At 48.6% G+C, this 141,951-nt stretch overlaps 1 protein-coding gene and 2 non-coding genes across 6 annotated transcripts; 2 read left to right on the forward strand and 1 right to left on the reverse strand.

The window, feature by feature from the left end:
* The first annotated feature begins 1,603 nt into the window (after positions 1–1,603).
* Positions 1,604–114,659, forward strand: CLMN (calmin). Of its 4 annotated transcripts, none has more exons than XM_045505676.2 (14): positions 1,604–1,806; positions 75,831–75,892; positions 80,983–81,078; positions 83,077–83,160; positions 84,669–84,761; positions 86,539–86,729; positions 88,844–89,037; positions 89,961–90,043; positions 93,847–95,478; positions 98,587–98,783; positions 101,878–101,938; positions 102,545–102,615; positions 103,523–103,619; positions 105,138–105,339. In XM_045505676.2, exons 1-14 carry the CDS (start codon positions 1,725–1,727, stop codon positions 105,300–105,302), a joined length of 3,108 nt encoding a protein of 1,035 aa, XP_045361632.2. In that variant the 5' UTR covers positions 1,604–1,724; the 3' UTR covers positions 105,303–105,339. The 4 variants fall into 4 exon arrangements, with proteins under 4 accessions (XP_045361632.2, XP_010967052.2, XP_074221174.1 ...); XM_074365073.1 differs by lacking the exon at positions 1,604–1,806 and adding an exon at positions 28,901–28,923 and having other exon boundaries at positions 105,138–114,659; XM_010968750.3 differs by lacking the exon at positions 103,523–103,619 and having other exon boundaries at positions 1,606–1,806; positions 105,134–114,659.
* A 1,421-nt stretch (positions 114,660–116,080) lies between these two features.
* Positions 116,081–116,153, forward strand: TRNAT-AGU (transfer RNA threonine (anticodon AGU)). Its single transcript has one exon. It is a non-coding gene; the product is annotated as a tRNA-Thr (tRNA).
* Positions 116,154–138,969: 22,816 nt separating this feature from the next.
* Positions 138,970–139,085, reverse strand: LOC123612451 (U5 spliceosomal RNA). Its single transcript, XR_006719721.1, has one exon. It is a non-coding gene; the product is annotated as a U5 spliceosomal RNA (small nuclear RNA).
* Between the last annotated feature and the right edge of the window lie 2,866 nt (positions 139,086–141,951).

Below are 141,951 nucleotides of genomic sequence, written 5' to 3' on the forward strand. Positions count from 1 at the left end.
GGCGAATGGAAGAGAAAGAAAAAACAGGATTTTCCACCCTCTGACAGCAGATTCCTTTTCATCTCCTTGATAAACGTCCCTGTTGGAGTGGGAGGGCAGGTGGGCAGCCTGTTCCTGGCTGTGCCACGGGGCCTGTCTCCACTGAGCCCCTGCCCCAGCTGCTGTCCCAGCAGTGGTTCCTCATCCTTCAGGCTCAGCTCCAAGGTCAGTCCTCAGAGACCTTCCCTGATCCCTGTCTGCCCCCCCCCCCCCCCCCGCATCACTTATTCTAAGTCGATGTCCTCCTTGAACTCACTTTCATTTGTAATTGTCTTGTTTCCTTGTTTGTTGGCTGTCCATTGTCTCAAGGATCTACACGAGGGTAGAGTCACTCACCTTACGGCCCTGCCTCAAGGGCACAGGGTCTTTCCGGTGTTTCAGTACCACGAACGCAGCAATGATGAGCACTGCCCGTATGTGAAAATGCTTACTGAGCCCTGGCTGTTTTTCTCTCTAGGAATATCTCATATATAAGGCATTCTCCTCTCTCTCTCTCCCTCCCACTGTGTGTGTGTGTGTGTGTGTGTGTTCTGGAAAGGGTCAGAGTACTGAGCTGGGGGCTGGGACCTCATGTCCTTAATTCATTCCTTAGCCTTTGGCAAATTCCAGGACTCCAAAGCTTCCTTTTCTCCGTGTTTGAAAAACCAGTAAAGAACTCTGCCCAAGGTATGAGTTGTGAGCCCCAAACAAGATAAGATCCTGGAACTCTCAAGAGTCAAAACTGATGGTGAACACACACACACACACACACACACCCATCGCAAAGGCCCATACCCATTTTTTATTTTCAGTAAAGGGTCACTTGGAAATTCAGGGGCCCAGGACTCCACAGGGTATACCAGCTGCCGGGTGATTGGCTGCTTCTCCCTCCTCCCCAGAACCTGGGGTCATCTCTGGACTGGATCTCGCGCAAAGGCTCCCAAGATCCAAATCCAGGAAAAAAGTCCTTCTTGCCACGGGTCCCCAATCTGGAAACAGACTAGAGAATTCCCCTAACTCCAACTCCACGCTCTCTGGCCCCCTGCCCAGGCCCTCGCTGCTCCCCATAGGTGTTCTCTGGGTGGCTGGGCCCGACTTGGGCGCCTTCACACGGCAGGGGGCGGCCGAATTGTGTGTGTGTAGGTGGGGAGGACCCTAGGTGGAAGGGTGTGGGTGTCTCTGGGACCTTGGTGGGAGGGGTGGGGGAGGTGCTGAGGTGGAGTCAGGGTGGGAGGGAGCGGGTCCTCCGGGACCAGGTACGGGGACCCGCGAGCTCACCCCGGGTTGCGTCACCCGGCCCACCGCCCCCTGAGACATCATAATCTGTGGGCTGGGACCCCGCCCCTCATCACCAACCCGTTTGCAACCAAACAATCCAACCAACAAACACCCCGGAAAAAAAAAAAAACCGGCCGGAGCCCAGCCTCCCTTCCCGCCCCGCCCCTCCTCTCGCCCCCCGGGGCCCCCGCCCCCGGATGGGGGAGTGAGCGCGAACCCGCCGCCCCGCACCCGCAGCCCGCCCGCGGCGGGGGCGGCCCGACCGCGCGCCCGCCCCGCCCGCGCCCCGCCCGCGCCCGCGCTCCTCGGGCTCCGCGGCGCCCTCGCCGGGTGCGTGCCTCTCGCACGCCCGCCAGCCCGCCTGGCTCTCCGCGCCCGCCCGCCGCCCGCGCCGGGCCCCGGCGCCCGGGCCCTCCCGCCCGCGCTTCATGGCTGCGCACGAATGGGACTGGTTCCAGCGCGAGGAGCTCATCGGACAGATCAGCGACATCCGAGTCCAGAACCTGCAAGGTAACGCGCCCCGGCCTCCCCGGAGAGGAGCGCAGGTCGGGGGAGCCCCGGAGCCCCGGGAGCCGCTCCCCACCGCCGGGCAACTCCGACCCGCGCCGCCCCCTGCCGGGTCCTGACCCGCTTCCTGTCACTTACTCGGGATGGGGGTAGGGTCGAGATACCCGCCCCCAAACCCCAGCATTGCCGCCGCGGCCAGATTAACAGTGGCCTAGGGGGTGGGGCGGCACACGTGTGTGTGGGCTCGGGGTTGGGGGGGTACATCCCGCTTGCTCTGGGGGGTTGTCATGACTCCCCCTCCAGCCGCAGCTGCGAGTTTGGAGAAGTTTGTACTTGCGCTCTTGGGGACGGTGGCCCAGGTCAGGGAGGGGAGGAGAAAGTGCGATTGCGTGTGTGCGTGTGCGTGTGCGTGTGTGTGTGTGTGTGTATGTGTGTGTGTGTTTGTGTATGTGAGTTCGCACACTTCCTAAGTACCTCCGAGGCTCAGGGAATTGAATGGGGGACGGCGCCTCGGGGTGGATGGGGGAGGAGAAGGCCGGAGGCGCAGATCCGTGGGATCAGGCGGCCACTTTGCTCCGGGAGCTGCCCCTGCCCTCGTCCGGGGCTCAGTACCGGGGAGGGCGAGAGGCTCCGCCTGCCCGGCGCCGGACGCCGGGACCTGTATCTACCTTGAGACAAGGTGAAAGGGGAGCTTAAAAGCCAGCAAGTGTGACAAGGGCCAAGGAGGTGGGGGGTGGGGGGAGGGGTTCCCGCCACAGATGAAGTGTATTTATCTTTCAGAGGAGTTTATTCATTGTGGAAACTTAGAAAGCACAAACATATTTAAAGGAAAAATTTCCCCCACAGTTACCCCGCCATCCATGCACCTACCCACCCAAAGAAAGCTGTTTCTCGTAGAGGTGGACTTCCAGCCTCTCTCTTTTCACATGTGGGCTCTGCAGAACTGGACAGAGTTCCACTTCTGGCCTCTCTTCACCCATGTACACCTGGCCAGGGAAGTTTCTTTGGCAGCTTCCCCTGCAGGCGTGGGTTTTTAGAGATTCCAAGGTTGGTGGTGGCTCAGGGAGAGCGGGGAGGCCTGGACAGAGAGGTCATGGGGCTCTGGGTCCCCCCTCTCATCCCAAGCAGGTGGCATGCTTTTACTGCTCAAGAGCAGAGAGCCCCAGCGGGCAGGGTGCAGTCTTGGGGGGGTGACCAGATCAGGCAATCAAGTTTAAACATTACACCTGATAGAATGTTTCTCGGGAGCCCACATGGTCTGCTCCACCCCTAGGTTAGGCAAGGACAGTGCAGGCAGAGGTGACCTGAAGTGGGGAGGAGGGGAGCCCAGTGCACGGGACACTGGCAAGTGAGTTTGCTCTGGGCTCCCTTGATCTTTTCTGCTGTGATTTGTGTAAAAGGGGGAGGATTGAGCTGGCAATGTTGAAGATGATCTTTTTTGATAAGCCTCGCGTCTGGGTCCTGTTGCCCTAGAACTGACATCCTGTCTGAGGGTGGGCATTAGTATCTTTTGCTGAGATGGCATCTGGTTTGGGCTGTCAGGGTGTGTGTGTGTGTGTGTGTGATTGTGTGTCTCTTAGGCAATCAGTGGGTGTTTAATAAGCACATACTCACCAATTCTTGGTGCAATAATTTCCTGCACTCCTCAGCTCCCAGTGTAAAAGCAATCAACTTTTGTGATGGGATCTTCAACAATAGGAGCAGTTAGTTACACCTTGAACACTGAAAGAAGGCTTTACTAAAATGGGGACAATTTGAAATGGGTCCTGAGGGTTGAGTAGGAGTTCACTGAGTGGGCTTCTCTCTCTCTCAGCTCCCAATGAACTGTCCTCACTTTTAAGCAATTGTCAATTACAATTTGAGCATCGATGGGCTTTGCTGTTTAAAAAATAAACTTTTAACTTTATGTATATTATTTATGATTATGTATAATGTATACAAATATGCATTATTCTCAAATGTAAATCCAACAAATTTTTATGTGTGGATACACCTGTGTAACTACCCTCAAGATGTAGAAGTTTTCTAGTACCCTAGGTGGATACTTTGTTTTCCTTCCCATTCACTCCCTCCCAACAAAGCTACTATTTTTACCTTTTTTGCCTCTAGAATTTCATATAAAACTGAATAATACAGTATGTCCTTTTTTGCGCCACATCATGTTGCTGTGATTCATCTATGCTCTCGCTTTTATCAGTAGTTCCTTTATTTTAAAGACTTTGCATAAAACTATTGAGATATATTTACATATCGTAAAATTCACATTTTTTAAGTTTACAATCCATTAATTTTTAGTAAATCTACTGAGCCGTTCAAACATCACAACAGTGCAGTTTGGGAACACTTTCATCACCTGATAAAGATCCCTAGCACCCAGTGTCTGTGTCAGTCTCTGCTCTCAGCCCTAAAACCAGGCTGTCCGTAGTTCCTTGTTTTTGCCAAGGACTCTTCCATTGTATGGATATACTACCCTTATGATGCTCTTCTTTGGTGAGGAACATTCGGGCTGTTTGCAGTTTGGGGCTATTGGGAAGGGATGGAGCTGTTAGTCCTGGGGGGCACTGGGGAGGTGCTGGCTCGAGCCTCTGCTGCCCTGCCCAGCATTGATAAGAGGCTGTGAGAAGAGATGGGGGCAGGAGTCTGTTTTGTCTCTTTCCCTTCGCATCCTTGTCTCTTGAGGATGCTAAACAGACATTTTCTCTCCTTGTCTCTGTGGTACTCAGGAAGTCCAACCAAAGGACCAGGTCCAGAAGGCAGCCTCACTGTGCTTAAAGCATCTGCTCAAACCAGCTGGTGGGTGTCCGCTGGCCCTGGACATGTTTGGATGACATGCAGGCTGCAAGCGGGGGGCCTTTTCAACTGAGCAGGGGTGGTAGTCAAGGGAGGCAGGAGGAGTCCAGACAGAAGGCTTGTTTTTCAGGCCGTGTGCTTCCTTTGAGCACAGGTAGTCGCAGTTGTCGTGGTGATGGGACGCTGGGTACAACGGGATTTCAAATCCGCAATCATAGGGACAGAGGAGGAGTCCCAGCCTCCATTAAGCTTTTGTCTATGGCCCTGAACTGTGGAATTCTGGAATCCATGCAAATGTAATTGTGATGTCATCAGACCATACCCCACGGAATGTTGGAATGAAGCCTTCCTGACCTGTCTTTGGGAGGTGGGGTGAGCTGGGCAGAAAGCACGGCCTCTCCCAGGAGGGCTGGGACAGCTTACTGCACCTGGCACCCGGGAGGATGAAGTCCTCTTGATTTGCTTATGGAAGTGTCTGTCAGTGACAGACTCTCTGGCAGACAGCAGGGATGTCCATCTGGGCACAGCTGCCCATGCCACCCTCCCAGGGTCCCTCGTGAGGAAACGGGGGCGGCCCAAGTTGTTGACCTTTGCAGAGAAGAGAAAACGGAATTGCAGGAGGTTGGCAGCCTCCAGCTGGTGGCCCCCGCTTCCGTGGAGCCACGCAGGGTAGAACTGAGGTTAGAGGTGGCCAGTTAAGGTCTGTGCCTTGGTTTTCTGCCTGGCTGTGGGCAGAGCGCCCTTCCGATGACAGAGCTGCTTTGGCCGCCCCCTTCTCCCTCTTTGGTGCCGCCTCAGGGTCCAGCTGAAGTTCTGGAGTCCTTGACTGCTGGTCGATGTCGGGTGTCGGGCCAGGATTTGGAAGATGCTCCCATTTATGTAGGGAGCTTCCTCCCCCACCCCAAGATTCACAGCCTTTTTCTGTTCAGTTTAGCAAACATGTGCCAAGCATACAGCATCATGCAGACATCAAGGAATGCAAAGTCGATCCTTGTCCCTGCCTTTAAGGCACAGGAAGCCATCATGGCACCCAGCCAGACTGGGGCTCGAATTTTTGATTCTGACAGCACGGACGTTCCTGCCATTCAGGGCTGTCTCCCGTAGCTCTGGCGCCTAATACTGTGAACCCTGAGCTTGTTTTTCCGGGGCGACTTGGCTAAGACCTGCACCCAGAGTTGGAGGTGGCTGGAGTTAGGTGGAGCTGAGCAGACAGAAGGCTTTCTCACTGCATCTCTGGGGGAGCAGGCCGGGGGTGCCCAGCGCTGGGTCTCCCTGAGCGGCACCCGCCTCTGCCTCCTTGTCTCCCTCAGCCCTAATTTGTTGGGAAGTAGTACCACCAAGGGTTAGCAAACAAGCGGTGATGCAGGGCGTTTGGAACAGACTGCCAAACAAAGGTAGAAACAGTTAACCCAACTTAGAGCAGCCTGCGTGCCAGGCACAGCAAACTGCTTCCTTTAATGCTTTTCATGAGCCTGTGAGGCTGTTTCAGAAGTGGGGAGAGAGAATGTCATGCCCAAAGTCATGGACTTGTAAGCAGAGCTGGGATTTGAACCCAGATCAGACTAAACCACAGGTCCCATCTCTGGCTCTGTAAATCTTGTGCAGTGGCCGCACTTGTGAAGGAGCTGAGAGCTTCAGGGCTGGGACCTGGGAGGGCCTCTCAGAGCTGGGGCACTGGAACCAGACCTTGAGGGCAGAGGAGAAATTTGACAGCATGAATTTTGTGTTGCACAACTTGGAAGGCAGGAAAGATGTTGGGATCGCCTGAAGGCAGGCTCAGGGGCAGGACTGTGCCTGCCTGGTCGTCTTTGTCTGGTTATCTGCTTCCTCCTTTCCTTCCATTGGCTCACGCCCAGGCCTGGACCTTCCTCATGCTGGCCTGGACTCCACAGTGACCTCTTTATGGCTCTGGACCTTGCATCACATCCTCCAAGCCACCCCATCACCCGGTCATCCATCACACATCTCTGCTAATGCCTTCAGCGGGTCTCCACGGCCAAACTGTGGGCTCAAGGCAGCTCCCATCTACCCTAGGACTAATGGCATCATTGTCCACAGACCCTGGGATGTGGAAAAGGTTGGGCTGCCCTGGCTTTACAGGGTCAAGTCCAAGCCCTTCCACCTGGCAGGCGAGGCCCTCTGCGGTCTGCCTTGGGATGCAGCACCAGCCTCCTCTGCCACTCCCTGCAGCCAGAACCCTCCCTTCCCAATTCCTAGGCTCTTATCTCCATATCTTTAGACCTCCTTTGCAGACTGAGGTGGGATCAGGGATGCTATGCAGCACCCAGAGAAAAGATGGAGCCGGGGTGGGGGGCTATCTTTCTGGCTTCTGCCTCCCTTCGCTCTTGGAGGGCACAGCAAGTTTGCTGCAGGTTTCTGTATAAAAACCAAAGAAAATCAAACTCAGAGGTTCCACCTCCTCCAGGAACTTGCTGCCCATCGGGGCCCTGCCTGGGGCTGTGTGCTTGGCTCTGAAGGATGAGTCATCATGTAGAACATTTCTTTCAGCCCCCCAGCTGGAGTCAAGCCACTGGCTTTGAGTTAACTCTGGATTTTGCCCACGAAAGACTGTGTTCCAGCCCCAGCACCATCCCTGCCTCAGGGTGTGGATTCTTCTGGAATGGCCTCTCCAGGTGGAGCATATTGTGCAGCTGGGGAAGCCACAGCCAGGACGGGGTGGCTGAGGGCCTGGGTCTGGCTCCTGGCTTTTGCAGCTAACTTGCTGGGGGTCTTGGGAAATCTCTTCCCTTGCCTGTGCTTCAGTTTGCTCATTTGCAAAAGGAGAGGGTTGGACTCTCAGGGGCTCCAATTGGTACCCACTAAGAGGTCAGGTAAGGAGAGGCAGGGCCTGTGCAGAGCATCCCCAGGTGATGCCTTCCGCGTTCCAGTCCCTGGCACACGTGGGTGGGCGGCGGGTGTGTGGCTCTGGGTCACGCTGAGCACAGCTGGCTGCATTCCTGAATCCTCCTTACTGGCAGGTGCTGGAGACTCACTCCCACACAGGGTCCTGTTAGAAAAGGCCGTAGTTCATGAGCTCTGTTAGGAAAGTACTTAGGGGTAAATGATGTGCATTCTGGGGTTATTCTTGGCTGATTCTCTATGGTTTCTATGAAGAGCCCAGGGAAGGTCTGGGACACCCGATCTGAACTAGTGGGGCAGAGTTGAAGGTGCCCCCAGGGAGCTCGAGTGACTCAGATATGGTCGTGGCAGACTGAGGGAGAGGGCTCCTGCTTTCGTCCATGCACACTTGTCCCCGGGAACAAGTGTTCAAGGCCAGGTAAAACAGAAGCCCATCACCAGAAGTTTGTCAGCAGTGAGAGGGAAGCCCTCCATCTAATTGGCGGCTGACCCACGCACAGAATCCCTTGTTAGCGGCCGTGGTCGTGGTTGGCCTTGACTTCATCAGAGCAGGAGGAGGTGGGGCTTCTGACCAGATCCAGCGCTCTGGGAAGCAGCCCTTTGCCCAAAAGGCCCAGCTTACAGGAATTGCCCTCCTGGACCCGGGAACACTCTGGCATTTCATTTTTGACTGGAACAGCCGAGGCACTGGGCAGAGTCCTGCCCGACAAGCCGCAGGTCACGCCTGCCTGGCTTCAGAGGAGAAGAGAGAAAAATAAAGTAATTGTCTCTTTAGTGGTTGAACCATTAAAAGTAAACTCCCTGTTGCCATGGAAACCGTTTCTTATTTCCCCCGCCCCCTCCCTGCACCTCTTATTTTTTTAAACAGTGGAGGATTGTGTTAGTTACAGAAGGACTTAGAGGCAGCATCAAAAATCTCAAGTGTGGCTTTAAAGAATCTTTCACAGTTTCCCCCGCCCCTCACTGATCTGTCTGCTTTTCTTTTATTATTTTTTTCCCCTATCAGAGCAGGGATTGGGGAACTATGGTCTGCAGGCCAAATCCAGCCAGCTGCCTGTTTTTGAGAATAAAGTTTTATTGGAACACAGCTGTGCTCATTCCTTTGCATAGTGGCCAAGGCTGCTTTTGGACCACAATGGCAACTGAGTAGTTGTGACAGAGAAGTACATGCAAAACCAAAAATATTTACTCTTTGGCCCTATCGGAATGTGGGAATTCAGGGAGCTTCCTACAGGATGGCAGGGACCTTACTTGATTTTCTAAATCCTCACTCAGGGAACATGACAAGGAGGAGATGTTGGTGAATGGCTGTGGCATTCGGCCCAGCCTTATTTGCAGCCTGCTTTAGAATGGACTTCCCCACCGGAAGCCTGGCTCTTCAGGCGCATAGTCCTTATGGAGTCCTCCCGAAGTGCTGGGAGGATGAATGGGACATTCGGGGAGGATGAGTGGGACACTCGGGGAGTCCCCAGCACACAAAGGCCATTAGCATCTTGAGGCTGAGTGAGCATTTTAGGACCAGGGACGCTAAGGTGAGTGCTGCCTGCAGTATAGGGGGGGTGGGGAGGCCCAATCCAGCCTTTAGGGCGGGGCCCAGGGAAAGTCTATAATCTCAAAGGCAGGCAGTGGGAAACCAGGAGGTAGGGGAGTGTGGTCAGGGTTTGGGGTGGGCTCTTCGGTGGGACTGCGGCCAGGGTTGGGGGCGGCCAGTGCAGGGAGGTGGGTCCCTGAGGTAGCCTGCGTAGCTGCTGCGTTCCCTTTGCCCTTTCTGAGTCCGTGATCCACTGCTTCTTAGAGATTGTAGCCCAAAACCCCAAGGAAGAGGAAGAGCCAGGGAGGACTTGGGGAATTTGCAGAGGCCCTGGAATCTTTCTGGTGTCAACCAGCGGGGCCTTCAGCCCCTGCAGAACTGGGGGTCTGGTTGGAAGGCTTTAGGGCACTGATGCCATCATGACCCACCCCTGCTTCCCCCTCCTGGGGGGCTCTCCTTGGAGGCAGGAGCCTGTGCGATATTTATATCCCTTTTTATATCTGTTTTAAACTATTTTTAATCTTCTATGGTATGACATACTTAAAAAGCAGCGTTCTGAGGCCTTCTAGCTGGGAACTGGGGCGGGGTGCGGGACTGGGAGGGGGCACGGAGCTGACCTGACAATTTGGTGCTGAAATAACTTAACCTTCAGATGGGCTCCTCCCCCGGCCCCTCCGGCGCCTCCCGCCTCTGGCAGTCCCGGCCCTCAAGCGTCTTTCTCATCTTCACCTTGCCTTTCGTGCTTGTTTTTGCGAACACCTTCCTGTCAGGTACCAGGGCCACTGTTTCCTGCCTCCTGCTCCTCCAGTCCCACTTGTGCCCTGCAGTCCGGAGAGCTTTGTCTCGCCAAGTCCGCCCTTTACCCAGACTCCTCTTTGCCCTCAGGAAGAAACCCTGCTGTGTGCTCTGGGCCCCCTCACTTCTGTCCTTTCTGGAATGAACCAGCTGCACCAGGAGATCTTCCTGTTTCTCCCACAGGCCACTCCTTTCCCTGTACCTTTGTCTGCACGGCTTCTTCTGCAGAGAATGACCATGGCCGCGCCTAGAGCAGCCTCCCCGCACCCCGCCTGCGCCCGCCTGGGGGCAGTTCCCAGCCTCCGCCTCTGGACTCCCTGCCACCCAGCCCGGAGTCGGTCCCCAGAGGAGCACGTTTGTTTTCTCTGTCCCACCAGCCCCTGACACGGAGTAGGTCTGCAGAACTGTTTGCCCAACTGTTGTCAGCTGAATGATGGCCCCCAAACATGTCCACATCCTAATCCCCAGAACCTGGGAACCTGTTACCTTACTTGGTAAAAGAGACTTTGCAGATGCGATTAAGTGCAGGATCTTGAGATGATCCTGGATTATCCAGGTGGGTGCAGTTAATCACAAGCATCCTTATACGAGGGAGGCAGGAGGGCTGGGGAGGAGATGTGATGGTGGAAGCAGAGGTCATAGTGATGCTGTTGCTGGAAAGGCCATGAGCCACGGGGTGCAGGCAGCTTCTGGGAGCAGGAGAAGAGAAGGAAATGGGCTCTCCCCAGAAGGTGCACAGTCCCGCCGACAACTTTGATTTTAGGCTGTCAGCCCCATTGTGGACCCCTGTCCTCCAGAACTGTAAGGTAATAAGTTTGTGTTGTGTTAAACCTCTACATATGTGGGAATTTGTCACAGCAGCAACAGGAAACTGATACACAACTGCATTACAAGTGGCTGCCAAACCTTCTCCTCTCTCCTAGAGGAGACACATCTGGGGGACATATGCACACCAGGAATACCCTTTAGGTCCTGTCGGAGTTTGATGGACACCTGGGTGGCTCAAGCCAGGAGTGCAGGGACCTAGGCTCTGGTCACAGGGCTGCCACCGCTTGGCTGTGGAGCCTGAGGAGGCTGCCTGACAAAGGACAGCAGGGCAGGACTTGAGGGGACAGGAGAGGGGGCCTGCCCAGGCCCACAGAGACTCTGCCCAGGAGTCCAAATGCTGTGGTGGTGTGATCTGAGATACACGCAGGGCTGTGAATAACCAGGAAACGATGCCATGGGCTGGCCTGCTCTGCCCTGTGGCCCTGGTGGTGTGGACGGTGCAGCCCAAAGAGGGAGGGTGACGTCCCCACATGCCCTGCTGTGTGGATTCCGGGATTCCATGAGCCTGGCAGCGGTAATGTCTCTGTTCTAATCCTTGGGTCTGTTCTTGTAGAGCTGAGATACACAAGCCCTGGAAATGCTGATAACCCCGAGTGAGTCAAGTGTCGGATACTGGATAAACATCCTTCTATTTCATGTGAAAGATCAAAATTTATTTAGAAAACAAGAGAACATCATCAGAGTATTGGCTTCCATGCAGTTCCTGGTTTGGGGCTACATCACATCAAGAGTTAAACGTCCAAGCCTAGGTATACAATTATGAGGAACTTAAATTCCCAGAGAATGAAAGAAAAATCTTAATCTCGCCTCACTGTTTAAACGTGGCTGAGTGACGTCATACTGTACTTCTATCATTTCATCTATTTTCCCGAACTTCACCCCCTGCTTAGTTGAAGGTCAGCCCATAACCCCCACGGTATCATCATCATGGTATTAAGTTCATGAAACCAACAGTGATCATTAGTAAGGACACTTTCATTTTCTCTGTTTCTATTTCTTGTTATAAAACAAGGATGAGTTGCAATTAGATGTTCCAGTAGTTTCCCAAACACGCGGTACAATGAAGACGGCAGCGTAGTGAAAAGCCCTCCCTGGGCTGTGGCTTGTCCTCCTCATTGTCAGGCTGGCTGAGCCAAGGCCCAGCTTGAGTGACAGAAGGTAATTCAGGGTGTCGTTGTTGTAGGATGTGTAACATAGAGTACAGATTGGATACAAACCAGATGAGTCAGGGCTTGTCTTCATTGGTATGAGGGCAAGGATCTTGTGATTATGGGGAGTGTGAGGGTTGGGGGGTTGACTGCTTGTCCGGCTCTGAACCACATCTTCCAAATAACCCCTGTGGTGGGTGTCATTATCTGTCTCTGCAAAACTAAGGCTGAGCAAGGGTGTCACAAACGCCACGCTGCTGAGCTAGTAAGTGGTGGGACCAGGAATCAGAACCAAGTCTGGGAAGATTGAGTGAGTTGTGGGGAGGGGGTGTTGAGGGGAGACTGATGGCACTGGGACTTGGGGAGGGGGAGAGACTTGGTGAGCCCCGGCTCGGAGCACCCTGGCCGTGGAGAGGACAATTGATTTGGAACCCAGGAAGAAAGCGAGACTGGCTAAAGGCTGTTTGGCACAGTCACCCAGCCTTGGGGTATTGCTTCTTCTCAGAGTGGACTCAGTGACTCAGCTGTTTATAGCCACGCACCTACCAGGCTCCTCGTGCTGTGACAAAATAAAGTCTAAATTCCTAACTGATGATTCCTACGAAGAGTGGGGACAAGGATCCCCTTTTCAGAGACTGACAAGATGAAATGCCTGCAATCTTGAATTCAGCAGAAGGGACCAGAGGCAGCCGAGGGGACCCATCCTGTCATCCTCATCCTGGGGTGTCTCGTGACCCCTGCAGCTTATAAAGCACGGGCACCTCCATTACCTCATTTAAGTCTGCCAGAACCCTCTCAGGTTGGTGAGGTAGCCCCAGTCTACAGATGCAGACACTGAGGCTCAGGAGAGTTCAGCAGCTTTGCCCCATCCCACCCACAGTGAGCAGCAGTCTGAGATTTCCTTCCAGAACAGTCAAAAATTTCCTTCTACTCTCTGGTGTCTGAGACTTGTCCTGGCCCTCCGGCACTTGCTGAGGCCAGTCTGTGCAAGGTATTCACTTTCCCTTCATGTATGCAAGGGACTCTGTGTGTGTGTGTGTGTGTGTGTGTGTGTGTGTGTGTGTGTAGCTCTCCCTTGGGGAGCTGGTCTGGCCTTTGAGCTTGACTCTGATCTAAAACAAAACAAAATGTGATACCTTTCAAATCAAAACTGAGGGCCTTGGACTTGGGTGGCAGGGTGCTGGCAGGCCTGGGTGATGGCCTGTCGAGTTCCCAGAAGTGTTGTGGGCAAGTGCCAGGCAGTGGCATGTGATGACTCACCTGTTGGGGGTTGGGGGGAACAAGGCACCACTATTCCCTGGAACTGATGATGGGCTGGCAGAGGGGGAGGCCAGGAGTCAGACAAGTGTTACCCTTACTAGATTGTGATTGCACGGGGTGGGCACTGCTGCACTTGGTTTTGTTAGTGGTGGTGACTTGGTGACTGTCAGCTTGCCCTGGTAGACCAGAAAGCTCATTTGGGTTGGCCCTGTCATGTCCGTTAGTGTCCCAGGACCTACCCTCCTGTCCCAGGCTTGATATGTGTCCAGTTCACATTTGTTGAATACATGAATGGAGACTCAAAAGGAAAGTGTAGCTTCTGGGGTCGGGCAGAACTAGGTTTTAAGTCTTGGTCTCTTTTTAGCACTGACTAGCTGTGGATAGCTGAGCCTGACGGTGTCTTTTTGGTGAAAAGGGGATCATCCCAACTTCTCTGAGTTATTAGGACATTCAGTGATGTCACGTGTCTTCACCAATGTCTGTTTCCCTTTCTCTTGCCTTTTCCAAGTCAAAGGAAACCATAGTTCTCCAAGGTTTATATGAAAAACAGTGGTTCCCCCTCGTTGCCCCTTTTCCCAGAGACAATCACTTGCAAATTCTTCCAGCTGATGATTTTGGCATTTTTCCTGTATGCCTGTATATAACACGCACATATTCCTTTGTCTTGATTTTTTGATTCTAGGCTCCGATTTCCTATTCTGGGAAGTAAGGATGTAGGTCTCCTCTTTACCACTTTTAACCTCAAAGCTTTCCTATCCTCCCAACTTTGCAGTATATTTTCATCAGACTTTTGGTAAGATGAGTCACTGTGGGTCATTATGATAGTCCTCTTTCCTTGCCTGCTCTGCTTTCTGGTTTCCTCGGAGTTAAGGGTTGCCTGTTGTTGTTGGCGTGTGTGCTTGCTAATTCTTCCTCCAAGTCTCTGTCAGTGTTTAGATAGCCCCTCTTGTTTGGAGGCATCGGGTAAGTTCTCTCTTGGGTTCCTCTTCTTGAGCACTTCAGGGTCCTCTGACCTGTCTCCAGTCTGGACTCATCACCTTCCACACCTGGTACCTGGCTGTCCCTTGGGCTCTCTGTCACCATCACCTGTGGTTCCCCTCACCTCTTTCCTGAGTCAGATCTGCCATTTCTTGTGTTCTTATGGCTTCTTCCCCTGAATACAGGAGCACACCCTTCCTGACAAAGAGTGCCTGCGTGTGGGATTTTCTGAGAACTTGCACGTGGGAAAATGAGTTTATTCTCCTCTAACTCTTTTTTTTTTAATTTAAAAAATTGACCGATAGTTAGTTTACAATGTTGTGTCAATTTCTGGTGTACAGCATGTTTCAGTCATACATATACATACATATATTCATTTTCATGTTCTTTTTTCATTGTAGGTTACTGCAAGATATTGAATATAGTTCCCTGTGCTGTACAGTAGAAACTCGTTGTATAAGTAGTTAGTATCTGTAAATCCTGAACTCCTAATTTATTCCTTCCCACCCTCTATCCTCCTGGAAGCCATAAGTTTGTTTTCTATGTCTATGAGTCTGTTTCTGTTTTGTAAATAAGTTCATTTGTGTCTTTTTTCCCCCAAGATTTCACATATAAGTTATATCATATGGTATTTTTCTTTCTCTTTCTGGCTTACTTCACTTCAATTGACGATCTCCAGGTCCATCCATGTTGCTGCAAATGGCATTATTCTTTTTTATGGCTGAATAGTATTCCATTGTATAAATATACCACATCTTCTTTATCCAGTCACCTGTTGGTGGACATTTAGGCTGCTTCCATGTGTTGGCTATTGTGAATAGTGCTTCCATGAACATTGGGGCGCATGTATCTTCTCGAATTAGAGTTCCCTTTGGATATATGCCCAGGAATGGGATTGCTAGATCATATGGTAAGTCTAGTTTTAGTTTTTTGAGGAATCTGCATACTGTCCTCCATAATGGCTGCACCAAACTACATTCCCGCCAACAGTGTAGGAGGGTTCCCTTTTCTCCACACCCTCTCTAGCGTTTATCATTTGTGGACTTTTTAGTGATGGCCATTCTGACTGGTATAAAGTGATATTTCATTGTAGTTTTGATTTGCATTTCTCAGATAATTAGTAACTGAGCATTTTTTTTCACATGCTCTCCCCTACTTCTTGATTGCTAGATTATCTGGGCATCAGACTCAAGGGTGGAAATCATTTTTCTTCTGAGTATTGAAAGCCTTGCCCCGCTGCCTTCTAGCCTCCCTTCTAACCCCTCCAGGGTTGCCGTTGAGAAGCATAAAGTCACTCTCAGTTCTTTGCATGACCTGTTTTGTTCTCTCTGAAAGTTTGAAGAATCCTTTTTGTCCCCAGTGCCTCAGACATCAGGGTGACCCATCTTGGGGTTGGCCTCTTTTTCATCTGTCACTCTGAGCTCTTAGTGAGACCCTTCCATCTGGAACTATGTGTTTTACTTCTGGGAAGCTTTCTTGGGTCATTCATTGTGATTTCTGCCCCTTGGTTTTCTCTAATCCAGAACTCCTTTTATTTGGCTGTTGGTCCTCCTGGACTAATCCTCCAATTTTCTTATCTTTTTCTATTTTCCATCCCTTTTGCTTTTTGCTCAACTTTCTGGGGGATTTCATCAATTTTATGCTCCATATTTTAATCTACCACATTTTTAATTTTCAAGCGCTCTTAAGAGAAGCCCAATCTCCTTTCAGGGCTGCGGTATCTTCTCTTCCACACTGAGAATAGCAGTGATGGATGGTAGTGGCCGGGGTGGTGCTTTGAAAGGCACTGGTTGAGAGCATGGAGCCACACGGCCTGGTATGAATTTCACCTCTGCCACTTCCTGGCTTTGTGACTTATTTAATCTCATTACTCTTCAAATGCCTCATCTTTAGAATGAGAATAATAATGTTGAGGTCTGCCTCAAGAGCTCTGATGATTACATGATTGACTAGCGGTGGAGGGTACACATTGGATGTGCTGAATATGCGTGTTCCTTCTGCCCCTCCCTTTGCTTACTGTGTTTGTTTATTTGGAGCTTTCATATTAGAAAGTTCTTTCTTTAGCTGGACCATTCATTGTCCTTGATTGGTTTCTCATATTTAAGAATTGGAGACTGTAAAGTGTCCTGCAGGCTTTGAGAACGGGGGGTAGGGCTTCTTGATCAGAGCTTCTCTGATGGGTGCCCTGTGGGTTGTGTCATGGGGAACTGCAACGTCACTACCTTTAGGTCTTTCCTGCTGGCTGGGCAGCCTCCCTATGGAAGAATCTTAGTCTCCAGTCTGGCGGGTCAAGGCCAGGCTGCTGGGGGAGAAGGGTGGGGGTCTGGGAACTGGAAGAAGGAAGAAGGCTTGGGGCAGGGAGGTCCTCTGCATCCAATGTGCGGAAAATCACCAAATCTGCCTATTTTGAGTACAGTTCGCACTGAGATCTTCTGTTTTACCCTCCTGAGAATAAACTAGTCTTGCGCCCGCCCGAGGAGGGACAATCACCCAGCTAGGAGACGTGGGGGGAGGGGATGCCTGACCCATCTGGTTCCTTCCTATAATCCTCTTACTGCATCCCTGCCCCAAGCCAGCTTCCAGAGATCCCTGTCCCCACTCATTCCTGAACCTTTGGGACTTCCTGATGTTACATTGGATTGGTTTTCGTCCTTTCTCGCTGCCACTTGGACATAAATTTCTTGAGTTCGGTAAATCAGTTACCAAAGGTGGGATTCCTCTCCACCGTGCAGAATTCATTGCTGTGCTCCCTTCTCCTGTCCTTTCCATCCTGGAGGGTCTCTGTTCTGTATACACAACGCATACAGCAAACAAGACCCCTTTACTCCAGGTTTTAGTAGCATTTCCAGGTGGACTGGAATTAGAAGCCCATGTTCGGTCTGCCCTCTTCTCCAAAAAGTCACTCCCTTGCCTTTCCAAGTGTCTCGGGACAGCCCTGGAGGAAGCTGGCAGGCGGGTCCTGTGTTCACCTGAGCCTGGAAGATTCTAAGTGTGAAGATGCTTGCTTGGCCGTGTGCCCTTCCCTTTTGACTGCCTTCCCAAGACTGCTGCTGAATATCCTTTACGAGGAGACACTGGGGACATTGCAGAGGGGTTTCAGTCACCTGGCGCCTGTTTTCCCAGCCACACGCTGCGGCTGCCTGGGGCTGGGGGCCTGAGGCCTGGGGGTCAAGGGGTCTGGGTGTGGCACAACTCAACCGTAGAGGCGGAAGGACTTCCTTCGACAAACTTGCCACTGAGACCCTCCCGAGCCTCAAAACCCCGATCAGTGGACTACACGCACCTCTGAGCTTGGCTGCTGGGGTTTTAATTGGACCCCCAGTGCTAACCTTTCTACACTTGTTTTGCTGTCCTTGTTTCAAAGCTGCAGCCTCTGCTGCCCACGGATCTCACTGGCTTCTCGGGAGAGAAAAACCAAACCACTGAAGGAACGGGTTGTTTTGGTTTCTACGTTGATGTTGGACCCCTGCCTGCTTTTAGAAACCCTTCCGAAGCCCAGAGCCACAGACTACCTGGTTGGGGGGGGGGGGAACTGGCTGGTGCCTAGATTTGAAAGCTAAGCTATTCTTCGTGGCAGGATTAAAGGTGATCCTGGCCGAGCCTCCAGGGGACAGTGCCAGGCTGACTTGACTTGATCATCTCGATTTTTGAGTGGGTAGGACGACCCAGGAGGAAACGCCCTTTGGAGAGTCTGCTAAAGACCGAACCAAGACGTGGCCCTCCAGGACCCGTGGAAGGGTGCCTTTTTATCCTGTGGCCCTTCTCAAGTGCCCGCAGTTGATCGGTAAGAGCAAAACCAAAGAAAGAAGAGCCTGCCTGGTCTGCCGCGGAATGAGGGGTGTTTGAAGCCAGGTGCGAACTTGAATTTTAGCTCCCTCACTCTGTAGCTGTGGAACGGGAGCCAGATTATGGGTCCCTGTGGAATTCGGATCCCTTCTACCTGGAATGGGACTTTAATCATTGTAACGCCCTCCCGCGGTGGTTTGGAGGATGCAGTGAAGTTGTGAGTGCTGAGTGCCCAGTATCAATCAGGACCTCATGAATACATGTTTCTTTGTTTAAAGTAAAAGAGGAATGGTTTTGGTATGGCGGTTGATGTTTTGGTAGGGGTTCGGCTGAGTGGCGTGAGTGAATCGACCACTTAGTCAACATCTTGAGGTCAGATGTGGCGTCTGTGGTCAGGGATCATGTCATGGAGACCACAGGGCAGTAGCTGGCAAGCACTAACTGAGTGGTCTAGCTGGAGGCCTGGAATCCCCTGGAGACGGGCGACATGATGGGGGCTGAGCATCCAGCAAGGTGCCATGTAGCAGGACCTTGTGTTGGGTGGCGATTGAGGGTGCTTAGGTGGGGGTTGACAGAAACGGCCCCCCAGGTGAGAGAGGAGGTAGGTACGAGCCAAGGTGCAGAGGCAGGAATGGTCTGGAGTGTTCAGAGGTGACTGGTCCAGCCTGGGTGGGAAAAGGGTGCAAAGGGGGCTGTGTTAGTGGGTCTTCATTAATAATGAAGTGCTACTTGTTTTTGAGCAGGGTGGTCCTCTGGCTGTGAGATGTTCCAGGTGCTGGAGGAGGTTTAGCATCCTTGACTGAGCTGACAAAATGCTAATCACGTGAAGATCAAAATCTCCCCCCACATTTCTGCTTGGCAGGGAGTGGCACCACCCAGCTGAGAACTCAGGGCAACACGTGTGCAAATGAAAGGGGAAGCTGTGCTTTTCCAAAGAGCCATCTCCACTCTCGTACGCAGAGGAGCTGTGGTAACTACGTGTACCCCTCTCTCAAAAGACTCTTTGATATGAAGCTCCAGCTTTGAGGCTCTTGGAAAATCAGTAGGTGATGTCATAGTTGTTCTGTGAATTGTGTCCGTTCTAACAGAGAACTCTCCAGTTGTTGGAAGAATCCAGCAAAGTGACGCCATAATTTGTGACCCTTTGGACTGTTTCACAGAAAATTACTTAATGCATCGGGTGCAGATGCTGCAGCTTTTATCTGTTTTCCAAAATATCGCCTCTTTTCTCTCCACGTCAGACCAACCAGAGCCCTTCTGGTTCCTGAGTTAACTTCATGCAGCACCGCCTGGCAGTGGGTATTTAATGAGCATCTGCTTGGCACCAGGCGCTCTCGCAGGCACCAGGGAGATGCAGCTCTCGTCTCTGGTCCATGGCAGGGAGTCAGTCCCCACGGTCTGCCAGGATATAATGATGCCTGTGATGGAGGAGCATTGTTAGCATGTCTAGCAAGGGGACCCTGCATCAGGTGCCATGCAGGACCTTCAGACAAGGTGACATCTGAAGTTGAAATGAGAAGAATAAATGGGAATTAGCCACATGGAAGGGGGAGAGGAAACATCCATGCAGAGGGGACAGCTCACCCAGAGGCTGAGGTGGGCAGGAGCATGGCTCATGGACACGGCTTTACTGGCTGGAGCAGACAAAGGTTGCACGGGGAGCTGTATTAGATCCAGAGCATCTGGTGTGCAGAGCCCTTGAGCCCCGCCCTGGATGAAGATGAGCATGTCTTTGGAGTTGGAGGTAGAGCTTCTGGATTTTTTCCATTCATTGAAGCAATAGATTGGCCATTATCAGAGGGATCAAAGGTCTGAGCTTCTCTTCCTTTCAAATGGGCTCAGCTCTGAAGAGGCACGTCCCAGTGCTGATAGGACGTAGGCTGGCTCTGACGCTGGCCCCCGGAGCTGGGGGCTTTTATGTTACTCCTCTGCGTGCTTTGGCTGCAGCCGGCGCTGTGGTTCTGGTGCCCTGTGGGTGTGTCGTCTCCTCTCCCCACCTCCGTCTCACTTTTTCTGCCCTTTCCCAGTCCAGGCAGATCTGCCCCCAAGACAGGAGAGGCTGCCCCCTTGACACATTATTTTTCTGGCTTGGGGATGATTAAAATGTGGACAATGAAGCAGATGATGATGGCAGTATATTCTTTGCCCTATCATCGCTATGTCCCCATATTGAGTTCCTCCTCTGTGCCAAGAACTCTGTTGGGTATTTGATATTTAATTCTCACCACAACTGTGTGAGTAGGAGAATTATCTCATTTTTCATATAGAGGACTGAGGATCAGAGAGGTTGAGTACAAGGTTCATGGTCACACAGCTGGTTAGTGACCGGAGAATTTGGCTTTGGATATTTCTTGCTCAAAAACTTGTTCTCTTTCCACTTAAGTCACACTCAGCCCCCACCAGAAAGAACTGAGTTGGGTACTGTGATTAACAAGCACGTGGCTCTGGCCTCACTCAGTTGCCTCTTCGGACCTCAGTATCCAGTGCAGACTGAGGGGTGAGATTTGTACTGTCCATGATGGGAGCCACCAGTCACCTGTGCCTGATGAGGACCTGTGTCCAGTGCAGACTGAGATGTGCTGTTTGTGTAAAATGTACACAAAATTTGCAGACTTACTATGGAAAAAAAGAATATAAAACATCTCATCAGTAGTTTTAAAATATTTTGCTTATGTGTTGACATGAAAATACTTTGGAGAAAGCAGGTTAAATAAGGTGTATGATTAAAATGAATTCCCCCTGTCTCGTTTGACTTTCTACAGTATGGCTGCCAAAAAATGTAACATCACATGTGTGGCTCGAAATATATTTTGACTCAGCGGGAGTAGGGTAGACTATGATTCCTGGGGACCTTTTAATGCTAAAATTTGCAGACTCCATGCTTGCGTCTCTCTTCCTGTGCACTGTCTTCGAGCCCCAAGTCCCCTTTGACTTACTTGCCCCAGGTTTGTCCCTGAGAGTCTCCAGGGGGCCTCCTACCCTTGACTTCTGACTGACTTCTGGCTCCAGAGGAGGAAAGAAAACTCACCTGTTCCAGCGTTACCTGCCACCCTGGACAAGTTCCTCTACCTTTCTGAGTTTCAGATGCCTCATCTCTCAAAGGCAGGTGAATCTTGCCCCCTCAAGGGGTTGCTTGGATGAAAGGATGTCTGTAAAGCCCCACAGCTGGTAGCAGCTCTGCAGGCATCCACCCCCTACTCAGCATTCTCTAGTTTACGCTTGTCATCCTCGCAACAGACAGCAGTTGTGGTTGGCGTGGTCCCTGCCATTGGGGATGCTCATTTCTGTAGCAGATTTGCTGGTGGTGGGATGCTGCCGAGTCCAATGAGCCGCCCCTGCTGGTCTGCTGGCCCTGAGTCAGAGAGGGTGGTACCGCCCTGCTGCGCCCTGGAGGCGGAGATGTGGGCTGGTGTCTAGATTTGACTCTGCACCTGGTGCAGGGAACTCAGAGGCCGCTGAGCAAATGGGTCAAATATGCACCTGGAATCCTCTCTCCGGTGGCTGTAGGTCCCACACTGGTCCATCTGGACTTCAGGGGACCCAGATCTGGAAGCCCTGGGGTTACAGATTTGTAATGGTATCTAGGGTGTGGGTGGGGCTGTTCTGGCAGTTGATGGCGATAAGGGGGCTGGTGCAGGACAGTGGGCAAGAGAGAGGGGAGTGTCAGCCCCAGCCCTTCTTTTCAAGAGTGGGGTTCTGGGTCCCCCAGACTCCCTTCACTTGGCACTTACACGGAAAAAAAGTGAACCATTAAGCCGGCTCTCTTGGGAGAGGGTCAAGTGAAGAAGGTAAATGAGGCAGAGCCGTCCAACCAAAGCTTGGGTTTCTCTCCCCTCCCCTGCTGGCCCGGGCCCTGGGGAGCTGATTGACGGCTGCCCCCGGGGAGCCAGGCAGGAAAGCAGAGGCGGCCCCCAGGGCTAAGTGGACGCAGCCATGTGGGTCAGCTCCCTGTGGAAGGGGCCCAGATGGGCAAGGGTTGTGTGGTGAGGAGAGAGAAGGAAGGGACAGGGCAGGAGTGGCCAGGGGTGGGATGGGATGGAGATCACGCAGCTCAGAACTGTACCTTGAGGGCCTTGGAACCTGTTTCCTCATCAATTAAAGGTGCCAATGTAAGGAGTGAGGTCTGGCACCCAGCTGGTTACTCCACCAGTGGGGGAGGGTACTGTTCCTCAAGACACTTCCCCTGGGAGCATCTTGAGGGAGGGAGTCAGCCTCGTGCCCTGTGGAACAGAGGTTCTCAAACTTTCGGTCAGTGGTTCTCAACCCGGGGCAATTTGGCCCCCAGGGAACATTGGGCGATGTCTGGAGACATTTCTGGTCACAGCTGCAAGGATGCCCTTGGCTTCTGCTGGGTGGAGTTCGGGGATGCTGCTTGACATCCCACAACACACAGGACAGACCTCACCACAGAGAATGACGCAGCCCAGAGCATCCACGCTGCTGAGGCCGGGGAGCCCTGCCTTAGGGCATCAGCATCGTCTGCACGACTTGTTGAACCACATCTGCTGGGCTCCATCCCCAGGTGAAGAAACTGAGGCTCAAAGAATAGGATTGACACTAAGTGCCTAGATGACTAACACCCGAGAGGGGGCTGAGCTCTCCCTCGGAAAGGGCCTGCCCTCAGCCCTCCGCCCTCCGCCCAGCTGCGCCCTCCTGGCCCGGCAGCTGCCAGGAGATGAGATCACACGCTCCTCCTTTGTCTCTTCCCAGTTCTGCTTATCAGCCTCGCAGAGGGCTCGGGGGAGGGATCCCTGCGCTTTGATCCCAGGCCCTGGAGGAGAACGGACAAGGGGGCCAGGAGGGCACGGGAGGAGGCTGCCAGGGTGCCAGCTCTGGGGGCCTTTGGTCTCTTGTCCACATGGCTGGGCAGGACCTCTCGACTTGGTCCTGCCCGGGTGCCTCCAGGGGCCCCTTCATTCCCCTTTATGTCCTCAGGGTTTGGTGCTGGGAGCTGAGGTCAGAGGGGACACTGGGGTTTGCATGGCAGTGCTGGTTTTGGGCAACAACACCCATCAAGCTGGGGCTTGGTTCTTGGTGTCTCCTGTGTCTTTGCATAAGTAACTTTGTCACGGGAAATGGGGGGAAATTCTCCTACCTCCCTCAGAACTGGAGTGGAATTAACTGATGCCCACCATCTGTGTAACTCAGACCCAGTGCAGAGCAGCCCCTCCAGAATCAGCAGCCAGTGGTCCTAAGCTGCCGAGAAGCCCTGTGACCAGACCAGCCTCCCTGGCCCAGGCTCCCCACCTGGGAAGGAGGTCTGCAGTGGCTGGCCGGCTTCCTCACGGAGTGGTGGAGAGCAGCCAGTACAGTCTGGATGAGAAATGCCCCTCTCTCCATTTGCCACCTGTCTTCCTTTGCCACTCACCACTTACAGGCAGCCTTCCTTGATTCCCCCTACCCTTCTTCTGGTGCCCCAGCAGTTAGCCCTCTGTCCCCTCGTGGGCATTGACAGCTCTTCCCTCCGTGGTGTGAGTTCTCCTGGGCAGGGGCCCTGCTGTGGGCCTCCTGTGGCGCCAGTGCCTGGCACAGGATGGGTGCTCAGCAGCTAACACTGGAATGCATGCGTGGAATGGCAAGATGAGGGACCTGGTGCCCAGGGAGCACTCTTGCTCCTACTTTGAGAGCATCTCCCCTTCTGATGTGGGTCCCAGTGGAGGCTAGGCACTGAGGAGCCCAGAATGTTCTCTGTGGGCTCTGAATTTCCCCAGGTGCTCCCTCCTGACTTGCACAAGCCTCCTTCAGTTAGGAGAGGGACTGAGGGAGCCACAGGAGGACACTGGGCAGCCCAGTTCCCCGCCCCCACCTGTTGGTGCATTAGACGAAAGTGCCACGAGGGCAGGACTTTTGTCTGATTTGCTCACTGACGTGTCCCAAGTGTCTGGAACAGTGTCCGGTACGTGGGGACACTTGGTAAACATCTGCATGAATGAATGAATGAATGAATGCTAGACAGCGCTGAAAGTGGCTTTCTATTGGGCACCAAAATACGTGGAACCTGATGGTAGCGCAGGAGTTTTTAAAGTAAGTTTCCTTCCGAAGATACCTTGGAGTCAGGAAAACCCGGGTGGAATGGCATCCCAGCCACGCTGGCTGTGTGACTCCGGCAGGTCACGGCACGTCTCTGAGCTCACGTTCCTCTTCTGCAAAGTGAGGATGAAATGCCCACACCCCCAGGGGGTTAGGGCAGACGTGCATGTTGACGTGCAGCCGTCTCCGTCTTCCGCTTGCCGCCAGCTCTGCGCCCCTCCTTCGCAGGCGTACATGTGCCCTTTGAGCAGAAGTGCAGGCTCAGCTGTTGTGGGTCCTGCTGGTTTACAATTTGGCCGGCGTTTAAGCCCAAGGTTTCCCTAGTCGGGGCGGAAAGCTTCTTCCTTCCTCATGCAGATTGTGGGGGGGAGTTGGTGCTGAGAAGTGCAGAGTCCCATCCCTGTCCCCAAGGTTACCATCTCTTTGCAGGACTGATCCCCTCCTCTCCAGGGCCCCATGGGCTGGCGACCGTGTGGCCCCTTGAACGATCTCTGTTCTCCTTGCCCCACTTTGTCTCCAGGGGTGGCAGATGGGACTAGAGAGGGCTGCGGTGGCTGAAGGGGGCGCCCTTCTGAGGCAGCAGCGGGCGACCTGGAACAGGCTGACCAGCGTCAGTCAGCTCACCCCCAGGAGGCCTTTCCAGCCCGAATGACAAGAGAGAACACAGGCTCCTCTTTGTGCTTTGTGGTTAACTGGGGCACAAGACTCATTGTGGGGAAAGTGGGAGAGGAGCGCGCGCCGCGGGCAAGAACCAGCGGGGAATCAGGTGCGACGGTGGTGGCCAGGCGGGCTGGGTCGGGGCGGTCCTTGGCATGAGAGCGCGGATTGTCTGGAAGGCCGTGCCTTGCCAGCCGTCCTCTGCAAGGGCCAGGCAAGGCCTCGGAGCGGCTGGAACCCTGCTGGTGGGAACGCCCAGCCGCCTCGGCTCAGCTTGGGCGTTTCTTATAAAGTGAAGTGTACACCACCTTTCGACCCGGCAGCTCCACTCCTAGTATTTACTAAGAGAAATGGAAACACGTCCACACGCACAGCTGTATGGGAATATGTGTAGCAGCTTTATGCACAAGATCCAAAAACTGGAAGCGATGCAGATGCCCCTCAGCTGGTGAATGGATGTGGTGATGGTCCCTGCAGACAGCGGAACGTTGCTCAGCAAAGAGGAAGAGCTGGTACATGCAACACGCCTGAATCTCCAAAACCTGCTCAGTGAAGGAAAACAGATTCCAATGGCTCTGCGTATGATTCCATTTATATGACATTTTGGAAAAGGCAAAAATTATCAGAATTTTAAAATGGACCTGTGGTTATCAGGGGTCAAGAACTGGGGAAGAGGATTGACTACAGTGGGGCAGAGTGGAACTTTTGGGGGTGATAGCATGTTCTGTATCTTGAATGTGGTGGTTACATGATTTTATTCATCAAAACTCACAGAGGGGGTGAATTCTACTACATCTAAATTTTACGTCAATAAATCTGACTTTAAAAAGAGACAGAGTGAGTGAGAGACCACTGACAAGCTGAAAATCTCATCACAGTTTTTTTCATGATGCCGACATGTCCATTTAAACAGGACCACACAAAAGTGGCCTGTTTTGGTTCTGTGACCACTGATGTAAGTAAGCACTTTTGAGACTGATCTTTGAAAATCTCTTCCTCATAAAAACCACAGGAACCCCACTGAGTGCCGGGCATAGATTTACCTTGTAAATGAGACTTTACAGACTTCTTTCAAGCCTAGTAAAGTGAGACCTTCAGAGAGGGCCACAGGTAGGAATCTGACAGCCACCCTCCCTCTCTGGGCCCCACAGGCACCAAGCCTAGAGCCCTCCCTGGGAACTGCCTACCTTTGCTTTCTGTGCCTCGGAAAGAGACAGACCTGGGGGTGACTCTGGATCAGTCTTACTTACGTTTGACTGTGATTTCAGAAAAGCCCAAATAATAATGTTGTAAACAGATATGCATTTCTGTGTGAGCAGTCCAAAGGTGGTATAGCAACTGTGGGCCACAAAGCCTGAGGGCCCCAGGCTCCCTCTAGCTCATGGCCCTGCCATCCTCCAGTGTAGCTCTCGACCTCATAGTCCAAGATGGCTGCTAAAGCTCCAGCCATTACATTAGTGTTTCAGGCTGCAAGATGGAGGAAGGGACAGTAAAGAAGGATCAAGGGGTGAATTCTAGCTCTCTGTTAATGGGAGTTTCAACAAACTGCCTCTTGGCATTTCTGCTTACATTCCATTGCCCAACATTTGGTCACATAGTTGTAATTAACTGCCAGGTAGGCTGGGAAATAGAGTCTGTGGTGCCCACCTAAGAACAGGGGGTCTATATTTATGGAAGAAAGAGAGAAGGGATATTTGGGGTGGGGCGCAGTGAGTATTCTCTCCACAACTCCCAGTCTTGCCATGTCTTTGCTTTGGGTTCTTGGACCAATCTCTAACCTCTTTAGGTCTTAGTTTTCCCATCTGTAGAATGAGCACAATAACTCCTTCCTCACTTGCTTGTTTGGGAAATTTTAAAAGATAATGTATATATAATCCCTGGGGCACTGCTTCCCCATGGTGACCATTTTTATTACTTCCACTGTGTTTTCTGTAAATGGTTTCTGGTTGTTAACATCTGGGCTGAGCAGACACTGTGGAGAGCGTCATTAAGAGAGGACACTTTGCAGACACCCAAGATCCAGCCATCCAGCCATATTTACTCAACAGTTAACTCTGATAGGCTCACAGGACCAGGCTACTAGTATCCTGGTATCACCACCAACTGTACTCTGTGCAGGCACTGTCTGTGTGTGCAGTGATGAACCTGCCATCCCTGTTTGGCAGAGGGGGAGCCTGAAGCACTAAGAGGCTTAGGGACTTGTCTAAAGTACCTGGCCAGTGACAGGCGGAGGGAGTTGAGCGCAGGCGTGTGGGACGGAGTCTGGGTTCCCTCGGTGTGCTGCAGGTGCCCACGGCTTTGTGCAGGGATGGGCTGTGCACAGCAGGGAGGGACAGCGGGGCATTGTGGGCAGGTACGTTACGTGGGGCCAAGGGAGCCCCAAGGTCGATGTCACCTTGAAAGAAAGGCAGCCAGGTGGAGAGATGGGGTGGGTGGAGGAATGGGGTGGGTGGAGGACGGATGGCACACCAGGCGGATGGAGAAGACGGCGATGATGCTGCGCCCCATGGTGGTGGGGTGCGGTGCTAGGTGAGGTCCTGGCTATTCACCCCTTTTCCCGTTGGCCTACTGGTCTCCAGAATAACTGTTGCACGTAGGGAGTGTCATTGACCATGTGTTTACCAGGGGATGGGACTCCCAGCCCGGCACCTTGCCCGCTGTGTGACCTCTCTGAGCTTCTGTTTTGTTTCTTCCCCATGTGGTGGGTCTAACACCAGGCCTGGTTGAGAGGCCTGGGCACATCCACTCAGGAGGCACCTGGCACCTCCTGGCAGCATCCTGTCCTCCCCTGGACCCATCCTGGCTGTGGCCCTCACAGGCACCCAGGCTGGGGGTCTGCTCTGCAGACCAGCCCCCTTATATGTCAGGATCCTCAGTGCCCTTTCCCTTGAGTCCAGAGCAAGACCCTCGTCGTGCCTCTGGCCAGCCAGGTCCTCGGGCTGGGAGGCCTTAGGCCGAGCCCCCTCACTGCCCCATCGGTGACAGTCACATTGCCATTAGTGCCTTTTCTCTGCAGTTGCTCGCTCATGAAGGGGGGCAGGAGCAGTTTGCTGCATTTAAAAGCCCCCGGATGGACCCCAGGCTGTTGACAGCGGCCCCTGCATGTGGTAGACGGGTGGGCGTCCACTAGTTTCCTCTTTTCACTTAAGCATGTTTCCTAATTTTTCTACCAACAATGTGTTGAGTTCTTACTAATAAGTAAAACAATGTTTTGGAAAAAGGAGCCTCCAGCATTCAGCTTGGTGCGTGGGAGACGCTACGTTCTTCCGAGCCCTGCCCCCAGCCCTGCCTTCCCACAGACACAGCCACCCAACGAGTGTTTCTGTCTCCATTTTAACTCACTAGGTGGAAATGGAACGTATTATAACTCATGAATAATTCACATTCTAAAGGGAGTGTTGGCTTTACAGCAGTCTGCTTTCAGAGTGCATTGTTTGACAAAGGCTGCCTGGAAAACCTAGAAAGTTTGCCACCAGGAGGGTGGAGCTACCCACTCCGTGCATTTGTCTGCAGGTCATTCTCTCCTGGGCCTGTTTCTTCACCCAAAAAATGAAGAGTTGGATTCTGCTGCCTATTCTGGTCGATTGGCTGTGCCTGCCTAGGTGAGGCGTGGGACCAAGTCTGGGCTGGGTGGAATGGTGTGCTGGGTTTGATTAGCAATGTCTGCTGTGATGCTACAGTGGGAGTATTTAACTGTCCCAGGACTAGATTATCTCAGAAATCTCTTTGACAGTCTGTGTATCTGTGAACTGTACCCAGGGCCAGCCACCTCATTGGTGGAGTCCACTGCAAAATGAAAATTGGGCTCTAGCTGTAAGTGGGGATGTCAGGAGCTCGCTGCCCCAGGCCTGCAGACAGGGGTTCCCTCAAGCCCCGGAGGGGCCCAGGCCCTGCTCTGTGCTGGCCTGGGGCTACTCCTTCTGTGCCTACAGGCGCCCAGGCTCCCAGCATCCCAGCCCCAGACTTGGGGTGCCTCTCCCCCCATTCTCCTTCTGCTGCTGGGCTGGGTACCATCCTGTGTTTGGCTCCTGCCCTCTATACCCACCTGGGTCCAGTCCTGGCTCACTCATCCCTCCTCAGACCCTGGCTCTGAACCTGGGCTGCTGGCTTCTCCCTCTGCCCATGACCTCTGACTGTGAACCCTCCTCTGGTCACCCAGCCACTGTTATAGGACCGTGAACTTGGCAGCTCCATAAGGAGGCTGGACTCAGTGCCTGTGACCTGCCTGAGGCAAGAGTCAGGCAGGGTTCAGTCTTTTGGAAACTTACCTCCCAGGGGCGGGGAACAGGGTGGGAGGCCCGCCCTCCTCCCACCCCCGGTGCGTATTTATTGAGCATCTGCAGTGTGCCAGACCCTGTTCGAGGTCTTGGGAACCCAAGGTGGGCATGACAGACAAGAGCCCTCTCCCCTGGAGCTGCACATCCTGGTGGGGCAGATAAGCTGTGAACAAGTGCACAGGTAATCAAAATCTGGATGGTTGAAGTGTCAGAGGAAGATAAGGAAGGATGTGTAAAAGGAAGGAGGGTGATGGTTGAGGGAGAAGGGAGTGTGGAAGCCAAAATACTGGCCCCCAAAGAGGTCCACATTCTAGTCCCTGGAACCTGCAAATATGTACATGACAGAAGGGCCTTTGCAGATGTGATTAAGCGAAGGTTCTTGAGATGGGAGCTTTTCCGGGATTATCTGGGCAGGTCCAGTGAAATCACAGGGGCCCTTCTAAGTCAAAGAGGGAGGCAAGAGGTCACAGTCAGAATGATGTGGCTTGAGAAGGATTTGATCAGCTGTTGCTGGCTTTGTAGACTGAAGGAAACCATAAGCCAAGGGATGTGGGTGGCCTCTAAGAGCTGGAAAAAGAAAATGAATTTTTCCCTAGAACCTCTAGAAAAAATAGAGCCTTGATTTTGGCTTAGGGAGACTTATACATTTGTGTTAGTAGTGATTTGTTACAGCAGCCAGGGGAAGCTCATACAGGAAGCTATTTAGGGTCAGGGAAGCTTCTGGGGAGATGAGCAATGAGAAGGAGCCACTTTGCAAAGATTTGAGTGAAAAGTACTTTTGGCAGCAGAAGCAGCAAGTGCAAAGGTCCTGGGGTAGGCTTTGTTTGTGGGTCGTTCTTCTGTCATGGCCCACTATTACTTTAAGTGACTAGGTCGTTTGGTCAACATGAGAACTCTGACCTTGCCACACCAGGCCTCTCCTATCTCCTTGTCTTTGCTTATGTTTTTCCCTCTGCCCTGTGTGATCTTTCAGACAACAAACTCCGACACATCCAAAGAGGCCCAAGCCGATGTCTTCTGAGAAGCCGCTCCTGACACCACCTCTGTGCAGACTAACAGTTTCCCCCTTGCAGTCCTCAGCTCCTGTCATACTTACTCCATGTGCACAGTTACTTGTCTCTACATCTGCCCCTCTGCTGGGCTGTCCCCTGGGAGGAAAGGCTGTCTCTTATTCACCTATCTTTAGCACCTAGTACAAGCCTGGTATGCATGATAGCTCTGACCTCTGAACTGATTTTTCTGAAGCCTCTGGCTCACCCTTTCCAGCTCTGAGCCTCTGGGATTAGCCTGAACCAACCTGCTTGTGGGCATTGCAGCCTGAACACATTTTCCCCGGGGACCATGTCCTCCACCCTGTAATCAGGACCAGAATGCCTTCAGCTTATCACGGGGCCTTATCAGCCAGGAGCCCAGCAGAAAACTCGCAGGGGAGAGTCTGCAGGGTTTGGTGAAGGGCCGTTTACAGAGATGGCAGGAGAAAGGCCCCAGCAAGGGAGGGGCAGCACCCAAGGACTCACAGCAGCAGGGAGCTGTTAGAGGCAAGAAGGGTGGTGTCGTGGGAACCGCCAGAAGCCACAGCCTGGCGAGGGGTTCCCAGCAGGAGATATGGATGGAGGTGGATGAAGGCGCCTTGGCTGAAACCACAGCTGGGGAGACGAGGGTGAGAGCAGGGGGATGAGTCCTTGGACCCCTCTCCACCCCCCGCCTTGTCCTGCCAGCATCTCCCGGGGCTCAGATCCAACAGATGGCCAGAGGACAAGGGGTTCCCAGTGCTGCAGCCTGTGGAGGGGTCAGCCTCCCAGATGGGGCATGAATTGGCAGGAGGGGGCTGGGCAAATGGAGACTAAACAGCCCAGGGACTTACATCCTCATCCTCAACCCAGCACTTTAAAATAAGTGTCCTTTTCTGCGTGTTGTTATAGACTCAGAGTAACTTGCCCAAGATCACGCTGCTAGGAAGGGGCAGGCGAGGGAGGGAGCTGGACCATGGATGCAGGTCTGTCTCCTGGGTCTTTCTTCCCTGCCTGATCCTTCTACCCAGATGCCAGTGGGCCTGAGTACCTGGGCACCGACTGTGTGCAAGGTGTGTGCCAGACGAGCACCCAGCCCCTCTCCTCCCAGAGGCGTCCTGGGTCTCCTAGAGCCTAGCTTTCTGCGTCACTGCAACATAGTTTGTGATTCTACGGTTGGTTGTGTTTTCCTGATGAGCGCCTGCTTCCCCATGGCAAGCAGGGCCATCTTGCTCATCACCGTCGCCTTGTCCAGTGCCTGGCACATAGTAGGTGCTTAGCAAATACTTCTACAGATATGGACAAATCCAACCTATTCATTGTAGGTTCTTGGCAGGCCGACCCTGCTATCCTGCCTGCTTGGGGTTGGGGCGGGGTGCGTTGCCTGGGGAGGTGGGGCAGCTCTTCCAGGCCAGACTTCTTGCCTCCTCGCCCTCCTCCTCCTCAGCCTCTCATTGGTCTCCTCTCAGAGAGGGTGTGGCCAACACCTGCATCCTCGTTACACACCCCCAGCCAGACGTGGGACTGGCGCCCAAGCTTTGGCTGGAGTGCTAGGTGAGAGGCTAGGTGGGAGTGACGAGAGATTTCCTTTTCCCTCTTCCTTTTTTTCTGCTGCCTCCTTCCTTACCATTTGGAAATCCAGGCTTGGTTTCTAGAGACCACAGGTTGTCTGCTGGCCCTGAGGAGGGAGGGAAGAAGCCTGGACCCCCTTCTCAACCTCTCAGAGACCATTCAACCCAGGGATGTGTCACTGCCGTGGGTTTCTTTTTCCATTTCACAAACCAGGGAGGGCTGCGTGGGGGCAGCGCACCAGCCTGGCTCTGCCCTTCTGGGCTGGCAGGAGGGTTTGTGAGGCTCCCTGCTGCCCGCCTGCAGGGCCAGACACGCAGAGCCAGTTGGAAACCGCTCCTGGCCGTGGCCCAGAGGGAACGGTGGAAACTGGAGCCTGGCAGACTTCCCAGGAGGGCTTCAAAAATATGTGTGTTTAGTTTATTCAATTAAAAAAAATAAGAGAAAGCTTAGAAAGTAGAGGGGAAATAAAAGTAGCTTCAAGCCCATTCACTCTGATATAATTATTATCATTTTGATGTTTTTTCATTTCTAATCATCTCCCAAATCCACTTTTTATTTTTTCTCATGGCCATGGAAGGCTCTGTGCAAAACTGCATTCTGCTCTGTCACTACTTCTTTTTCCTGTTACCTGACTGCCTCCTTCCGATCGCGTCTGATGGCTGGTCAGGTGTGCTGGGATTGCACAGACTCTGCGCCTCCTGTCCCCACATCCCCTGGGCGTCCAGTGCTCTCATAGACCTGACCTCTCCGAGCCTTTACTTGCCCTCCCGAGCTTGGTTCTGTTAATCCCTGATGATTTTTCTCCAGCTCCCAGCAAATCCTGGCTCCTGGGAAAGCAGGTGTTTTTAGCGGGGTGGGGATGGGGTCATGAGTGCGGACACCCCCACCCGCCCTGCCCCCGGCCTGGGAACTTGCTGTGCCTGCTGAGTGTGCAGAAGGGGAGAGCTGTTCTCAGGCTTTTGACCTGAAGCTATTTCAAGTCAAGGGCATCACCTCCTGGGAAGGAAAATCAATGTGTAAGACAGGAAGGCTTTTGCCCACACCGAGCGGGGGGCAGGGGGCATCCTGGGAGGGCGGAGCTCTCATGACTGGTCTTCGTTTGTGTTGTTGTTATTTAAACCATTCCACAGGAGGTTATGAAATCTCTGGAGGTTTTTTAAAATAGCATCGTTCCTGGTTTTAAAGGTAGCACATGCCCACTGTATAAAATTTGGAAAATACCCGAAATAGAAAGAAGAAAATAAAAACCGTTTCAAATAGCACCACCCAGAAATGACTACCATGGACGTTTTTTGTTTCTCAGACTTTTTTCCTATAAAGGCATCAGTGGTTTTAACATAAATGGCATGACACACAGTCACTTGGACCTGCATCCTGGTCTCAGTGTCGCCGCTCACAGGCCGAGTAATAATTGCTCTAAAGACTGATTCTCTCCCTGCCTCGATCCCTTCATCTATGAAATGGGCCTAAATTTGGACATCGCTCCCTGGGTGGCAGCAAGTCTTAAGGACATCACAGGAATACGTGTGAAGACCCCGCACAGTGCCAGGCACACAGCAAGCGCTCACTACTTGTCATCGTTCTTAGCAATTTCAGTCAATTGTATATGCAATTTTGGACCCTGCTCTTTTTCATTTTGTATTACAATCTCAGAATTTCCCCATGTCTTAGGAGTTGGATAGACATCATTTCTGCGGCTGCATGAGAGTTCTCCCCATGACTTATTTAGCCACTGTTTACCATTCAGGGCTTCTCCAGCTTCCCCCTGTTTCTGGTGCATCCTGCTGTGAGGAAGTTCCTTGTGCGTTCATTCTCCGAGTTTGTGATGACCTCTAGGACAAATACCAGCAGACACACACTGGGTCACAGGCTGTGGGAGTTTATTTCTGGGGCTCTGGATGACACGAGACCAGGTTACTTCTCAGGAGGGTGATACCGCTCCCCTAGTCTCACCCTCCCCTCCCCAGCATCCTGGTGGGGTTGATGTTTGTTTGCAAAAGCGACGATCCCCAGCCAAGCCTGTAACCCGGAGCCTCTGGCGATGAGAGGCGGCTGCTCCGGCCAGTGACCTTTCCAGGGAGGATGCGGATTTCTGGGGGTTTTTGTTTTGGGCATCAGCAGTAGGCTGTCTCAGTTATTAGCTCCGAGAAGGGCAGAGCTGTGAGAGAGCTTAGACTGGCGTGGGCGGGAGGAGGAATCTGTTTACAGAGCCATCACTAGGCAGCTTGGCTCCCATTTCACACGGGGCCTGCCACAGGTGGTTTCCTGGATGGCCAGCCAAGTCCCAGACAGTCAGGAAGCACCACGCCTCCCGCTCAGTCAGCGAATGTTGTCATCAGTAACCAGGGACACACGGTCACAGCCCCAGTTCCGCTCCAGCCAGCTAAAGCCTTTGCCAAGGTGGTTTCTTTTTCAGTTGTTCCTGTCCTTTTGGAGATTAAGAATTTGACCCAAGAGCTTGGTCAGGTCGGAGCCTAGCGGAGAGCTAGGAGATTAATTGCAGTGACAGCTGCAGCTCGTACTTCAGAGCTGCACTGCTGTTTGCAAGCAGGCTTTGCCGTGCGCTCTCCTGCAGCTGTGCGGGCTGCACGCCCTGGCGGTTCCAGTTTCTGTGCATTGTTGTTCCTGGGCTGCGAAGCCTTATTGGCCCGGTGCTGCACACACCCTGCTCCGCCATGGGCTCTTGGGATCTGAGCGATACAGACAAAAGAAAACAAACACAGACCAAAAAAACAGTGCCCGTGTTGCAGATCAGAACAACAAGGCTCGGAGAGGTTAGCTGGTTCGAGCTCGCCCCGCTGAGAAGCAGCAGAGCCAGGACCTCACCAGGGTCTGCCTCCAAGATCTGTGCTTCTAACCTGCACCATGTGCGCCCACTGCCATCCCACTGGGTGGGGCTGGGGAATTCTGAGAGCGGCAGAGCGGGCCTGACGTTGAGGACCTCGCAGCACCCTAAGGAGGTGTGTGTTTCCTCCAGCCGCTGTAGCAAATGACCGCAAACTTTGTGGTTTCCAAGAACAATTTTATTACCCTCCGGCTCTGGAGGCTAGAAGTCTGATGCGGTCTCACCAACCAGGTACCAGCAGGGCGGTATTCCTTCTAGAGGCTCCAGCAGAACGTTTGTTTCTTTGCCTTTTCCAGTTTCCAGAGGCTGCCTGTGCTGCTTGGCTGGCGGCCTCTCCCTCCATCCTCAAAGCCAGCAGCATCTCATCTTCTGTCTCTGACTCTGCTTCCATCAACGCCCTTCTCTTCTGTCTTCTGGGTCAGCTCTCCCTCTGCCCACCTCTTATGATGACCTTTGTGGTTATAGTGGGCCCACCCAGAGAATCCAGGAAAATCTCCCCATTTCAAGTTCCTTAACTTGGTCACATCTGCAAAGTCCCTTTGGCCACATAGAGGAAATACTCACAGATTCCAGAGATCAGGATCTGATGTCTTTGAGGGGCACAAAGTATGGTCACCCAAAAGACACCAGTGAACTGGGCTGACCTCTGGTCATTGTGAGGGTTAAGGATTGTCATCTGTTGTATGTGAGGTGATTTACACACTGTGGAGGGCTCTACAGATGTTAAGGAGAAGCTCTCTACGGTGAAGCTATTTCCTTGGTGGCAGAATATTTTGGTGTGTCAGGATACTGAAAGTTGCGGGGTGGGGAGGAGGGATCCCTGAGGACCTGGGGTGTTTTGAGGACACCCCAGGGGGCCAGTAGCAGCCAGTCTACCAGGAGGCCTTATCCATCTAGCAGACCTGGCTCTGTGGAATTTTTATGACCACAGGAATCCAAGTAGAACAGCCCTGAATTTGCAGCAGCTTCTCTTTAATGAGAGGATTAACTAGCTCTTCTTTTCTGAAGGCTACATTGTTTTGAAGATACAATCCGTAAAACACATCACCCAAAGGATGCAAGCTTTGCCTTAAGGTTTACAGGCCTCAGCTGCTGGGTCTCATTTCTTCCACACCCAGAAACATCTATTCCGTGGGGGCTGCGTGCAGGGATGCTAAATCACCAGGCACGGGCCGAGCAGCTGCAGAATGCCATCTCTCTTGTCTAAGCTCTGTGCCACCCTCAGCAATTTCCCCCGTTGGGAGGGTTGACAAGCGGGCTGGGGCCTGATGGGTTCTTGCCAGGGATGGCTGGCTTCTTAGAGGGCGAGGGTTGGGTAGAGAAGGAACGGAGGGAGCGGCAGCACAGAGGTCCTGATGCTGGAAGGGGGAGTGTGCAACATGGGGAGGGGCGAGCGCGGGGCTTGGTGTTGAAGGGACCAGGAGATCCCTCCAGTTTTGCTTGACTGCTCCTCTCGCCTGGTTTGAACCTTTGAGTGGCTCCCCGTCACCTTCACCATCAATTTCAAACCTCTTTTATTTGGGGGAGGGGGTGGTGATTAGGTTTATCTATTTATTTTTCATGGAGGTACCGGGGATTGAAGCCAGGGTCTCGTGCATGCTAAGCATGCGCTCTACCACTGATCTATATCCTCCCCCCAGATTGGTGACTTAATATGCGCACCATGCATGTAACCACTGCCCAGATCCAGATGCCAGGCACTTCTAGAACCCCAGCAGCTTCCCTCGTGCCCCGCGTCCAGCAGTAGCCTCTCTTTGGATTCCTGTCACCACAGGAACATTGCTTGTTCTTGAACTTCATATAAATGGAATCAGGCAGCGTGCATTCTTTGTGTACCTGTGTCTCAGCTTCTTTTGCCGGATATTATGTCTGTGGGAATCGTTCAGGTTGTGGGGAGGGGGCATTCATTCTTTCTCATTGCTGTATTTCTTTCTATGAAAGTACCCCAATTTTTCTGCTTTTCTGTGACGTACAATTAGGTTGTTTCCAGTGCAGGGCTCTTAGGAAGAGAGCTTTTGAAAACATCCTTGGGCAAGTCTTTTGATGGATGTAAGCACTTGTTTCTTTTGGGTCGTACTCAGAGATGGACTTGCTAAATCAAAGGATTGACCTGTTTCATTTTTGTAGATGTGTCCAAATAACTTTCCAAAGCAGTCCCAAGTTACCGTCCTGCCAACAATGGGAAAGATCAGCTCAGACTCCATCGCCTCGTAAGACCCTTGAGTGCAGAATCTGCCTCTCTCTTTGGCCTCATCCTTTGCCGCCTGGCAGACCCGAGGCTCTAGCTGCTCTAGTTTCAGTTGTTCACGAATGCCTACTCTCTCTTGCCTCTTAGCCTTTGCAGCTGCTGTTCCCTCTGCCTAGAACACTGTTCCCTCTCTAGCCCCACCATCTCATCCTGGCTAACTCCTCCTCTTTCAAACTTCCCTTAGTTTCATCTCTTTCAAGAAGCCTCCTCTGATCCCAAAACTTCATTTGGTACCTTCCATGGGCTCCTCTGCCCCCTGGACTAGTTGGGTCATAGCTGTGGCTGCTCTGGGTTGCAGCTACCCATGTAAGCCCTCTCAGAGTGGGGACCTTGTGTGAATGAGGCCCCTGCCTTAGGATACAGGGCTTCTGCCGGGGATGTGCTATGGTGGCGTTGAAGTCCTATGGGGCTTAGAGGCAGAAGCCTGGATCCTCTTCCAGGCCCTGCGGTTCTTGAGCTGTGAGATCTTCGACAAGTCACTGCCTTCCAGAGGCTGCTTTCTCTTCTGCGGAATTGACACCAAACCTACCCTGAGTCACAGTGATTGAAAGGACCCGTGAACTAGCGGACAGGAAACACTTTGAATGGCAGGCAGTATTTAAGAGTGCCCTGGGAGTCCTCATGCTCACTGACCGTAGGAAGATTGAGAAGGGAAAGTGCCAAGAGCTGGCTAGGAGCCCCTCTGTCCTCCCAAAACTCAAGAGGATGTGGGGAGAGGAAAGAGTGGGTGATTTGGGTCATGGATTGCGAGTTACAGGACCCCGTGAGAGACCCAGAATCCCAGGATTTCTCGGGCGCTCGAGTGTTGTTGGAGCTTTATGCAAATCTCATGATGCTAAGCGATTGAAGCCGTGGTTCTCAAAAGTGCGGTTCCGGGGCCACAGCTTCAGCGTCACCTAACTCGTTGGAAATGCAGGTCGTCAGACCCCACCCCTGACTGCTGCATCAGAAGTTCTGCTGTGGGGCCGGCAACCCGTGTGACTAGCCTCCCGCCAGTTCTGACGCACACTCAGGGTGGGCACCCCTGCACTGCCGGACTCTCCTCTCTCCTTCTCTGAGTCATTGAAAAACATGGATCCGGCTGCTGGCAGTTGATGCCCGGCACCCGAGAGATGCCGGGGCCGCAGGCCTGCGCCGAGGAGGGCAGGCAGGCGGAGGCAGGCCCGGCACACCTGGCCCTCTGGTTTGCGTGATGCCCCGGGCTTTGGTGGAGGCTGCCCGCGGGGCTGGGCTGGGAGGTTGCTGATACACTGCCTATCAGACGGAGGGTTTGTGGGCACAGAGGGCCAGCGTGGGCAGACAGGTTTTTATTTATTTATATAGATGCAGACATGATGCTCAAACCACAGGGGTTTCCTGCTTTGCAAAGTCAGCCCATCAGAATCACAGCTCACCGCTTCTGCAGACTCACAGACAGGAGTGTCAGAGGGGAGGGGTGAGGAGCTGGGTTAGGCCAGACTGCAATTCCTCCGGGAAGAGTGATGGAAGCCACATGCTGTCACCCTGGGGGACGTGACCTGGGAGGCGGCTGAAGCATGGCCACTAGTCTTTTTTTGCTGGTGGCTCAGTCTTCCTCCTAAATTACAGATGCGCCTTTTATGTTGCATGTCTGTCTGCAAAGTTCTTGTGCAAACTTTCTGTGGGTTCACAGGGCCAGCGGAGGCTGGTACCTGTTGGGCGACAAGTGAGATCCCAGTGGTCCCCAGTGATCTGCCATGAGATCTGGGCTTTTGAACTTGCTGTTCCCTCTGCCCAGAGGAAAGGAGGCCCCCCTAAGACTCTGTCTGCACGTGTTTAACTCCTGGGCATTTTATTTTATTATAATTTTTTATTTGGAAATGCAGCATTTTATTTTGGAGAATAACATTTTTTATTATACCAAAGGGCATAAAATTAACCATTCTAAAGTGTACAATTTGGTGGCATTTAGTACATTCTCAGTGCTGTCCAATATCACCTCTATCTGGTTTCAGAACATCTTCATTACCCTAAAAGAGACCCCACATCCGTTAGTGGTGACCCCCGATTCCTCTCTTCTCAGCTCCTGGCACCCATGAATCTACTTTCTGTCTGTCTGGACGTGTCTGTTTTGGACGTTTCATATGAACGGAATCATGCTGTGTGTGGACTTTTGTGTCTGGCTTCCTTCACTTTGACCAACGTTGTCTAGGTTTTCCCCGGCTGGCGTGTGTACCGGTCCTTCGGTCGTTACGCTGGGTGAGTGATACTCTGTGGTGTGGATGTTACTACCTCTGCCCTCCCCACTCCCCCACCGCCTTCCCTGGGATTTACTATTTTAAAGTAAATTTCAGCCATGGTGCCATTTTATCCATAAGTATTTTAGTATGTTTGTTTAAAAGATAAACACTCTTTAAAAAGTATGGCCACCGTATCATGGTCACATCTAAAACAATTCGTGCTAGCTTAATATCATCAGGTGACCAGAGGGACATTTTTCAGCCTGGCATTTGGCACCCAAACCTGCTTCATCTTCCCTCCTCCTTCCTCCATGTCTCACATAGACTTTATTATGTGCCCCACTTGTATCAGTTGTCAGTGGCTGCCTGACTGCTCAGGGCAGAAGGATTTTGAGGTCAAGTCTGGGATTGGTGGGAAAGAGTGCGGTGGTTAATTAGCGATGCCTGCCATGGGCACGGGTGGAGGATGTGGCAGCTAAGGTACAGGGACCCTATACCTTAGCCCCACATCCCAGAGAGTCACTCTGCCTTTATTCCAGGAAATCAGTCACCTGTACTGTCTCCCTGACATTCCACCCAACCTCCCACCCACCCAAGATCTTGCCCTGTGTCATACCCAGCTCAGAGTCCACTCTTCTGAAAGACCTTCCCAGGTCCTCCAGTCAGAATTAATCTGTAACTCTGTTGGACTTTGTGGGTCCTGTCGTCTGTCTCCAGAGGACCGAGGAGGAAGGCATCTTGCACAAGTTGCTCCGTCTTTACCAAGCACAGTGTCAGCAGCACAGAGGGAGCTATACGGCTGCCCAGAAGCCCCAGCGTTCAGATGTGGTCCCTGCTTCCCTGGGCTCAGATTCATTCTCATTCTCTCTCTTTCACACACATGCACACGCGCACACACACACACTTGAATTTCAAACTCTTGTGTGGTTTAGGTTTAATTTTTTATCCTGTTCAAAATCAAACTATGAAAGCCATGGCATCATACGGCAGAAAACAGCTCTGGATCTGAAGCTCCAAGAATTGCTCCCGCCCCAGCTCTGCTCTGTGACCATGGTTGGGTTGCCCCCCGTCCCCTGGTCCTGTGCACAGAAAGGGCACAGGCTTCACGATCCGTGACCCCTCCACCAGTCCCACACCTGCCGTCTCTCCACTTCTGCTCTGACAAAGAAGGGTCTAGTCCTGCTGAAGTGAGGGCTCTAAGCCAAGAGGAAGCAGAGAGATTGTTAGAAATTGCCTGTTTTCCCCCATCAGCATCTTGTTCTGACCTTCTGTTCGGCTGGCTGCCCCTGATCAGGAGGAATGTAAAACTTTCCAGGGTCAAGGCAGGAAATGCCTTGGAAATCAGGTCTCTTGCCTCTGCCCCGGACCCCTCAGGGGTCACTTCAGTGCCCTCCTGGCCCCTGCACACTGGATTCTGCTGCCCTGCCCCCACTCACTGCCTCATGGTCACCTCTGAACAAAGCATTGGGTCTTTCCTCAGATCTGACCCTTCCCACCCCTCCTCCAGCTCCGCTCTTGTCCAAGCCCTCATCACATGTGTCTGGACCATTACGGCTTTCTAACTGGCTTCTTGACCTGTACTTGCTTCCCACCCCAGTCTCCTCTCCACATGCTGCCAGATGATGTTCTTACAAATTAAGTCTATTAGTGCAAGAAAACCCATTCAAATCCGGCATTTGCCTTCTGGCCATCCTCTGGTCCCACAAAACCGAACTGCTCATGCTTATTGCACATGCTGTTCCCTGGACGTTCTCTTCTCCAGCAACTGTGCCTGGTGAACTCCTATTCATCCTTCAGAACCCAATTCACATATTCTCACCTCCTCATGACCAGGGGACACACCACCACGTCCAGGAGGTGTGGCTCACAATAGTCAATAGTCAAGGATGGAGCAGTTCTCTGGCAGATCAGGGGATGATAGAGCAAATGCCCACCCACTTCTCTCTCTCCCTTTATCTGCCAGTGTTGGAGTAGCCCATCTCTGCAAGAAAACAGCGTGTGTCACAAAGGGTCAGTAAGGGTGGGAAGTCAGAATTTCTAATACTTCCAAATGTCCATATGTGGATAGAAAGATTTCAGCTAAGAATGGAATTGAGTGGGACAATCTTAATTTCAAGCCAAGATATGCTGTCATAGCAGATTATGAGAAATCTCAGAAATGGTTCCCAGGGATAGACTTAATTCTGGTTCTGTGTAGTAGATTACTTGTGTATGAGAATGAAATAGCTGCCACCTATTTCCCCTGGGTCCTAACGGAGCATCTCTGAGCAGAGAGCCTGCTTGGCGTTTGCAAGGCTAGAGATTCCTGCATCCGAAGGTCTCCTGATGCTGCCAGTTTCAGGTAGACCCAGAGCACTGCCCAGAAAAGCACCTATGTATCCTTTAAATCTTAGCTCCACCAGGCATCACCTCCTCAGGGAACCTTCCTTGATTTCCCCCAATCAAGGGGGTGAGGAGCTTACTGCTGGAGATGATTGCCTTGGCTTATTTGCTCTTAGACCATGAGCCCCTGGAGGTGTAGGGTTGATGTGTTCTCATCGTGTTATTTCCTGTGTCTAACACAGTGCTGGGCACAGAGTTAGTGCTTGGGGATTATTGAATGAATGAATAATCAATCATTGGCTGATTGACTATTCTGAATTTTGAAGAGACCCGCGCAACTGTTCCCTGACCTGATTCTCTATGCTCCGCCCTCATTTCCCATTTCATTTTTTCACTTCCTCTTTCTCTTCTGCCCTTGATTAGCCTAAGCTTCCCTAAGCACAGGCCTAAACTGCATACCGAAGTTGTGATGATCAAAAACATGTCTCTGTATTGTCAAATGTCCCCTGGGGGCAAATTGAGCCAGACTGAGTAAGACTGATGCAAATTCAAATTGGGGGAAATAAAATACCACCGCTTTTCACCCCATTTCCCCCCACCCACCCACAATCTCCATCCCCCTTCCCTTTTTACGTTTTATTTTTCTCCTTGGCCCTTATGTCCAGCTAACAGGCTAGACATTTTACATATTTATCCCGTTGACTGTTGGCTTCTCCATATCAGACTGCAAGGGTCATGCGTCTGGGACTTTGCCCAGGATACCCACCTATGCTGTTTCCCCAGGTCCTAAACCACTGTCTGGCCCATAGGAGGGGTCAGTAATTGTTGAGTGAACAAGTGACTGTCTTGTAACAGTCCTGTGAGGCACACCCAGAAGGAAGAAGGCAGTCAGGCTCTCTCCCTGCCAAGTTGCCGCACAAGGTTTGGAGACATCCCTCCAAGGCAGCATCCTGGGATCAGCTCCCTGGGGATCCCTCTCAGCCAGTGGGCAGGGCCATGAGCCCAGGTGTCCAGGAACCTGACAGGAAATGACGTCTGGCAGCCGCTGCTGGGCAGAGGCGCAGGCAGCTCCCTAGGCGGGTGCTTGCTGACCACATGATGGCGTGGTGACAACTAATCACGGGTCCGTGCCTGCCAAGCATGGGCAAGGGTAGCAATTAAAATCCCGGCTGATGTCATGGTTCCAGATGCCACGTAGCCTTGGGAAGTTTATAAGGTGCAGTTAGGGCAGTGTAAGCCTGATGGGGGACAAAGAAAGAAAATGGGCGTTTCCAAGCAGAGCAATGAGGAAAAAAAAAAAAGGACCAGCGATGGAAGAGACAGCTCTGGGTGTGCAGAGATCTGATAGCTAAGCATTCCCAGGAAGAAGCAAGTTGGAGCCAAAAAACGGGGGTAGGGTCTGCGCTGCAAATCTGGGGCCGAAAAATGATCACGGTCAGGAAATATTAGGATCACAATAAAGGATTGTGTGAAACCGATCGGTCAGCCAGAGCCCAAATCACGAAATCAAGAAGACAACAAGGTAAGACTTGTCTCCAACAAACATGCACAAAGAGAAGGAAGTAAAACCAGTCCTGAACCACGCGGGTAGAAAGAAGCTGTTCTCTACCAACCGAAAGCGGGTGAAGGGTTCAAAACTGGACAGCTGAGCTGAGTTCAGAGCGGGATTTTTTTAAATACAATTTTATTCTTTTATTGACATGTGGTTGATTTGCAATGTTGTGTTAGTTTCAGGTGTACAGCACAGTGATCCAGTGGTCCACATGTATTTTTCATATTCTTTTCCATTAGAGGTTACCACAAGCTATGGAAACCCTGAGCTAGACAGTCGGTCCTTATCATTGCAGAGTGAGATTGGGAGTGCAGGCTTGCCTGGGTGGAGGATGGTTCTGTGGGAGGCCCTCGGAAGGGGCCCAGAGGATGGCGTGCAATCACTTTATGGTGGGACCGGCTCTGGCAAACAGGTTTGTAGCTGTTACTGTCACTAGTATTGACCTAAGGTGTGTCGTCAGAGCGGAGACCGGGTAGGTGAGGGCGGAGAACCACGGGTCAGAGGTCGGCTCGCACTCACCCGCCCTGCCTCGGTGGCAGGCTCAGATCGCCAGCGTTCTTAAATTCCCCGGATGGAGCCGTGAGCATCTAGACAGCAGAGAAGTATGTGATTGTCACAGATCCGTCACAAACTCCACTGAGCCCTTCGGGGCCTTTCCTGAATGCACTCATCATATCAAGAGTATGATTTATTTAGGGGTGAGCCAACCGCAGTTTGGGGTGTCAGGCCCTATCAGATGACAGAGCTGGCCATGTGCAGCCCCCAGTTCTCAGGGAGTTATACTCATGAACAGCACCTCCTCCTCCTCACAGATAAGCACGAGGCAGACACCAGGGTGAGGAGCCCTCCTGGGGTGAGGGTGGGGGAGTAAGGGGTGAATTCTCCCCGATGTGCGGCCTCTGCTGGGAGGGGCACCCCAGGAATCCCTCAGGGCAGCCCCCTGGTCCTCCCTGCACCTCTGAGCCTTCCGAACGTCCTGGGGCCTTTCCCACCATTGGTCCCCCTTTCTGGAATCTTCTCCCATCGCACTCTGCAGGCTCTGCAGGGCCCAGTCCCTTAGAGCGCGCCGACTGGAGGGTGGGGAGGGTGGGGCGTCGTAAGTGCATTTGTCTATAAAGGGCTAGAGTATGTCTGGAAAAAATCACACAAACCGCAACTAAATCGCTTGCTTTGGGGGAGGAAAGTTGGCTGGACAGAAGGATGGGAGACTTCCTTTTTATTATTTTATTATTCACTTTGAGTATACTTTTTGAGTTTTGAGACTGATGAGTGTTTATTTGAACTTGTATTGAAATAAGTGAGGCATTTTCACTACCTCGGCCCCAGGATTTTCCCTTTGGAGCACTTAGGAACAACTTTCAATTATTTTATCGATTAGTTTGAATTGGCCTTTCTTCCCTCCCTCTAGAATGTGAACTCCACACCGCCAGGGCCCAGGTCAGCCTGGTGGTTAGTGTCCAGCACAAGGCTGGGCGCACAGCCTGGCTTGACTGTTGGGTAAATTAAGAAAGAGTGAACTAGCTCAGGATGTGCGGCTGGTGTATGTAGTCCTGAACTCGAGTCTCTAGCCACCAGACTCCACACTTTAAATGCTGCCTCCAACGTCATGGAGCTCACGAGTGTCCAATGAGCTGACTGCTAAAATGCCCTAGATGCCTGCACCCCCCACACATATAGTAGGTCCTGGCACATAGTAGGTAGGCAGGAGAGATCTGTTACCTGTGTGGATGGGTGACTGACTTCATCTCCAAGCGTTCTGGAGTCTCTCCCTAGCCCATTCTGTTCCTAGGCCCCACTGAGGTTTGGGGGTTGCAGCAGCAAGCATTACTCCTATACCCTCTTCATCCTTGTCTTCCAAGTGCTCTCCCCACCCTCCCCCTTCCCACCTCCCCACCAGCAGCCTCCCGACAAGCAACTCCCCCATCTCAGCCTTCTCCTCACAGCCTGCTCCTGCCTCCTGACCTTCCCTTCTCTCTTCCTGTTGCTACTAGTGGACTGAGAAACAAGTTATGCAATAGTCCCACCGTAGAATACACAGCAATAAAAAAGACCAGAGTATTGATACACACGTTAACATGGATGAATCTTGAAAACATTAACAGAGCAAAAGAAGACAGACACAAAAGACTGCGTCCTGTGTAATGCCATGTAGATGAAGTCCAAAAAGAGGCAAATTTAATCTCTGGTGATGAATGTAAAAATAGTGCCTGCTGTAGACAGGGGCGGGGGGTCAATTTGGACTGGGAAGGGGCATGAGAGAACTTTCTGAGGTGATGGAAATGTTCCATATTCTTGATCTGGGTGGTGGTTATACAGACATAAACCTGGGTTAAAATTCATTGAGCTGTACACTTAACTTTTGTGTGCTTTTTTTGTACTAAAATGTGCTTCAATTGGGGGAAATACAGGAGAGGACAGCACTCTACATACTGCTCTGTTCCTTGACATGTTCACCTCATTTGTTTAAGCATATTGACAATGTGCAGGTCTGCACTGAAATTTTAGTGGCTGCATACTATTCCACCATGTGGGTATCACTGGTATCTTCAGACCAACTTTGTTCCCAGGTAGAAAATCCTTCTGAAATGATGGAAGAGGAGAAGGAAAACCCAGTATCTTTGGTATCATCTTTGTGCTTCCTGGAGATGTGGTCTCTGCAGACAGGCCAGGAGAGCATGGCTGCCATCCTGGGCTCAAATTGTTCAGAATATTTTGGTTCATCAGGAATAACTTATAAACATGAGTCAGGTTCATCAACATAAAAAACTTGTATGCTTCAAAGGACACTATCAAGAAAGTAGAAAAAACTACCTGCAGAACGGGAATAAATATTTGCAAATCATCTATCTGATAGGGACTTGCATCCAGAATGTATAAAGAATTCTTACACCACAATAGTAAAATGACAATCCAATTAAAAATGGGTAAAGGATTTGAAAAGACTTTTCTCCAAAGAGTATATATGAGTGGCCAGAAAGCACATGAAAAGAAGCTCAACATCATTGGCATTGGGAAAATGAACTAGAAACCACAGTGACATACCACTTCATACCCATTAGATGGCTAAAGTCAAAAAGCCAGAGAATAGCAAGTGTTGACAAGAATGTGGGGAAACTAGAACCCTCAGACACTGCTGGGGGGAATGTAAAATGGTACAGCTGCTTTGGGAAACAGCCTGGCAGGCCCTCAGAATTTTTTAACAGTTACCACACAATAGGTATATACCCAAGAGAATGAAAACACATCCACACAAAAACTTCCACAGGGCTGTTCATAGCAGTCTAGCAAAATTATTCAAAAAATGGAAACAACTCAAATGTCCATCAACTGATAAATGGATAAACAAAATGTTGTAGATCTGTCCTGTGGAATATTAGTCAGCAATAAAAAGGAATTAAACACTGATTGATGCTACAATATGGGTGAACCTTGAAAACATTATATTCAGTGAGAGAAACAAGTCACTAAAGGCCATATATTATATAACTCCATTGATATGAAATGTGCCAAATCAAGGGAGGCAGAAACTATGTTAGTGTTTGCCTGGGGCTGGGGAGGAATGAGGAATGACTGCTAATGGGTTTCTTTTTATGAAAATGTTCTGAAATTAGGTTGAGGTGACTTTTGCAATTCTGCACATGTACTAAAACCACTGACCGGTGCTTTAAATAGGTAGATGGTGTATAAGTTGTACCTCAAAAGAAATGAGATATTTGGCAAACGTAAGGGGGAAGGAATTATTTTTCATTGAATTACCATAAAAGCCCTGAATTAGGTGATACTGGTAGGGAGGTGCTCAGCAAAGATAGCGTGAACTGGACTGTGGTTTGGCAGAGTGGTGTGGCGTGTCATGAAGAGAGGGTCCCCACTGACAGCCTCAGGCCTGGGCGTGGTCCTCCTTGCTGGCTGATTGATCCCAGCCAGGTCACCCTACTCCTTGGGTTTTGTTTGTTTTCTGCTTCATAAAATGGAAACCTGTGTTAGGGGAAACCCAGCTGCTGTAACAGATAAACCCGCACATCAGAGCGGTTTAACGTATCAGAAGTTACTCATTCATGCAAAGCCACAGTGCCCTCCAGCAGGTGGGCGGGATGGGACAGAGAGGGTAGGAGCCTGTGGGAGGGCCGGTGGCCAGGCCGGAAAGGACCCACATCCTTTTACCCCATTCCATTGGCCAGAATTCTGTCACGTGACCCCAGCCCAGTGCAGGGGCCGGAAGTGCAGTTGCCTCCCAGGCATGTCTCCACACTTAGGAGGGGGAGCCTGAACCTTGGTGGGCAGGCAGCTGGGCCTGGAGATGCAGGAGGGAGCCTAGGAGGGCCTCAGGTTGACAGAGCCTGTGAACCCCAGTCAAGAGGCCACATTATGGTCCAGGGGGGCTGTGAGTTCAAGCCCTGTGGCGAGTTGAAAGGCACCATATGAACACAAGGTGCTATAACCTTTATCTTGAGTCATAAGCCCTTTCAGTAGATCTGCTCATGGGAGGGGGAGTCTGTATTTTCACACAAACACCCGTGAACTCCTGAATCAAAAGGCTGTAGCATCGCTTACTTCCTCCACTTCGTCCAGTTCTAAAGCCGAGGACCGGACATGGCCGCCCGTGCAAGGCTCTGTCTCAGGCATCCGTGGCCACTTCTCCCCCAGCCTGCGTGTGAGATGAATTTCACCAGGAGATGGCTTGCAGCTGCCAAGAGGGCTGTGCTGTGGGGCTGTTGCTATAGAGAAAATCTGATTATACGCAAACTCAAGTTCATTCAATCAGAATGTTCTTTTTCGTCAAGGCTGAAGAATGTCACAGGGAGGCCCTGCGTCCTGCTTACTTCAGGCTCCTGGAAGGCAGATGGGCATCAGTGCCATGTCTGAGCATGAGAAGAATGCCTTGTTCCCTCTGGTCCCAGCCAGCTGCCCGAAAGATGATTCACTGGAAGCGAAAATGAGAAATTGATAAGGTTGGAGCAATTGGGAATGGCTGCAGGCAGGCGGCCTGATTCCCTGGTCATGCCTCTCTCTCCTCCCACACTCACACCTGAGTGTCTTGGCCAGGGTTCTCCAGAGAAACAGAATCAACAGGATGCGTATACACATATATAGGGAGATTTATTTTAAGGAATTAGCTTGCATGATTATGGAGACTGGCAAGTCCAAAATCTACAGGGTGGGCCGTCAGGCTGGAGACCCATGGAGGAGTTGTAGTTCAAGTCCAAGGCCATCTGTTGGCAGAATCCCTTCTGACGAGGGGGAGCTCAGTTTTTGTTCTATTCAGGCCTTCAACTGATCGGATGAAGCCCACCACATGATGGAGGGCAATCTGCTTCACTCAGCATCTGCTGATTTATATTACTCTCATCCAAAAAATACCTTCACAGAAACATCCCAAATAATGTTTCACTAAAGATCTGAGTGAGTGGCCTGGTCAAGTCAACACAAGAAATTAATGCTCACACTGGGTTTATTACAAACGTGCTCACAGAGGTGGTGGGCTGACCTGCGAAGTGCCTGGACACCAGGAAGCCTGGGTGTGCGTCTTTCCTCTTGAATTTTCTGGGATGTGAGTTTAACCTCTCCAAGCCCCTGTGACCTTGTAATTGTACCAGCCATTTATTGAGCCCTTTTGACTGAGGATGATGGATTCATGATTCTGCCCAAGTTTAAAGACAAGGTGTTCAGGGGACCGACCCAGGGTTGTACAGCTGCTTGGTGAGGAGCGGAGCCCCAGCTCACAGTCTCCCGACCGCTATGTGCCAGGTGGAGGAAGCGTTAGATGCATGTGCATCAAAAACCAAGCACAAAGCTGGCACCAGCCTGGCGGGTGCTCAGTCAGTACCAGTAACCAGTCCCAGTCAAACCAGCGACAGGTTTCTTTTTCAAAAGGCGCCTTTGGGATGGTGGTGTTCACTCTGGACTCGGAGAGTCTAAGGCCATCCTGCTGACAGTGACAACCACCTTACTGGGTGTTTGCTGTGCCAGTCATTTGTCTACACTCTTCACGACACAGACTCATTCAGTCCTCATGACAGCCCCGTGGGGGGCATGCGGCCACATCCTTGTGCTCCCGGAAATCGAGGCTCGGCTTACGTGCCTCGCCACGTCTCTTTTCTTTCCCCGGCCCCACCTCGCCGCATGCGGCTTCTCCAGGCTCTGCGGAGCCTGTCTGTCTCGGTCTGTCTGGGCTGCTGTGACACAGTTCCACAGACCAGGTGGCTCAAAAACAGCAGAAGTGTGTTTCTCACGGTGCTGGAGGTGGGAAGTCTGAGATCAGGGTGTCAGCGTGGCGGGTTCTGGTGGGACCCCTCTTCTAGGTGGCAGACTGCCACCTTCTCGTTGTGTCCTCACATGCTGGGAAGAGGGCGAGAGAGCTCTCTGGGTCCCTTTTATAAGAGGACTAACCCCACTCGTGAGGGCCCCACCCTCATAGCCTGATCGCCTCCCAAAGGCCCCGCCTCCTAACGCCGTGACATTGGGGGTTAGGGTCTTAACACGTGAATGTGGGTGTGGGGACACGAACATCCCATCCATAACGCTGTTCCCCTCCCTTCTGACTCAAGTATCCAATTGTTTTAAATGTGTATTTACATTCCAAGTAAGTTTTATAGCTTCACTGCTAAAATTCTGCATTTGGGGTGAAGTGAGCAGACAGTTCCGTGTCCTGGGCTCCACCAGGGCCCTTTCTCTGGATGACTGTGGCTGCCCTGTCCTCTCATCTGTTTCCAGGTCATTCCGGCCTGCTAGGTGCCCAGTCCCAGTGAGCCCCACGTCCACTGGCCTGTCGGTTCGGCCACCGTAGGCTGAGCCCAGGTGGCACTTGCTACACGGTGGTTAGGAGCTGGACCCTGAGACCCAGCCCCACCTCCCAGAGGGACAGGCCGAGTGGCCTGGGGCACGTTCCCTGACGCCCCCAGCCTGACTTCCTCATCCGGAAAATGACGAGAAAATCTGGAAAACAACCCCTACCTCGAACTTAGCAAGACTGGAGAAGACAGCATCTCAACAGCGCATAGCACCATGCCCGCCTGGCACGCAGCAAGCACTCCGGACACGGTGTTCTGTTTTTATGAGGCATTTAGTAAATGCCAAGTGGATGCCTCTTGGCTGATTCTCTGCTTGTTCTAGATTATTTTTTCAGGCCGTAGCTTGCTGAACTGTCCTCTGGTCACCGGCATGGGTTTGTCCTTTGTGGAGCGCGGTGGGATTGCTCCGCTGGTGGGCGGAACAGCTGGGGAGAAGCTAGGTGCTGGGTAGCCAGGCTGAAAACGGGGTTAAACACAGGGCTGACCAGGGCCCCGAGAAAATGTGGACTTCAAGAGCGTCCCCGGAGCCTGGCTCTGAGATGGGCTTTAATGCTTTTGGACAGGCGATGACACTTGGTTGCTGACACCCCGCACAAGGTGGGGAGATACGTGGAGATTGATTTCCCGGGATGTTTGGGGATGTAGGCGCGGACGCTGGCCCAGCCCCAGCCTGTCAGCTGGGCTTTTGATGCCAGCTCTGCTGGGCCCTCAGCCGAGCTGCCGCTCAGAGGAGGGAGCATCTGGGAGAGGGAGCTGCTTGCTGGTTGTCAGGATTCATTCCTTATCAGCAGAAAGTTGGTAGATGCTTTTGGAGGCCCTGTCAGTGAGACGACAGTGATGGCTTCTGGGTTCTTGCTGTGGGTGGAAGCTGGGCTGTGCGTGCCTTCATGAGGGGTTTTGGGTGTCAGCACACCTGCAGGCAGCTTAGGATGGCCAGGGGTGGGGAGCCACCCTGCCCAACAGCAGTTATGTGCCTGCTGGGTCCCACTGCAAAGGCACGGGTCTCTAAGGCCTTGCTGACTCCCAGACTTTAGAGAGGGAAGGGGGATACTGTTAATTACGTTCCACGCTCATTATTCACGGATTTTGTATTTGCGTTCACTTACTCACGAACGTTATTTGTAACCTCAAAATCAATAGAAGGTGCTTCCACGGCCATTTGCAGACATGCACAGAGTGAGAAAAAGTGTGAGTATCAACGCACACCTTCCGGCCGAGATGGAACAAAGCAGTCTGGCTGTTTGTTTCCTTTCTCGTGCTGTAAACAAGTGTCCTTTCCAGGTCTAGGTAGTGCCACGTTTTTAGCATTTTTGTGCTTTCTGTTGGTGACCTTGCTGTTTAAAATGGCCCCTTGCACATTGTGCTGAAGTTCAAGAAGGCTGCGAGGTGCTGTACAGAGAACACACACACACGTTAGATAAGCTTCATTCAGGTGTGAGTTACAGTGCTGTTGGCCCTGGGTCCGACGTTAATGCGTCCACTGTATATGTATGTTTATATATATATGGTCAGTAAGTTATCTTTAGACAGAATTGCACATAAAACAAGGTGTATATACTCAATAGCTGACAAAAATGTGACCACAGATTCACAGGAACCCAAACCCGTATTTCCCCTAGGAGCAGTAATTCAATATTTGCTAATTCAGGGTTCGTGGTGACTTTCTAGAACATCACTACTGTGAATAACAGGAATCAACTGTATCACTTTTGGTCAGTGGGAATAAACCGGGTCACATAGTCAACTGCTTGAGACCTAACTCAAAGCCACCTCTTCCAGGAAGCCTCCCATGGTCTCTCCAGCCTCCAAAGATCTTTCTCCTACCCCACCTCGCCCCACAATATGCATTATGTTTACCATTGATTTGACATGTGACATCGACTACAAGATATTAGTCATTTTTCCTATACGTTTATCATGATGGCACCAACTCCTTGAAAGCTGGGGATGCCTGTGGATCATTCTTTAGGCCCTACTCATGGGAGCAAGTGTTTGATTCTTTCTGCAAATATCTGACTCATTGATTTGATGTGCAGGTTAGATTCATTCTTTTCGAGAACAAATAAATGCAAGATGGACTGAATGAGGGAAGGAACGATGTGCTCACTGAGTGCCAGGCACCCCTGGGAGGCAGCAAGGTGGTGATGATGAGGTGACACCACTCACAGAAGCCTGGGGAGTGGAGAGGAGGCGCCTCCCCATCTTAGAACGGGCAGGGTGAGCATCTGGGGGAATTGGACGAGTAGGTGGGGAAGTGCAGGAAGGGTGTTCCCGGCAGTGGGGAGAGCATGTGCAAAGGCCCGGAGGCCCGGCGAGCAGGCATGGTAGAAGCTACAGAGCCACGCAGCAGCAAGGGGAGAACAGGAGGGGGAAGAGGAAAGGATGGGCGAGTAGGCCTAGCAGCCACACGTTGGCACACTGAGGAGTGAGTCCTGAGTTACGAAGAGCCTCTGGGGGTTAAGCGCCCAGTGGGTTGTAGTTCGATGTGGTGCTTCCGTCCTTAATTACTCAGCAGCATGTGCACAGCATTCAGAACAGCCATCCATCCAGTGCTGGCCAGAGAAACAAGGCGTCCCGTGGGCCCCAGGAGGGACAAGACACAGACCTGTCAACTCCCTTCCCAGCCCCACCAGCTGGGTGTAAACACAGGATCCCCAGGCCAGTTGAGAGTGTGTTTTTCTGGCCTGTTCCCAGCAGCCTTGTGGGAATTGCAGCCCTCTGGTTTCCTCCCCAGTGTTTCTTGAAACCCCAAGAGGCCCCAGGTGACATGGGGGTGGGTATCCTCCCACCTCCCGTGAAGAACAAGTTCTGGCCCCTGCCAGGCTCTTCCACTGCCTTGCCTCCCTGCTCCTAGGCCCGGCCTGGGTCCAGGTGGCATCCCAGCCTCCACTTTTGTCCTGTGTCACACCCAACACGTGGTCCCCTCGCTCCATCTGTCCTTAGGAGGTGGCATCTGGCTGTCCCTCTCCTTTCCCAGCACTGGTGGGCTGGCTGCTCATTCCCCAGATCCAGCAGCAACCCCTGAACACACACACACACACCCCACACACACAAATGCACACATACATACACATGCACACACGTGAGATGCTCTGTTACCAGGGCTGCGGTGCCAGCAGCCACACACGCCCTGTTTGCTCAGAGACACTTCCTGGCAGCTCTGTCTTCTTCTCATGCCGTCTTCATTACAGCCCCTGGCCCGAGGCTCCGGGCAGCACTTGTCAACATCAGCTGCACGTGCTTGAGATCACCCCTTCCCTCCGCTCTGGGCTCCTTGGGGGTGTCCGGGGAGCCGTGCACGCTTGACTTGGGATGAGAAGCCTCTGCGTCCCACAGGCATAGAGACTGGTTGGCTTTGCCCACCAGCCCTTCAGTCTGTTCAAGAGAAACAGAAACGTGTCACCTCCTATTCCAACACTGTTGTCAAGGAAACAGCCGCTTCCTTGAAGGACTCGCAAAGGATGGAGAAACTTCTGCGGCTCTCGGGCAGCCTGACTGTCACGGCAGAGAGAGCAGCTTTGTGGTGGCCCTGTTGCCGTGATGCTGGCTTTGCCGTCTTTACCACAACACGCTGGGGCCACAGGCATCGCTTTCGTGATCGCACAGAGAGCAAGAATGAATCTCGGAGTCTTTTAGTTTGTTAGTGCTGCGTGACAAAGTACCACAGACCAGTGCTCTAACAACAGAAATGTATTTTCTCACAGTTCTGGGGGCCAGAGGTCCAAGATCAAGGGACCAGCAGGGTTGGTTCCTTCTAAGGGCCCTGAGGGGGCATTAGTTCCAAGCCTCGGTCCTTGGGTGGCCGTCTTCTCCCTGTGTCTTCACGTGGTCGTCCCTCTGTGTGTGTATAAGGACACCAGTTACACTGGATTATGACCCACCCTAATGACCTCATTTTAACTTCATTATCTGTGTGAAAACCCTATTTCCAAATATAGTCAGCTCTGATGTCCTGAGGGGTTAGGACTTCAACATCCGAATTTTTGAGGTAACATGATTCAGCCCATCACAGAGAAGTTAAGCAGATTACCCTTGACCACACAGCGGGGTGGTGGGCCTGAGAGAGAAACCAACATCTCCCAGATGCAGAGGCCACGCAGGGCCAGAGCAGCAGCGACGGCAGCCTGCTTGGTGAGGGCTCTCCTTGGCTCTGCGGGGTGGTTGGGGGTGGGGGCCTTGACGGGAGAGGATGGAGTTGAGCCGAACGTTCCCATCCCTGCTGATTCCTTTTGTCCCTAACGCCGGGGATGCCCCGCGTTTCGACCAGAAGGACCATGGGGTCAGGCACGAAGACAGTTCTTCCTACTGCACGTACCCAGAGGCACGTTGAAAATGGAAAGAGATTTGGGGGGCAGGTTCTAGTTCCAAATCGCGAGCAAGCTCCCAAGCCTCGTTTCTTCGCTGGTGAGATGGTGGTGATAATGCCTGCCTATTAGGACTCTGGGTGGCAAATGACAGAAACCTATCTGGGACTCACTTAAGCACACAGGGGAATGAAGTTGCTCATGGACTTTGAGAAAGAGGAACCAAACAAGCCCCTGGCAGGGTGGGGATGAGGCTGAGCCCCGGGAGTAAAGGAATCCAGGGCTCGAACCTCTCCGACTGTTTTGTTCCCCTCTGCATTTTGACTAATTCTCCCCTATGTTCTAGACCAGCTTTCTCCACCCAGCAGGGAATGTGGTCACTATGAGCCCCAACGCTCAAACCTCACAGCTCTGATCATGGGAGAGACATCGCTGAGGTCCTCTGTCATCCCAGGTCCCAAGCTCCCAGGGGAGTAGCTCATTGGCTCAGCTGGGCTCCCGTTTCCTCTAATCTGTGACCGGGAGGGCCAGGGTTCTAAGAGGTGGCAGGGTCAGAATGCAGTAGCTCCGCACCCCTCACAGCCACATGGCCAGGGCAGGGGAGCAAGGGGCAGTCTCCAAAAGCTGGAGTTTGAACACACATCATTGAGAAAATGAAACAGAGTGGAGTACATGAGCACTCTTAGCCGACCGCCTGGCTCCCAAAATGTTACCTCCCTCTTCCCCACAGTCCCCATGATGTCATGCCAGTTAATTGGAAGAGATACATTTGAATTAATAAGGTGCAGTTCAAATATATTAAACGCTCAAGCACATAGTTATTCTGTTAGCAAAACATTCTCAGTGGCTCCTGCTGGCTCTTTGTCAAGGAAGAGACACCTTCATGTACAGTTGGCATCCTTCACATCTCAGAGAAGGACCTAAAATCCATCACTTGTAGACAATAAAGGGAAAATGAATAAAAACAAGAACAAATAGTTCCTCGTCTAGACACCGCTGGCGGCAGGTCCTCGACAGTTGTTTAATTAGCTGAACAAAGTGTAAATCATCTATTTCACTCTTGCCTTTGCCACAGTTGACTTCTCAAATTCTAACTGGTATAAACTGCAACCCAGGATGAAAGATCACACATTCTAATTCAAGGCATCCATCCGAATAATGGCCTCGTCTGTTTGGTCCAAAGGAACCCCTTGGATGGCATTCAAGGCACTCTCCCCAAGCACCTTCTCCCTGCCAAGGAGCTGGGACCTGACAAGTTTCAGAACCTGCCACTCATTATTGGTCACGCTCCAGCCTTCACCGTTCCCCTGCTGGGAATCCTCCCCACCTTCCCCTTCCCTGTTTGCTGACATTGAACCTTCAAGTCCTACTCATTTCCACCCTGACCCGGGAAGTGTCTGAGCCAGTGGTTCCCTCCACCAAGAGAGCCCTTCTTTGGGCACTCAGTTTTCCTGGGCCCATGTGCCTGGCAGGGTGCCTTCAACAGTTGTTCCTCCTACGAGCCCAGACACACACGTGATGCTCGCATCGTTCAAGTGCATTATTCAAGTTCATTTTTAAACGAATAAATGAAGGCACGTCTAGCCAGAAGCCACCTGGTCACTGAAGTGTCTTGAGTGAATATTTAAGACATAGTTGGGAAGAGAGGTGTGGGGGCCTCACTCGGTACTCAGCAAGCACATGGCAGGTGTCCTCCCGTGGGCACAGCAGGTGAGGGGTGTGCTGTTCCCAGGGAACAACTGAGTTTGCAAAGAAAGCATTTTTCTTTACGGAAGTGTTAAGCCAGGCAACTATCTGCTGAATCACAAAGCCACTGGTTGCAATTTTCTCAGGCAAGATTCATGAGCCTGATCAGATTGTGCTCTTTTCTCAACAGAAGTGGATTTCAAATGATGTGGGGAATTCTGTGAAGTCCTTCCTGACCCGGCGGCGCAGAGGAGTGGGTGGCGGGGACTCAGTGGTGGGGACTCAGTGAAGGGTGCCCGCTGGGAGGAAGGTGTGGGGGCAGTGTTCCTCGGTGTCCATCCAGGTAACCACGGTACATCCTGTGGTTCAAAACCAGCGCTCTGGAGCCTGACTATTCAGGCCCAAATTACAGTTCTGTCCCCTTCCAGCTGTGTGACCAAAAGCAAGTTACTTAACCTCTCTGTACTGCAGTTTCCTCACTTGTAAAAACAGAGGTAATCATGGTCCCTGCCTCCTAGGGTTAAAAGAATTTCAATTAAAATAATTCATTTAGATGAAGTGCTCAGAGTGGTGTCGGTTCTGCTGGAACATGACGTATGTGCTCCTAAAAATCATCCCACTATAAAAAAAAAAATGGGGAGGAGGGAAAAGAAGGCTGGGGGGCGTGTCTCAGTAAGTCCAAGCTGATGGAATACAATGTCACAGCCTGGGTGACTTGCAAACAATGGAGATTTATTTCTCACTGTTCCGGAGGCTGGAAGTCTGAGATCTAGGTGCTGGCAGATTCCGTGTCTGGTGAGGCCTCTTTCTACTTCTCAGACAGCCGCCTTCTCCCTGTGTCCTCACTGGGTCTTCCCCTCTGTGCGCCCCACTGGCCTCTGTCTGTGTGTCCAAATCTCTTATAAGGACACCAGTCAGATTGGAGCAGGGCCCACCCTGCAGGCCTCACTTTAACTGAATCACCTCCCTAAGGACCCTGTCTCCAAATCAGTCCCATTCTGAGGTGCTGGGGGTTAGGACTTCAATATATAAATTTGGGGTCGGGGGACACAAGTCAGCCCATAGCAGGTTGTAACGTTAGATGTGGGTGGTGTGGCTTAGAACATGCGCAGTGGTCCAAGGCAGCTGGTAGGTGCTTGTGCGCACATACGAGTGGGCGTGTGTGTTTTGTGTGTTCCTGTGTGGCTCAGTAGCTCCGATCAGCTGGGTGCAGCTTTCTGTGTCCACCTGTGTGTGAAGATGAAATTGCACATCAGCAAATGTAAAATTCACGTCCTGCTCAAAGTGTTCCCTAATGCACCCATGGCGTTGGCACTGATGTGTGTTTTCTAACCAGCCTTGTAGTAGAACCAGCTGTCCTGCTGTAAGCTGCTCCTCCTCAGGGTGGGCTCTGGCTCCTGGGTCCCTGGGCCGGGCCTGTCTCAAGCAAGGCATCATCACAGCGGTACCCTGAGTGAGAAAGGACACCTGTGATCGCCATCCCCATTGCAGAGATGGAAAAACTGAGGCCCAGAACCCGAGGTTGGCCCAGCAGCAGTCCTGCCAGAGGCAGAAACCCAGGCCCTTTCAATCTCAACAGCAGTTCTCAAATCCGCCCGTGAGAGCGTCAGCCCACAGCAGGGTGTAAACAGGCAGATTTCCCGGCTCCTCTGTCAGCATCTGGGTCCTGTGCGTCAGGGCCTGGGCCTCGGAAGTCATGTTAATGAGAATCCCAGGTGACTGGGACATGACCAGGCCAGTTAGGTGACACTCTCCTACTTCTCCCAGCAGGTAGGCGAGACTTGATCCCTATTTGTAATTGTGATGAAAAATGTATGAAATGGCATTTTCCACGTGAGTGGGCGCTCCTTCTGAGGATGGGCCTGGCTCACCCCCACGCCGACCCCGTTCCCCGGGCATAGTGGGGCTGAGTGCACAGTGCTCCGGCTTTGCGAATCCTTTGAGACCCCGGGCAGCGCACAACCTGGAGAGGTAGGCACCGTGGGTCCCATTTTACAGCCGTGTAAGCCAAGGTGCCCACGAGATTGCCTCTGAAACACACGCCACTTAGGTTTTCCCAGTTTGGGTGACTGGGGGCCACAGCAGATAGGACACTTAGGAGAGTTTGTGTCAGGTAAGTTGCCTGGAGTTCACCCTCCTTTCTGACACTAATTGCAAGTTTGAGGGGTTCCCCCAGCCCCTCTCAGGTTTCATAATTCATTAGAAAAGCCCAGAGCTCACTGAAAGCAGTTACACTCGCATTACCCTCCTGGCACTGATCTGTGACAGGACACACATACGTCACCCACTAGGGAAGCTCACACAAGCCTCGGTGCCCACAGTTGGGCACGATCGATTGATCAATGGATTGCTCGTGTGGTTGCAGTCGGTCTCCAGACCCACTGGTACGGTGGGCCCCCCAGCTCCCACCCCAGGTCCCCTGGTTGGTCTCCCCGGCATAGTCAGCCCCTGCCCTAAACAGATACACTCCTACTGGGTGGCATAGGTCACCTCCCAGAAGCCAAGGGCCAAAAAGGCCAGACCTCTCTTTGGCCAAGGCAGGATTCTGTGCTATTCGGAAGTGATGGCAGGAACCAACTTTGACTGGCCTGGTGACTATAAAAGTGCTCCTTGGGTCACAGGACTGGGGCTGTCCCATCTGCCCTCACTGCCACATGCCAAGTTCTAAGCCCTCTGTAAACACCTGCTCTCTCTGCATCCTCACGCCAACCCCACGGTGCCGTGGATGTCCCCCCACTTTACAGATGGGGACCGAGATGGGGAGGACCACACCCAGCAGCACAGAGCTGGTCCATGGCGGAACCAGAATACTTTGGGCCCTTCCTGTTGGCTGCATTTTTAATGCATTTTTAAACTTTTGAAAAACATTAATAAGTTGCTGCCCAACTCAGCACCCCTCCGGAGCTCCTTTGGTAATTTCCGGCGCCTTAGAGAAGGAAGGACCACCCTGAGTCCCCCGGTCTTGGGGCCAGACTCCACCAGAGCTGGAAGGAAGAGATACAGAGCCATAAAGCGGCCTGGAGGGAAGTTATTTTTCAATCAAGTTGGGCTTTGCCTGCTAATCCTTCCCCGCTGCAGGGGCCGAGGGCAGAAAACGCTTCCCTGCGTGAAGAGCCCCGAGGTCTGGCTCCGGCCCTTGGGCCTGAGTTTAGAACCTGGCCTGCAGCTTAGAGAATAAGCAAAAGTAAAGGAATGTGTCTCCGAAAACCACCAGGCCCGGAAGGGTTCCAGCTGCTCCTTATGAAAGAAGCGATCGAACAGAGGGAGGAGGGGGCCGCTCACCAGCAAAGACCTGACCGTTCTTTCTGGGACGCCGCTCGCTCCATGAACTAGAGCACATTTGCTTAAGACACTTAGAATTCCATTTTTTCCCCCTGTGTGATCCTGAACACAAAATTCCCTCGCCTCTCTGAGCCTCAGTTTCCTCATCTGTAAAATAGAGACACTGACACCCACCTCACAAGTGCCCAGCCCGGAGCCCAGACCTTCATACAGGTTCCCAGTTTTCACAATCGAGGGTGAGAGGACCTTTGTGATTTTAATGCCAAGATGCCAAGTCCTTGTTCTATAATAAATGGGTTCTATTTATAAAATTGAAGACATTCTGGATTGGACACTTAGGGAACAAATGCGTTTAAGAGAGTGCAAAGACAACTTGACTAGGAGATGAGTCTCTGACTACATCTCTGATTTTATAGGGTTGGTCAGTGAGGATACAGGATTCACTTCACAGCCAGGATGATTGGACCCCATCCACAAAACTAACATCAGGGGCAGAGGCACCAAACTGTTCCAGGACACGAGATGGCAGGGGGCGGTTTTATCATCACCACCGTCATCTACTAAGAAGATGGACTTCGTCTTTGGCCCTTCAGTGCCCCCCCCCAGGTGGGATGGCTGTGTGCAGACGCCAGTTGCATAGACCACATGGGAAATAAAAAGTGCCTTAGGAAACCTCAAGGTTAGAGGGGGTGAGGTTTGGTTCCAGGTGGTCCCTGGAGCAGATTTCCTGTACAGTCGTTAAGAACCAGCCCTCTCCTGATGCCTTTTCAAGATCTCGCAGTCTTTGCCACCTTGTCTGATACCCGCCCTTCCCAGTCTCCCTGCTGCTCCACCACCAGCCCACTCCAACACTCACAAGCATTGGCTGTCATCCCTGAGGCTTTGGTCCGATCCCCCCGTGCTGTGCAGAGGCCCCCAGCAATATACAGTATGCGCGAGCCCTGGCTTATGCCTTAATCTGTTGCAGTCATTTGTTCTTTGCGCCCTGTGGTTAGAGACAGGCTTCCTGGCTTCACAGGTGACCTCCAGTAGGGTTCATCTGCAGGGTTTTAGCCTGGATGACACGTCCCTAGCCCTTCACAATTTGTCATTGTTCTTTATTTCTCGCTTGGACTCAGCAGCCACTGTTTACTGAAGCTGGATGGCTTTATGAACTGAACTTAGATGTGGGGGGTAAACGTAAAGGAGAGAAAGGACATCTTGGAAAGTTCATTGCCTAGATTTTGGCCACCGAGCCACCCTATCCTGAATCATTTCCCCCCCGGCTTTAGGAAAGAATGGAGGTGAAAGAGTTTTGCAGATTTTAAAGTGCTGTAGAAATGTCAAGGCCCACAGGTGCTGATGCATAAATGTCCTTATTACGGAAGTATTTATAGCAGGCAAAACAATTTGGAACTGGTCTAACTATCCAACGATAGGGATGTGGTTGAGGAAGCTTTGAAGACTTTATGATGGTTTGTCATATTATATACAAGAGGACGAGTATTTTATTAGTTAAGATTGTGTTGAGCTGCAAGTAACAAAAACCCAACTTACCGTGACTTCATCAAATAGGATTTATCTCATTCAGTGAAGCCTGGAGATAAGCAGCTTGGGGCCAGTTCTGGGGCAGTGGCGCCATCAAGGAAACAGCCACTTCTGTTCACTGTTCAGTCATTCCTAGCAGCGGCTGTGATGTTTTCTAGCTGCACAGCTTCATGACTGGGAGTCAGATGATTAAGGGAGAAGTTAACCCCAGCTGTCTCTGCTCCCTTTTACAGAGCACTCCTGGAAACCACACGCCCTAACTTCCACTCCCACTTCATTGGCCAGGCTTTGTCACATGACCCCCTGACTGCAAGGAAAGCTGGGAAATGATCGTTTTTAAACTGGGAGAGGGGAGGGATGTATAGTGCAGCTGTAGAGTGCATGCTTTGCATGCAAGAGGTCCTGGGTTCAATCTCCAGTACCTCCAGTAAAATAAATAAATAAATGAAAACCTAATTAGCCCCCTCCCCCCAAAAAGAGGTGGTCAATAACAAGTCACTTCTCCTTAAAAAAATAAACTAGAGAGATTGCTGACTGAAACTTAGGATTTTGTAAGCTGAGAAGAAGGGAAGGATGGATATTGGGGGTGGGGGGCAACCAGCAGCATCTGCTACAGTTCACCCCGTTAGCTACCCACCACACACATACCTTCTTTCTGTATCAGAACTCATATGAATGTTCCTGTATGGAAAAGTCAGTTTCACCGATTGAACCAGAGCTCAAAATCCAGGCTCTTGAGAAGCTGTGCCAATTACCTGTTAGGTCTGAACGTGTCTGCCTGGTTCCTTGTACCTATAAACTCACAGACAAATTATTTGCCCCCTCTGCCAACACAGCCAATATATAGTGATGGAAAAGGAGCAAGACTGATGACAATAATAATTATTCTAATATGTATGTATATGCATGACCGGGACATTGTGCTGTACACCAGAAATTGACACATTGTAATTGACTGTACTTCAATAAAACTTTTTTTTAATTATTCTAATAATAATGACTACTACTACTACCACCATTCAGGAAAGGTGAGAAAAGATCTTGGGCAGGCAACCAGCAGTACCCACCATTCAGAATACCACATTGCATATATAATATGGTTAAACTTACATTAAGACAAGCAAGCAAGAATAAAAAACATGTAGAAAGAAGAAGAATGGACGGAAATAAGCTTGTCTTAGAATAATTTAATCCACGTGACTTTTCTTTCTATTGTATTTTCCGTTTTTTTTCTGTTATAAGTATCTATTAATTTTACAAACAGAAAATTCTTTTGTCAGTTATTCCATTTGTAAACATTTCCCCCAAGGGTATTGAGGACAAAAGATAAAAAAAAAAGATTTCACTATGCACAGGGTTGAGTACATAGCATTTTTTTTAAGTAAAACTTAAAATTGCTATCAAACGTAAGTACATCATTAAAAATTCAATGCATAGACAAGCTTATAATAAAGTTTGTAGCCTCCTGTCCCAGCTCTTTCCACTCTCAGGTCTGTGTCCATGAGGAAGCCCTCTTATAGATTTTAGACTTTGAAGATAGGTTTCGTCCCTCGCAGAAGTTGTGGTTTGGTCTGGGAGAAGTGACTGAAATACATGAAATCACAAATAACACAAGCTCGGAAAATCCACATCCCCCTGCAGAGAGACCCTCCAAGGTGGCACCGGGCGTTGCAGGAGGTAGTGACCTAAATTGGAAGGACTCAGAATAGTTCTGCTAATGAGTTCCGTCTTGGTTTCCTGGGAAGTCTGTGAGTGGCTGCAGTGTCTGGCGTCCGGGTCAGGGTTGGGGTCGGGAGACGGTACTGTTGTGCTGGGCGGGACACAGGCATTGGGGCCAGACCTAGGTGTAAAACCTGGCTCTGTTACTTACCACATGGGTAACCAAACTCATCCCTGCCTTGGTTAGTGCATCTGTGAAATGGGAATCAGGAACGTTCGAGTGAAGGACTGTTGGCTGTTTAGGTTTTTTTTTTTTTTTTTAACACTTATTGGTTTAGTTAAATTCCCTATTTCTTCTTGCCCTAATTTTGGTATTTTATAATTTTCTAAGAATTTATTTTAGTTTTGTCTTTGAACTCTCAGAATACAATTGTTTTATCTTTAAAACGATTTACTTGATGCTGGCTCCAACTAATGGCCATCGATTGCCATTGGTTGGTGTCTGTTAGGCCTTTCTTAGTCTATAGGTTTCCATTCATCTCTCCCTTTGAATTTGCAGTTTGCTTGTTGAAGAAATTAATGAGGCTGCTTTTAATTGTAACCAGCAGAAACCCAGGAGAGCATGATGAAGCTAAACATTTCTTTGCTGTAAGGGAAGTACAGGGGTCCCACCAAATCCAAAGGCCAGGGTGGGGGTAGCAGGGCCTCAGGAATGAGCCAGAACACAACTTTCCTCTGTGCCCTCCGCCTCCATCTTCCCCATCCCATCTCTCATCTCCGTGTCTCTCTCTCTCTTCCTGATTGATCTTCCTGCTCTCCAGTCTGCGTGGCAGCCAATGGCCCCTGTGTCACCCACTCCATTCAAGGGACCAGTCAGATGGAGGCTGGAATCAGATGCATCCTCAATTCCCAAGAAGGTGCTCAAGCCCGACTTGGGTCCAGTGGCCATTTCATTGGCTTCCAGGTCCCACTGCCTTTACCTCCTGGATCAATGGCCCAGGGTTGGGGCGGACATCCTCATACAAGAGGGTGCCCAGCAGAGCACTCTGGGGTGCACACCACAGTGACAGTACCTGTCCCCCAGGGTTGTGGGTCAGATAAAAGAGATGAGGCATGCACAGCCCGGGGCATGTAGTGAGCTGAAAAAACATGGACGCTTTAGCAACAAAAAACAGACACCAAAAGCTCTTAGGAGTCGTAACAATTAGGTCATACATGGCAGTGTCACATGGCACGGCACCCCTTTCCTGCCCAAAGGGCAGTTGGAACCATCATCTTTTTTATTTTTTTGAATATAAAAACTTTTTTAAATTTGTCTGTGACAGTGGTGTGGTTTTACACACACTAGGGTTTTTTTTTTAATTAAAATATAGTTGATTTACAGTGTTTCAGGTGCACAGCAAAGTGATCCAGGTATACACATATGTATTCTTTTTCAGATTCTTTTCCATTATAGGTTATTACACAATATTGAATTAGTTCCCTGTGCTCTACAGCAGGTCCTTGTTGTTTATCTATTTTATATATAGTCGTGTGTATCTGTTAATCCCAAATCCCCAGTTTATCCCTCCCCCTCTTCCCCTTTGGTAACCATAAGTTTGTGTTCTATACACACAGCATCTCAACTGGCTGTTCATTTAAGCCAAGTGCCAAGATGCCAAACCCAGGCCCAACGTGGCCCCTGGGAACTGTGTGCAGGTGATGGTCCTCATGCAGTCAGGCTTGTTCCTTGGGACCTGAACCTGGGCGGAGAAGATGCTGGCCTGGGAAGGCTCCAGATCCAGCTCCCACTGACAGAGCCATGGTGGTCTGTCCCTCCAGAGACGGGCGGTCTCAAGCCCCTCGGGCCAGCGCACCGCAGAGCTGGTCCCATACTGATTCCTGGGTATCTTCATCCAGGCTCTCTCGGTTCAGTCCCGTGGATTCTACCTGAGGCTGTAGCTCACATCAACAGCCCGAGCAAAACCATAAGCAAAAAAGGGAACAAAAAAGAGAGAAGACCTAGTTTTTGTTCCTAGAGCCACCAACAAATGGTGAGATTAGATGGACAGATTAGAGATGAGGGTCACAGCTGGGAAGTGAGTGATCCAGGCCGCATCAGGATGGGCGTGGTGGTTTGGGAGGCCAGATGCAATGGGCAGACTGGTAGGGGGGCTTTCCGTTCATTCATGCATTCATTCAATAAGCATCTATACTTACACACCGGGCATGGGCAGGGGGCGGGTAGCAACCATGTACAGATCACTCTGTTTACTTACCGATTTACTCATTTATGTGTCTGTTCATTCATTTATTATACCTTCCTTTCTTGAACAAAAACATTTAGTATAGTTTACATGATCCACAAAATAAAGTTGAGAAGTTTATAAGCAAAAGAATCTGTATCAAAATCAGGTGACCCTTTGTTTCTGGGTTCTGCATCCATGGATTCAACTAACCAGAGGTAACACATATTCCAAGAAAAAAGAAAAATTTCCAAAAAGTTTCAAAAAGCAAAACTTGAATTTGCCATGGGGGCAACTATTTAAGTTGTGTTTTTTGAAACTTTATGGAAAAAAATTTTTGAATATGTGTTATCTGTGGTTACATTGCATGTACAATGCATTTACATTAATTAGGTCTTATAAGTAATTTAGAGATGATTTAAAGTATATGGGAAGATGTGTCTAAGTTAGATGCAAATATGACACTGTTTTATATACGGGCCTTGAGCATCCCCAGATTTTGTTATCCATGGAGGTCCTGAAATCAATCCCCCACAGATACTGAGGGACAACTGTAATATTTTTGTAAAAATTGAAGTCCAGTGGAAAATTTGTATCTAGACATGCAGGCCACAGTTCCACTCATCGTTAAACTTGGGCTTCAAGTTTAATGGTGAATTTCCTGACAGCAAAGTGAAAAAGGAAATTGAACTGGTTATGAGATTCCTTGTTGCCCCCGAAGGGGAAAACCTCAGCATTTGCAGTGGCCTCTGCCCCTTTGTACTAAGAACCTGATCAAGAATCTGTTGGTGATAGGATGTCCTTTCTGTTAGTGGATTAGTGTGTTTTCATCTAAATAAATGTACAGGTTTATTTTCAAGTAAAAATTCACCCTTGACCAACCTGTGACAAGGATTCATTTTCATAGCATTTCTGGTTGGAGGAATTACTGCAGTTTTTTAAAGAGATAGCAAAACCTTCTTCCAACAGATTTTCTGGCAGCCTGAAAAAGACATTCACTAGGGCGTTCTAGCCAGAATCGCAGAGTATCTGTGTGTTTTTAGTTTTTCTCTAAAATGTTAAGGTTTGAAGAACAGGCAATATCTGATCTCTCCAGGTATCCCATTCTCCATTGGTCAGCTCTGAATGGCCTCACTTTCTGATGTCAGACCAAAACCTGTCATCCTCTAACTCCTAACTGTGGTACCCATGGAACTTTTCTCTTTTCCTCAAGGCAAGCTTGGAGATCATGGAAGCCTGATTTCAGAGAGGTAGTGAGCACCTCGTCCTGGGAGGCATTCAAGTGGACTGTATGAATACCTTGACGGCAGTGTTGGATGAGAAGCTACTTTGGGTATTTAAGGGCCTCTCCAACCAGAACAGTGGACTGCTGAGTGCCCTGGTGGACAGGATAATTCTGGGTTCCTTGTGGTGCCGAGAAAATGGGGGAGAAGACGACTCTCCTTGAACAAAATGTAATCTACTGAGAAATTTTACCTACGAGTAGCTGTGTGTAGTTTTTTCTTACCTGTTTCCATTTAAACTTTTCAAAAGAAGAAGGAAAAGGGTTGATGGCTTGGGGTTGTTTTTCTTCTCCGAGCTCCCTTGGAGTCTTTAGACAAAGTGGACATTTAGCAGGGGGTGAGGAGGGAGAGGCTCAGTGATAAGACCTGGTTTGCAAAAGGCCAGTTGCTGAAGACAGAAAACAAAGGCAAGATTTCCTTAAAAGTCTGGTTGCCCAACTGATTTTTCTAACTGGTTTCAGGGATGGGAGGAGAAAATCCAAGTGGATTTCTCTGACTTGCATGGACCAGACACTCGGTTTTTCTGCTGCTTTTATTCCCCACACACCTTCTGCCCCATCCACCCCACCACTGCTCTTTGCTTTCCTTAAGCAGTAAACAGAATGCAAACAGCCTCTTGCTCCAGAAGCCCCAAACTGACTTTTAAAAGTTGGGCCGTGATGGTAATGGCCACCAGCAAGATGGAGAATGGCTGCTGGAATCAGGCAGTGGGGCTCGTGAAGTCTAGAGCAGGGCTTGGCAAACGGGCGCCACCACCTGTTCCTATAAAGAGAGTTTTTAGTGGAGCCCAGCCATGCCCATTTCTGGACAGCCAAGGCTGCTTTCCACCACGGCCACCGAGTGGACTCGTTCCCAGAGACCATATGGCCCGCGAAGTCCAAAACATTCACTGTCTGGCCCTTGACAAGAAAAATTTGCCAACTCCTGGCCTGGAGCAGTGGTTTTCAGCCCTGGTGCAGTGTCAGGATCACCTAGGGAGCTTTAAAAATGCAGATGCCTGGGCCCCGCCCCCCAGGATTCAGCTTCAGTTAACCTGGAGTGGAGCCCAGGCATCGCTTTTTTTTCGAGTTTCCCCAGGCGGCTGTCCTGTGCAGCTAGGGTTGAGAATCACGGGTCTAGTCTCCACGGATTTTTCAAGATTACAAAACTGGACTTTGCCATCCTACAGGGTCTCTACCCAGTGGCAATGACCTTGACCTCTGTGTCAGAGTGAGGCCCTTGAGGTCTGAACCCTTGTGGCTGGTGGCATATAAGAGACCTGCAATGACAGAATCCCTCCAGTGACCTTGGGAGATTAAAGTCCCTGAAGAAGGTTGAAGGCACCTGTCCACATGACCTTGAGGTTGTGTGTGTGTGTGTGCGCGTGTGTGTGTGTGGATACAGACTCAGGCATGCACGCACACGGATGTGCACGGATGTGTACATTTGGATGGTCTGTGTATGTAGATGGCTTTTGTCTGTCTTCAAACAAATGCATTTCAGAAAGGAGCCATGGTGTGTGCAGCATTCAGATTTGTCCCACTGGCAGCCTCTCAGTTCTCAGGCTAATAATTAACATGAAATGTTGGTGACACTTCCAGCTCCAGAAGAATGTGACACCTCTTGCCTTTCCCCATCATAGCTTCCAGTGTTACCTCTCCTGCTCAGGGTAGGAATTTAAATTCACGCTGGTGTCCCTTTGCATTGGCAGGTAAAATTTGTAAATGGGAATTTCAGGGTTTGTTCTGTCCCTGGCATTTAAAGTAGATATTAACCACCTTGCCTTACACTGTCTTTTCCTCCCATGTGGTCGTTGGGGCCTTCTGCCCCTCCCAGTGCTGTCCCCTCCCAGCGTCTGCTGCCTAGAATGACCAGCTCATCCTGGTTTGCCTGGAACCGTCCCAGCTTTAGCCCTGAAAGTCCTGTGTCTGCTGAGATCCCCCACTCAGTCCAGGGCACACGGGGACAGTTGGTCACCCTAATTCTAGAGAATCTCGCGACTGATTGGCCTTTGCATGTACATAAAAGCATTAGTATTTGAAAGGTGAGTGTGGGGCTTTGTTAAAGACAGATGTGCTCAAAAATGCTAATCAAGGGCATTTGTATGCAGTTGAGTGTTTTAATCTCCTTTTTTAAAAATAGAAGAACCCCAAAAGTCAAGCTAACTCTTATTAGGACTGTTTAACTCTGGGGACAAAACACCAGGTCAACTTTTATTCTGCAGTTGAGCACCTGGGCAGGGAGCAGATTCTTCATGAAGGTTCTTGAATAAGATGTTGGTTTCGAAGGGTCCAAGCAGCCCAGCGTGGTGCTGTGGAGAGGGTCCTGGCTCACTGTCACCAGACTCAACTCTTCCTTCGGCTGTTCCGACCGGGGCAGGTCATTGTCCTTCTCTGAGACTTTCCTCGTCGGCACGGCAAGCACCATCGCTCGCCAGTCGAGGTTGTGAGAACTCAGAGGCAGGTGCAGGGTCTCTTCACTGTGCCTGCAAAAATGTTGCCCTCTTCCCTTGACCCCTCCCTCCTTTGCACAGGGTTAGGGGCTGCTTCTCACTTAAGACAGGCGTAAGCCAGGGTGGGCAGCTGCTGTAATAGCATCCCGCAAATGACTGTGGCTTTACTCAAGAGGGTGTGTTTCTCACCACTCAACAGTTCAGCAGTGGTGTCCCTCATCAGGCGGTACTTGTCCCCAGGGGCACTTGGGAGTCCAGACTCCTTCCCTCCTGCGACTCCGTCCTCCTCTACATCTTTGGCATCGCCCCCGTGTAGTGGTCACAAGGCATGGAGGATTGTCCAGGCCTTGTCTGAAAGTGGCCTGCTACCCACATTCTGTCAGCCGGAACGCAGCCGTGAGGCCCCCACCACCTGCAAAGGAAGCTGGGAAATATAACAGGTTTTGGCAAACACACATGGTGATTGATCTCTGTCCCAGGCAGTGTGGCTGCCTAGTTTACTGGCTGTGAGGCTCTACAAGGATCTTGTAGACTCTGATATCTGTGATCAGTTTTATGCAGAGGAGGGATCTGGCTTCAAAGGAGCTTGATTTAGACCAAGTTAAACAAATGTCTTCATTGCAGGACTTATCAGAGCCTTGAAAATACTAATCATAGTCATGAGTGGAAACAGAGAATGAGCTACTTCCCAGATTTATCACACTCCTCTTGTGAGAGGCCTCTTAGAACTAGTACTCTGCAGAATGTGACTTGGAAAACACTGCTTTAGAAGTTACTCACATCAGTATTCAGACACCAGGATACTTTTGCAAAAACTCTGGTATTAAAAAAAAAACCACCAAAATTTGTGGTCCCCCAGGAATCACAGGATGAGGGGTCCATGAAGTGAGTCTCTATGGATGTGAAGAGAATATGTTTCTATCTTGTTTCCCTTCCTTCCTACTTTCCGCCCCTCCATCTCCCTCTCTCCCTCTCTCCATCCTTCCTTGTGGGACCTAGCAAAGGAAGCCCCTAAGGACGGGGTCCACATCTTATTTTCCACGGTTTAGTTTAGGCACCAATGCCTCTGCTTCCTGGATGGGTGTGTGAATGATCTGTCTAGCATGACCCAAGTCCCCGTCTCTGTTTCAGCTGGACACGTCTGGCCAGTCGGCCTGGCTTGGTCATGTCACCTGGTCTCCCCATCTGGATGGATGTTAAAATTCCTTTTCCTAAGCTCGGTTTTTATGGCTGGCTGGCGTCATCTGTCGTAAATCAAGGTGGACTGAGGTTGAGCACTGAGATTAGACAGAATCACTCACAGAAAAAACTAGAGTGGGTTTATTTTTCTATTTTACTTACAGACACCGACCCTGTATGTGCATACATACATCTATAGCTTAAAACTTAATTTGGTGTGTAATTGGGACTAGCTCTTTGGAGCCCAAGGGTTATGTGTTTTGGAGCAGCTGAGAAGCAGGGGCTTGGCGGGGCAGGACGTGGTATGTTAATTGGTGGCCTCTGGGACATGTGAGAGAATCGGATTTAAGTCCCCCATTCGAATGAGCTTGGCCGTTTTATTTGAGTCTCTACCGGTGCATACTGGGGAGACCACTGGTTTGCGCCGGCTGGAGCAGGTACTCACTCTTGGTCCAGGTGCCCATTGGGGCATCCCCGGCTGCACAAGGGACAGAGGCGAAGGCAGCGGAGGAGCCAGAGAGAGGGTGAGAGGGCCCCGCCAGCTCTCTGCCACTTTGCTGCACACTTACTTGTAGCAGTTGCATGCGGCTCGGCTTGTGGTCCCAAGGAGGGTTTTGCATTTTATTACCGAAATCTCGATAAAAGAGACTTGGGTCAGAGCAAACACTGGGGGAGGAAAAACAAAGGAAATTAAATGCAAAATCACCACTGGTGCAAACCACATGGAGGCCTTGGCTTTAATACTGCCAGAGCCGATGGGGGGACGTGGTCCCCAGGAGTCGGAACCAAAGGCCGTTGGCCTGGTATTCCTGAAGCCTGGCTCCTCTCCTATTTAAAAAGAAATTGCCGTTTAATTTGTTTCTGAGTTTTATTTCTCAAGTGAACCAGCATGGGGCCATGTAATGAGGTTGTGTTTCTGGGAGGTGTTGAAAGACGGGCAAAGGAGTAAAACCACGGAGCGGGGGCCCGGCCTCTTCTCGGGGCGGCTGCGGGCTCCTGGGGGTCCTGCAGGCTTGGAGGGAGGCAGGGGCAGGCGGGGGCCACCCGAGGGCTGGCTTCTCTGTGCACTGTCCGCGGGGCAGCGGGGGCCCCTGTGTGGTCTGGTGGCTGTGTGGCCAGGAGAGAGAGGCGTCTGCATCCCGGGTTGAAGATCCCCAGCTCTTCAGAGAGAGGGGTGAGGTGGCATGGCTGAAGGGAGCCAGGGAGGCACTGAGAATGAGAGAGGGTCTGAGCCATGGAGGAAAAAAAAAGAGTATTTGGCAAGGGAGGGGAATGGGCATCCCAGACAGTGGAGGAGGTCAGCTCAGACCAAGCTTGGGAAAGTGTAGGTAAACTTCTCAGGAGGTCACTCAGTACAAGATTGGGCAAGAGATGTGTGGACCAGGTTGCTATCAGAGGAACCCCTCGAGGTTGTCCCCAGCAGGGGCTGTGGCTTTCCTAGAGCTGAGATGGCCCTCTGTTCAGGACCGTGCTTCGCAGCAAACGAGGCCTGGGGCATGGGAGTCGACGGGTGCCAGGGTCTTGCCCCCTGCACAAAACAGGAGTAAACCTTAAGTGTGGCACCTCCTGCCACCCTGCCTGCCCTACCTTCCTGGACGGGGATCGGGGGAGCCTTTGCCCTCGGTGACCCCACCACTGGAGATGGGGAGACACCACCAGCTGTTGCCAGGGTAGCCACACCCCATCCCTACAGAAAGGGGGTCTGTAGGGCCCACGTGTATGTCCCTGAGGCGCCACGAATTATAAGAAGGGATGAGTCTGTTTACTGGGCTCCTCTGTGTCCCTGTCCCCCCCCCCACACACACACACACAGAACCATCATCATCTCTTCTGGTTGAGGGAGGCATTGTCTCTAGTGTACAGAAAAGAAACTCAACCTCAGAAAAGTTCAGCATCTCACCAGAGCTTAGCAAGGACAACAGCTGCGTTTGTTCAGCCCTCACGTTGTGCCCGCCCTGGGATCGGGTCTTCCAGCTCCTAGGGATGAGGCCCCAGCTGCCTCCCTCCTCCCGCCTGGGCAGCGCCCCTGCAGCTAGAAACGCGTGCTCCTTGCTGACCCATCAGGATGGCCATCAAAGAATGAACCTCCCCAGTGGGCGTTCTGCTCCGCGGTCCTCCTGGGTGAGCTCGGATTCAGAGCAACTGTGTGAATTTAGCGACTAAAGCATCACCAGGCAGAGCCATTCGGACAAGGAAGGAAAGAACAGGACTTATTTGTCGTCGGTGCCAGTAGGCAGTGCTGCACCTAACAGTCACAGCGAGCCCCGGGTGGTATCTGCGCCCCCATCTTAGGGTCTGCGGGAGCCCAAGGGCCTGGCTCCAGAACACTGGATCTTTCCTCCTACACCAGGTGACGCCCCGTCACCTTCTCTCTTCTGCCCAAGGTGACCAAGGAGTCTGTCACTTGTCTCTCTTCCCAGTAAGACCCGGGTTCTCCAGCCCTGTACTGTTGTCAGCCCCAAGCTGGTTCAATTCAGATTCCCAGGCCCCGGCCCCAGAGAGTGGGAGTCAGGAGGTGGTCAGGAGTTAGCTTTTTAACTGGCACTCCAGAAGTTTTTGGCATTAGGGATCCGTGGGCCACACTTTGAGAAATGCCATATTGTTAGCTGATCGTGTTGGAGTCGTGCACATGAGCACCTACAGGTGTGAACTCTGAGCCTGTGTGTGTGTGTGTGTGTGTGTGTGTGTGGTTCTAGGTGGATGGTTGTTAAAATGTCAATAGTGATGATCTCTGGGTGCAATGAGATTTCAAGAGATTTTAGATCTATTTCTCTATGCTTTCCTATATCGTTTTAATTTTTTATAATGAGCATATATTTCCATCAACAGATAGAGCCATCAAGCCTTTCCCATAGGCGGGAAGGGCAGAAGTATCGCAGGAAATATTGTCTAGGAAGTAGGTTTGAGGGAAATGTGGACTTACGGCCAGAAGGCCACAAGTGTAAACAAATTGATTTTTAACTTCCCGAGCCAGTATCCCTCTCTCTGTGGCCTCCAGGTCCTGAGCCTGCCAGTGAGGAGGAAGGAATGTCACACCTCCCATTTTCAAATTGTCTGTTCTTGGCAAAGCCGGGGCCCAAGTCATGCCTGGGAATGTGGGACAATGGCGTTGAGCCAGGAGGCTGGGCCTCCCTTTGGGTCCCCGGAGTCCCGGGCCTGCCAAGCCCCTCCTGCTCCTCCACGCTGCCCGGCGCTCGGGCACCCTGGCCAGCCGGGCCGGGCCGAGCCGGGATGGTGATTTTACAGCACTGTTATTACTCTGATGTTGCCCAGTAAACCCACATCGGGCCCCTCAAACCCTCCATGAGAAGGCCAGACCCTTCCCGAGCAATGGTTTCCTACGCCTTTACAACGTGATAGGTGCCGTGGAAAAAAGGGGCCGTTGGATTTATGGAAACTATATAAAGTTTATAGTCTTGGCAGACCAGAAGTAGAAACGGCCGGCGGGGTGGGGGTGGGTATTTGGAAATGGAGAAGCCGTGAAAGGGGTCAGACCTGCATGTCGAGACACCAGACGCAAAATACCCAAGGGCACGCGGTGTGCCGACGGGCCAGGGGAGGTGGCCCTTCTGGGACAGCCGTTGAGGATGCCTTTCAGGCGGATCCCAGGATTCCTGCAAGGGAGGCACAGTTATCCTCATTCTGCAGAGGGGAGACTGAGGCAGAGGTGTTTTGAAAGTTCTGAACTTGCCCAAGGTCGCACAGCTAACGGTTTAAGGGCGTGTGGCTCTCAGGTGGGTGTTCTGGGGCAGGCGAAGTTCTCGCACTGTTTCTCTCCAGTGTATTGAGCGACGTGTCCCAGTTTCAGATCCAGAAAACAGGGTCTCCATACTCTATTTCAGTTTGGAACTCATCTGCTATTTGTGGTCTAGTCTCACGGGATCCCCTAGTATCTTCAGACCTCGCCTTGCCCTCCCATGGTTCTGCTCTGCTCTCGAAGTTGATTTGTGCCCAGATTCACCCACTGGCCTTGGCTGGAATGGAAATGAAGCCACCCAGAGGTTGGTTGTGGAGCAGGGTGGGGCTGTAATGCTGTCTTCGCCTTTCAGGGTCCCCCGCGGGGTCCCCCGTGTGTCACACTTCTAACAGGGGATCCTCTGAGGGGCCCCGGAGGAGTTGCCCACGGACTCCGAGATCACCTTTCCCATCCCATCAGCCGGCCCTGGAAATTTCTAATTGATTTCTCCTTGCTTAGGTGCCTGGGGCATCCATGTTTTCTCTCTCCTACTTGGCTGTGAATTCTTAGAGTACAGATTCCATGAATGCTTAATTCTTCATTTTGATTTTGCCGACAGGGTCGGGCGTAGTTCCCAGCAAGTGGTAATCGCTGAATAAGTGTCAGCTGGGTGGATGGATGGGTGGAATGATGGGTGGGTGGAAGGGTGAGTGGATGGACGGATAGATGAGGCGTATATAGACAGACTCCCACTTCCTCATTCACACCCCTCCACACAGTTCCACTAGCAGCCTAAGCCGGGTTCTCGCAGGCTTTCGCTGAATGCACTTCTGTTGCAGGAGACAGACTTTGCTCTCTCTGAAGCCATATGGAGAAACCAGCCTGAGTGTTTGAATGTGTGTGTAAATACTTTACAGTCCCCATAAACTTGTTTAAAGACAGGTGGGGGTGAAGGTATAAACTGGGACAGCCTTTGGGGAGGGCAGTTTGGAAGTAGCTATTAAACTTTTAAATGTGCCTGCTACTAAGCCCCAGCACTTCCACTGTTAGTCGTCAAGCGTAAGAAATACGTTCACACGTTTGTGCAGAGAACCACATGCCAGGGCGCTTGTGCGAGGTTGCTGGTTGCTGTGCTGCTCAACACGGTGAAAAACCGGAAATAGCCCAAGTTCCATCAACAGTGGGACAGACCCTAAACGGGGAAGACCCATCGTATGGAAAAAGCGGCAGAGGCAGAAAGGTCTCTCCGTCTTCTGGAAAGTTCTGAGACTCTGTGACTTGTGGCCCCCAGCCAGTGCCCCCTCCCTGCCTCGTTTGTATCAGCTTCTTTCCCTTTCCTCACCTCTCTCCACCCACGAAACACATTTTACTGGAATTAGATATCTAATCCTTATGCCTACTAGCCAGTGACCTTCCCTTACAGAAAAAGAGGACAATGAAAAAAAATAAAAAGGACCTAAGTGCATAATTATTGTCTGCTGGCTCTTCAATTAAAAAGACTGAAAGGCACAATATTAAAATTTGATTTATGGGCATCACTATCTACCTAATAACGAGGCTGAGAGGAAAAAAGAACCACAGTTGTTACAGAAAACCATAGCCTTTTTTTTCCTCTGCCAGGAGATAAATGGCCTCTCATTTTCTTATTGCTAAAGAAAAGTGAAATGGTTTTAAGCAGATGTGATATGTTCTTCCAATATGTTGAAATCCAGAACTTAGTCATTTAAGAGTCATCTGGCTCCGACATTTCCAGGAAGCTTCCTGAGAGGCACAGCGGCTTGAGCTGCGGGGGCTGCGGTCCACGGAGCACCCAGACCCAGGCACGGGCATCACCACCCATTGCGGGAACTCCCTCCGGGTCCCAGGGCGCCAAGCCAGCTGATGCCTAAGAGCCCTCGAGAAGAAGCAGGAAAAGCACAGAATCTAGTTCCAAGTCCCACGTTTGTGGCTTACTAGCTCTTTGATCCTCAGTTTATTCACCTGTAAAATGGGAACAATACCCTTACTAACTGTGATGCTGGGCAAGTGCCCCAGTTTTCCCATCTGAAGGTATAAGAACCCCTCCCTCTGAGGATTGTAGGAAGAATTAAAAGTGAATGCATGTAAAGTGCAGAGTTGGGTACCTGCAGCATGGCAAGTACTCAATAAATATTTTTTTAAATCATTATCACTACTGCAGATGCCTTTTTGTCAGAACTATCTGAAGAGCTAGAATTCAAACCCAAGCCTTTCCATTCCCAGGATGCTGGCTGATGAGGGGCTGGCAGACCTGGGGGTGATGCCCACCTCTGTCTCCCTCCAGCTGATGCCTGGGTCAAATGTGGTACCTCTCTGAGCCCCATTTTGTTCATCTGTAATATAATAGTTTCTCCTTTGCAGGCAGTGTCAGGTTTAAAGATTAATGGAAACAAAGTGTCCAGGAGACATTTAGTGCTGGATAGAGAGATGGCAATAACCCTTGACAAGGAAAGGTCTTGCCTAAGAAACTTGTTTGGGAAATGCTGTCCCCTGGGAGACAGGATCTGTGTCTGGTTGGCGTCCTCCCTGCTCCCTGGGGCTCTGCAGAACTCTTCCCTCCTGGAGGGTGCAAAGTATTCCCTGGCTCTAAAGATAATAGCTACAAAGAAAAAAAATGAGGAGCCATTGTAACAGAACTGTGTTGGGCTTGACCTACAGGATGGCAGGTATCTTACTGCCACCTGAAGTGAGCCACTCCTTATTCTTCATGGGGCAGATCAGGCAAGGGGACTGATGATTGGCCCAAGGGCACAAAGCTGGGAGGTGACAGAGCTAAGAGTCCAAGCCAGGACTAGCAAATCCTTTTCCCCACACACTCCAAAATCCCTTCCCAGTACCTAGTCACTGACCTCCCATCCGCCTTACCCAGTCTCTCCTCCATCCCAGCAACTCTGACCCATCACTACTGCCAGGCAGGTGTGCAGCACCATCACCTTGTGCTTTGAACTTGCATCTTCCCACTGGCACTCCTCAAGCTGGAGCATCCACTGCCCAAACGCTCCCATTAGCTTGTGTAGAACATTTCGTTCTGTGTTTCTGAATTTGTGGGGATTTAATCTATTTAAGATACTCAGGCTTGGGCTGGAGAAAATGGAATCTAGGTGGAACCTTGCCACCCCTCTTCCGCTTGCCAACTCCCTTCCAGGGAGGGCTCCCTCCATACATGGGACCTTCGGAGCTCTCCATCCTATGCAAGTTCCTTAGACTCTCCCCTTGGGAAGAGGAGGGTGGGATTTTGCAGGCAGTTCTTTTCACCCAGCTAATGGCATTTCTTTGTTTACAGTTGAGAGGGAGACTGTGCAGAAGAGGACTTTTACTCGATGGATAAATTTACATCTGGAGAAGGTAAGCGGGGCATTGGGTTCATGTTAAGGGATAGATTCCTCCGTGACTGAGTGCACAGTTGAGCAGGGCGGTGAGGAGAAGTGGGGGCTCTGTGTTGCTGTGTTGTTGTTTTTCATTCATTCATTTGAATGTCTGCTGAGTACATTCTTGTTGCCTAGATCAAGCTTAGTGCTGGTACCACAAAGGTAAGTAAGACACGGTTCTGTCCCCGTGGGGTCATCCCTCTAGCTGGGGAAGGAGTCAATAGCAAAAGCTGGAAGATGTTCATTGTTGAGCAGCCCAAACACGAGGTCAGGGGTAGGTATCTTGACTTCCAGTCTGGGGGTCAGGGAGGCTCTCATTAAGAGCCATTTATAGATATTTGGGTTGATTTAAGCAAGACCTTCTGACATTTTTTACCAAAGCCAGACTCCCTGGCTAATCATCCAATGCTGCTAGTGATCAACAGTGTTACCTGCCCCTTTGGGTGCATCGGGCACCCTGCTGAGGGCATCACAGCTCTCCTCTAGTCCTCAAGGCAAGCCCCATCATTTGCCCCTACCCCATCCTGTTACAGATGAGGAAGCAGAAGCTTTGAGACGCGTTACATGGCTTCCCTGGCTTCCCCTGCGAATCCAACTTAGGGGCCCCTCTTCTCCCTGCCCCCCCCCCCCACTTTTTTTTCTCTAACATTCTCTGGGCAGGCAGTTTTAAACCGCATTTTGTCTGCAGGCTTCTCTTAAAACGAAAGCAGCTGAACCAGCTGCTCCTGAGAAGCAGACACAAGGAAGAGCAGCAGAGGAGGGACAGGACGGGAAGTGGATAAATAAACAGAAATTCAAACCCTCCTCACCCCTAGGTTCACCCCCAGACTGAGAACATTCTAAATTGCCTGTGGCTAGGGGGAGGAGAGATTATTTTTCTCTTCATAAGAAAGCTGGCTTACCAGGATTCATTTTACTCACTTCACATCTTCTTAAATGTCACTATCTGGTTCTCTGAGACCGAGCCAGGAGTCTCATTTCTTTTTAAAGCTGGTAGTGTTCAAGTACCCCACTTCAGTGAGTTGAAGTGTGTGTATTTTCATTTCTCCTCTCCTCTTAAAAGGTGCAAGAGTAACTATTGACCGCCCTTAGAGTTAACCCCAAAGAAAGGTTCTTAGAGGAAATCACTGAAGTGATTAGAAAGCAGAGAAAATAAATGTGGTTTTTAGGAAGTGGAGCTCTTGACCGAAATTCGGATTCGCGTAGTGTAAACTTGAGGCCTGAAATATTTCCCAAGCAGACACCTGACCACCCACACCTCCACTCCCCACCTGTAGAATGGGTCACACTCGACCCAGGAGGTGCCTGAACTCTTCGGGGAAAGACTGTATACATCACGGATGAAGCATTGTAAATCATTTGCCAGTTGTTTTGACTCGTGGTGCATTTTCGGCAGTGCTCATAAAGCGAAGTGTTATTTTTGGAAAAAAAGGAAAACCGTTCCCGAAACCCGAGTTCACTGAACTCCTAAATTAATGCCTGATGTGTGTCAGGGTGGCTGCAAATTCCTCCTGGTGGACAGAGTTTAGCCATGGTGTATTTCTTTCTCTTTTTTTTTTTAATTAAAAAATAAATACAGAAAAGTACAGAGAGCAAATAGCAGACACCCATGCTTACCCCCCCAGACGAACTTCTGTTAGCATTTATCGCATCCAGAATTTTCTCCTTGGCCATGCTTCTGTCTCGTTTTTGGGACAGGTGGGCAGCACCCACTCTCAGGATAAATCAGATAGCACCTGAAACTGATGGCCAATAAACAGGGCAAAATTAACAGCCGTGTTTCCAGCCTTGAGATTTTCAAGAGCAACCTTTCATGTAAAGGAAACCCAGGGACTCCTTGGGGAAGTGGGCTTAACTGCAATTTGAAGGCTGTCAGAAATATTTACTGAGTCTCTGGCTTCTGGAAAAATTCCTTAATTTACCGAAGGAGTTAGATCATGAAGAAACCCCTGGGGGTGCTGTTTACTTGGCCATACCAAGCCCATGAAGCCCACGGAACGTCTGGGGCCCCGAGGAGTGTTTGTACTGGAGTGGGTTCAATTCTTCCTCCTGCCACCTCGCAGGATGGACGCCAGCCAAGGGCCCGTTCGCTGCTGCTGCTGCCGCCGCCGCCGTGCTGAGGCGCTTACAGACACTGTCAATGGAAATTATTCTCCAGCTTCAACCCCAAAGCAAGTCTTGGCCACGGTCGGGGCTGGTAACTGGAAATTTTGCGAGTCCATCTATCAGGGGCTGTTTTGTTCAGGCCTCGCGTTTCTGCCTCGCGTTAACAGGAATAACATTTCCGTAAGCGTCTCGGTAACCTGATGCCGGCCTGCTCGGCCTGGAATGTTCCCCCGGAGCAGCGGGGAGTTTGCAAAGAAAATAATTTGCCTTTTGGTTCAAAGTCGCTGTTGCCCTTGAAGCAGAGCCCTTTTCTGTGCACCTGTGGGTGGAATCGCCCTGTATTTTGACTAACTGGGGGTGAGGGGGCTTGTATAAGACGTAAGGAAATGCCACCTTCCTTAATAAAGAAAGAAAACCCGGACCCTCCAGGGCTTTCATGGGAAAGAGGCCTTCCCAGAGGAAATGGGTGGCTGGGCCACAGCTCCAAGATTTCCAAGCTTTTCCTGACCCCTGGCCTTCTGGCTGGTGACAGCTGCCCCCACCCCCACCCCCATTATTCCTGTCTCCTGTGTGAACACCCCCTTCATTGTACCCAAGAGCAGAGGGAGTCCCCAGCCTAACTGTTCTAATGATTCCGAAGGCCCCAATACCAAAGAATAAGTAGAATTCATGCTGAGGAGGAGGGCTGATTAAAGATGCAGGTTCCTGGACCCTGTCCCCCTAGTCTTAAGTAAGTCCTAACCATACTGCAGTAAAGGAGTACTTATCAAGCTTGTTGCTGCCTTGAGCAGAAACCTTTTTTGAAGCAAAGTCTTACCTGGAACCCTAAAGAAAGGTCAATAAGAGCGGAGCACCTCTGACTGAGGGGAGTGCCGTAGGTCAGCCTCTTTCTTCAACCCCCTCTGCCCCCAGAGGGCTCCCTGAAGCCCAGGGTTCCGGGGAAGCATGGTTTGCAAACCCCTGTGCTGGAACACCTGACCCACAAGTTCCAGCCGGCCCCGCAGACTCCAGGCCACGTCCAGCCGAGCTCTTGATGGACACCGTACAGTGTAGGTCCACCTAGACCTCCGGCCTCCCCAGGTCAGAGGGGAAAGCAGTGGGCGCCCAGCTTTCTGCACCGAAGCCCCCTCCACACTCCAAAGCCTGTGCGGAGAGTGGCCTTTTCTCCCAGAAAAGGGAGAGGGAAGAGCCTAGGTGAACTGGGAGCCAGGCTGCCATTTACTGACCCGAGCAACCCAAAAAGAGAAGCGCGTGGGGGTGATTCAAGAGCCGTTCCCCATTTGCAATTAATTTGAAACTAGGGAAAACTAACTTTGGCTAAATTAAGCTAAGTTTATCCATCTACCAAAAAAAATGTACTATTCTTACTAGAACTTCATTACCAAAAAAAAAAAAAAAGAAGAGTACTCAATTATTATATTTTGAATTTCCTCAATAAAAATTTTGTGAAAATTAAAAAAAAAAAAAGAGAGAGAGAGAACTATTTCCTGCGGAGGAGTACCAGCTAAGGACATCTGTCTTTCATCATTTACCACCAGGAGGCATACGCCCCCTGGATGAAATGCCTCACTGTTGAGGGTACCCCAAGACTGTGCGGGGAGCAGACCAGTCACCAGTAAGCTGCTTTCCCGATGCTCTCAGTAGGGGAAGACAGGTGTGGGGGGGGGCACTTTACCTGCGTGAGCTTATTCCATTTTAGCCCCTGTCCTCCGAGACCTTCCAGATAAGGACACTCAGGCCCAGGGAAGGTGAGGAGGATGCCCAAGCCAAGTCCCTAGAAAGAGCAGAGCCCAGATTTGAGCTCAGGGGTGTGTAGCCCCCTTGCTTCTTAGTGGAACAGGTAAAAGGCGCATTGAGGTAACTTGTTTATCTCAGGAAGCCTGGATTTTGCAGAGGAATGCAAGGAGCAGCGTTCACCTTTGTGTGTGTGTGACTTTTGTGTATAATTTTGATTAGTTTGATCTGTTATAATGAGCAGGTATCACTTTTGTAGCTAGACACATAAATATCCACGAACATATACGTATAAATCAACTGTTGAGTTCCTAACAGACCTACAAACTTGGCAGTGGAAGAAAAGGTTCCCTCCCCCTCCCCCAACCGTCCAGCCACTGGGCAGGGCCGTTCGGTTGTGTCCATCCACCCTCCGCTCCCTCCCAGCAAGTCACACACGGCATCCACCCTCCTGGCCTCCTCTGCCAAGGGTCCCACCACCTCCAGGCTTGGACTCACTATTGATGAAGTGACAGAGGGCGCCTCAGGCCGGTGCACAAACAGGGACGGAGAAGTACTGGAGGCGAGGAGGCCCTGCTGACATCTGGACTGAGGCCCAGAGGGTCACCGACCCAGGGTTGTACCATCACGGTGTGGGCCCAAGTTGCATGTGTGTTCAGCCAGCGTGTGCTGATGAGGAAACAGGACTGCAGCAAAGAGCTGACTTGACCAAACCCTGGCCACTTCACCCAGCCTGTTTCCCTAAATCTGAGGTGAAAAGCTTATACTAACTTCATGTGAGCTCTACTTCTAGAATTATTTTTACATATAGATGTGTATATATATATATATTATTATTTTTTTTTTAATGGCAGTACTGGGGATTGAACCCAGGACCTGGTGCATGCTAAGCACACATTCTACCACTAAGCCATACCCTCCCCCCAGAATTATTTTATTCTCTGAAAGGCTGTAATGAAAACATACATGTCTTTCTCCCCTTAAGCAGAAATACGGGTATAATCTAATATGCGGGCCTGAGATTGCAGGTAGAAGGGTCCCCAGGGCACCGCTGTCCGGGCCCCGCCTGCAGGGGGTGGGCTCACCACCTCCTTGGGTGGGCTCTGCTGTCTGGAGGCAGATCGGGAAGCCTGGCAGTTTCTTCTCCAGTGAAACCTACAGTTCTGAAACAGTTTTGTGGATTACTCAGACCGCTAATCGGCTGCTTTCTTTCCCCTTCTTCCATAGTGCAACCCACCTCTAGAAGTTAAAGATTTATTCATTGATATCCAAGATGGCAAGATCCTAATGGCTTTGTTAGAAGTCCTGTCTGGGCGAAATCTGGTACGTATGTCCCAGAAGGGTCAGGAAGAAGGAAAAATGCGAAGGGAAACAGTGCTGAAGGGTTTTTTCCATACAGATCTTTGTGTATGTACACGTCCCTGACCGTCCATAGATCCTGCGACAAGAAACTTGGGAGGGTGACATTCCTTTCTCAGTGACTAAGACTGATAGAATCCTGTGTTACTAAGCACACATACTTTAGCAAGTAAATGAATAAACGCCCCATGTTTTCTGAAACTGAGGCTGAAGATCGGAAGTAGATCGTGAGAGTTTAGCCGGCCAGCCCTTACAATAACTAGAATGATGGCTGAGAGTTGGGAAGATGGAGGAGAAAGGCATCTTATCAACCAAATTCTATAATCCACCCCAAGGCGAAAACTAGATACATGGGTTTCTGGAATCTTCTTGCGAGTATGACCAAAATTGCTCTCCATGGTGCCTGTGTCTGCTGTGTGCAGGGTAGTCCTCTTTTGCCCCTTCACAGAGCGGGATTTTTCAACCTCGGCACTGTTGATATTTCGGGTCGGATGGCTCTTTGTCATGGGGGAGTGCTGTCCCGGGCATTGCAGGATATGTAACAGCATCCTTGGTCTCTACCCACTGGGTGCCAGTAGCACCCACCCCTAGGCATGACAACCAGCAATGTACCCAGACATGTTCCTCGAGGGGGTACAGTGATCTGGCCAAAATGCCAGTAGTGTCGATTCGGAGCATCCTGCCCCAGAGTCAGGTGTTGGATTTGACCCAAGTGGCCCATCACTGCTGATACAGAAGTGCGGTGATGGAGTCACAGCTTTGCCAAACCGTGGCTCAGCCCCAGGGGACACGTCTGGGTCTGCTCTTAACTGTAGGTTTAAAGGCAAGAGCCCCTACCTCTGTTCTGAGATCTAAAGTTGCTGGAGTCTTGCTCACCACACCCCTTAACCCTCCCTCGCCTTCCCATTCCCAACAGCAAAAGGGGAGGTGCCTGGGAGCCGCCCCGGGGGCTGTGCAGAGTTACATGATGAGTTCTAATGAAGGGCGGGCCCATTGCAGCAAAAATAGTGTTTGGTTTCTTTGCAGGTCTCACGAGGGGCCAGCAGCCAAGTCCCCGAAAGGCAGCCTTTAAAAGTGTATTCTGCTCCCCTGTTCTGTGTTTCCAGCAGCACAGGCTCCTGCCTTGTTGCCAGAGCACCGGTCAGGAGCTACCCTGTCTTTGGGGGGGCCTCTGTAGGGAGTCTTTGATCTTGGAGCCCAGCCAAGAACAGCCAGGACCTTAGCCATTGGCTTGGGCTGGCAGTTCACACCGTGTGGAAGTGACGTCCACTGGTTTGCCTTGTGGTGTCAGCCACCCACCTGGAGGACCATGGGTGAGCTTCAGTTCAGGACTGGTTTACTCTGATGATGCTCCCAGAGTGTACAGTGAGCGCTGTCAGAGTTTTTGCTTCTGCAAGCACCTTCTCTCTCTCTGTTTCTCTCTCTCTCCCTCTCTCTCTCTCTGACCCAGGATAAATGTCCACAAAGCTCTTGGCCACAAAACAGAAACATCTGCTGCCGCCAGGGAGGGGTTGCTGGATGATTTAGCAGCTGTGGGTGACGCTCCGATCTGGTGCTCTCCGCCCTGACAAAAACCATCAGTGCAGCGAGGAGCGCATGTCACTGATAGTCTCCGGAGGTGGGGGGAGTATCAAAAGCCAGGAGCTGAGTCAGAGAGAAAGATTTGACAAATCTGTCCCTTGTTTCACCCCCGGATTCCCCTCACTCACCAACTCGAGTGAGTTTAGTCCCAGGAACCATAAATACGGCGATCTTCAGGGACCCTGATGCTAAGGTTGTGTGTCCCGGGCCCCATGCACGGGTTTGGATGCCGTCCATGCGGGCTGTGCTCTAAGCCCCTAACCTTCTCTTGAGAGTGATATGAAAAAGGTAAAGAAAAAGACAGGCACCCTCCATGGCACCACTGGGGGCGGAGGGCCTATCTTGGCTTAACCACTGGTTTTGTTCTGTTTCGTGTTACAGCTGCATGAATACAAATCCTCGTCCCACCGTATTTTTCGGTTGAACAACATAGCGAAAGCACTTAAGTTTTTGGAAGATAGCAATGTAAGTATTTGAAACATGTCTTGTTGACATAGCCTTTCCTGTGACAAAATTTGAAGTTGTGTGCTGGTCACAAGAGACACGGGCAGAGGGGACCCTGCCGAGGTGGTTGAATGAAGCGCAGTTGAAACATGAGGGGGCTCGCGTGTCTGAGCCGTCGGTGGGAGGTACAGCCCCGAATCCCCGCGCAGCCCTCCAGCTCCATCAGGATGGAGACGCCGGGGGACATCCAGGAGTAGGGAGGGCGGGAATGCAGCTGGCTCTCAGTCAGAATTCTCCTTTCCTTTCCTTTTCTTTCTTTCTTTTTTCTTTTTTCTTTTTTTTTTTTTTAAGTTAAGAGTAGAGTAAACATATCAGAGTGTAAAACTTTCTCTTAGGACTCAGAATATGGGAGAAGCAAGGAGGAAAGGGGGGCTAAGTGAGCCGGGGGGAGATTACATAATTCTTTTCCTTTTCTGGGTTTTGAACTCAGCTTCGTGTCCTTAGAAAATGGGAAGGAATGACCCTAGAGGGATGACATTTCCAAAATTCCCCTTTCATTAAGTTTCACCAGTTAATCCACCAGTTAATCTGGGGAAAACCCCCTCAGCTTGCCTGACTCATCACATGTCTGGGAAGACTTCATCATAAAGTGCGATTCCTTTGGGGTTCCTGGTGGTGAGTGAGAGTTGACTGGGCTGATTTAAGCAGAAAAGGCATTCGTTGAAAGGATTCCAAGTTGTCACAGAAGGATTTGAAAGACTGGGGAGTCAGGGATGGAATGCCAGGTTGCTAAGTGCCAACACGCCCACAGAGCACCCCCCACCCCATGCAAGGACCCTCTAGGGCTCTGCACTGTCCCTCTGCCTCTGGGCGGACATCGCTGCCCCCAGCACTCCTCCTGGAGTGAACTCTCAGTGTCACACATTCGGATTCAAAGGCCTAAGTGTTTGTCAAACAGGCACATTTTAACCAATCAGGGTTAAATCCATCCATCCATCCATCCATCCATCCATCCATCCATCCATCAGAAAGCCTTATCCCCACATGCTATTTCTAATTAGCAGTGGGTAACTGTCTTAGCCATCATGGTCCATGATCACCGATTTCAGTGCTCTGTGTTTGTCAAAGATGCATTAAATCTGGAGGTTCGGTGGTGTTCATGTAGGATGCAGACACACCTCGGGCACTTAGCATCTGTTCTTGGAAAAGAAAGACAGGCCTTACTAGCTGTGTGTCCTGGCCACGGTATGTTGACCTCTCTGGAATTTCCTCACCGAATTTATGCTGTGGGGTTGTCGTGAGGACGAACTCAGCTAATACTTCTCAGGAGCTTAAGGTAGTGTCCATACGTGGTGGGTACCGTGTATGTGTTAAACACACTTTTGCATGCTGGGGTCCCTGAGAGGTGGCCTGGGGCAGCGCCAAACAGCACAGGTGAGAATGAGAAACAGGCCAGGAGGGCATCAGGAAATAACATGTTTCAGCCTCCTTGGACACCCTCGTTCAGCTCAGACGTTGCTTCTCTCCAGGTGAAACTTGTTAGCATCGACGCGGCAGAAATAGCGGATGGCAACCCCTCTTTGGTTCTTGGGCTGATTTGGAACATAATCCTCTTCTTCCAGGTAAAATCATTTCCTTTCCGTATCACATGGTAACTGTCTCCTTTGAGTCTGCGTCGCCCCAACACAAGAGCGGGGCCAGATCAAGGGAGATAGTGAGATTTCATTTCTGACAGATTCTGACTTTTCTGTTTCCTGTAGAAGAACCAGAAAAATCTGGTCGCTAAAGATTCAGAGTCCCTGTGATTTTAAAAGTGGTGTGAGCTCTATTCTCTTGGGACTTGAAGAGTTAAGTATTTACTTCGAAAAATAATTTTTTTCTAAAATGTCACAGGAACTGGGGAAATACTTCCAACCAAAACTCGAACTTGGAGGAATCACTTTCCTAAAATGACTCGTGTTCATCAGAGACAGTTAAAGAGCCTGAAGCAGAGAGAGCTCTAGGAAGAGGCATATGTGACGGGGAGACCTTGTTCTTCCATCCTTAGCACCTTCCGCCTCTTTCTGGAAAGACAGATTTTACAGAGGAAGGGCAGGCTCTGCGGCTCGAGTATGAAGGTGGCATTTAAAATTGTGCTCAAGTTTTTTTTTCCCTTAATAGTAGGGAGTGAGCTGATACTTCATCTTCTAAATGCCCCGCTTTTGAAATAGAAAATCATGGCTCATTATTTACTGGCCGTCCCGAGAGTAAAGAGGACGTGACAGAGACTCAGTGCTTACCTTTCAGAGCAGAATGAGCTCCAACAAGGCTTGGAGACAAGAGATCCAGTTCTATGTGAGCCCTGAACTTAAAAAAGGGGGGGGTGGGGCCTTCCCTCTGAGCCTCGGTTTCCACATCTGTGAAATAATAGCAGTGGTCAGAATATGTTTTGAGCACCAAGAGATGCTACTTGGGAAAGCCCTTGGTCAATTGTGCAGTGTAATACACAGGCTTCGGTTACTGATGTTTGTTCTTAAACTCCCTGATAGACGCTGGAAACATCCTGTAATGTGTAAAAAGTCCTTGACTCCACCCAGATTGTCATTTATTTATTCAGTAAATGTCTGTTGAGTTTCTCCTTTGTGCCAGGCTCTGTACATACAAAATCGTGCTCTCAAGACTTTCTGGAATCACAGACAAGTCAGTCCCATGTTACAGAATTCTGCAGTGCAGGCCATAATCAGAGTATGAGCAGAGTGTTATAAAAGCACCAAGCCAGGGCCACTGTTTCAGAGGGGGAAGGAGAGTGAGGAAAACTCCCTGGAAGAAGTGACACCAGAGCGGGGTTTTGAAGGATGAGTAGGAGTGCTCTAGAGTGCTTCTCAGACTTTACTGTGCATACCAGTCACCTGGGTGGGGGGTGTTGAAATGAAGAATCTGATTCTCTAGGTCTGGAACAGGGCCTGGGGTTCTGCATTTCTCATGCACCCCATGGTCAGAGCACATTCTGAGTAACCAGAAATTCAGCGTTGAAGGGAAGGGACATCCAGGCTGCCGGACCTGGGTGAGCACAGGCAGTGGGGCTGGAAGCAGCATGATGTACTCAGGGAGTGACAGGTCATGAGCGGTCAGGGGTAAGCAGAGTCAGGTCAGCAAGATCTCATTTGCAGCTCCTGGCCAGAATTAAAGAAACTTCTGGAAGAGGTGATTTTCCCTGCAAAGTGTCACTGCACACACCACAAGCCACAAGAAACGGTCAGGCCACCATGAGCACTGCCCGGTCCCCTGACATATGACCGTAGAATGAGGTTTCTCCCTATCTGGAGAACCAGTTCTGCCTGAGCTGGTCCCTCCAGCCAGGGCCCAGGAGGGTCCTTGCGGGGTCTGCCTCTGGGGTCTGAAATGCTGGTTTCCTTCCAGATTAAAGAGCTCACGGGCAACCTCAGCAGAAACTCTCCATCTTCCAGCCTGTCACCCGGCTCGGGGGGCACAGACTCAGACTCTTCCTTCCCACCCACGCCCACCGCAGAGAGGAGTGTGGCGATATCGGTGAAGGACCAGAGGAAGGCCATCAGGACACTGCTGGCCTGGGTGCAGAGGAAAACGAGGAAGTAAGGCCCCCGCCCTGGCCCCCATCCCCCCGCGCGGCTGCCGGGCCGAGGGAGGGGCCCCTCCCCTGGGAGGGCAGGCACGGGGGCACCACCATTTACTCAGTCACGTGCCCGAGCGTGCCTGGCATTTCACGGGGACTCTCAGAGGAAGGAACACTGTCTGCCTCTCTGTTTCTGCGCTCAAAACTGTTTGGTTTGCAGAATTTGCATGTAAATCGAAAGAGCCTTCACCATGTTCAGTCCCAAAGTAGGCGCATCTCTCGGATCCTAACATGTCTGTATTTGTTATTAAGCTTCTGGGCATCTTTCAGAGTCTGCAGCGACTTAAAAACTAAGAACAATAAAGGCTGCAATGTATCAGAATTAGGGCTGGCCCTTCCAAAATGAAGCAGGTGAACTGGAGCCTAGCCTCCTGTTTTGACCCCTGCGCGACTGGGAGACCCTGAGGAGTCACCTCTCTAAGCTGCACCCATAAGATGGTGACTTGCCGTTCACTGCCTTACAGGGTAGTGAGGGTGCCAGGAAATAAACTCCATGAAAGCGCCTTGCAGAGCATCGGCGCTTAATAAACACTTAACATCAGTTCCCGTCTCCCCGGTGTCTGGAAGTAAAAGATGGCAGGGGAAAAAAGATGGGAGAGAGGTTGGACCTTTGGAGTTTGATTAAGGAGTCAAGCATCATAAGAGTCGATGAATGTTGCTTAAAAATAAGTCAACTAAAAGAGAGCTCATTGCAGGAGTTAGGGTGACTGTAACGGAGAAGAAGTGTCTTTGTGGGGTGGGGCAGCGTACCTCCTTTGTGGTGCCGTTTACAGGCAGGGGTACTTGTGAGAAAATGGCCCCCGTGGCCGTGGGGCCGATGGAATCCTAACATGGGCTGTGGCTTAACAGTCTTGTACCAACGTCAGGGTCACGCCTCCTATAACACACGCTGGTAGCCTAAGATGCTACCGCTGAAGGAGGCTGGGTGGAGGGTACTGCTTTTGCAACTTCTTAGGACCCTCAAATGATTTCTAAATAAAAAGATGTTTGGTTTTTGTTTTTTTTTAAAGAGAGTTCAGTGACCATAGTTGGGAGATTGGCAAGGGGTCTCAAAGGATGGATTCTAAAGGAAATTAGTGCAGGATTATCTATCTTTGTCACTTTTTTTTTTAATTTATTTTTTATTTTTGTTTTGGGGGAGGTAATTGAGTTTTTTTGTTTTTTTTTTTTTGATAGAGTTACTGGGGATTGAACCCAGGACCTTGTGCATGCCAGGCATGCACTCTACCACTGAGCTATACCCTCCCATATCTTTGTCACTTTTAGAGTTACATTTTATTTATATTAATAATGACATTAAGGTCGAGGGGAGGGTGTAGCTCAGTGGTAAAGCATGTGTTTAGCATGCACGAGGTCCTGGGTTCAGTCTCCAGTATCTCTGTTAAAAAAAATAAATAATTGAAGCTAATTACCTCCCCCCCCAAAAAAAACAAAACAAAACAAAAACAAAAAGAATGACATTAGCTGTCACTTAGGAGTGGCTTCCGTGTGCTACCCACATCCCCCCTTAGATTGTGCACATGACGTGGCCCTTCTTGTGGGTTCAACCTGACACTTCCCCACGACAGCCACCTTGTTTTATAAATGAGGAGTTCGTGGCTTAGAGGGGTACATGACCGGCCCAGGGCCGCGGCACTGGGAGTCCAGAGGGGCAGCCGGGGTGTGAACTTGGGTCTTTCGGGCTCCTTTTTTATTGCACAGCATATCTGTGTTTGCTGCATTTTGAATCTCACTGATAAAAGGAATAGTGCATAAAATTGCTCCTTTAGATAGATAGGTAGATAGGTAGAAAGAAAGAAGGAAAGAAAGGAAGGAAGGGAGGGAGGGAGGGAGAGAGGAAGGGAAAGCATTGGGGAACATGAGGTCCTATGCTGTCTCTTTGTATAATATATACCTTCCTATTCTGTTTGTCTGGGAATGGAAACGTGGATGGTTCAGTGCAGCTGTCCCTGTGCTCAGGGCTGGGGGCGTCTGGGCCTCACTGGGTCAGCAGCTCCTGGCCCCACTCGGGGGCCAGCGAGGCACCACTGAGTCTGCTTCCTGACCTGCGCTGGGGCGGCGGCTCTTCCTCAGGTACGGCGTGGCGGTGCAGGACTTCGCCGGCAGCTGGAGAAGCGGGCTGGCTTTCCTGGCCGTGATCAAGACCATCGACCCCAGCCTGGTTGACATGAAGCAGGCGCTGGAAAACTCCATGCGGGAAAATCTAGAGAAGGCTTTCAGCATCGCCCACAATGCCCTCCATATCCCCAGGCTCCTGGAGCCAGAAGGTAGCAGTGGTTCTCTCTTTTTCTTCCTTGGTAATAATTTTTTCTATTACGTATGTAACACCTGCTGTCCATGTAGAAAATCTGGAAAGTCCAGAAAAATCTAATGAATTTTTATCTCTTCTACATCCCTACCGCTGAGATCATTTTCCCAAGATTTTTCTATGCATCTAATTACATTTTTTACACAATTGGTGTCATTCAGTATATGTAGATTTTTGTATCTTACTTTTTAAAAATCTAACATTATAATTGTGACATAAGTATTTTGCATGCTGCTATGATGTCTTCATTATGCATCTTTTTGGCTGCATAATATTCCATCGGGTGGATGTACCAAAATTTACTTAGCTCTTCTACCACTGGTGGATGTTGAAATTTTTTGGGAATAGTCATGTTTTTCTGTAACACTACAGTGAGCATCTTATTGAATAAAGCTCAGCATGCATCTCAGATTATTTCCTTCAGGACCAGGTCCCATTGTTGGAATAAGAAAGTATACACTTTTTTTTTTAACTTTCACATATTTATTTTTATTTTTTAATTTAAAAAAAATTTTTTATTGAAATGTAGTGTTAGTTTCAGGTGTACAGGAAAGCAATTCAGTTGAAAGTACACACCCTTTTAAGGTGCTTGGTTATCTCTGTCAGATTGCTTTCCACGTGGGTTAGGACTGCCAAACTTAGGGCTCCCTCCAGCAGCGTGTAAGGGTCCTGGTTCACCAGACTCACTGATGGGGCCAGCAGTGAGCTGGCTGCTAGCAGTGGGGAACTAAGATCGCAGGGAGTAACAGAATCCTGGGAACAAGAAGCCCTGAACTCTGCATCCCAGCGTCTCCGCTCATTAGCCAGATGAGGCTTCTCTCAAGTCATTCTAGTTAAAAATCGCATGTTTGTGTGTCCTAACTCCTGTCTCTCTCTTAACAGACATCATGGTTGACACGCCGGACGAGCAGTCCATCGTGACTTACGTGGCACAGTTTCTAGAACATTTCCCAGAGTTGGAAGCTGTATGTTTGTTTTCCTTACCTCTAATTTAGAAACGGTACACTCCCATCAGCTGGCCATCAAACAGAGCTGGGGCTCGGGCTGTGTTACTCCGTGTGATGGGCTGTAATTGTCAAAGCTTGGGCTCAAGTCCCTTGAGCCTTGCCTTGCCACATTTTCATTTCAAAATCATATATAACACGTATGACATTTAAAAGCAGTATGGGAAGTGAGCCACACCTCCCCCAAACCTCCTCTATCCCCAAACTCTGTGAAGATCATAAAAGATGCCCACTTGTGATGTGGGTCAGCTGCTCGATTTTTCAGCTGTCAGATGGAACATTTTAGCAGCCTTACCAGATTTAATCAGAACTTAAAAGATGATAAAAGACAATGACCATTCAAAAGCATGCCTTTTTAGTTTCAGAATCTGAGTATACCTGGGGACAGGTTGTTTTGGAGCAGAATCAGACCTTTTAGAAGTTATCATGGCTCCATTGAACCTCCACCCAACCCAAGCACAAGCCTGAGACAGTAATAGGAATGACCAGAACAAGAACAATGGTCCTACATTGAGTTTATCGGAAAGTTACTGAACACCTAATGCTGGCTCAGGGGAACCTGGCAATAAACTAGATGGATGAAGTCCCCGACCTTGTGTAGCTTTGTTCTAATAGAGAAAACAGTTGACAAGTCAGCAAAGCATTATAACTTCAGGAGGTTAGAAGTACTAGACCAGAAAAAGACAAGCATGAAGAACTAATGCTCGCAGGAGGAACAGGCTGCTCTTTTAGCTGGAGGCTTGTCAGGTGGCTGTCCTGTGTGTCTCTGGGCTGACTGCCACTCCTGCAACCCGACATGGCTCAGTACCATTATCTTCATTTTATAGATGAGAAAACAGACGCTTAAAACAGACAAAGGTCTCTCCAGGATCACACAGCTACCAAGCGCACAGCTAGAGTTTGATCCCAGCTCTCTGTGGTTCCAAAGTTCAGGCTGTTACATCCCTTACAACGTATGGCTGAAACGGAGATCCGCTTTGGTGCAGCTCAGAAGAGCCAGACTGGGTCCTCCCCAGGCTGCGGCTTTCATTCCAGTCCCTGCCTTTGCATGTGTTTCACATCTGTTTCTGGACCATGGATTTTCCCAGGGTGCTTTAGATGCAGGCATTCCGTGGGCTGGAATGTCAGTTCTGCCACTCAAAGCTGTGTGACCTTGAGCTGCTTACTTAACATCTCTGACGCATATTGGAATGAGATAGCATCTGTCAAATGGAAATATGGCCCACATTTCAGAGTTATGTGAAGTCTGAGTAGATACGGAAAGTACCTACTCCTATGCTTGGCACAACAGTTGATGCTTAGAAAATGGTGATGATTGTTATTATTTTGTAATTTAATCTTCATGTAGTCCATTACTGAACTCTGAAATACTAGGCACTAGATCTTTTCTTAGCCCTGAGGTCTCAAGCTGTAGGGAGAGTTTGAAATCAGCTAAAACTTAAGATACTTGTGTGAGTCAAGGTCATGGCCAGGATTCAACAAATCTGACCCTTGGATATTCCCAGGGCTGCAGTCAGAGACTGGGGCTGGGGAAAGAGAGGTTGAACAAAATATGATACCTGGACAAACTCATCCTGACCCAAAAATCACAGTGCATCACCACGGAACAGTCCATTCACATCCCTCGGGGACTGATTACACATGAGCCATCCCAGCTAATCTAGACACCCACTGAATTATTGCCTAACAGTTCAGCTGCGTTTAGTTTGTTTCAATAAACATTCATTAAGCCCTGGCCACGTACCAGACCTTGTGCCCGATTTTATGGCCTGACATATGGTTTATTTGCATAAATGCACCATACGTCTTTGAAAAGAAGGTGTCTTGTGCCGTGAAAGCATTGACAGTCTTTAAATATCAATTAAGTTGAGTTGGTTAATATGCTGCTCTAATATTCTATAGACATATTGATTTTTTTTTCTGCTTTTCCTATCAGTGGGTTTGAGGAAAAAATGTCAAAAATCTCCAACTCATGATTGCGGGTTTATGTCTCTTCTAAGTTCTGTCATTTTTTATTTTGTGTCTGTTGAAGGCATGCCACACACGCTCACACGGCTAGGACTGTTGACTTTTCCTGATGATGTCATCTCTTTTTAATGCCATTTCTCCCTTTGTCTTGAAGTGTACTTTGTTGGATGGGAATATAGCTTTATTGGCTTTCTTATGATTAGCATTTGTATGAGCTATCTTTTTCCATCTTTCTCCTTTATGTGTATGTGTGCTTAGATTTACAGCATGTCTCTTGTAAATAGTATACAGTTGGGTCTTATTTTTTATCCATTCTGACAAGAATTAGTGTGTCATTTTATGAATGTATTTTTTTGACCATCTATATAGATGTAATCTACCACTGATTATTGTTTCCCATTGGTCCTTTTGGTTCTATGCACCTGTGTCCTTCCTTTCTAACTTTTTTTGGATTTCTCAATTATTTTTTTGTTTCTACTTTATCTCTGTTAGCTTTTTAGCCACATCTTCTCATTTTATCTTTTTAGTAGTTTTCCTCTGGATTGTAACAGTCATCTTGAACATATCTCAACCTACCTTGAATTACTATTATACAACTTTTACATAAAACATGTTTATTTATTTTTATATATGCAACTATTTAATTACACTCACCATGTCTCCATTCTTTTGGGCTGATATTGTCATTTACTTTGCTTCTTTATATGTTTTAATCCCCAATGCTTTGTTATTATTTTTACTTTAAACAGGAGACTTTTTGAGAAAACTTTTTAAACAGTCTTCTATATTGACCACACATTTACCATTTCCAGTACTTTTCATTCCCCGCTTCAGACCCAGGCTTCTGTCTGTAATCATTTTCTTTCATCCTGAAGAACGACCTTTGTATTTCTTGTAGTGTTGGTTAAATAGTTACTTTAGAGTCTTTATTTGCTAGTCAGAACCCTGGGTCATATTTGGATCTACTTCCAATGACTATTGTTTCTCTCGATTCTGAGTCTGTTCTCTTCTTCGTGTCTTAACATTTTTTATTTTATGCCAGATCTGATGTATAAAAGTAACAGGAGAGTGGAGGTAGATGACATTTTCCCCCAGAGAATGTAGCCCTTTCCCAAACAAGGACCTGCGATGAGGAGCTGATCATTTTGCCCTTCTCGGGGGGTTGATACGGACTCCATTGCAGTTTTATTTAATTTCAGCCCTCTGGCTTCAAATAATGTTAGAACGAGGTCAACCACTCTGCCCAGCAGTGCACTGGGAGCCACTCACTGCAGTACCACCAGGATGATTCTCTGCTTTCAACCTGGCTCTCAGCGGTGTGTTACTGAGCAAAAGTCCCTTATGGGAGAATTAGCACATGAGGGGAGTTGGTTTTGCATTTGGGGCCCTTCCAGATTCAGTCTCTCACACCAGCCCACACAACAAATAAAGATTTAGCTGATCTTTCTTGATCTCAGTCGGGTTCGTCTCCTGTCCACACTCAGACTAGGCAGTGACCCACCGGTATGACGTCACTGACGATCTCTGTTCACTTAGGAAGGGCTCATCCTTCTCCAGAGTTCAGTTCTTTGAGATGTCTTTGCATCCATAGCTCTAGAAAACATATTCTTTTTAACTTATCTGGTGTTTTCACATTTCAGCAGAAACAAGGGTCATTTGCCCATTGACACCCTAATCAGAACCCTTCCATTAGTTCTGAGGTGCTTTCTCTGCTTTGGTTTTTGTTTTTTGAGTGGAGATGATATGTTGCACTGAGATGTTCTGCTGATTTCACATTGCCCTGTGCTTCCTTGCAGGAGGATTTTGTGGATTCAGAACAAGAAGCCCCCATTGAATCCACCTTTGTTCGCATCAAAGAAACCCCTTCCGAACAGGAGAGCACCATCTTCCTTCTGCCTGAGAATGGGGAACGTGCCTACACCGTCAACCATGAAACCAGCCACCCACCACCCTCCAAAGTCTTCGTCTGCGACAAGCCTGAGAGTGTGAAGGAACACTGCCTGGGCGGTGTTTCCAGCCAGGAGCTGTCAGACAGCTCCACCGAGATCATGCACCAGATCATCGACCAGGTTCTCCAGGGGGTGCCGGGGAAGACCAACGACACCAGTGAGCCGCCTCCAGAAACTTCCATCTTATCGTCCAGAAAGGACAACCGGAGGTCCAACTCTCTGCCAATCAAGAAAACTGTGCACTTCGAGGCTGACATCTACAAGGATGCCTCCTGCAGTGAGGACCCTTCCTACAGGCAAGACTTTCGCTTCGAAGGGAGCCCAAGAGGAACAAAGGAGTTGTCCAAGCAGGATGGACATGTCTCGGCAGTGGAGGTTGCTGAAGAAACACCAAAACAGGAAGCCCCAAAGGTCCTGGAAGCCGCCTCCAACAAGGCTCCTGGCGATGTGTCTTTGGTGGATGCGAAGGTCAATCATTCTCAGGCATTCCAGACCTCTCCCTCCTGGGATGGGGCGTCAGAGAGGGCAGGCAGCCCCGAGGAAGAAAGTCGGCCCCTCTCACCCCTTGGAGACAATACCGTCATGGCTGAATCCTTGGAGATCAAGGTTAAACTGCTGACTGTAGAAGCTATGGATAAAGAGGACTATTTCGAGGGCATCCCATTAAAAGCCTCTAAGTTTAACAGCAACCTCACAGATTTTGCCTCCACCAGCCAGGCCTTCAACGAGGTTCCTTTGCCTCATGAGAACAAACCTGCCGAAGATGGGGTATTGGAGGATCATTTGGAGAAATTGGGTAAGAGGAGGGGTAAATCTGCCCACAAAAAGATGGATTCGGAAGAGCCTCCGGTGATGCCCAACCAGCACGCACCTCCCAAGGACCCTGGAGCAGAGGACCAAGGCTGTTCTTCGGCCCCCGAGGAGGCAGCTGTGGATAAAAAGCCAGAAGTGTATGAAAAGGCCAAGCGAAAGTCTCCACATCGCCATCAAGGGGAGGAGGAAGGGGACCCCGACAACGCACAGGGGCTGGGGGGAGAATTACCCTCCAGCCCGCCCAGCAGCAACGTCAGCTTGGAGACCCTCCAGAGCCCCAGTGAAGAAGGCCTGGATTTCAGGCCGTCGCCGCCGCTCTCCAAGATCTCCGTCATCCCCCACGACCTCTTCTATTACCCACATTACGAGGTCCCCCTGGCGGCGGTTTTGGAGGCTTATGCCGAAGGTTCAGAGGATTTGAAAAATGAAGACATGGACCTCGAAGAATCAGAGGGCTACCTGCCGGACCTGGGGTCCAGGGAGGAGGGGGCCGACGAGGCTGAGGGCTCCCAGAGCAGCTGCAGCTTCCTGGGGCTGCGTGAGGACCTCTCCTGGGCCAGCATCACGGAGGATGCCAGACCAGCCTCTGAACCCGCTCCCCCAGCCCCGCGAGGGGACCACCAGCAGAGTGAGGCTGAAGAGAGTGCCCCGGGGGAGAGCCATCAGGTACTGGATTGTGGGTTCGGGAACCCTGGGCCTGCATGGGGAGTTCTGTATGTCTCTGATTCATGAAATAGAGAAAGGAAACCTCCCCCACAGACCTTCTGGGTCCAGAATATCAAGTTACACTCGCTCAGGCTCAGGCAAGGGTAGGGTTAGCAACCTGGACGCCTCACTGGCCTCCCCCTAGTCCCAGCCAGGCCCACAGGCTTCCAGGAGGCTCAGATGAGGTCATGTCTCAGGGTCCAGCAGAGCAGCAGCAGGAATCATTCTAAATCGTACTCACGGCTCCACACTGCGTGCACTCAGTGAGCCGTAGTGCCCCTTCCTCGCCTGGGAAGGCCAAGCCAGGCCTCGCCTTGTACTCCGGCCTTGATTTTTAAATGCACTATTGTTTGGCTCCCATGTGTAGAAGTGGGTGGTGTAAACAGCACAAGGGGGACTCGCATTCTGAGCTGGAGCAGTGAGGCACACAGTCCTCTGCCACCTCGTGTCACCGTTTCATCCGGCCCAGCAGCTCAAGAGGGGCCACCAGAGGGAGCAGCGAGAGGGTGCAGGGCTCCCTGACCCGATGCCCCTTTGGGTCCCCCTTCCTGCGCCCCCTCTAGCCAAGCCCGCCTCCTCTCTGCCTCCCAGACGCTCCTCCGCAGCTCCTCTGCCTCTAGGCTTTTCTCTTGCTGTTCCCTGCTCTGGACACCCTTCCCTGCACTTCACTTGGCAAACACTTATTTCCCTTCAAAGCCTGATGCCAACGGCGCCCCCTCCCAGGAGGCTGCCCAGCCCCTCTCCACAGGCAGAGAGGTCACTCTCATCTAGAACAGTAGCATTTTGGACGTTAACACCCTGGTTTCGTGGGCTGTGATTTACTCTCCCAGGAAAGAGTATTTGTGTATGAATCTCTGGGCTCCAGAGGTCAGCCTGACGGGGCCTTCAAAGGGGGAGACAAGGGGTGCTGCTTGAGGGCTTGGGGTCCAAGGTGAGGGCAGGTGGATGAAACCCCCGGGGTGAAAGGCCACGCTCGGGCTCAGGGCAGTGGAGAGTCAGGGCCCAAGGGTGCTCAGAGGAGTGAGAAAGCCTGGCCCTGGGGAAGCTGCAGGAGAAGGGGAACCTGAGTGCCCTTAAGAGACCTTTAGGATTTAGATGGGCCAGAAATGGTAGCCCCATGTACAGGTTTGCCAACTCCAGACAGCGGGGAGTAGCCACTGGGGCACTGGGAGGAGCAGGGTTCTCCGGCACTAAGAGCCTCGGAGATGTGGCGGGATGGGTGGTTTGGGGCTGAGCACCTGCTCTGTGTCCATCTTTGGAGGGAGAAGAGGGCTGGATGGTGCCCATGACCCGCCTGCCACCTTACCCCCTGCCCTGGGGAGAGGAACCCAGCCCTCCCCCCACCCCTCCCACCTGCTCTCTGCTGACTTGTCAGAGCAGGCTCATCCTGTAGGAGACCCCAAGATCCAGCGGTGTGAGAACTGTCCCTCAGTGACATCGCATCTCAGGGTCCCCAGGTTGGGGGATGACAACAGCAACTGGGGCGATTCTCTGGATTGTTACAGGCCAAAAACACTCTTTTAGGACTAAAGAAAGGGGACTGGGTGGGTGGTGGGAAGAAAGCCTGTGTCGCCTTACCCCTCTTCATTACTCAAAATGGCCAATGAGTGGCTAAGTTCGCCTCCCGCAGTGATGGATGGTGACCTGTGGGATGCAGACGAGACATTACATTCTCTTCTGCTTTCCTTCCAGAGGCAGGCTGTGCACCTGTGTGTGCCGGCATGTGGACAGGTGACGGGGGTGGAAAGAGCCCGGGGTTGGGGATGGCATCAGGAGACCTAGGTTTGAATCCATCTTACATGGAGCCGGGGGTGGAGAGAGCTTGCATTTCTTGGTACCTCTGCCCACGTCTCTCAGCTCTGATCTGCTTCCTCCATCTCTCTCCTGTCCAGTGAGCAAGTGCCCAGGGCTGCCAGGCACACCTTGCAGTTTGCCCCCGAGTGCAGCCCTGGCCCTGACCCCTGTGAGCCAGCAGGACGGGGGGTCACAGCCGGGATGGCGGGTGAGGTCTGTGAGTCTTGCCGCCTGATGGACAAAGTGACGTGGGACAGCATGTCTCCGATGCCTGGCCCTCCTTCAAAAAGAAATGAAAAAACTGTTTTCTAAAGGGACTAGCAAATGGCAAGTTCTTCTAGTCTTTAAAAAAATTAGTTCTCTCCTCCTCTCACCTTTTAGAAAAGGTAGCAGTTGCCCGTTGATGCTGGAGGAGGAACTGGCTTTTCGGATTGCTGGGGACGGTTTTAATTTCTGCAGGGAGCTTTGTTCTCCCAGGCTGCATGGGCCTGGCCACTGAAGTCTTCTTCAAACACCTGTTGAGCAGGTTTTTCCAGCCCCTGTAGGAATTCTTGAGAGGTGCCCCAGCAATTCCCAAGCTGCTGCTGCTTTTTTTTTAAGTGCTGCCGTCTTCTTCTTTTTTTTTTTTTTTTTTTAAACTGATTTTACGCCGGCACATTGCTGGTAGGCTTTAGAGTGCCTTGTGGGGCCAGTGGCCAAAGAATCTTCCTTATCAAACAAATGCTACAGATGTTGCACTAGGATCCACCTTCAGCCAAATGCAGTGAAGATGTCATCTCTCCAAACGCGGGGACCTCCAAGATTCATTCCTCTGTTTAAGTGGGTGATGGTTGTGTGAAGGGGCCAACCATTGCCCACTGCAAGGCACATCCTTTATAGGAAACACTGTGGTATAGTGGGAAGAGGTTGGTCATTATTATACCCATTTGACAGACAAGGAAACTGAGGATCAGAGAGATGAAGGCAGTTGCTCAAGGTAAGATAGATGACTTAGCCGGGATTTGAAACCAGGTCTTAAGGACTGTAAAACCCGTGCTGTTTTCACTCCCTCCGTCTGGAGTGAAACTCTGCATTTGAAACTCTGCAGAGGGAGCAGTGGTTCAAACTGGCTTGTCTTCCCTGTGGGCTGTACTGGAAAGAACCCATGGGAGAGGCAGGATTGGAAGGGGCACCCTAGCTGGGCCTGGGGGTCAAGGTGGAGCGGAGCACAACTGGAAGGTGTCACTCAGCATCAGCATAAAATGCTGACTTGTATTTGGTTGTCTTGTCCTTAAGTCCCAGGAATTCCCCAAGTCGGAAAACTTAGCAAACCCTTTAGAAGCGAAGGTAATGGAAGAATCGATCAGCAGTAAAAAAAAGGAGAAAAGGAAACATGTGGACCACGTAGAAAGTTCGATATTTATAGCGCCCGGAACTGTTCAGTCCTCAGATGACCTCGAAGAAGACACTGGCGACCACAAAGTCCCCTCCAGGTATTTTATTAACATCTTCTCACCCCTGGAGCCTGAGCTGGGGTCCTACCCTTATGAACTCATTCTCCTTTCAGGTTCTGATGTCATGGGGGGAGGGACACAGGGGCGGGGCTGGACGGCAGAGGAAACACAGATTCAGACAAAGTCCTCATCCTCCACTCCTGGGCTCCCCCGTCAAAGTTACCACTATCAGACCTGCTCATAGGAAGGACCTGAACTCTGCCTCCTCCCCTCACTCCGCATAGCTTTGGGTGGAAACTAGCAGTGACAGAGAGATGGCCGAACCGTAGGTAGGGGTTGGGTATGAGGAATAACAGACTTGGAGACTGCCGGCCGCCCTCGGCGCCGCCCTGATAGCCGCCAGTCGGGCTGGGTAGAGACTGAACTTAGCCGTTTATAAGCACCTTAGAGAACTGGAAGGGATGCGCTGCCTGTGGGCTGAAGGGACTGCTTATCCTCATCACGTGAAAGCTGGACGTTAATATGACAGCTCCACCCACGAGTTTGGGTGCAGGGAAGTAAGGATGGTTGATTTGCTCCGGGGGAGGGGGAAGCAGACATGTAATGAGCTTTAACTGGTAGGAAGCTTGTAGCTCACATCTGCTCTGTCACTGCAAGGCCACCGGATGATCCAGATTTGTCCCAGGGAGAATATTTAACTGCTGAATGTCAGAAGACCCCGGTAGCTCTCCATTATCACTCACCATCACGACAGTCACCATTTACCAGCCCTTATGTGTCAGGCGTTTCTCATACATTTCTTCTCCCCTCACCACCAACAGAGGCACTGGGAATTGAACCCGGGACCTCGTGCACACAAAGCACGTGCTCTGCCACTGCGCTATACCTGTCACCCACCCATACATTTCTTCATTAATCCTCGTGGGCACATGTGAGCAGGGAGGTGGAATTGTGCATCGCTACAGCCGACAAGGAAGCACAGACGGCGCCTCCCAGCTTAGGAGATGGCAGTTCTGGGGTCTTGGACTCTGACCTGTGAGATTCCACGGTCCATGTTCTTTCTGTTACCCCTCAGTGCCTGTGCTGGGTGAGCCACGCTGGCTGCGAAGGGAGGTTATTGAGATGAGCACTGGGGGAGTGACTAGGGAGATGCACCTACAGGGAGAGCCAGAGGAGGGGCTGGCCGATGCCCTCCTCCCCACCTCCTTCCTGCTCCTCACCTCCCCTCTGCTTGGTTCCCAGGCTGGGATGTGGGGGAAGAAGGGAGAGCAGATGGAAGCCTGGGGGAGGAAGTGTGAGACACAGCGGAAAACTGCCGCCAACTTAGCCGTGACTCCCAGAGTCCCTCTCGCTGCCCCTGGCCTGACTGTCCAGCAGACATCTGCCTTATTTGCAACTGGACTCCGCTCTAAGCACCATCACCTACTCCACCAAACTTGGGAGGGGCTGTTGGTCAGTTGTCAGACCGCCCCACTTCTCCCTCAGCAGCTCAATTCTCAGCAGTCTTTGAGGGGCCACTGTGTGATGGGGGCCACTAGACTTGGAGCTTTCGGAGGAGGGCAGCCCAGCTCCATCCTCCAGGGGCTCAAGGCCAGAGGGAGAGGAGACGCACCCCATCTGTTCTGCTGGGATGGAGTGGACACCATAGGTGTGTTAGGAGGCAAGGAGGGACTTCACGTTGAGACCTCAGATGCAGGTGGAGATAGTCCGGGCAGCCTGGGGGGCTGAGACATCATTTGGATTCAGCATTGAGGGAGGAGTAGGCTTTGGATTTGGGAAAGGGAGAGACAAGACTTTCTAGGTGGAAGAATAAGCCTGAGGAACAGTTGGCACGTAGCAGTCACCTTGGTAGATATTTGTCGAATGTTGGGGGTGGAGGGGAGAAGGAACAAAGGGGCATTGGAAGAAAGCAAGCATCTTGGATTCGCACCATCAGAAGGACCCAGTGAACATGACTGCATGGGGGATGGATATTGAAAAGTAAACCGTTATTTCAGTGTCTGTGTCAACACAGAGGTTTTACTCTCATCTCTCCAAGGAGAGTCCGCACAGAGCAGGCAGCAGTCATGACCCCCCCAGCTCCCCGTCCCTGTCTCACTCCAGACAAAACTGGAACTATTATGAAGCATCTTAGCTGCCGTGGAAGCCCCCCCCAAACATCAGCAGCTAGTGGGGGGCGGGGCACTCATGCACGTGGACGAACGCAGAGCCCGGAGCCCCTCCTGTGTGCGGGGCATCTCGCCTGCTCCCCTCTTTTACGCTCGAAACTGAGTTCAGAGAGACTGATACCTGGCCGAGGCCGTGGAATGGGACAGAGCCTGGAGGAAACTGTCATGACTGTCCCTGTACCAGGCACATCCACATCCAACACCTCGTTCTGCTGAGCAGCAGGACAGGGCCACTCTGACCTATACTGCACTGTTATCCCCACCAGCTCCATAAAGTAGGAGGGCTGGGAATGATGTCCCATTTCACAGAGGAGGCAAACTGATCCAAAATGTAAATATTTGGCTGAGGTTGCCAGTTAATCAGTCAGGAGCCAAGATAACAGCCAGGCCTCTGGCTGGGTATCTTTTTGCCTCAGCCCTGAGCAAGCCAGGTTTCTTAGAAGATCAGAGATCCATTCCACGTCAGCCTCAAAGATATAGTCAAAAAATTAGCCTCCTCGTGTGTGAAAGGAAAAGAGCTGGTTCCCTCAAGAGCTGGACTGTCAGCAGCACTGTGCAGAGCAGGGAGCACTGCAGAGGGAGTCCACACCCTGGGTCTCGGCCGGGGTCTGGCTTTAGCTTGCAGAGGACATCTGGTGAGTCCCAAGGCTTCAGGATGCTTGGAAAAAGAGATTCTTTCCTGCCCCCGAATCCTGTGATTGTTAAAAATATGTGGTCTGCATGCTATTTAAAATTCTTTCTCACTGTTTTTGTTTTTTTCTTGTGTTCCGGGACTCAGTGTGTCTCATTAATATCATCCTATTTGTAAGCACATCCAGCTTGAGTGGGCGTATTGGGTAAAATGTCTCATTTCCATCACTAGGTCTGAAATCATAGCTTGCCTACTTCCACAGGTGGCAGCTTCAGGATGGGGACAGTGAGGAGCTCTTGGTGGCACCAATTCAAAACATGTGTTTATTTTTCAGGACAAGTCACAGTGACTCCAGCATTTACATTCGACGACATACTGATAGGTCTTTGGAATCGGTTAGTATGTGAATTTCTTCTTCTTTCTGCCCCTGCTAATCAGTTCCTTTCCATCCTTCCTCCTCCCCAGCCCAGAGCTTTGACATTACTGATGTGCAACAGCTATGCTTTTGGATAGAAGACAAGCAAATTGAAACCTTGTCATTAAGCACAGTCCACTCGGATGTCCAGTCTGGGCAGTAGGGGTTGTAAATAAAGTGATGATTTTAAAGCCCGAAGGCCTCTTTGTCATAATAAACGCATCCAAGACCCCCACTACCCCCACACACACACCCAGAAAGATCACATTCAGAGATGGATGTGCAGTATCAGCAGAGGGTTCACTTTGTCTTCACAGCCACTGAGCTCTGGATGTGCTGGGACCCAGAGCCCCAGACTCCACCTTCCCCGTTCGGGTTGGGGGTGGGGCGGGGCCTCTTCCATTCACCAGTGGGGATAATGTAGACTCTTTGTTTCATAGTTTTATTTTGTAACTAGATGTTTGCAGTACTGAGAAAAGCATGGCATGCTCGGCTTTGTATGTTTAAAATTGTTCTATTTTCTGTTACAGAGATTTCATCTTTACTAATTGGGTTGCGGGGGTTTTGTTTATAAATTTCACTGTAGGATCATTTTAGCTATGTTCAGTTGAGGAACGCAGCAGATCTGGACGACAGAAGAAACCGAATGTTAACCAGGTTGGTGACTATCCTCTGTGCTTTGTGGGGTTCAAATTTTTTTTTGGCTTTTTAATTATGCAGCCTACCTTTTGGGGGTGGCTACTCTCCAACTCCATTTTGTTGATAACAATACTCATGGTCTGGGGTCAGGCAAGAAAAACACCTGTTCCAGAGAAAATGAATATAACTTGAATATGAGTGGGAGGGAAAAGTAGATACTAACATCCATGAGCCCTGAGCACAGTTCAGAAAATGACTCAGTTTTACTTGAAAAACAAGGTAACCACAAATCAAAAGCATACAAGAGAGTCACAAAAACCAAAAAGAAACCAAGCTAATACAAAAGGAAATTATCAAACCAGAAAAATACCATATCATTTATATGTGGAATCTTTAAAAAAAAAATCAAACAAACTTATTTTTACAAAACAGAAACAGACTCTTATAGAAAACAAACTCACGGTTCCCGGAGGTGGGGGAGGGGGTGGTGGGAAGGGATAAATTGGGAGTTTGAGATTTGCAGATACTAATATGTATAAAATAAATAAACAAGTTCATACTATATAGCACAGGGAACTATATTCAATATCTTGTAGTAACCTATGGTGAAAAAGAATATGAAAATGAATATATGTATGTTCGTGTATGACTGAAGCATTATGCTGTACACCAGAAATTGATACAACATTGTAAACTGGCTATTCTTCAATAGAAATATATATTTAAGAGTTAAAAAAGGAAAAAGAAAATGACTAAGTTTAAAAGCAGGTCTGGGTCATGAGCCTCTGGCTGCATTTAGATAGCACAGAGGCATGCTGGCTGGTTATCTGAGGTAGAACCAGGAGGAGGAAGCAGTGATGGGGTATTGTGTGTTCTCAGTGCTGTAGTCCCTGACAACTGTGTTCATTCTATGTCGCCACTGCAGGTACAATACTCAGAAGCTCACTGAGCTGATTTTACAGTTTTATGGCATCAGAGCAGACATGAAGAGGGAATGCAAACATGCCAGGATGTCTATGAAAGTATTCCTTACTGTCAGAAAACTAGATGGCATAGACTAATAGTGCTGCATTGCCGTAATACTGCCCGTTTAGAACCTAGGCAGGCAGAGAAATCTAAAACTTGGACAATTCTGAGATGCCCCTGTCCCTGTTAATGTTATTGAATTACTTGATATTATTAATTTTTAAAAAAATATTTGCCACAGATTTGAATTGACTTGGAAGGACTTAGATTATTGGAAGGGAAGACTCTGTCTGAAAATTGCCTAACCCCCTAGAGTGTAATCCTTAGAAGTCCACTGCTCTGGCTCCTAAAAACAGAGGCAAGACTCGTTTCCCTCCCCTACCATAAAATGGAAATATTAATTCACGGTCTCCACTGGGCTTGAAGTGCTCATAGGAAAATAGTACGTTCAGCTTTAATGAGACAGTCTTTGAAAACTGAACCTGCAAGGTTGAGAAATATAGTCGTGTTTTCCATGTTTGGGGGCACTTACTACCTTGGCAATAAAAAAATGTAGTTTAAATTTTCTCTAAAACCAGTTTTGAGAAAGAGAAAGAAATTCTGTCCTTTCTCTATCATCTGCATGGCGATCACGCAGTTTCTAGACCAAGGCAAATGTTTCATCCCCTCTTGGCCCGGCCTCTCACTGTGTCAGGAGATGCTTCAGGGATGTGGTGGTTTTTGCTTCTCATAATCTCCATCTGGGATGGGAATCACCATCCCATGCCCTAGATGACCCTGAGAAGCTTACACTCTAGGCTTCTATAAATGCAGCTGCCAGCAGAGGCCCCCAACCCTGATTCCAATCGGATTATGGCCCCTGGCCCTTTCCTGTCGCCACCATGCACCACCCTTCTGGGCTTTCTCCACCAGGCAAAAAGTAAAATGTCACTTTAGCACTACCTTCTGTAAAATAAAAGAAGAAAGATGCATCTGATCAAAATCAAATCTGGTAATTATTTTTAAGGTTATATTCCAAAAACAAAAACAAAACCTTGGTGGTGTAGAGAAATGTATCTTTCGTTTGTTTCCGATGGCTATTTTTAAGTGATCTGGAATCGGAAACCATTCCTCTCTTTAGATCACTTAGGAAGTCCCCTGTGTTCCTAGCAAATAACAGAGAGCTGTCCATATCTAGCTCGAAGTTAAGGGCACTGGGGTGTAAACAAAGGCACCCTGGACTGGGTATTAGACCTGGCCCAGGTCCCCACTCTATGAGAAAGTAATTGTGTGGCCTTGAGCAAGCCACCCGGCCGTGAGGCTCCTCAGCATGCCTGTCTGCGGAATGGGGCAACAGCTCCTCCCTCTGGGTTGTTGTGGAGATGAACTGAGTGGGTGCAAAAGCTCAAAGCACCCCCAGACCCAGCCCTCCGCCTGGGTCTGCACACCCAGTGCGGGGTGCCTTGACCACCTCGTTGGGAAGCCCTCCACTCTCCATTTGGGCAGTGAGGTTGAAGGACAGGGAGGCAGTGGGGTCCCCAGGGCCGGGGACCTGCTTGTAACTACCTTGCCTGTGTCTCCCTTCCTGCAGGAAGGCCAACAACTCTGGTGAAGCCAGGCTGCAGGAGAGCCGCAGCCCACGGAGCGACTCGCTGACGCAGTTCATCCAGCAGCCCGACACGATGTACTTTGTTCTCTTCCTCTGGCTGCTGGTTTACTGCCTGCTGCTCTTCCCCCAGCTGGACGTCAACAGACTCTGATGCGTGCGTCTGCGTAATAAAAGAGACAGGACCCTGACCCGGGGTGGGACTTCTAACTTCTTTTTATTTCCCATTCCTGATGGGGCACTTCTGCAAACAGTTGAGAACCTCCGAAGAGAGTTAGCCTCCCTCTCCCCACGTTTTGTTTTCAGGTCTTCTTTTCCTCTTGTAAGTCCTAAGCATGCTTTTCCCTTTGGCTGCATACTCGACTCTCAGGCGTGTGGCTGGACCCGTGGGTGGGGTTTGTTCGCGTGCCTTGCTTTGTCAGGTGTTCAGCTGTGTTACTAATACTTAGCCATAACTGGGTCTCTGCTCGCCCCACGTGCATGTTTTTCAGGCCTGGGATGGACTTGGAGTTTCTCACCTCCTGATGAGAAAGAGGATGGATGCCCCAGGCAGGGCCTCCACTGGGTAGAAAACCGCCATGTTTTCCTCCGAGAGGGGAGTTTGAGCCAAGGTTCGGGGGGGGGGGAGGTCCATGCACCTGTTGTGGTTTTGTCCTGTTCTTTGGGGGCTCCCCCAAAGCTGCCGTCTTCAGGGAAGCGCGTCCGGGAACGGCAAAATCCGAGCAAAGTGGAATCTGGGTCGTGAGTCACAGCGCACACTTGTTCACCCTTGGTTTTCCTTGGGGGTTGGGGGACATGCCTTTTAAATTCACATTTGCATTAATTGAATTGAGGTAAAAGCTGTGATTTTCAAACCTTCTCCATCCATGGAACCCTCTTTTCAAGTGAATTCTCAGGGAGCCGGGCTAGTTGATACATTAAAAGCGGAGCTTTGGCTGGGGTTCCTCTCGCTCTGCCTTGGCAGCCTCCTGGCTTCCATTCGTGGCTCCTGAGGCATCTGTGTGGGCACCCAAGGCCCCCAGGGCACTGTAAATGGAAGCCCCCAAAGCCCCGAGGAGATGGGCCTGGCTGAGAATGAGCTCCCCTGACTTGTTAGAGCAGGAGTGGTCCAGGCGATCTTGTTCCGAGAGAGCCTTTGTGCACACCTGCCTCGGGATGCAAGTCTCAGCATGGGCATCCTTTGTGGTCAGTCATAACAGGTCTCTTGAAAAGGAAAAGGGTTGCTAGAAAGCGCCCCGAGAAGTAAGCCGAACAGGCACTTAGGGAGAGGACAGAGGCAGCCAGCGGCCCTTCCGTCTTCCTTCTCCTGGGCTCCCTCTGCTCCCCGTCTCCTGCTGAGATACAGGTCATAGCGACCCTGTGTGTTACTTCCTTCTTCCAGTGTCCTCCTCCTCAGAAAGCATGTGTGAGCTGAGACTTACAGAACCCCAGACAGTGAGGTCAGGAGAGGACAGCATCTCCTCTGCTGAACTCAGAGACGCAGAGCCAGTTGACCAAGATCACACAGCCAACCAGGAACAGACTTGCAGGAATACTCAGGCCACTCGATGCCCAGTCCAGAGCTGTCCCCTCTTTCAGGAAACATCCATTGGGCCCATGAATGTCCTGAAAAAAAAAATTAATAAAATGAATAGATAAGAATGTCCTCATTTAAACAAAACCAAAGTTCTTAGGCCAACAGTCAACCTTTGTTTTTTCTTGTATTTTTCCCCAGAGGAAATGTTGTTCACTCTCAGGCTTGTCCCTCATTCCTTCTGGAAGGTCCTTGACATCTCTGACAGCTTGTCAGCTGACATACCAGCATTGTCCTTACTCCAGGCGTCACGGTCCTCTCTCGGCAAGCCAAAGGCCTGCTTGTTTCAAGCAGTGGGGTTCAAGTTTTCAGAATTCTAGCATGGCCAAAGGAATTTACATAGCACATTTCAGTCGATGACAGCCGGAATCTGGCCTCTAACCCATTCCTGTTATAGCCTGCTTTCTCTCCACGAACGAACCTAAGCCTTCCAAGCTGGAAGCTGTTGGGAGCTTGGAGTGATTCCATCTTGAAGGCCAAGTATCCCGTGGAAAATGAGCTAATTAATGAGCTCCCTGGCATCAATGAAAACTCAAAGGTACAGATAATAAAGATGATGTGTGCGATATTTTATGACCCTGGACACCATGCCGTCCTCACCTAAATTAAACGCTTGAAGAGCCGACCCAAACGTTAATCATTTCATTTTACGGGTCTAGACCTTGTTCAGAAAAGTCTCTGCAGGCTTCTTCTCTCCCCATTACAAAGTGTAATATTGTTTAAAGCCATCTACTGGCAAGATGCCTGAAAGTCATTTGGTTCAGGTTGGCAGCAAACTGATTTTTTTTTGTAAGAAAAAAAAAATCCTCACTTGAGTCTAGGCTTGTGTGGGAGAAGCCAGATACAGAAGAAGGTGGATAAGAAGCCTGCAGGACAGATCACCCCTTGGCTTGTATTTTTTTTAAGAATTTATTTTCAATTCTTATCCAAGTAATACATGTTCATGGTTTTAAAAGAAACAAATACTGTGAGGCTTTTAATGAAAACTAGCAGTCCCTCTGTCTTGCTCCCCAGAAGTAACTCTTTGAACTCCTTCAGCTGTTTCTTCTAATATTTACCTTTGCATTTCTACATAACGTGCTTATGTTTCTTTTATTTTTTTTTAATTAATTTAGAAACATCTAGTGGCTTGCTATTTGGTAGGTAAGGATCTTGCTCTTGCCCAAACTGCGTTTTGTTTTTCCAGTATTGTTCAATTATGTCATTTGGAGCATCTCTGTTCAGTGTGAGCATATGAGGGCTGTTGATGTCTGAGCCAAGTAGTGTACTATAGTTGCATGTCCTTTCTCAGCAAAATTTTTCTCCCTTGGTGATGATGATGATAATGAAGACTTTGGTGTGGCACATTTCTTAGTAACTTCCTGAGAAAAGGAACGTGGGAAGTAAATACTATAAATATTTTAAGATTTTGCTTAACTTAAAACGTCTTCATTCTGCCCTTTCCCAGGTATAGCTGCATATAGAATTGTGAGTGGAAAATAATACCCTCCCACAGCCCCCCCAACATGGTTGTTGAAATTCCTGAGGCCATTCTGATTCATTTAGACATGACTTGGGTTTCTCCCCTCTCCCAGGACACGTTTAAGATCCCTTCATTCTTTGTGATCTGAGTTGCCCTGATGGCATTGAACCCTTGATGCTGGGCTCTCATGGGAACTTTCTTAAATTTTCTTGTAATTGTTCACATTCTTTATTTCTGGACAACCTGTCATTCCAATGTTGGACCTCCCAGACTAACCCTTTAATTTTTTTTATCATTTCTATTTCTCACTTCTTAATTTTTTTGATCTGATTATGAGGAAAATTACTCAGCTTTATCTTCTCAGTATACCTGTTGAATGTTTTATTAATTTTTAATTTGCAAAACATTTGGTGGCTGTTTTCTTGTTTCTGTTTTATAGTGTCCTGTTCTTGTTTCATAGGTGCAGATCTTACCTCTCTGTGGATGTTCATGATAGTGGGGTTTGGGGGAAGTTCTTTTCTGCTCTCTATTTTGCCTTTATTTCCTCTTACTCCCCTTTCTCTTGGCCAGTCTCAGTCTCTTTCATGTTACAAGTTTCCTTCAGATATCTAGAGATCCCGTGAATCTGTTCATGTGTAAGAATGATACATCAAAAAAATGGATAGGAAGCTCTGTGTGTGAACTGATGGGTTTTTCTGTAGGGTCACCAGGTGGGCACCTGGACTTTTCATGGGAGGACCACACATATCACTATTTGCAGGTCTTTTCTCTGGGACTCAAATTGTGTTTCTTTAGAGATATTTCCACTTCTCTCCTGCCTGAGAAAAAGAGGCATACACATGGCTGCTACAAGCCTGTGCAATGCTCTCGTGCAGTTTCAAAAAAGGTATTCCCTCTAGGTGTATGGCTTGGAAAGAGGTGCCCCTCTGGGCACAAGCCACCCATGGGCAGTTGGCCAAACTGGCAGAAGGCATCTTTTGTCTCTTTCTCCAGGGCAAGGCTTGAGGAGCAGAGTGAGGGCTAGGTTTTAACTCCCAGTTGTCTCCTTAGCCAAGTGCCTTTGTGCAGTGCACAGACTGTAGGGCTGTACCCAGGGGTCCTGGCGCACACCCGAGTGCCTGCCTCCTGACCTCTGAGCAGGCATCTCATCACAGTTAGTATGCAGACTCACAGAATTGCTCCTGCCTCACTGTGCCTGGTGTTCCAGGCCTGGAGCGCCTCTGCTTCCCCTGTAGAGTAGGCAGCTGCCAACTGCCCGTCCTCTGCAGGTGTGAGGTGCTGGGATCCCGCATCCCTGCTCACGTCTCCCTTTGCTCTGCCCCTGCTGTGCATAGGTTGGCACCTCTTACCTGCTGTCAACTCCTCCCCGTCCCTTTGTCTTCCTGGTTGCATCACTTCCATTCCTTTGCCCTTTTTCCTGTGGGGTTTCTAGAAATGAGCCCGTGTGCTCAAGACCCCATCTTGAACTGCAGGTCCCATCTGTGCCTTCTCCCTGCTCGTCAGGTGGCTCACTGCTCAGTGGATGCATTTGTGAACTTGCCCTGAGTCCTGCTGAGCCGGGGTCTGCCAGCACCGACACGCAGCGCAGTGCCAAGTGAGGAGAGAAGAGCTGGAATGCCGCAGTGAGGACCGGGGCTCTCCTTCCTCCCCCCTTTTCACCTCCTGCCCCCACGGAGCTACCTTAGAGCTCCTGCCTCCCCCTATGCTCCATGGAGTCACCTACTTTCTAGGCTTCCTTTGCCGCCCTCACTTCTTTTGGAAACCAGTGGTCCTTCCACACTGGTGTTGGCCAGCAAACAAACCAGTTGCTCCCTCTGTCGGGTGGCTGTTTGGAACTCAGAGCAAATTCCCCGGTCAAATCTGGCCTCTGTGTGGAGCTGGGCTCCCTCCCACCAGGACAGGGAACCAGAGGCGGTCCTCCCTCCCCATCCCCTAGACAGCCCCGCCGGACACAGGCTGAGGCACCCTTTCTGGGGTTCAGCGCATTTCTCCCAACTCTCCTCACTCATCCTCGTGCAGTGCTCGTTGTAAGGGTCAAGCTCACAGAAGGCAGAAGGTTTGGAGGCCTGTGTAGTCAGTCTTCATAAATTAAAGATTGTTTGATAGCCTTGGGGATCCCATAAGGGTCTAGCACCTCATTTAAGAAATGAGAAATGGGGTAGCGATGGTTATAGCTCAGTGGTGGAGCACATGCTTAGCATGAGCAAGGTCCTGAGTTCAATCCCCAAGTACCTCTTAAAAAAGGAAGGAGGGAAGGAAGGAGAAGCTAAAGATCAGGCAGGAGAAAGGACGAGTCACACTGCTGGTCAGTGCCCTCAGGAGGGACATCTTAATTCCCAGTGAAGTTCTCTGCAAAACTCCAGCCTGCAGCCACCTCCCTCCTCACCCAGGACTCAGAGCATCACAGAGCTAATCGCTCAAACACAAGCCAGAGCAAACAAGCCAAGAGGTATCTCACGGAGGATCAGCATTCACTGTGGCGCCTCTGTTAAGGACTGTTCTCTTACCCCAGTTGTGTCATTGGAGGGCAGTCTCGTGATGTGGACTCTTTTGCACAAGCGCGGTTTTTCCTAGTTCTCCACAAGGGCTCCAGATGGCCCCCTGCAGTTTGGAGCCCTGGCCTGCCCCTCCTTTCTGTTTGGAGACCTTCCTCAGTGATCTCTGCCCAGTTCCCCGCCTGTGCTCAGCCTCACGTTCTGAAGTCCCCGAGGTGGGCCGCGTGGGTGTTTCAAGCCAACGTGGCTCCTCAGAACCTTCTCAGCGATGCTCTTGCCAGGACGCAAGAGCACGTGATGCTCTTCTGGTCCAGATGTGTTACTTCTCTTGCCCCAGCGTTGCATAATCGCTGCTGAAACAGCCTTCGGGGGGAGTCTCAGGCTGCAGCTGCCCAGGGCTGGGCCCCCCCACTGAACAGCAAGCTATGCAGCTGCTGAGCGGGGCTGCTCTCAGACGAGGGCCAGGACCTGGGCCGAGCGGTTGGAGGCTGAGCACTGGCGTGAGTGGTAGCACGCTTATTTGTCTCCGCAGCCAGCCTGTGTCAGGAAACCAAGAAATGAGACGTGGTTTCTTTGCTGGACGTTGAGTCCCACAGATCTTTTCAGCTCTGCCTCTTGTCAGCCTTCCCCTGAGGACGGACAGTCAGCAGCACAGGGAGGTGAGCCTGACGCACGCAAAGCGTGGACATGGCCCTGAATCCAAGTTCCCATCGCGTGCAGACACCGTGCCTTCAGGCTCCTGGCGAGCTCTGGCCCTCCTGGCCCTGGTGTGTACGGCACCACCGTGCCCACAGGCCTTGAAAAAGCTCCTCCACCTTTGCGGGCGCGACCAGGCTTAGGGTGGGCTTGGTCGAGTAAAGGGGCAAAGGCCCGGAGGTTCTGAGTCCCTGCTTCCCCGAGAGTCAGCAGAGGTCATCCGAGTTCCGGGGCTCCTCTGACTGTTTTGGAATTGCCAGACCCCACAGTGCCGGGAAGACCGACTTAGGTGTTTTTAATCTGTTCTGAGAACCTTGATGAAAACCCATCAGGCTAACTGTGATTCCCAGCCCAGGGGCGTAGCACCAATGAGCCAGAATGCAACCTCGTTCATGGGAAGAAGACAGCCAGTGTTGGGTGCTGTTTGACCACAGGGTTTTTAAATACACACACAGCTCAGGAATCTAAGGCCCTGATCCCCCTGCTAACTTTTTAAAATCCCTGACCCTCAAATATCAAGTCTAGCTTTCATCCTGCAGGAATCTCTTTAACCGAACCCTCCTTTGAAAAAAAAATCACTCCCTTCCCCCTTCCCCAGAAGGTGAATGGGATGGAGGAAGAGGGCAGCCAGATCCAGGTTCGAGTCCCAGCTCTGGATGGGCATCTGGATGACCTTGGGTAAATGACATCTCTGCGCATCTTCTGAGCAGAGTAGACGCAGTACATGTTTGTTGAATGAATAATAGCTTCCTTGCGAGTGTGCTGTGATGTTGTAAAATGCTCAGTAGCTCCTTGTTCGCAGGTCCCCACTCTCCAAGCTCTGACTACACCTCCTTCCATGACATTCAGTTTACCATAGCTTCTCCCCACCTCTCTCCAGGCCACCTCTGCTTTGTCTCTGATCTAACACATGCCTTTTACAAGAGGAAGCTGAAGCCAGCATCTACCCATTAACTCACTGGACCCTTTAAACAATCACAAGAGGTGGTTCTTTCAGAGAGGAAACTACAGCATGAGGAGGAAGGGTAACAAGGTCATCGAGCTGGCAGATGGCAGAACTGCGAACACAGGACTCCTACTTTGAAACGCTGATTTTCCCCCTAGACTTCACTGCTTAGAAAAGAAAGTTATGTCTAATGAGATGCAGATTCTCGGTGACTTTGGCCTAGTTGGCAGGGTGGGTGGAAATCTCAGATGGGAAGGTGGTGAACTTTATGAGTCACATTGCACCCCACCCCCCGACCCTTCACTCTCCTTCCCAAGATTCTGAAGACTTCGACTGCCCCCCCACCCAATATCAATACTGCTTAAATATCATAAAAATGACTGAGTAATATGGTACATCAACAATTCCTCAATTAAAAAATAAATTAAAATATTTAAAGGACTAGGATGCTCCAAGTTCAGGTTTTAGCCCAGAGTTGCAAATTTGCAACCCAACTGACTGCATCTAAGGGCCTTTAGCAAAATAATCTGTGTCTAACATCGAAGACTTGGGTGACTTTAAATCACGCCCCGCCCACCCCGCCCCCGCTCTTCGCTCTCCACTTGCAACACATGCTTTCCAGAGTAGGACGTTAGGCCCCCTCCTTCAAAAGCAAACTTCGTTGTGCTGCACGGAGTACAACGGAAACAGGGATGGAGAACGTGGATTACTTGGAAGAAGCCATAATTTAGGAATCATTATTTTCCTTTGTTTTAGATTTAAAAGCTGAGATTTTTTGCTCTGTTGCAAAAACAAATAGAAAAATATCTTTGGATGGGTTTTGTTTGTTTGTTTGTTTGCATTTACTTGTTTAAGCCCCAGCAGAAGTCAGTAAGAGCATGTTCTCTGTTAGACGATGCTATGATGACAGCCGCAAAGTGCCTGTATCCCTAAATGTCATGTAAGGATTGAAACACTTTTTTAAAGGAAACTTGGAGAGTGTCTGTAACCTAGAGAGTTGACATTGTTCCAGAGTAGGACAGTGCTGGCCTCAGTATCAGAAACCCACATCCTAGCTCTGGCTCACCTGTGGTGACGCCTCGAATAATTCACTTACCGTCCTGGGTCGGGAGTTGGAAGACCTCTGTTTCAAAATCCTTCCTAGGTTTAAAAACCCAAAGATTAGCAAGGTAGCTTTGTTTTTTGTTGTTGTTTTGGTTTTGGTTTTTCAATCTCAGTAAGTGGCCTATTTGCTTAGAATAAATGCACCTCTGTATTTGTCAGTGAAACCCAAAGCTTAGAGCATTGCTTCCAGCTTTACTATCTGAGAAAGGTGCCTTCGGAAATGGTTTGGTAAAATAAAAGGTAGTCCATTGAAGGACGTGTGGATGAAAGTTTGGGGTAGAATGTAGGAGATCTGCATCCTAGGGCTCCCTGCACCAAACTGGTCTCCTTAAATTAATCTGCATCCAAGGCAGTTTTCCGGGGGAATTCACAAGTTCAGCTGCAGGAATATATGGCCATAAACAACTGGGCCTTTCTGTTCTTCCCGCCTTTTTTCCCTTCCCCTCGCAGACTCAAAATACAGAGACACAGAAATTCCACTCGGAATCAGAAGCTGCTTGCAGTCGAGCACTGGGTCCCTTAAGCCAAAGACTGGTACGATTGTGTAGAATGTCCCGGGGTGGGGGTGGGGCAGCGTGGTACTGGGGGGAGAAAGGGGCATGATGCAGAGACCCTTTGCCCTCAAAATTGCACAGTAGGTTAGCTGCCTGTATCACCTGCATTGGTGCTGGTAACATCAGCCAAAGATGAGCAGTGTAAGTGGAAGTATGGTTGTTCGCCACCCTGCCTTGTCCGGATAAATGATTAAACCTGGAAACAGGAGTTTGTTCGGAGCATATTGTATTGAAAGATGATAGGTGTTTATTTTTGCAAGGTCTGTAATATGTTTAACAGATTTCATGCTATAGTTTCTTTTAATGTCATGGCAGGACTGAATTGATAATGTCTGAACATTTTTACTGAGCGCTCTAAGAGAACTATTGAAAAACAGCGAAATGTTAATTTTGTAGTACGAGAATTATTTTCTCTATTTAGTATATACATAGCTGTAGCTTTGTAAAAAGGTATCTTTGTAAAAAAAATGGTATGGACGTGCCCTCTTATTTATTGATTATTGTAAATGAAGATATAAATGACTATTTGCATAATTTATACCCGTGGGAAATTAACTGGAGTATTTGTTACATGACTGTTTTCTATCAAGGACTATTAGGCTTGGTGCTATGATGAATGGTCTTGTAAAATTCCATGTATTCTTAAGAAAAATTTTGAGTATAAATTTCACGAATAGACCACCTCGTTGATAATTCTCATTTTCCTGTGTGTCTGTGCCTTTGCCAACCAGAAATTACACTATCTTCCCTTTTGCCTCAACAGAAAGTACTGTTGTCAGGGTCAAAGTGAAGTCAAGTGGCGGTAGCATTGTAGAGATTGTAGGGGACCCACCTGTCTTCACTGCTGACCTGCCTTGAGCCTTTGCAGGTGAAGCTCCAAGAAGAAACAATGATGATGGTGGTGGCCGTTGTTGTACTGGCGGCGGCGGGTAGATGGCTCTGGAGGCAGACTGCCTGCCTGTGTTTGAATCCCGGGTCTGCCTCCTACCAACTGTGTGATCTGTAACAAGTTACTGTAGTAGCCTTGGTCCCCCGGAAAACAGCGCCTGAGTCAAACCTTATGTGCTTATACATCATTAGGGGTGGTGCAGTCCCCAGGCAGCAAAAGTGAGGCAAGGAAGGAGGGAAAGCAAACGAAAGGTGGTGCCAGAAATGTTGACTGCGCACCTAAGAGGCATCAGGCACTGTTCCGATCGCTGACAATACAGCAATAAATGAAACCAAAGTCCTTGTGCTCACAGAGCTTGTATTCCAGTGGGGGAGATGGACATAAAATAGGTAAAATGCATAGCATGTCAGATACCCATAAACAAGTGCTGTAAGAAAGGGCAGGGCAGGAGCATCACTGGGGGTGGACGGGGAGGGGATGTAATGTTACTAGAGCAGTTGGGAGAGGCCTCTTTGAGGAAGCCATTTGACTGCAGACTTGGAGATGCAAGGACAAGTCGCTCGAGTATCTGAGGAAGAGCTTTCCAAGCAAGGGAGGAGCCAGTGCAAGGTCACTGTGGTGGGCTCCTGGCTGGCGTTCAGGGGGCATTCAGGGGACGCCCAGGGGCCTAAGCACAGGGGGTGACGGGGGAGACCAGCAGGAGAGGGTTTCTGGGGCTGTCAGGTGGGACCGCGTCAGTTACAAAGGCTGTGGGCTTCACCCTGCGTGAGCTGGATCCCCTGGAAGGTTTTGAGCCCGTGTTGACTTCCATTTTAGCGGGTTAACCACGGCTGCCATGATGGGAATAGACTCAGGAACAAGGGCAGAGCCCAGAGGCCGGCTAGGAGGCCGCCGCAACAGTGCAGGGAAGAGATGCTCGTGGCACAGACCAGGGTGCGGGCAGCTTTGGTGACACTTGCCTAAGTCCTGGCTGTGCGGTTGGGTCAGATCTGGGCCACTTCTTCAGTAAACACTCTTGTACGGAAGGCCTCCTGGGTACAGGGGGCTAGGTGTTGGTGATAAGGACAGGAGTGAGATAAAGTCCATGCCTTGAAGGGGCTTGCTGAGCGGCCGGAGAGGAAAGCCATGTACTTGGAGCACAGGTACCATTTCTTGAGCTCTCTCCCAGGTGCTGGACCGGAGCTCAGGGTATGATCATAAAACTCTCCAGAGGGGAGGGTATAGCTTAGTGGTAGAGCACGTGCTTAGTATGCACAAGGTCCTGGGTTCAATCCCCAGTCCCTCCATTCATATATATATATCAATATATATATATATATATATATATTACACTATCTTCCCTTTGATATATATATATCAATATATATATTGATATATATCAATCAATCAATCAATCAATCGAATTACCTCCCCACCAAAAATTTAAAAAAACCCGAACACAAACAAAAAAATTAAAATAAAAAATCTCTCCAAACATGAGTTGGGCGGCCATGTCCTGCCCAAGAGACGGCTGAGGTTGGGGAAAATGAATTCAATCACATGCTGCCCAGCAGAATTAGAATAAGAACCTGGGACCACTGGACTTTTCCCATCACATCAGCCTGCCTCCTGTGCCCCAGAAGTAGCCCCCAAGAGCATGTGAACTGAGGCACCAGGTCCATGGCTGCTCCCAGCTGCCAGAGGCCCAGAGGGAGAGCATGCCCACCAAGTTGCAGCCCGAGGCCCACATCCTGCCGTGGGGAGGAAATCTCAGCGGTGGGGGGGGGTTCCCCTGCCATCTTGTATCAGGGTCAGCTCTCCTAGGACCTCAGTAAATCTCGTTAAATAACAGCCCCGATGTGAGGACTGAAACGAGCATCTATCTATGGAAATACCCAAGAAATAGCCCAAAGACAAATGTTCATGATATTAGAAAAGCATCCTTTTATCTCTCTCAAACTGCAATCCTAAAGGTCCAATTCTTTTTTCTCTAGAACTCAGTCGTCCTCCCCAATATGCATCATTAACAGATTATTTTGGGCCACGGCCACAAACTATACAATAGGCCTTCCCAACCTATCCGGGCAAGGGGTATTTCTTTTAAATGTATTTATTTCCCGTCTATCATAGACCAGTTTTTGTAAAATGCAGTACAAATTAAGTATGCAAAAATGATATTAAAAATGGCATAAGGAATACAAGCCCAGATTTTTTATTAGATTCAGTAGACATAAAATTACCTGTCATATCCCCGGAAGGTGTCTGAACACTCAAGTTTCTGAACTTACCTCATAGAAGCCCCAGGACCTGCAGCTGCAGCATTTTCCTGAAACCACCTGTACCTCCCACCTTCTAAAGGGAAATTATCGTCTTTCTTTTTATCTTAATGCAACCACAAGAATTTTTCATTAATAGGCACTGCTTATCTAAACTTTCAGGTTGCAGCTGGCTGGTTTTTTTCCCTAATAATTTTCAGTTTGCTTGCAAAGGGTACAAGGCACTTACAGCCATGTGGTCTCTTTTGATGGCACCCCTCTAAGTTTCATAAAGGCATGCGGTATTTCTTACCCGACTGATGCTAGAGCTGGACTGAGAAAGGTCACTTGATGTTGTTGAGGGGGTGGGGGGAGGCGCGGCCCCACTGCAGCACACACCTGAGCTGTCTGACACCAGAACAAGGCCATCCGCACCCATGTGTCCCGGGAAGTGGCTGATGAAAGGATCACCGGAGTTTTACCCCAACACGCCTTGGCCGGCTCAGCTGTGAGCCTCTCTCACTGAACACTGCTCTGGCAAGTAGGCCGGTCCGCCACTAGAAGAACTACTCCCATCAGGGCAAGACAAAGACACTGTCTAGGGCCTGTGGCTACCAGAGATGCAGGAGATCTTGCCCAACTCCCACCCTGTGGACAGAAGTGAATGCCTGGCCTCAGTAAGCCCGCGTCCTTCAACATCATCAGGGCACCAGACAGGACTGAACCAAGTCAGACTTCTCCCCACCTTTCAAATGCTCAGGGAGCACTGGCCACAAACTCAGAGGGGGTCAAATGCCCAAACATTCTCCTATGTACAGGATTTGAAACAGTGGCCTGCGTGGTGCTCCTTGGACCAGTGAGACCTGTAACCGGAGATGGACGCCCCATTACGTAGATGCTATGAGAAAATGTTTGTTTTTTTTAAATCTAGCAAAAAATAGGAGCTTTCACTTTCACTGTCTATGTGATAAGTGGGATAAAATTCTAGGCTGCCCCCACCCTCCCTAGCACACACTATAACTTGTGTTTCAAAGTCATTAAGAGCTCACTCATCCCTGGATCTGTGGGCCTGGTAGATGTGGTCTCCACATCAGGTAGGGATTACGTTCAGCTGCGTGTTATGGGACTCTGGCTCTGATGCTTTCACCACACAGGACACTGTGGACACTCACACAGGACACTGAAGCAGGTGGTCCTGAGGTGCAATGGCTCCATGATGTCACCAAGGTCTCTGGTTTCTTCCACCTTCTATTTTGCCATTGTAGCATGTGGGTTTCCCCATCACGGCCTCTTCTGGTCACAAGATGGCCCCTACAGCCCCGGCCTCACCTTTCTGTGCTGGGAAAGTGGAAGGAAGCTAGAAGAAGAAAATAAAATCATCCCCACGAACTTTCATGTGAGACCCATTGGTATTAAGAAAATGAAAAGACAAGCCACAGACTGGGAGAAAATATTTGAAGAACATATCTGATTAAGGATGTGTATCCAAAATACACAAAGAACCCTTAAAACTCAATAAGAAAACAAACAACCCAATTAAAACTGAGAAAAAGATCTGAATAGACACTCCATCAGTACAGATATAGAGATGGCAAAGAAGCCTATGAAAAGATGCTCAGTGTCATATGTCATTAGAGGAATTGCAAATTAAAACAACATGAGATAGCACTACACACCTATTAGAATGGTCAAGACCCAGAACACCGGTATGTTCAGATCCTGGTGAGGATGTGGAACAAAAGAATCCCTCATTTTTTGCTGGTGGGAATGCAAAATGGTGGAGCCACTTTGGAAGACAGTTTGGCAGTTTCTTATCAAACAAAACATAGTCTTACAATAAGATCCAAAAATCGTGCTCCTTGGTACTTACCCAAATGAGTTGAAAACTTATCTCCACACAATAACCTGTACATGAATGTTTATAGCACCTTTATTCATAATTGCAAAAACTTGGAAGCAACCAAGATGTCCTTCAAAAGGTGAGTAGATAAATAAACTGTGGTACATCCAGACAATGAAATATTACTCAGCAATATAAAGAACTAACAAGTGATGAAAATATATAGGAGGATCTTAAATGCATATTGCTAAGTGAAAGAAGCAAGAATAAAGCCACACACCGTGTGATTCCAACTACATGACATTATGAAAAAGGCAAAACTATGGAGACAGTAAAAAGATCAGCGGTTGCCAGGGTTTGTGGGGGAGGGTAGGAAGGATGACTAGGGGGTCACGGGATTTTTAGGACAGTGAGACTGTTTTTGTGCAACAGTGTGATGGGGAATACTTAACGTCATACATTTGTCAAGACCCACTGAACTATACAACACAGAGTGAACCCGAATGTAAACTATGGTTCATTGATTGTAAGAAATGGATACAAGATGGGAGAAACTGTGGAAGTGGGGAGTAGGGTGTATGGGAACTTTCTGTACTTTCTGCTCAGTTTTTCCTTAACCCCAAAACTGCTCTACAAAAATTAAATTTGCTAATTTTTTTAAGGTTTAATTTAAAAAAAGATGAAGGACAGCCAGGACTGTAACAAGGGGTTACTACAGAATTGCCTAGAGGGGGTGAAGGGGTTCACTGTTTGCCTAGTGAGAGGATCTGATCAAGTCACATAGGAGAAAGCAAGTTGAAGTGGCAACCAAAGAAATGTCAAGTTACAAGTACTACTTGAAGCAGGTTAAGTTCACAAAATGTAAACAAAGGTACTATTTTCCGCTTGCTAAATTAGCATACAATTTCAAACGCCCCTGGTGTTCACCAAGCTGGGGGGAATGGGTTAGGACAGTACCTAACTGACAGCCACATACTGGAAACACACTCCCACTTGTCAGTATGGTCAGCAAGAGCCACACAGATGCTCATGCCCTTGGGCTAGACTATTCTAGAAATTTATTCTAAAGAATGTCTCCTGAGGACCTAATTCAACAGAAGTTATCAACCTATTGTAAAATATTACTGCTCAGGAAAAATAGCCTTGTCTCTCTGATAAACTGATGACATTTTAAACAGCAGATGTCGGGGAGATGTTACAGGATAAAGGAGGCATTTTTAAGATAAAACAACCAAGTGCTGTGTATGGACTTTGTCTGGACTCTGATTTGAATGAACAACTATAAAAAACCTGAGGGTTTTTTTTTTTAAATCTGGGAAAATTTTAATACGAACTGGAATTAGATGATATTAATAAATTATTAACATTGTTATTTATAAAAATGGCAGATGATTATGTTTTTAATATAATTTTATTTGTGAATTATTTTTAGCACCTTTATTGTGGTATGGTTCCTGCACAGTAAACTACACATGTTTCAGATGTACATTTAGGTGAATTTTGATAGATGTGTACACCAATGACTACCACAAGATAGCTAGCATTTCCATCAATCCTCAAGAGGTGCAATTTCAGACGATTATGTTTTAAAGATTCATTATCAGAGAGGCATTGTGACGTGTTTATGAGTAAAATGTCCTGCTAAAAATAATCCAACTTTCATGTCGTGTACACAGTTGGCCCTCTCTATCTGTGCATTCAACCAACAACAGATCAAATTCCATATGTGTTTGGTTGTATCCACAGATGCAGAACCCACGGATACAAAGGGCCACTGAACTATGCCATTTTACACAAGGGACTCAAGCCATCTGTGAAGTTTTATATCCCTGGGGGTCTTGGAACCAGTCCTTGGTGGATACCACGAGGCAGTATTTTACCACAATTTGGGAAGAGGAAACAAGTTTAATTTCTTTATTTTTATTTTTTTTATTCAAGTAAAGTTGATTTACAATGTTTCAGGTGTACAGCAAAGTGATTCAGTTGTACATATATGTATTCTTTTTTCAGATTCTTTTCCATTATAGGTGATTACAAGATATTGAATGTAGTTCCCTATGCTGTACAGTAGGTCCCTGTTGTTTGTCTATTTTATACATAGTAGTGTATATCTGTTAATCTACCACAATTTTTTTTAATTCAGAAAAAATATATGGGGCATGGGCAGAATGAAACATAGTTGGCAAATGTTGATAATGACTGGAGATTTATGATGAGTACACTGAAATTCATTACACATTTTTTTATATGCTTGAAATTTTCCATAATAAAAAGCCTTTAAAATATCCTATTGTGGCCGATTACTAGCTGTACCTTACTATCTGTTGTAGATACTTCGTTTGGCACTTGGGCATCTAGTGAAGACAACTTCCCAGCCTTCCTTGCAGGGAGGCACAGCCATGTGACTAAGTTCTGACCAGTGAGACCATCCCTTTGACAATGAGACGTAAATGAATGTGCCGCGTGCCGCTCCTCCGTCCTGCCCTTAAAGTAACTGCATTGTGTTTTCCTGCTCTTTGCCATTTCCCACAGCTATCCTGTTAGGGTCAGAAATACTGGAACTGGATCCAAGGACTCCTGACTCCTTTGTTGCCCCTTAACCTCAGTCTGTTCTTCACACATAAAGATGAGACTGCAAGATACTTCTTCTCTTTGGACCTGTTTTGGAACCCATTTCTATGACTACCTCAAGTGGGAGACTCACTCAAAAGTCACTCATTGAACACCCCATCCACCAAGACTCCCATCAGTTTCGTTTAGGTCTAGTAAATCAGGAGGGAATCCGAGAACTTCACAGACACAAGCTGGGAACTTTCAGCAACAGCTTTGTAGGAGTTTTCTGAGCCACTTGGCCATTTAATATAAATTAAAGAAAATTGATACTCAGCATCTGCTATGTGCCAAGCACTATGCTGGGTCTGAATAAAACAGACAAATAATTATTTTCCCCTCTTTTACTACCTTTTAAAGGTTTGTAGCCTGGTGATTTAATTTATGTAGACGGAGGACAAAAATATGTCCACTATTGTGGACAACAGATGATCTTTCCAAGACCAATCGCAATGTTATTATTTCTGAGTAGATGTAACATTGTGTATCAACAAATTTCTGCCTCCTCCGATCTAACAGTAAGAGGATGGGAATTCAGAATTTTTTAACTGCAGAACATTATAACAAAAACATTTTAAAGGAGAAAATTCCACTGCCAATCCCTTAACCCATACACTATTTTAATTTTTCCATTTACTTCAGTCCTTGTTTATATTTATGTAGAATTTTTATAAAACTTAACCAGAGTGTAAATATAAGATTATACTCTGAAATGTTTGGTCCAACCCCTCTCTCACTCACTTTTCATCTCTCTATAGAGATTTTTTACATATTTTAATGGCTGTGGAGTGTTCCATCATTCTAATATCATATTTTGCTTAGTCTCTTAATGTTTGTCATTCAGTTTTTTTTTTTTAATATTTTACTAGGATAAACATGCTGTAATAAACACCTTCATAAATTTAACATTTCCTGGGGGGGAGGGTATAGCTCAGTGGTAGAGTGCACATTTAGCATGCACAAAGTCCTGGGTTCGATTCCCAGTACCTCCATCATATAAGTAAACAAACAAACAAGCCAACCTAATTACCCCTCCTCCACCCCATAAAAAAATTTAACTTTTTCCTTTTGGAACATTTGTTAGCAAAAGTATCCAGGAACTAGTTCAAAAGAGTGATTATTTTTATGTTTCCTGCCAACTTGATTTCCAAGAGTTGTACCAATTATTATTACTGTAAATATAATAATTTTAACAGAACTTTACCAGATTTGGACATTTTCACTTACATTTTCGGTTAATTTAGAAAAGATATTTTAGAAATATATTTCTTTCTTCTATGTTTCGTTTTGTTTTTTAAGATAACAAGTGGGGTTGACCTTATTGTGAGTTGACTGCCCTTCTCTGAGATGTAAATGTCCTTTGCACATTTTATTGGTTGGAGTCTTGAAGATTTCATTGTATCTCTTTTTTTCTTAGAGCAATTTTTTTTAAGAGAAATTTCGGTTCACAGCAAAATTGAGAGGAAAGTACTGAGATTTTCCATATACCTCCTGCCCCCACACACCCACAGCCTCCCCCATTATCAACATCCTACACCAGAGTGGTCCATTCATTATAGCTGATGAACCTCTGACAGGTCATAATCACCCAAAGTCCATGGTTTACTCTCTGGCTTTTAATGATGTCTATTACCTGTACCAATTGCTTTTAATTAGAGTCTTGTTTTTAGGGAAACTCTTTAATAACATTTTCTAACAAGGATAAGCAGGGCAAGTTAGTCCCATGGTTTTTAATTTATTTAAGCAAAAATATGAACTGATTTGTTAACTGCCAGAATGTTAATAATGTCACATGATATATGAAATGCAGAGTAGATCACAGTGGAAATATGTAGCTCCGTCTGCTGTGAATACTCTGAATTGGATATCTCCAGGTTTTATACTTTAAGGATGTTAGTTTACTTTCCTAGGGAATTTAATTTAGGAGTTTTGTAAGTGATGTCACACTCAGAGCATTTTGCAAGACCCCGAGGGATAGAAACGTAATTAACACGGAGATGCTGCCCTCATGAACGGTTTCAAGGCAACCTCTAGTCCAGGCTGACATCTGCTGATACTGTGCTAACTCAGAAGGGCTGAGGTTTCAGGATACAAAATGGATTACTCTGCTTTGCCTAAACCCACAGTCTTTGGGGTGGGATGAAATTAAATGACAAGAGGAGAAGGACCTCTGGGAAAGTGTTGGAGAGGTGATAGGGAAATGGAAGTCGAGGGGTGAGGGTAAGGAGAGGCCATGTGTTCTCACTTAACCCCAGCTGACCAGCATTCCAAGGCAATGGGAAGACATGGTCAAAGGTGATGGTGGTTCCACGTTGGGACCAGGTCACTCATTTACAGTAGTTATGCCCAGCACGGACCAGACAGCATGTTCCCAAAGTGGAGAATGTTCAAGCAACTACTGCCTAGTAGTAAAAAAGACACTCATCAAACCCTATAATAAGTGCTAGAATAAAAGCATATGTAATGTGCCTCGAAAGTAGGGGGAGGGAAGACCGGCATTCTGCTGCAGGGAGTGGGGGCTGGAGCAGGGAGGTGTCAGGTCTCAGACTGGGGTGACCTCACAAAGGAGGGGACAGTTGAGATGAATACTGAAGACCAGTAGGATTTCTAAGGGCACAGAAGGAGAGGAAGGGCATTTCAGGCAAGAGGAACAGCATGAACTACTGCACAGAGGTGTGGAATTTCACCCTGTGTTAGGAAACAGGGTAGGCTGGTGTGGCGAACACTTAGGAAGATGGTGGGGCATCTTAAGACATTACATAAGCAGGGACCAGTTTCTACAGGACCATGGACTCCAGGGTGCAAAGTTTGCAAACACTGGGGAGCATTGAAAGCTTTAGAGCAGGGCAGAGACAAGAGAACAATCATCTGGAAGCAAAACGGAGGGTAGATTGTGGCAGGTTAAGACTAGGGGTCAGAGAGACTGGTTAGGAAGCTAGTTCAGAAGAGAAATAGGGAATCAGAACCAGGGCAGCAACAGTATAAAGAGGATGAAGCAGCCTCTCAGAGGGAGTTCAAATTCACCTTTGGAATGGACAGCACTGGGCATAACTGGACTTGGGTGACATCTTAAACGGGACAGGACTTTCGGAGAAGGAGTGATCAGGCATTTGATAATGACCCACATGTTGGCACAGTAAATGGTACATAAAATTGTTCTGTCTGTGTAATCTATTATTATTTCTATTCTTATTTATCTAAAAAACTGAGTCACCTCTTGTTGATTTTTTTCAGATAGTCATTTTCATAAATCACTTGTAGGAAAGTTATATAATTGGACTTCTTCATATTAAGCAAAATAGGATCACTAGAATCACAGAGTTCACTAGAAAACCTGTTTTATTGCCGATAAGACCATTAAACCTTAAGTTAGAAACTTTGTAACAATCTACTCAATGTTGCCCCATAAATCTGCTGCAAAGCACTAGGGTATCACTACAACTGCCTTCACACTGGACTGAGGGCATTCCAAAGTCAGACACTAGGATTTATTTGCCATTCTGTCCCCAGTCTTTAGGGAAATCTTAGAATGTGGTCAATGCTCCAAAGAGCTTTGTTGAAGAATGAATGAATAAATGAATGGATGAATGGATGAAACAATAAAAAAATTAAATCCTTGAAAAAAATCCCTTCTTTTGGATTAAATATAATGTGTATCATATTTGGAAATTGGTCAAATGATCCAGCCAAGGGATGAGTAGAAATGAACCCTTGACAGACCCTTAGACACACTGGAGTCCACAGTGAACAGGGGCCAATCAGCGGTCCACACAGAGGCAGCTGAAGAGAAGCCACCCAGGTCCCCATCTCCAGAGCAGTTTTCTCAGGTAGCTGGATTCATCAAAGAGGGCAGGTTTCAGCCCAAATAATTTGGATTCGGTTTCTTTTTTTTTTAATCGAAGTATAGTCAGTTTACAATGTTGTGTCAATTTCTGGTGTACAGCATAATAGTTCAGTCATACACACATACACACATATGTTCATTTTCATAGTCTGGATTCAGTTTCTAATATTGTTCAGATTTTCTGCAGTCTTGACTTTTTGTACTAGGATGTTGATTCAGCTACCAAAACCAAACCCCAAATACCAGTGAACAAGGTACAGTCATGTTTCTCTTTCTTTCTACCTTGTAACTCTGTCATTTTTCAATATGTAGTTTCTATCACCTCATCTAAAATGACAGATCTGGTTCTCCACCCCTGAATTCTCCACCCTGGCCTCGTCCCAAAAGAAGGAGAAGAGAGAAGGTCGTAAGGTCTGACCCAGAAGTTGCACACATTATTTCTGTTCACATCTCGTTAACCAAAACCTGTTCATTTGACCACATGCTACAAAAGATGCTAGGAAATTAAGCATTTAACTGGTTCTCCATGTGCCTCCCTAAAACTTTGATCCTTACAGAGCAGGGATCCTTAACCTTTCTTATGCCATGGACCCCTTTGTCAGTCTGATGAAACTGCTTCACAGAATTCTCAAATTTTTTAATTGAAAAACTTTAAAAATATTTGCACTAAAATAATTGTGAAATAGTTGCAATTGTGTTTCTCGTTATTGTATTAGTAACAAATACGGCAGCAGGTCTAATAAGTACTCTAACTTCGAAGTCCTGATGAGCATAAACAAAATTTCAAGGTATCTGCAATTGTCATGTGATGTAAAAATACCTGTGATTCCTTGTGGTGGCAAAGTGACAGCTACTATTAATCCTACAGTGGCCATCACCTACACTCATAATTGAAGGAAGTGCTAAATTTCGATTAGAGGCTAGTCAAAACAAAGACGTAAATTTTCCTCAGCCTGGTGCATGGATAACCTGAATTCTATTCAAAGACCTTTTGGGGTCTGTGAACCTAGTTCAAGGACCCCCACTAATAGAATACGATCACGAGACCAAGGGGCACTACCAATGTTGGTCCCACGTCCCCATTTCAGTTCATGCCTGGGCTCTGTGGTCAGCACTCTCTGTGGTAATCAGGGTTCATTGAGGAGACAGAAACCACAGACATATTTGAAAGGGGAAACTTTAATATGAAGAATTATTAACTAAAGCAGGGACTGGTGTCATTAGGGATTGACTCATAAGAAGTAAAGAAAACCCTGAAAGGTATAGGAATTGCAGATATAAAAATGGCCAAGAGCTGATATCTAGAAATTGTCAGAGGGCAGGGCAGGGCTTACTGGATGGCAGAGCAATGCTGTGGTGTCATGCTGGTGGAACTTGCTGGAAATCCACCCTCTAGGTGCTTGGGAAAGCCATTCACAGAGAGGTACTCACTGGAGGTGCTATGAAACCACCAGTGGAAGATGCTGGGTGCTGGGTGCTAGGTGCTGCTGAGCACTGTGTCCTGCAGATGCCAGCTCTGCACCCACACTGTGAAGGAAACCAGAGTATGTCACCCCAAAATATGCCACTTTGGCATATGGATTATTTTGAATTGTAGGCATTTAAGAAACAGCAGGTACAAGAAGGACCCTGACCCTCCTTTTTCTTCCTAAAAGCAGGAGATAAAACTCCTATGTGAAAAGTACCATCCTTGGATGAGGAGGAAAGAAGACATTCTCATCAGCCCAGAGACAGCACCAGAAGGATCTGCAAACAAACCTCAGTCCACCGGCTTCCTCCCGTGTATTTACACTCCCACTTTCCAAGTTGGCCTTCCCTGGGACCCTGAACCTGCTTTCCTGTATCCTGTCATTGCTCTACAAATCTATTATTTTTTATTGCCGATGCTGTATAGTTGGAATTCTAAGTCACCGTTTTGAGTTACTTTGGGTTTAGGTTTCTCCCGTCTGATGCACGCTGCACGTTTGAACAAACCATTTGTTTTTCCCTTACTGCTCTGTCTTTTATTACAGGGGTCTCAGCCAAGAACCCAGAAGGTAGAAAATTATTTTTCCTTCCCTACAACTTCAAGGCTGGGCACTGGGGAAGGTGGGAGCTGGGTGCTGAGAGAGGGACCTACCTGCGCTGCTGTAACTGGTGATGCGCTAAGCTTGATGGCTTGGCAACAGTCCTTGTTTGATCACCGATTTGAAAATTTCCTCCATATTCCAGCCTTGTTTGCCCCCAATCTCTGGTTCTGGGCTTCAGCCCAAGTTCTTGGTTTTTGCCTCCTAGTTCTCTAAGCAAAGGTTCAAGGACAGCCCTGAATCCTGCTGATTGGACTAGAACTTGGATACTTTGCTCAGTCTTTTCATTCTCATTGCTTGAAGCCCCAAACTTTTATCTGAATAGCCTCACTTTCCAGTCAGAATCTAATCACAAACTAGAAAATTATGCAAAGTCCGGATGCTTTGTGAGGCCCTCATCTGCTACTGGGCCCTGTTCAACAGACTGAGGCTTCTCGGACCAAGCCCAGGCCTGTCAACATCCTTTGGATCCTGGGAACCTTGTTTCCTCCAGCTTACAGGTGCCCTGCTCTCACAAACACCGACCCCTATCCAGTTCCTACTCTCTGCCCTTGCCCGCTGGTCCACTGCTGAGATCCATGCGGACCGCAGGTAAGGGCATCAGTCAGCAGCAAAGGTGAGAAGGTCTAAGACCAGCTTAGGGAATGCAGAGGCGGTTTCTACTGATGAGGAGCGTTTTATGGGATGTACAGTCCAATCTCCACCTAAACTATTCTTTCTTCTGCCCCTGTGCCATCAGTCCCCCATCCCAAACACACACCTTGCCCCCAGGCTCTCTCAATACTGGAAATACTACTATTTGTGATTTTTCCCTTTTGGAGTTAAGTCATTGTGATTCCAGAAATCTCTTTCAGAGTACTGAAATATTCAATATGTACTCCTGAGAAGGATAATAAGCCATTATTTTCTTTTAACATTTTACAGTGTCTTATTTCCTCCTTGTTTTCAATAAGCTTTCTGCAAACGGGGCCCCAAGGAGATAAATCACAGAACACGTAAGTGCGGGCTGACTGTACATCTGGCTATCGTGTGTCCTTCTGATGTTATTTTTAATGATGTCCCATTTCATTATTGGCCAGATTTTGACAATAAAGAGTCACCTTAACTATGTGGGATGGGTCTGGAGCATGTGTTTTTATTTGGGGAGGGGAAATCTAGAGGAAGGATTGCATTCACCAAGGAGCAGCGTGAAGTATTCAGGAAAAGCTGTCAGAGAGGAGAAAATGACTTCAAGTGTGTTGAAGACAAGCTTTGCCAACTTTAGAATTTGCCTCAGCAGATCTCCCAGTGTCTGTTGGGTCTCCATATGTCAATGAACCTGGATTCATTGTGGGCTGGCTTTTGGGAGAGCATAGCCTGGGGATAAAAGGTCTCAGGGCTTGAAGTCAGTCAGTCTTGGGTTTAAATCCCACGTCTACTAAATAACTGATGTGTGACTGTCTTTAACCACTGAGTCTTCAATTGATAATCTGTGTCCTGGTCTATTGAGTCAGTTTCTTTATTTGCAAAAACGGAGATAACAATAACATCCAATCTGAAAGCAGTGCTGAAGGTTAGATGAATTACTGCACGTAGATATTTAGCATAAGACTTGGGGTATAGCCATCACTTACCTTCATCAGTGGGCATCACAGTGGTGTGCGTCTTTGGGTATCTCTGACTGGGATCGTCTGTCCACCTGTCCTTCACTGAAAACTTCTTATCCCGCGGTGGTAGACTGAATAATGGCCTCTGAAGATATGCATGTCTGAATCCCTGGAATCTATGAATGCTATTGTATGTAGTAAAAGGGACTTTGCAGGTAAGATTAAATTAAGGATCCTGAGGTGGAGAGATTACCCTGAATTATTCGATCAAACACTAAAGGTAATTACAAGTGTCCTTAGAAGAGGGAGGCAGAAAGAAATGTGACTTCAGAAGAGGAGAAGGCTATGTAATGTTGGGAGCAGAATGATGAGCTTAGAAGGTGAATGAAGGGGGCCACGTGCCAAAGCATACAGGCAGCCACTGGAAGTGGAAAAGGGCAAAGAAATAGATTGTCTCCTCAGAGCTTCCAGAAGGAACCAGCACTGCCAACGCATTGGCTTTGGTCTAATGAAACTGCTTTCAGACTTCCAACCTCCAGAACTGTAAAAGAGTTGGTTTTTGTTTGAAGCCACTGGATTTGTGGTAACCTATTACAGCAGCAATAGGAAACTAAGACACCACCCATAGTGGGAGCCTCAACAGCCGCATTTCTTCCACTTGGTCCAAGGGTGGACACATGACCTGAGCTGGGCCAATCAGATTCTTCCTCCCAGGCATGTGGCATTTTAAACTGCGACTTGTGGGTGTGGAGTCACAGAAATGGCAGAAGGCCAGAGAGGTGGTGCCCAGATCCCTGACGCTGAGGCTCTCACACCTGCCCTGCTTTCTGCCCTCCCCCTGATTGTTCAGCAATCCTTCACCTATAACAGGGATATATTGTGGGATTTCACAGTATCCTTCCAGCAAAATCCCTGTGTCAATGAAGGGAACTAGCTTCGGTTTTTATTAGTTGCCACCTCCCAAAATTGATTGATATAGAAAAGCTGTAGTGAACAAACTACTAAGAGGAAACAGTGTGTCTGCAACAAGGCGCTGGGCTGCAGCCTTTCTGGCAGCACCAAGTGAGGCTTCTGTGGCTTTAAAGCAGACAGCAGTGGTTCCCGAGCAGATGCTTTGTGGCACAACTGAGCAGTGAGCCAGCCTTTCCCAAAGCAAAACGCTTAACAATGCTGGACTGCTGAGAAAACCCGGCCTGGCACAGTCAAAGGGGGAGCAGCTCATTTTGGGGGGGAGGCCTTAAGGAAATGGCGATTTGAGTAGAGATACACATTCTTGAGGCATTAGTGGATTTTTGCTGAGAGACCGTGGGTGGGAAATTGGAGAAACACTCCCACTGCTTAGTCTTCAAATCTCGTAGTTTGACCTTCAACACTCCTGGTTACACAGAGCACGTGCTGGAGCACTTGAGGGGAGAAGAAGGCTGTAGATGAAACCTGGGGGCTCGTATACCATCTGAGTCCCAGGCCCTTTCTACCCCAGACCTCCTCAACCAGAATCTCCAGGAGCTGTCCTGAGGAGCTGCACCTTTAACATTCTAGAATCAGAACAGAGACTCAAACTTGAAACCCCACGTTCTCACTTACTGGTTGTCTAAACTTGTGCAAACTAAAAAGGGCTCCCTCAATTTCGAATATCTCATCCATGAAATAGGATAGGAACACAGTTGTCCTTCCGCATCCGTGGGGGATTGGTTCCCGGATGCAGTCTGATACCCAAGTCTGCAGATGTTCAAATCCCTTACATACAACGGTGTAGTATTTGCATATGTCCTATGCAAACCCTCCCATATACTTTTTTCCCCTTGTTTTCATATTCTTTTTCATTAAAGGTTATTGCAAGATATTGAATATAGTTCCGTGTGCTATACAGAAGAAACTTGTTTTTTATCTATTTTAACATATAGTGGTTAACATTCACAAATCTCAAAACTCCCAAATTTATCCCTTCCAGCCCCTTTCCCCCCAGTAAATATAAGATTATTTTTACTATGTCTGCGAGTCTGTTTCTGTTTTGTAGATGAGTTCATTAGTGTCCTCTTTTTTCTTTCTTTTTTTTTTTTTTTTTTAGATTTCCTCCCATATCCTTTAAATGATCTCTAGGTTACTTATAAGACCTAATACAATGTAAATGATATGTAAATAGTTGCCGGCCTGCGGCAAATTCAAGTTTTGCTTTAGGAAACTTTCTGGAATTTCTTTTCTGAGTATTTTCTATCTGTAGTTATTACTCCCCGAGGGTTTGTGCCCCTGTAGTGAAATTAGGAGCTGAAGCACAGAGCACAGAACCCCTTAGCAGCTCGGATGATGGTGAGGCGGGAGAGAAGGGGCAGCCCAGGCTTCCATACCAGCTTCCTGAATTTCCAGTTAGTTTTGTCCACACCCAGGTCTCAGCCTCGCCTCCTCCCCCCTCCTCGCCACACTGGGGCTCCTATGCAGGAACCACTAGGCTGGCTGTTTCTAATGCATATTCAGTCTACCCACCAGGATTTCCAGCTGAAAAAGCATGCCTTCTCCCACAACCACTGGACATCACTGTTGCAGTTACAATTTCTTCTGTAGGTGATTTTCCTCAGGCTCCCAAGTCCCGCTCATGGCACAAGTCTTGGGATCCAGCCCTTCATGAACATTCTGCTGAGACCACATGGGTCTACTCGTCCCGCCACAGACCCCTGGTGCTTTCCAGCTCCTTAATTGTTTTTTAATTGTGGTAAAACAGACATAATTCTTTTTAAGTGTAGCCATTTGTTAAGTGTACAATCCATTTCTAGAACTTTCTCATTATCCCAAATAAAAATGCTGTACCCATTACACAGTAACTCCTCCTTCCCCTCTCTCGGCCCCTGGTAACGTCTCTTCTGCTTTCTTTCTATAAACTTGTCTATTCCACACACCTCAAGTAACTGGAATTGTACAGTATTCATCTTTTTGTGTCTGGCGTATTTCACTAGCATAACATTTTAAAGATTTATCCATGTTGTAGTATGTATTGGTATTCCCTTCCTTTTAAAAGCTGAATAATATTCCATTGCACGTATATACCACATTTATTTTATCCAGTCATCTGTCTGTGGGTATTTGGGTTGTTTCCACCTTTTGACTACTGGGCATAATTTTGCCATGAACATTGGTGTGTAAAGTATCTTTTGAATCTTGGCTTTCATTTCTTTAGGTATATACTGAGGAGGGGAACTGCTGGATCATACGGTCATTCATGCTCAATTCTCTGACAAACCACCAAACTGATTTCTGCAGTGGCTGCACCATTTTACATTTCCACCAGCAAAGCACAAGGGTTTTAATTTCTCCACATCCTTGCCAACAATCATTTTTTTTTCCTTTTTGATAAGTTATCCTAATAAGTGTGAAGTGGTATCTTGATGTGTTTCTTATTTAAGAATTTTTTTGGTTTTTGTGGGGGGGGGGGAGGGAGGTAATTTTACTTACTTGTTTGTTTGTACTGGGCATTGAATCCAGGACGTTGTGCACACTAAGAACACTCTACCACTGAGCTATACCTTCTCCCCTCAATGTGGTTTAGATTTACATTTTCCTAATGTCTAACGCCTTAATTTTGTGATACCCTTTTCCCATTGCTGGAAATTCAAGTTCATGCTCTTCACCTCTGCAAAACTGGTACTTTAAAATCTGCCAACCTCTCTCGCTGAAGCAAACTTTTCTTCTTTTAAATTCCTATTTATAATTCTCCTTTGGCAAATAATCTTGGTCTACCTTGTGATATCTTATACATTTTGAAAATACTTTCAATAGGGCCATCAGCATCTTGAGGGCACAGACAGTGTGCAATTCCCCAGGGTTCCTGGCATGGGGTATAGGGTAGGGAATCTCTACACTTAAGAGGTGCTCAATTATTTGTTGCTTATCTTGTTTGATTTCAATTATTGCTGCTATGTGTCCCTAATATTAATAATAACTGCAATTTATGGAGTGCTTATTATGGGCTAACCACTTTACGCACATTATTTCATTAAATTCTCTCAACCCTATGCCATGGGTACTTTATGATTCCCACTTTATCAAGGTGGGAACTGAAGCCTAGTAAGGTAATCTAGCAAGGGATGGAGCTGGATTCCCATCTAGATGATCTGACTACAGAGCCTGACCTCTTTCCTGTTATCCCATGACCACAGTTTATGGAAAACTTGCCAAGAATCAGTGGAAATTCAAGCTTACTGTTATTCATGACCATTTTACTTGCAAGGTCAGACGTGCAATTCAAATTGCTTAAAAACAAATCACTGCGGGCAGGAAGGGGTGAAGCTGGCTTTAAGGATACCTTGAATCAAGGACTTAAACAAGATGAGTTGGTTAGTCTCAGTCTCTTTCTCTCTCTCTCCTTCCTCCTCCTTTCCCTGCCTCCATATTTCATTTCTGCTTTTCTGTTTCTTGGCTTCATTTTCTTCTATGGAATGGGCTCTCTCCACACTTGAGGAACATACTTCCAAGATGTTCCACTTACAGCTTAGCTAGTGAGGCAAAGGGATTCATTTTCACTAATTCTGGGTAGAAAATCCTAGGGCAGATTTTGATTGGCCAGGCTGGTGTCATGTGGCCAGGAGAAGGTGAACACTTTCTAAATGCCATCACCTTGGGGGTTATGATTTCAACATATAAATTTGGGGGCAGGGGACACATTCAGATCATAGCAGGGAGTGAGCTACCCTGGGCATTACCTTATTCTGATTTGCTTGGCTCATATCACATGGGGAAGATGTCAGAGAACTGCATGGAAGGAAATCTGTGGCTGTGAGAACTAAGAGGAAAAACCATAATACATTTAACTTGTCTAAAAAAAGTGGGTTGGTGAGTGGTAGCGAAGAGAGAAGGAATGAATGATAAAGTACTTAAAATCAATTTTCAAATCTGTACTTCTGTTTAGTTGCATTAAAAAAAAATCTGAGCAAACTTGATTTTGTAATTCTAAGCTCCTTGAAAACTTGGTTTATCAGAAGTACTAATGCTATGTGAATGTTGTTTACTAACTAACAGTTCAATATAAATTAAGATTAGATTTTTTTTCCAAGTGAAAAAGAGCTGAGGCTAAGATACGGGAAAATTGTTTTATTCCTGTTGAGGGGGAAAGTCAATCACATACGGTGACACAGATATGAGCACCACATGGCTGTAATCCTTCTCGTGATTTATTTTCCCCTCTATGAGTGAAAAGATAGTGCAACTCTGTAGGAGAGCTATTTAGGGTACTGGGAAAAGCAGAAAGTAGTTGTACATAACTTCTTCATAGAATACGGCATATTCTGAAGACCAAGGTTCTTTAGTTCCAAATTAAACAAGCCTCAGTGATTCAGTCCCGATATGAGGGCAAAAGGCATCATTGAAGTAAAAGTCCCCCTGAAAAAGGAGATGCCAAGAAATATAGAGTTAATTTCACTTAAATCTAAAGAGAGGCATGATATGATTATGCTCTGGGACAACGAAAAAGGTATTGAATGTGACCAATTGGTATATATTTTTCCCTGTATTTTATTGTATCTGAAAATGCTATTTGAATAGATTAAGATCATGTTTAGCTGTTTTAATGATTTTGTTAAAAACAAAGCAAAATAACGACGACAAAAGTTTCCCCCTGTTGGCAAAGAATGCTAATCTTAATCTCAGTTAACAAACTCGTTTGGTCAGATTGAAAAACTCGAAAGCCTGGCATGTTCTATGCTCACTACACTTTCAACTTTCTAGAAAATAGAGCCTTGGTGGTCTTGAAACCATAACCATAAAGAGGAGAGTAAAACACCCACATTTTAACCTCCCAATTATCCCCAATTCAGCTCAATCTCTCTCCCATTAAGGCTAACCTCATCAAGACCACCGCGTCTTTTACACTATTGCAAGTAACACTTCAGTTTTGTTCCTCTCCATTTTCAACACTGGTGGAAGTTAATTTTTAAAAAATGTGTATCTGATCACATCACGTTTGCCTTAAAGCTTTGTATGGTTTCTCTGTCTATGAGACAGTAAATCCTTAACACAATACACACGTTCCTTTGTGTTCTGGGGCCTTTTTCCTTTCTCTCATCTCGAGCTCTCTGTTTGGGTCAATACTGGACTTCTCTCAGTTCCTTGAATGAGCCACATGGTTTTGCCTCTAGGTTTTGGGCGTCCTGTTCCTTCTACCTGGAACGCTCCCTAGCCTCCACCTGGCTACCAGTCCTTCAGTTCCCTGGTGCCCTTTTGTAGCCCCTCCCCACCCCTTTAGCCCCTGACAACCGCAGATTTCTTTCCCTGCAGTTTTGCCTTTTCCCGAATGTCATATAAATGCAACCCTACAGGATGTAACCTTTTGTGTCTGGCTTCTTTCACTTGGTATACTTTTGAGATTCAACAGCGTTTTTGCATAGAACAGTAGTTCATTTCTTTTTTATTGTTGCGTAAGATTTCATTCTCTGGATGAATCACGGTTTGTTTCCCTGTTCACCAACTGACAGACATTTGGGTCGTTTCCAGTGTTCAGCTAAATGAATAAAGTTGCTATAAAGTCACATACAGGTCTTTACACAGACATTTGTTTTCATTTCTTTAAGGTAAATATCTAGGAATGAGACTGCTAGGTTATATGGAAAGTATATATTTAACTTTATAAAAAAATTGCCAAACTGTTTTCCAAAGTGGTTATTTGCATTCTTGTCAGCAATGTATGAGAATTCTCATTGTGCTATAGTCTAGTCAGTCTTTTTAGCCATAAGGTCGGTTTTTCAGCCATTCTACTAGGTAGGCAATGTAGTATTAATTTTCTAGTGACTAAGGATGTTGAGGAACTTTTTATATGTTTTTGCTATCTGTATACTTTCACAGGTAATGCTTCTGTTCAAATCTTTTGCCCATTTTTTTAGTTGGGTTTTCTTTTTTAGTATTGAGTTGTAAGAGTTCTTTCTATATTCTGGATACAAGTAATTTATCTTATGTATATTTCAGAAATACCTTTCCCAGTGCATGCTTGTCATTCACTTTCTCAGCAGTGTCTTCCAAAGAGCAGAAGTTTAAAATTTTGAGAAGTCCAATTTATCAATTTAAAACATTTCCTGGTTCATAGGTTTTTTTTTTTTTTCCTATCAAAGAAACCTTTGTCTAACCCAAGGTTACAGAGATTTTTCTCCCATGGTTTCTTCTAGAAGTCTCATACTTTTAGGTTTTACATCTAAGACAATGATCCGTTTGAGTTCCCCCTCCCTCCTCCTCCTCTCCCCTCCCCTCTCCGCCTCCTTTTTCTTCACCTTTCAATGTCTAATTGTCCAGCATTATTTGCTAAAAAGACTGTTCTTTTTCCATTGACCTGCCTTGCTATCTTTGGCAAAAATCAATTGACCATATATGCATGGATTTTTTTCATTGTTCTGTTATTTTCCATTGATCTGGATGCTTGTCCTTACCTCAGCACCATACTGTCTTGATTCCTGTAGCTTCATAGTAAGCCCTGAAGTTGGGTAGTCACATCCTCCAACTTGTCAACTTGTAAATGTATACCAAAAAAAAAAAAAAAAGGCCTTATCGGATTTTGATTGAAATCTATAGATCAATTTGGGTGGAACTGACATTTTTATAATCCTGAGTCTTTGTTCCATGAATGTGGTATCTCTATTTATTTAGGTCTTCATTACTTTCTCTCATTAATGTTTTATACTTCTCAATGTAAAACTCTTGTGCATATTTTGTTAGATTTATCCCCAAATACCTTATGTGTTTGATGCCGTCGTGATATTTTAAAATATGAATTTCCAATTATTTATTGTTGTCATATAGAAATATAAATGATTTTTGCTTATTAACCTGGTATCTAGTGATGTTGGTGAACTCATATATTAGTTCTAGAAGATCTTTTGCAAATTCGTACAGTTTTACTTCTTTTTCTAGCTTTTATTTTTCATTTTTTATTTTAAATAATGCCAAACTTAAAAGATAAAATAAAATTGAGATGGTTAATTTTGTGTGTTAACTAGACTGGCCCAGGGATGCCCAGATAGCTGGTAAAACATTATTTTTGGGTGTGTCTGTGAGGTTGTTTGTGGAAAAGTTTAGCATTTAATTCAGTAGACTGAGTAAGGCGATCCACTGCCCTCACCAATGTGGACAGACATTATCCAAACTGTTGGGGGCCCAAATGGAACAAAAAAGGCAAAGGGCAAATTCTCTCCCTTTTCTTGAGGTGGAACATCCATCTTCTCCTGCCCTTGGACATTGGGCCTTCAGACTCTGTGACAAACAGCCCCTTGGTTCTCAGGTCTTTGGACTCAGACTGAATTATACCCCTAGCTTTCCTGGTTCTCCAGCTTCAGGCAGCAGACTGTGGGAGTTTTCCACCTCTATAACTGCATTATGGAGCCAGTTCCTATAACAAATCTCCTTTTTTGTCTGGCTGGCTATCTATCTATCTATCCATCCATCCATCCATCCATCCATCCTTCTCTGTCCTATTGGTTCTGTTTCGCTGAACCCTGCCTAACATATAAGTACAAAGAGCTCTCACATGCCCTTCACAGAGACTTCATTCTCTTTTCACCAGCTGTGCCAATATATTTCAGGGCAAAAGGAGCCAAACCAGGATTACAAGTACTTACTTGTCATGTATCTTCAGTTTCCTTCATTCTAAACCTGTTTTTTAGTCCTTCTTTGAGCTTCATAATCTAAAATTTTTGAAGATTATAGGTCAGTCATTTTGTAAACTCTCTCTCAATTTGGGTTTGTCTGATGTTTCCTATTAAGATTCAAGTAAGCATTTTTGGCAGAAATATTAGAGAAGTGATGCTAAAGCACCAGGTGTTGCTTTGTCCCATCCCTTGTGACATTAATGATCAGAGGCAAATCTGGGTGGCCTTGGAGGCTCACTTCCTTCCCTTTTTTTATAGCAGAGGTGAGAGCTGGCTGAGCTGCACTGAGCGGGCCTGTGGAGAGACAGGAGCTTGGGCAAAGCTGTTCCCAGGACCCTCTGAGCAGGCCTTTGCCCTTGGTATGCTTATTTCCTAGCACTGTACATGGCGCTTCCCTTGATGTATTTCTTACTATCTAGAGACACTAGGAACTCCCTCACCCTGGTTAACATATACATAAATAGTAGTGCAGTGTCGGGGTGGGACACACGTTCTGTCTGGGGCTCTGGTTCTGTTTGTGTATTGGATGCTGGCTCAAGCCTGCTTCATCTTGCTGGAGCTGTGGCCTGGAAACTTGACTATGGTGCACACACAATAGCTACACCTGGCCCATGCTGTGTAATAAGGAAAAGTTCAGGGGACGGTGTGCACTCTGCCACTTGTCTGCATGTAAGTTTCCTCCAACAAACCCCATGTTATATCTGTACCATGTGGCACTAGTGGTGTGTGTCTGTGACCCTTTGCACAGTTAACTTTGAATACTTGAGTAAGGTGGTGTCTGCTAGATTCTCTTTCATAAAGTTCTCATTTATTTTTTATTTATTTTAAAAAAATTTATTATTTTTTTACTGAAGTACCATCAGTTACAATGTGTCAATTTCTGGTGTCCAGCACAATGTCCCAGTCATGCATATACATACATATATTTGTTTTCACATTTTTTTCATTAAAGGTAATTACAAGACATTGAATATAGTTCCTTGTACTATACAGCAGAAACTTAAAAAAAAAATCTATTTTCATATATAGTGGCTAACACCCGTAAATCTCAAACTCCCATATTTATCCGTTCCCACCCCCTCTCCCCAGTAATTACTTATAAGATTGTTTACTACGTCTGTAAGTCTGTTTATGTTTTGTAGATGAGTTCATAGTGTCCTCTTTTTTTCTTTACTTTTTTTGGAGGGGGGACTTTATTTATCTTATTTATTTTTAGAGGAGGTGCCCAGGATTGAACCCAGGGCTTTGTGCGTGCGGAGCACGTGCAATACCCTCCCCCAACTTTCTTTTTTAAAACATTCATAAGTAGCCTTGCCAAAACAAGGCCTCAAAAAATTGGTTTAAGACTCAGAGTTGTTTCTCTCAATGGAGATCTTCAGTAAAAGGCAAAAGATTTATATGACCTGAAGAGAAATCAGAGTATCAAGTTCTCATTTTTTAAATAAGAATTTTGTGGGGAGATGCTTTGAACCTATGTAAACATCTCATTCTTTGTCCCACTTTTACCCACTAGATTTAGCAAACACTGATATTTCTTATCTGATGATTGCCAAATGGTGATTTTCCTTTTAAAATTTTTAATTTTTTTGTTTTTTGCGGGGGAGGTAATGAGGTTTATTTATTTACTTATTTTAATAGAGGTACCAGGGATTGAACCCAGGACCTCATGCGTACTAAGCAGGTACTCTGCCACTGGGCAATGCCCTCCTCTGCAAACGGTGATTTTTCTAAGTCCATTATTTCTTCTAAGTTTATTAGTTGCATTCTACTCTAAGCAGGAGTTGTCTTTTCCTCCATTTACTTATTCATCTAAAAACTATCAGTGTGGACTCATGGATTCTATTTCATTCCATGGGATAGAATCTCTCACTATCCTAATTTATTTTGATGCTCAAATTGTCCCATGTTTGACCCATGGGAGCTCCTTCAAGCTGGTTGCTTTGTTCTTTTCAAATGTCTCCATCATTCCTTGAACATTTTCATACTTTGTAGCACAGTAGGGTATTCCAGGCTTATCTATATAATACTTTCCCATTTACATTTATTTTTAGATCTATATATATTGAAAAACTTGGAATTCACATCAATACTTCCAGTTCCAATCCAATCACTCAAGCCTTCTTGCTATTCCCCTTTCTGTATTTTAACCCCCTTTTCCAATAGTGAGAAATCTGGTGCCCATTATCCTTAACACAGTTTTTCTTTGTGTAGTCCCCTGTACGTGATTAGTCACCTGACTTTGCAGGACTGCCTCTCCACCTTCCTTGTTTGGGCTCTGACCTTCACATTGAGCTGACTTCCTAGCTGAATATGGGGGTGGCTATAGTCCCTTGTGTAGATGGAAAAGCAGAGAGAACCAGTCAGCAGAGGAAGATGCACAGCCGGAGCAGACACACAGAGAATAATCACAGAAGGACAGAGAGAGATAACTTTTGGGCTCCTGGAAGCTTTCCAACACCTGGTTCTAGTCTTTTGCTGAGATGTAGTCTTTCCTAAGATTTTCTAAGATGTAGTGTTTTTCTAGTCTTTTGTTAAGATGCTCTGGGCTTTTGTGAGACATTCCTACATTGTTATGAAGAATTCATCCCTTTTGGTTAAGCTACTTCTGGTTGGTTTCCGTTACTTGCAAACAGAGAGTCTTAAACAAAGGTATATTTATATCCTGGCTTCTTCTACAAAAAAAATAAAACAAATTGTGGAAATAATCAGGGCAAAGGGAAAATAAAAATTAGCCCATAGAAAATGCATACCACATGGTTACTGCTGCTTAACATGGGCTGAAATATTAGCTCTAAGATTTCTAGTGATCCAAACAAAGTGTGAAACACTATCCCTTACAAGATTTTACATCTCCAGATTTAAAACAAACCAGCAACTGGAGCATGAATAGATAGACCACCGGAACAAAATACAGAGTCTAGAAGTGAACTCTCCAACAAATGACCAACAAATGGCAAACTGTGTAGTTATGTGGAGAAAAAAATATTTGGATTCGTATCTCACCCCATATACTGAATCAATTCCAAGTGGATCAATGTTTAACTGTAAAAGATTGGATATCTACATTTCCATCGATAGGGAACTGATTAAATAAATTATGAGCACATCTCTGCAATAAAATATTATAAGGATTGAAAAAAGTGAAGAGCTCTGTATATATTGCTATTGACATATATTCTTGATATGTTAATTTAAAAAAACAAGGTATAGTAAATGTGTAAGCACACTGCCATTTTTTTTTTCAAATGAGGAATGTCTTGGCGTGTATTGCATAAAAAAATTCTCTAAGAGAATGAGCAAGAAACAGTGGTTCCCAATTTGGAACATGGAGACAGAGGTAGGGGAGAGATTCTTTTTACTCTATACCTTTTTATGCTTTCTGGTGAATGAACCATATGCATGTACTATTTATTCTAAAAATTCCAAAAAATTGATAAAAATCAGACAAACCTGCTGATGGCGAAGCTCAGCTAGTCTTGAGTAGATTGAGAGGACAGCAGGAGGGGATGAAAATTTTACCTGCTCACAAATTTCCACTGCTAGTGAACCCCAGGGCCCATTCCCACCCTGAGAGGCCATCCTTCTCATAAAGGATTATCTCCAAAAAGCCTCCGCTTATATTACTGGGGAGGTCTGTTGCCCGCAGTGCAGTGTAAGTGTTCGATATATAAAAAATGTTCTTTTTGTAGAGGTCTGCTAAGAGCATTCTTACTACTTCCTAATTTTGCCCATGATCATTCTACGTTTATGTGAAACTTCTAGCCAATTCACAGTAAATACATGATCAAAATTTGACCACTGTAGTGACTGAATACACCAGCCCCGGAGCCAGAACGCCTGGGTTCAAATGTCAGTTATTCACTTATTAGCAGCTTACTTGCTGGAGGTTACAAATTTTCTTCATCGGTTCAAGTGGGGGGCAGTTACAGCATGTGCCTCACAGGGTACACATAAAAATCACAGCTCACAACAGCCTGGTCCAATAGCAACAGAATGCTGGCCACGTAAGACATTAAACACTTTCTAGTACTTACATTAAAAAAATAAAAACAAATGAAACCACTGTTTATCCCGATACGTCAAAAATATTATCACTTCAACACATAATCAACATAATAAACATGAGAGAGCCGCTTTACATCTTTTTTTGGTAAAAAAAACACACACATCTGAGCTCCAGCCATCACAGCTCAATTAGGACTAGCCATATTTTAAGTGCGCAGTAGCCACACGGGGCTGGCGGCTGCTGGATGGAACAGCGTGGCCCTAGACAAAGTCTAGCACCTAGT

The sequence above is a fragment of the Camelus bactrianus genome, chromosome 6, assembly GCF_048773025.1.
Source record: "Camelus bactrianus isolate YW-2024 breed Bactrian camel chromosome 6, ASM4877302v1, whole genome shotgun sequence".
Lineage (NCBI taxonomy): Eukaryota > Metazoa > Chordata > Mammalia > Artiodactyla > Camelidae > Camelus > Camelus bactrianus.

Excerpts from the sequence above, each read along its gene's own strand:
- CLMN (XM_045505676.2), top strand. The coding sequence starts at position 1,725 with ATGGCTGCGCACGAATGGGACTGGTTCCAGCGCGAGGAGCTCATCGGA. Across the intron at positions 86,730-88,843 it reads GTGCAGAGGAAAACGAGGAA|GTACGGCGTGGCGGTGCAGG; the intron begins GTAAGGCCCCCG and ends GCTCTTCCTCAG. Across the intron at positions 103,620-105,137 it reads ATGCCAGGATGTCTATGAAA|GCCAACAACTCTGGTGAAGC; the intron begins GTATTCCTTACT and ends TCCTGCAGGAAG.